Consider the following 144,179-nt stretch of genomic DNA (forward strand, 5'->3'; position numbering starts at 1 on the left):
GTCACAGCACTGGCACTAATTCCACCCACTGCACTCTTGACCTTCAGTTCTTTAACTTCGGCCATCAGAGACTTATGGTCACTTACCACTGATTCTACTTTATCGCCTAAAGCCTGAATAGCACGCAAAACAACTGACATATCAGGCGGAGGGCACACAGTAGGTTCGGGGGTAGCCACTACAGGGGTAGGAAAAGGTAGGGGATCATGAGGTGAGGAAAACATAGAAGAGTGAGAAGAACTTCTCCTAACTCTACCTCTCTCTAACTTAGATGAATATTTTAAAAGACGGACAAATTCCAATTCCGAAAGTCCGGCGCATTCCTCACATCGATTTTCTAATAGACAGGGCCTGTCCCTACAGTCAGAACAAGCGGTGTGAGGATCTACCGAGGCCTTCGGAATACGCCTATTGCAAGACCTACATCGTCTATGGGAGGGAGCTTGCGAAACGTCAGACATCTTGTTTCAAAGAGTTAGCCAATAACAAGCAAAATTCGTTAATCGTTATATCAGTATTATATAAAAGCTATCTAGCTAATATAAGAAGGATTCCAGTAAAGCGACAGCCGTTAATCTGAGAGAATACTTCACCAAATATCCGTGAATAAACTCGAAGACCATAAGCGTATCCCAGAACGTCTAGCCGGAAGCACGACAGAGGAATAATTGAGGAGGTGTCAACAACAAATGATTGAGTACCTGGCCACAGGTGGCGTTGGTAAGTACACCCCCTTCTAGTATTGTGATAGCTGGCGTATCCCTCCATAGAATTCTGTCGGGCAACGGAGTTGACAGCTACATGATTATCGGGTAAGTTTAATATTGAAAAATGAAAGTGTTTCCGACTTGATCATCTTGTTTCTTGATGTTATAAATGTTCAAGCTGCTATGCTGCCAGTGTACATCAATCGCCATTCCTCTGAGAGAACTAGTACCTTTAATAGCATTATTAGTATCTGTGACTTCAATTGACCAAGTTCCCCACAGATGATGATATAATTTCATTTCATCCTGCCAGCATCACAAGACATTTAGCTTGCAACTCAAAGATGTTGATAAGCATCCCATCGACCAAAAGTTTTGTCGACGCCTTAATCTGAGTACAAACTGTTTTCGAATCTTGGATCTTTCCCGGCATATTCTTTATCTTTCCTGGCATACAGTTTTCTGATCTTTCCTGGCCTGTCCAAAACCAGCTTTAAATAAATTTGAAAGGATTCAACCTGAATAGAACAGGAGGGATCTATAAATAGTTCAAGAATTCATCTGCTTTTGGACAAACTTACTATTAATAACTTTGACCAAAAGCACAATTTCAAGGATTATATTTTTGGAAAAATTTACTGTTAAAAATTTTGACCAAAAGCACAAATTCTTTTCAACCCTGCCTGGAAAAGAAACAGGTTCAAGTTAATCCAAAAATAAGATTGAGATTAAATCAAACCATACAACTTGAAATTGACTACAGCCTAAAGCCTTGATACCAGATCAGCACGATAATTTCCTATGTCCTGAAACTATAATTCTAGGGCTCTCAGTGAAGAACCTGGTTACTAGTTACTAGTTACTAGTTACTTGAGAATAGAAACATTTAGAACCATCTCCAACAACCAGAAGCTTTCGGAACAAGAGACAAAATTATATGAGCCCGGAGAAACAACTATAACTCTTTGTATTCCTCCTTTTAACCCTTTTACTCCCAAAAGACGTACTGGTACGTTTCACAAAAGCCATCCCTTTACCTCCATGGATGTACTGGTACATCCTTGCAAAAAAAATGCTATAAAAAATATTTTTTTCATATTTTTGATAATTTTTTGAGAAGATTCAGGCATTTTCCAAGAAAATGAGACCAACCTGACCTCTCTATGACAAAAATTAAGACTGTTAGAGTAATTTAAAAAAATATAAACTAAAATGTGCTGGGAAAAAAAAAACCCTGGGGGTTAAGGGTTGGAAATTTCTAAATAGCCTGGGGGTAAAAGGGTTAATAAGTTATCCAGTTTGTGTACACATGAAGGAAAGGATTTCATAACTGGGTGGAATTTGTGAATGACAACAAACAACTCTCTCTCAACACTAACATCAACTATGCCACTCTCATTACTGAGATATGTTGAAACTAATTCTAGCATTCCATATCAGAACTAATACTTTTGAATAAATTTGTAATGATGATACATACCGAGGCAATGGCAGCATAGTAGATTAAACAGAGTATTACCTACATAAAAGTTATTGCTTTGGGAAATGTAATTTCATCGATCATTGAAGAAATTCTTTTTACAGAAGAGAAAATATGATCACACCAGTTGAACTAGATTGAACAATTACAAAATGAAGCTAATAACAAGAAAAAAAACATCAGCGGAATATGTCAGTAAAAGTTTTCTTTAGATCGATGCAGACTGATAGAGAAGACAGTGGGCCAACCAACGCCGTCTAATTGTCTCAATACTATACTAGAGACTTGCAGGTTAAAAGGTATCTGGTATGAGTTCCAGGTTCATCAGAATAGATGCTCACCAGAAAGTCAAGCAGGAAAGCCCTACCCCACAAACTGAGGTGCCTAACCACAGCAGTGGCCTCTCCAGTAAACAGCTTAAACTCACGGTCCCGGGCGGGGATCCATCTGCCGCCATTCGAATGCTAGGCAAACTCGCTACCACTGTACTAGCCAGGAAGCTATTAAGTCTATTAAAAGGAAAGAAAACAGGGAAATTTTTCAGCTTTTGGGGTAAGCATCAACGTAAGGAAGCAAACAAGATTTTGGAGAAGTATATGTGAACATCAGGTGAAGTTTGGAAAATTAATAAAGAAAAATTCTTATAAGACTGGCAATTAGGAGCAGTGCACGATCATTTACATTAATTTAGGATGGAAATAAATAAAATTCACTTATTCAATTTAAACAAAATTTATATATAGATTTGATACTGTTGATTGAGGCAAAAACATCTGTTCAAGAAGTGTTATTAATTCAGCACAAAGGTAAATTCCCCAGTGAAAGAGACACTCATATTACACAATAACTGAAATTTTACATTTAATAGAAGACTGGCAAGAGAAAATCATTCTTACTAATGAATATTCTTCTATAAAGGTCTCATTACTGTATAATACATTCTACCTCAAGTTGAAAAACATCCATACTTGTTTTAAATACTATAAAAGAGCTGTTTAGTTAAAAGATTCTCCCTCTTCAGGTCATTATACCAATCAAGATGGTCAACAATCGCTTTATTATCAAGATTTTGAGCATAGCTGATCAGTGTACACATAAGCCTAAAATGCAAATAGGATTGATAAATATATATATAAAAAACTCAAAACATTTAATATGGGTAAGCAATAATTATAATAAGTAAAAAGTAAACTTTTTGTTTCTTTTTTAAATGCTTGAAAAATACATTCGACTTTAATTGGGATTTGAAACTCCATATGAAAGGATATCCAAATAATTGAATCTCTCATAAATGAAGTAGTAGCACTATCAATGCATTACTTGCTGTTGTACAGTATCTTTTTGGCCACTAGCTGCCCTTTCATTTTAATCTTCACCTATATATGGGTGATGAATGAACTCCCAGGACCCATTGCTTGAGCCTTATATCCAAAATTCTTGTTGGTCCGTAAACAAAATACAAACCACGCTACTTAATATGGGTATTACTTTCAGCGTAGCTGAAATGACGAGCCATTAGAATTTTAACGAGGGTTTACTAGGGTAGGGAGGGGTAGCTAGCTACCCCTCCCCCCCTCACACCTGTGACTAGCTCACTTTGCTTTTGGTTCGGGTGATGAACAAACGTGTCTGCTCCCACCCTCACTTATTGACAGCCTTGATCTTGTTTTGCTTTTTCTTTTCAGTGTGCTTGGAAGTTGATTTTAGTTTTGAGGCAGATACCAACGTCTGACATCTGAAAGTATAAACAATATTAGACAAATAATTTAAAAAGAAAACAAACTGAATATCAATCTCGCTTCAACCAATTTAACATCATTAATGATATACTAACACAAGAGGTAGTTTTTTAGCAAGTGTCAAAATAGTCCTTTCTCTCCTGTTTAGATTGAAATTATAAAACTTTATAAGGAAAACTTATCTAAAAGTATTTTTATAAAGCTTTCTCAATACCTACATTTTGCTTTCTATTCAGAATTGATCCAAACTACAAAAAATTATTTCATACTATAATTATCTTTTTAATCTACTGTAGCTTAATTTATAAAGAAAACTTCTCAGAGTAATTCTAAAAGCAAATAAAACTAGCACTCTGGAAATAACCAATTCACTTAATTCTGTATTAAATTCTGAACAGCAGAACTACCAAGTATAGAATATCTATTGATTAAATTATTGATATTTAGGATAATATAAAGAATAGCAACAGGCAGAAATTAAGCAATTTTATCATCCAAGGAGGTCCAGAAATAGTAAATATATTGACTAGGGGACATTAATGAAAAGGAAAATAAAAATATATCGACACAATCAAATATATTTGCAGGCACATTTCAAATTCATTCTTGGTGAAGGAAAATCTTATCAACGAACTATAGTCAATTTCTTTTAGCGAGGCAGATTTGCACCGAATCGCAGCGGTGCCCTTTTAGCTCGGAAAAGTTTTCTGATCGCTGATTGGTTGGACAAGATAATTCTAACCAATCAGCGATCAGGAAACTTTTCCGAGCTAAAAGGGCACCCCTGCGAGTCGGTGCAAATCTGCCTCGCTAAAAGAAATGGACTATAGGACAACTGTATTCTCACTCCTCTCTTACTGAACCCTATTATTATTATTATTATTATTATTATTATTATTATTATTATTATTATTACTTGCTAAACTACAACCCTAGTTGGATAAGCAAGATGCTATAAGCCCAAGGGCTCCGATAGGGAAAATAGCCCAGTGCGGAAAAGAAATGAGGAAATAAATAAACTACAAGAGTAGTAATTAACAACTAACATAAAATATTTTAAGAACAGTATCAACATCAAAATAGATCTTTTATATATAAACTATGAAAACTTAAAAAAAAAGGGGGGGAAGAGAAATAAGACAGAATAGTGTGCCTGAGTGTACCCTTCAGCAAGAGAACTCTAACCTAGGATAGTGGAAGGCCTTGGTACAGAGGCTATGGCACTACTCAAGACTAAAGAATAATGGTTTGATTTCGGAGTGTCCTCCTCCTAGAAGAGCTGCTTACCACGGCTAAAGAGTCTCTTCTACCCTTATCATGAGGAAAGTAGCCACTGGACAATTACAGTGTAGTAGTTAACCCATTGAGCAAAGAAGAATTGTTTTAAAAATTTCTAGAAAGCCTAAAGGCTTAATTACTAGTTCTACTTATTACCAAGATTGAATTTAGAATAAAAAACATTTCAGATTCAAAATTATAAAAATTAGCTACTGAAGAACAGGGACTTACAGAAAGTCCTCAAAGACATCTGGTGATACAAACAAATCCAAATTACATACATACATATACCAAGGCCCTTCCCCCAATTTTGGGGGGGTAGCTGACATCAACAAATGAAACAAAACAAAAAGGGGACCTCTACTCTCTACGTTCCTCCCAGCCTAACAAGAGACTCAACCGAGTTCAGCTGGTACTGCTAGGGTGCCACAGCCCACCCTCCCCCGTTATCCGCCTAGACATTATAATAAACTGCCAACTGAAATGAAGGACCGAAAGGGAGCAATTGAATTTAAGAAGAAACTAAAGACATTACTTTTCACAAGATCATATGATTTGGAAGATGCTACAATCAAAGAATCGTATAAGTTATGATGAAAATGTTTCGTTAGATGATTAATATGGACCCGCCCGAGAAGTAGTTCACTCGACTTCAGTGGAGGGTTGGATTTAAACCCAAAACAAGTAAACCAAGTAAACCAAGTAAGATGAAGCTTCATAATGCTGCTGCTACCTCCGCGGTCATCTAAGGCACCGGAGGAAGCAGCAGGGCCTACCGGAACTGCGTCACAATCGCTCGCCATTCATTTCTATTTCTAGCACGCTCTCTTGTCTCTCTCACATCTTTCCTCAAATCCAAAATGAAATCATAAAATCTCAGTTATTGTATCAAAACCTCATAATGAAGTACTGTAATCAAACAATACAGTAAGCAAGACGACATTTGAAGTATGAAGTTTTAAGTTGAGGACTTAGTGTAAAAATGGCTGTTGATGAGAACTTACCAATACAGGGTCAGTGGCAGTAGTAAGAAATACAATTCTTGAGCTCTGTCCTTGTTGTTCGCTGCAACAGTCGTCATAGACTTCTAACTTGTGCTGTTCCTCCCTTACACGCCATTCTGTAATACAATAGAAAAGGAATTAAGCTATCCAAGCATTATTATTTTTATCTGGTTATTATTTTTATTATTATTATTATTATTATTATTATTATTATTATTATTATTATTATTATTATTATTATTACTAGGTAAGTTACAACCTTAGTTGGAAGAGCAAGATGCTATAAGCCCAAGGGCTACAACAGGGAAAAATAGCCCAGTGAAGAAAGGATATAAGGAAATAAATAAAAATGAGAAGTAATGAACAATTAAAATAAAATATTTTAAAAACAATAACATTAAAACAGATATTTGCAAGTGAACTATAAAGACTTATATCAACCTGTTCAACATAAAAACATTTGCTGTAAGTTTGAACGTTTACCGATTCAACTACTCGATTAGGAAGATCATTCCACAATTTGGTTACGTCACTTTAAGCAAAAAGCAAACTCTTCTCAAAGACATATAACACCTATACTGTTGTTTGTCCCCTATTGATGCTTATCAAACCACAATAAAATAAGAACTCATCCCATTCTCAACACAATATAGTCATTCAAAAAACTTTAGATTGAAGGGATTTCCCTCCTGTAAATACGGCTATGTTATAACACGTATGATTAAGGAAACTCACCAAGGAGAAAGGGTCAGTGAGAGAAATGACAATCAGATTTCTTGAGGTCCATCCTTCTAGCTGTTTGTTGATGATGCCGGCAAACATCAGCCCTTGTGTCAGATGTATGCTGCATCGTCTACCTGAGACCGTTGCCGGTTTCACTCCTGCTGCTGAGCTTGCTCAAGAGCCACGTCCCACGAGATGATGAGAATGGAGTATGCAGTTGAAGATGAAATTTTGCTGGAAGGAGAAAGGATTAATGAGGTAGAATCATTAGTATTCCAGAATTATGATCTCCAATACAGGGTCTTTAGTATTAGAATTCTTCTGTCTAGTCTTCATTTTGGGGCGATAGCAAACTCCCGTCAAAGATTTATGACCCCTGTACTTTCATTTCTCTCTTCTTTAATCATAACAACAAAAGGAACTTAACCTAATCAAAATACATTATACAGAAAGAGCCCTAGAATGTTCAGAAGCTTTCTAAGAAGCAAAATGATTGAAAACCAGTTTATCATGCAAATACCAAATAGAAATGATTGGCGAGCGATTGTGACGCAGTTCTGGTAGGCCCTGCTGCTTCCTCCGGTGCCTTGGAAGACCGCGGAGGCAGCAGCAGTAGGGGATTCAGCATTATGAAGCTTCATCTGTGGTGAATAACGGGGGAGGGTGGGCTGTGGCATCCCTAGCAGTACCAGCCGAACTCGGTGAGTCCCTTGTCAGGCTGGGAGGAACGTAGAGAGGAGAGGTCCCCTTTTCTGTTTCATTTGTTTGATGTTGGTGACCCCCCCAAAATTGGGGGAAGTGCCTTGGTATATGTATGTATGACCAAGAGTGGAGTTTAAAGAAAACTCTCGGTTCTGTTGCATATAATTTTGATGTCATTGAAATAGCCACTTACCAAAAATAATTCTATTCATATTTCTTATTTTTTGTCCAATTTCAATTATTTAAACCATTGTAAAGGGAATTTCATATACATAAAAAATGGTCTAAAAATTTTTTTTTGTTAATGAAGTGTTTTTTAAATAAAAAGCTTTAAAAGTACACTTATATGATTTGTTAAGTTTAAACAATATACATCATGATATCGCTTTTAAATATCAAACAAAATAATTATTCCTCTTATAATAAAGCTTTTGTTTTGTGCCAGAATTGAGTTGTGAATGAAGGAAATTCTGATAGAAGGAAAAGAGAACATTTGGATGATGCAAGTTTACCCTCATGAGAAAAGAAAACAATCAGTTTAAATGTTAATTCATGTTAATTATGTCAGTCTGAAACAAAAGAAACCTTAATTGAGGATTTAAAATGTGCTGAAAAACTTGTTGGCAGTATAAAGATTCAAAGTGACTGTGATAGTGATAATTATACGCATGTTTCTCAATATCTGAAGGACAAATCTGTCGAAGACTTACCAAAGAGCAATGTGAAATGGCAACTTTATAGGTTTGGAGTTTGACTGGCCTGACATTTCCGTATCTACGCTATTCAAAGCATCTAAGTATTATTGCTTTTCATATCGCTTCATTCGTACAGTTTTGTACCATTGATTATATTTACTACTTTGTCGAAGCATCCAAGTATTAACTTTTCATTTTGCTTCCTTCGTACAGTTTTGTACCAGTAATTATAATTATTTATTCTTACCCAACTTTCTTGCAATAAAAAAATGTACAGTACCTACAAAGGAATGCTAGAAAAATTCAAATACAGAAAAAATTAAAATAAAGTAAATGAAGAGATGACAACAGTATTGTCTCACATTTTGAATAAAGGACCCACAACTATACAGTATCCACAATTCACTCAAAACTTCTGAGTATGACTAGTTTCTTTTGTAACCTAAAACTAGAAACCATCCATTGCATAATTTCTACATCATCAGTAGGTAAAAAGTTGTATGATGCTCTGAACCAGGGTACTAATACAGAATAGAAACTTGAATTAAATGGATGTATTGACCCAAGAGACTGCCATGCCTGATTTCGCATACCGCAAGGAGGGCTTAAGCGGAAATGTCGGCAATGTAATTAGAAAAACAAAAAACAGCTGAGGGTTTGCAAAGAACGGCAGAATCTGGTAATCAGGTAGAATTTAATGATTCTTTTCTGGAAGCTTTACTGTCAAGGAAAGTTGTCTCAATGATGGACGCAGAAAAATGTTACCAAGGAATTTGTCATTTCAAATATGTCTGAGACCAATACGATTTCCAGAAAGTCCTTAATAGTTGTGTGGAAAATACACAAACAGCATTAAACGAGAAATCATTATCACCTTCTACGCCTATTGACGCAAAGGGCCTCTGTTAGATCTTGCAAGTTGTCTCTATCTTGAGCTTTTAATTCAATACTTCTCCATTCCCCATCTATTTCACGGTTCAATGTCCTCAGCCATGTAGGATTGGGTCTTTCAACTCTTCTAGTGCTTTGTGGAGCCCAGTTAAATGTTTGGTGAAACTAATTTCTCATACCAAAGATGAATTATCATCCTATATTTGTCAAAAAGTCATCCATCATGCAGAAGAGAAAAATATAAACCTTGTGGTAGCATGGCATAAACAAGTAACTTCTGTCCATTGTGACCTACTTCTTAAAAGTACACAAGAAGCTGATACAAAAATGGTTCTTCATAAAGTAAATGCTACAGGAAGAGGTGCTAACAAGCTATCTTCACTCCAGGCACTGATGTTCTGGTACTTGCTGTAAGACAATGACCAAAACTAACATCTCGGTCATTCTTCAAGCCAAAATTTAGAAGTGAAATCTTCATTGCTGATATTTTCATCATTGAGCACTTTGAAAGTATCTACATTACCTACAATTCACGGTCATTCCAGCTGTGAAACAACTAGTGCCTTGGTCGGCAAGGCCAAACTCTTACTGGAAGGCCTTTAATATATGGAAACTAAGGAAGCCTTAGAAGCATTGGCAACACTTGGAACAAGTGAAGAAATCTCTGATGGAGTTCAAGAGGAACTTGAAATTCTTTGTCAAATCTACAAAAATATGGTCACGTATAGATAAACTAGCAAGAACTTCAATGATATATGTTTTCAAAGAAACAAATACCCTGGGAAAGGCTACTGCAGACAAAGGACTGTAGTGCCTAAATTTAAGAAAATAAATAATCAGGTCAAGATATGGACTAAGGTTAGAGGCAAAACGAACACTCCCATCGCCCCTTGGTCATGGACGGGACATAATTAATGGACACTGTCAAGTTGTCTGTTATTTACTTCATTCTCCTAATAATATCCTTAGTTTTTAATCCCCCTTGCAAATGCTTAGCAAATGATTTACCACATGCAGATGTGTGTGTGTGGGAAGGGAATGAGGAGCTTTGTAACATTCATATCAAATTTACCCCTGAAACGGTACGGTGAAGATAATTTTATAGATACTGCATAGGAAATATTGTTAACTCTTTTCATTTACTTTATTGCTTAGCAACAGATTGGTGAATAATTTTTTAATATTTCAATTTGTATAAAAATGTTATTTTCATTAGTAAAATAAATTTTTGAATATACTTACCCGATAATCATGTAGCTGTCAACTCCGTTGCCCGACAGAATTCTACGGGAGGGATACGCCAGCTATCACTATACTAGAAGGGGGTGTACTCACCAGCGCCACCTGTGGCCAGGTACTGCAGTACTTCTTGTTGACACCACCTCACTTTTTCCTCGGTCCACTGGTTCTCTATGGGGAGGAAGGGTGGGTCAATTAAATCATGATTATCGGGTAAGTATATTCAAAAATTTATTTTACTAATGAAAATAACATTTTTCAATATTAAACTTACCCGATAATCATGTAGCTGATTCACACCCAGGGGGGTGGGTGAAAACCAGTGTACATGACTAAAGGATAGCTAAGTATCCCGTATTTCATATAATCAGTTATTTCAGAATAACAATGAAATAATAAGTACCTGGTAAGGAAGTCGACTTGAACCGTTACTCTGCCTTTATTAAGTTCGTCTTCCTTACTGAGCGCAGCGTTCCTCTTAGGAGGCTGAATCAACTCTAAGGTGCTAAAGTATATAGGGCTGCAACCCCTACTAAAGGACCTCTACACAACCTCTAACCCAGGCGCTTCTCAAGAATGAATTGACCACCCGCCAAATCAAAAGGATGCGGAAGGCTTCTTAGCCTACCGTAACAACCATAAAAACAACAATAAAAGCATTCAAGAGAAAGGTTAAAAAGGTTATGGGATTAAGGGAATGTAGTGGCTGAGCCCTCACCTACTACTGCACTCGCTGCTACGAATGGTCCCAGGGTGTAGCAGTTCTCGTAAAGAGACTGGACATCTTTAAGATAAAATGATGCAAACACTGACTTGCTCCTCCAATAAGTTGCATCCATTATGCTCTGCAGAGAACGGTTCTTATTAAAGGCCATCGAAGTGGCTACGGCTCTCACTTCGTGGGTCCTTACCTTCAGCAAAGCAAGGTCTTCCTCCTTCATATGAGAATGGGCTTCTCTAATCAGAAGCCTTATATAATACGAAAGTCCGTTTTTGGACATGGGCATCGAAGGTTTCTTGATTGCACACCATAAGGCTTCTGACTGTCCTCGTATAGGTTTTGACCTATTAAGATAATATTTCAGAGCTCTGACAGGGCAAAGAACTCTTTCTAGCTCGTTACCTACCATGTTGGAAAGGCTAGGAATTTCAAACGATCTAGGCCAAGGACGTGAAGGAAGTTCATTCTTAGCTAAAAATCCGAGCTGTAAAGAACATGTTGCAGATTCGGATGTGAACCCAACGTTCTTGCTGAAGGCATGAACCTCACTGACTCTTTTAGCTGTTGCAAGGCAGACGAGGAAAAGAGTCTTGAGGGTAAGGTCCTTGAAGGAAGCTGACTGGAGAGGTTCGAACCTAGGCGACATAAGGAACCTTAAGACTACGTCTAGATTCCAGCCTGGAGTGGGTAAACGACGTTCTTTAGCAGTCTCAAAAGACTTAAGGATGTCTTGAAGGTCCTTGTTGGAAGAAAGGTCCAAACCTCTGTGGCGGAGAACTGAAGCCAACATACTCCTGTACCCTTTAATCGTAGGAGCCGAAAGGGATCTCTCATTCCTTAGATGTAATAGGAAGTCAGCTATTTGGGTTACAGAGGTATTGGTGGATGAAACTGCATTGGCTCTACACCAGCTCCGGAAGACTTCCCACTTGGATTGGTAGACTCTACGAGTGGATACCCTCCTTGCTCTGGCAATCGCACTGGCTGCCTCCTTCGAAAAGCCTCTAGCTCTAGCGAATCTTTCGACAGTCTGAAGGCAGTCAGCCGAAGAGCGTGGAGGTTTGGGTGCAACTTGTCTACGTGAGGTTGACGTAGAAGGTCCACTCTTAGAGGAAGAGTCCTGGGGATGTCGACCAGCCATTGTAGTACCTCTGTGAACCATTCTCTTGCAGGCCAAAGGGGAGCAACCAGTGTCAGCCGTGTCCCTTCGTGCGAGATGAACTTTTGAATGACTCTGTTGATGATCTTGAACGGTGGGAATGCGTAAAGGTCGAGATGGGACCAATTCAGCAGAAAAGCATCCACATGAACTGCTGCTGGGTCTGGAACTGGGGAACAGTACAAAGGAAGTCTCTTGGTCATGGAGGTGGCAAACAGATCTATTGTAGGCTGACCCCACAAGGTCCAAATTCTGTTGCACACGCTCTTGTGAAGGGTCCATTCCGTGGGGATGACCTGATCTTTTCTGCTTAGGCGATCTGCTGAGACGTTCATGTTGCCCTGAATGAACCTCGTTACTAGGGTGAGGTTTAGACTTCTTGACCAAATGAGGAGGTCCCTTGCGATCTCGTACAGGTTCCTCGAATGGGTCCCTCCCTGCTTGGAGATGTAAGCCAAGGCTGTGGTGTTGTCGGAGTTCACCTCCACCACCTTGCTTAGCAGGAGGGACTTGAAGTTCAATAGGGCCAAATGAACTGCCAGGAGCTCCTTGCAGTTGATGTGGAGCGTTACCTGTTCCTTGTTCCACGTTCCCGAGCATTCCTGTCCGTTCAAGGTCGCGCCCCAGCCCGAGTCTGATGCATCCGAGAAGAGATGAAGATTGGGGGTCTGAATCGCTAACGATAGGCCCTCCTTGAGAAGGAGGTTGGTCTTCCACCACAAGAGAGTGGTCTTCATCTCTTTGGTGACCGGGATAGAGACTGCTTCGAGCGTCAAATCCTTGTCCCAATGAGCTGCTAGATGGAATTGAAGAGGGCGGAGGTGGAGTCTCCCTAACTCGACGAACAGGGCTAACGATGACAGGGTCCCTGTGAGACTCATCCACTGTCTCACCGAGCAACTGCTCCTCTTCAGCATGCTCAGGATGCAATCTAGGGCTTGGCTTATCCTTGGGGCCGATGGAAAAGCCCGAAAATCCTGACTCCGAATCTCCATTCCCAGGTAAACAATGGATTGGGAGGGAATGAGCTGGGACTTTTCGAAGTTGACTAACAGACCCAGTTCCTTGATCAAGTCCAAAGTCCAGTTGAGACTCTCCAGACAGCGACGACTCGTGGAGGCTCTCAACAGCCAGTCGTCTAAGTAAAGGGAGGCTCTGATGTCGGATAAGTGGAGGAATTTTGCAATATTCCTCATCAGAAGCGTAAACACCATAGGAGCTGTGCTTAGGCCAAAACACAGGGCTTGGAATTGGTACACAACCTTTCCAAAAACGAATCTCAGGAAAGGTTGGGAGTCTGGATGAATAGGAACGTGAAAGTATGCGTCTTTCAGATCCAACGAGACCATCCAGTCCTCCTGCCTGACCGCTGCTAGGACCGACTTCGTCGTCTCCATAGTGAACGTCTGCTTGGTGACATAAGCATTGAGCGCGCTGACGTCCAGCACCGGTCTCCAACCTCCTGTCTTTTTGGCCACCAGAAAGAGACGGTTGTAGAAGCCCGGGGATTGATGGTCCCGGACTATAACCACTGCCTTCTTCTGTAACAGGAGCGACACCTCCTGGTGCAACGCTAGCCTCTTGTCCTTTTCCTTGTAGTTGGGAGAGAGGTTGATGGGAGAAGTGGTCAGAGGGGGTTTGCGGCAGAATGGTATCCTGTAACCCTCCCTCAGCCACCTGACAGACTGGGCGTCTGCACCTCTCTTTTCCCAAGCTTGCCAGAAGATCTTGAGTCTGGCTCCTACTGCTGTCTGGAGAGGAGGAGAGTCAGTGTTTGCCTTTAGAAGTCTTGGAACCTTTCCTAGACTTGCTCCTGGAAGAGTCTGGACGGGAGCTTCCTCGGCTGGGGGCTCTACCACGAAAGGGCGGAATAAACCTCGTAGCAGGCGTATCAGCAACTGGGGTGCGGTAAGTCCTGGGGACTGAGGGAGCAACCTTAGTCTTACGAGCTGAAGAGGCCACAAGATCATGAGTGTCTTTCTGAATCATGGCCGCAGACAAGTCCTTGATAAGTTCTTCGGGAAACAAGAACTTAGAAAGCGGAGCGAAAAGGAGTTGAGACCTTTGACAAGGTGTGATGCTGGAAGAAAGGAAGGTACAAAGTTGCTCCCTTTTCTTAAGAACTCCTGACACAAACATTGAAGCAAGCTCGCCAGATCCATCCCTAATAGCTTTATCCATGCAGGACATTAAAAGCATGGCCGAGTCTTTGTCTGCAGGGGAGGTCTTCTTGCTAAGGGCCCCCAGGCACCAGTCTAGAAAATTGAACATCTCAAAGGCACGAAATACACCCTTTAGTAAGTGGTCTAGATCGGAGAAGGTCCAGCAAACCTTAGAGCGCCTCATTGCTGTTCTACGAGGAGAGTCGACCAAACTTGAGAAGTCAGCCTGGGCAGAGGCAGGTACTCCCAAGCCTGGTTCCTCTCCTGTGGCATACCATACGCCCGCTTTAGAAGTGAGCTTAGTCGGTGGGAACATAAAGGAAGTCTTCCCTAGTTGCTGCTTAGACTGCAACCACTCCCCTAAAATTCTTAAAGCTCTCTTAGAGGACCTTGCAAAGACGAGCTTAGTATATGTTGACTTGACAGGCTGCATGCCCAGCGAAAACTCAGATGGCGGAGAGCGGGGGGTAGCAGAGACAAAATGGTCCGGGTATACCTCTCTGAAAAGAGCCAGGACCTTACGAAAGTCAATAGGTGGAGGAGAAGACTTGGATTCTTCCACGTCTGATGAGGGATCCAGGTGCGCAGCTTCCTCATCAGAAACCTCATCACCAGAGTGTAGCGAAGTGAGAGGTACTGGAACAGTGGTATGCTGAACAGCAGAATCTGAACAAGCGGGAGCAAAAACGCTTGTGGTTTCATCCTCAAGTCTCTGTTGATGAGTTAAAACCTGAGGTTCAGGCTGCAAAGGCTGGTCAAAAAGAGTAGCGGAAGGTAGGCGCATGGGTTGAGGAGGCTGACTCCTGGCATGAGTGTCTTGACTCAAGAGTTGCGCTTGCTGTAAGGGTTGCGGATGCGCAGTAGCAGGTTCCTGAGGAACGAGTTGAGGTTCCTGAGGTGTGAGCTGCGAGAGTTGAGGTAGCGGCTGCGCAGAACTCAGTTCTTGTCTCGCGAGTTGAGGTTCCTGAGGCGCAAGGCTAAAGTGTTGAGGCTCTCGCCTTGAGGAGGGTTGAGGTCGCTGCAGCGAGAGCTGAGGTGTCTGCCTCATGGATGGAAGAGGTTGTCGTACCTCAAGAGAGTGTTGCCTCACTGGTGGAACCGCAAGCGGAAGCGGAGGAAGTAAGGCATAAGCTTCCTGTTCCCATTGCTGAGGTTGCCTTAAGGAAGGCTGAGGTTGCTGCACACCGCTGGAAACTGGCAACTCAGTACGCGGTAAGGTATCCTGAGGAGACTCAACATCGTACGCCTGGCAGACTGGACTGCGGTTAGGCGGAGCGATCGCAGGAGGAGGTGTAACCTTCTCAGCCTGACACTCACGCATTAAGACCGCAAGCTGTGACTGCATGGACTGCAGTAAAGTCAACTTGGGGTCGGCAGACACTAAGGTCTGCTGAGGCAAAGCCTTAACAGAAGATGAGGTCTGTTGCGGCAGCACCTTACCCCTCTTAGGAGGTGTGCAGTCACCTGATGACTGCGGAGAGTCAGAGCTAATCCAATGACTGCAGCCAGGTTGTAGAGCTCTTGAGGTCTGGACTTTGCGTTTGAGAGGTCTTGAGACCTGAGTCCAGCGTTTTCTCCCTGACAATTCTTCAGCAGACGAGTAAAAGACGGGCTCAATCGTCTGCGGGTGGGAGTGACGGTCTCTGTAAGACACGCCCGCAACCACCGAGGATACTTCTGTGCGCCGATCAAGGCCTGCCGAACCCTTTTGCCCTTCGACATTGCTTCTCCCCTGGGCTTGGGAGCTTGCAAGAGGTCCCGGACTGGGAGGACGACTGGCACGCACAGAAGTACCCTCACGCACCACACTGACACTGACACTAGCACTTGGCACTGCACTGACACTAGCACTTGTCACAGCACTGGCACTATTACCTCCCACTGCACTTTTGACCTTAAGTTCCTTGACTTCGGCCATAAGAGACTTATGATCACTAACCACCGATTCCACTTTGTCACCTAAAGCCTGAATGGCACGCAAAACAACAGACATATCAGGTTGAGGGCAAATAGTAGGTTCGGGGGTAGCCACTACAGGGGGAGGAAAAGGTAGGGGATCATGAGGTGAGGAAAAAAGTGAAGAGCGAGAAGAACTCCTCCTAACTCTCTCTCTCTCTAACTTGGTTGAATATTTCAAGAATCGGACAAATTCAAGTTCCGAAAGTCCGGCGCATTCCTCACATCGATCTTCCAACTGACAGGGTCTTTCCCTACAGTCAGAACAAGCGGTGTGAGGATCTACCGAGGCCTTTGGAATACGCCTATTACAAGACCTACATCGTCTATGGGGTGGGGCTTGTGAAATGTCAGACATCTTGAATCAAAGAGTTAGCCAAGGGGGATTCCAAATCAAGCAAAAAGATCGTTAACCATTAATCAGAACTAAATAAAAGCTATCTAAGCTAATATAGAAGTTTTCCAGTATAGCGACAGCCGAAATCTGAGAGAAATACTTCACCAAAAGCCGTGAACAATACTCCAAGATCATAAGCGTATCCCATGAATGTCTTGCCGGAAGCACGACAGAGGAAAAAGTGAGGTGGTGTCAACAAGAAGTACTGCAGTACCTGGCCACAGGTGGCGCTGGTGAGTACACCCCCTTCTAGTATAGTGATAGCTGGCGTATCCCTCCCGTAGAATTCTGTCGGGCAACGGAGTTGACAGCTACATGATTATCGGGTAAGTTTAATATTGAAAAATGTTTGATTCTCAATAATATCATTCTAGATGTACGGAACCTTTGTTGATTTTTCAATATTTATTATGCAATTAGTTACAAAGAATCATAAGAATTAACATTAATATATCTAGAGCTTTTGAAAAAAAGTGTCTTATGTTCAACATTTATAACTGGCTTCATCAGGGGAATCTTAATAGCATATGCCACAATGATCAGTGCTTATGCTCCGACTCTTGATGCTGAAGACATTGTAAAAGTCTTTCTATGCTGACCTTGATAGAATACTTACATTAGTCCCTAGCCATGACAAAGCGTTCCTCATTGGTGACTTCAACACCAGAGTTAACAGACTTTCATTAATGGAGAAATACAATCGGTAGACATGGAGTGGGTTACATCAATTCAAATGGCAGCCTTCTCCTATCCAAGTGTTCAGAATTCAACCTATGCATCACAAAAACTATCTCCCAGCAAAGGAACACATATAAGACTACCTGAAAACATCCAAGGCACTTACTAGGTTATATCACTGAAAGAACCTGTGACCGTAAAGATGTAATGATCACAAGAGCTGCCCCTTTCACAGACTGCTGGACTGCCCATCCTCTTGTCTACTAAGTGATAAAAGTCCTATCCATATACCAAGGCACTTTCCCCAATTTTAGGGGTAGCTGACATGAAACAAATGAAAAAAAAAAAAGGGACCTATCTTCTCTACGCTCCTCCAAGACTGACGAGCGACTCAACCGAGTTTGGCTGGTACTGCTAGGGTGCAACAGCCCACTCTACCCCATTATCCACCACAGATGAAGCTTCATAATGCTGAATCCCCTACTGCTGCTACCTTCGCGGTCATCCAAGGCAACCGGAGGAAGCAGCAGGGCCTACCGAAACTGCGTCACAATCGCTCGTCCTTCATTCCTATTTCTAGCACGCTCTCTTGCCTCTCTCACATCTATCCTCCTATCACCCTGAGCTTTCTTCACTCCATCCATCCACCAAAACCTTGGCCTTCCTCTTGTACTTCTCCCATCAACTCTTGCATTCATCACCTTCTTTGGCAGACAGATAAAAATAAGTCTTGAAAAGACCATCAGGAACGGACGGGTGCTGAAGAGAACCAGATTCAAGACTGAACGTCTATATGACTCCTCTAAAAAACAATCACATTGGAATGGCCTTAGCAATAATCTACCAGATGATTATCCACAGATATTAAAGGACACTGGGAAGAAACTCAAAACAAGAGTGTGGGACAGCTGCTCAGAAACAATTGGCATGAAAGATCACAAACAAGAGGACTGGTTTGATGAAAATGAAGAGGAAAACACAAAGCTAACAGATGTTAAAAGAAAGGCACTGATTGATGACCTGAACAATCTCATCTCGGAAACTAAAAGACAAAAGAATAAACAACTGAAAGATGATGTTCAAAGATCCACAAGAAGAATCGAAAATGAGTGGTAGATAAGCAGTTTGAAGAAATGCAAATAAAATGCTGACTTTTTCAGCACTGCAAGATGAGTATATGGTTCCATCTCACAAGGACTAGCTCCATTACGAAACAAAGATTGCACTAGAATCCTCAAGGGTGAAATAGAGATCCTTAATTGGTTGGGGACACTTCCAGGAATTATTGAATAGAGATCCTGTAAAAGATGAAAATGCCATTAATAACAGACCTCAACAACCAGTTGTGACACTGGACAGAATCCCAACCTTAGTCGAGGTAACATCTGCGATGTCTAGTTTGAAAAACAACAAGGCTCCAAGTATAGATGGCATACCAGTAGGTTTGACAGGAGATGCAGATTCATTATTTAGAAATCTGAAAGTATTGGTTGAATTAATTACAATCCAAGACAAACTGCTTTTTGGGTTCACTTCAACCAATTCATAACAAAAGAGGACATTCTTTCACATGTGCCAAACAAGTATTCCTTCTCTCTTGTTTTGATTTTAATTATACAAATGTTAATTCAAAAGTTCTATTTCATCTAAAATATTTTACAAAGGCTGACTCAATTCAAATTATCTGCTTTCTATTCTAAATTTATCACTGATAACTTCAACCGAAACAAATTCATTCATAATATAAAAATCTTTAATCTTTACATTTTAAAAAAAATTCTCGAAAGTAAGTCTTTGAGTACAAAAGAAAATGGCAGCAAGTAAATTGCCAACTCACTCTGGATTATGTATAAACATTTTAAGGAGGATGAACTACCAAACAAAATATCTATTAATGAATACAAATAAAAAGCTTGACACCTATGACACTTAATTTTGTTTCTCCCTTACTGACCATTCTTTAACAACAATAAAAATGACAAATTTGTAAGTAATTTGTATTTTTCTTCACACAAACCTTGAACTCTTTATATAAATTTGGCCTGCCATCACCTATCCCCCTCTAAGTCCTGTCTTCAATCAAAAGTGATGAGACAACACTGGTGTGTCTGTATGCGTGTGTATGTGTGTCTGTGTGTGAGAGGGGTAGCCGGCTACCTCCCCTACCCGCCGCTAAGTAGCAGCGGGGGAGTTACCCCTCTCTAACCCTTTTACCCCCAAAGGACGTACTGGTACGTTTCACAAAACTCCTCCCTTTACCCCCATGGACGTACCGGTATGTCCTTGAAAAAAAATGCTATAAAATTTTTTTTTTCATATTTTTGATAATTTTTTGAGAAAATTCAGGCATTTTCCAAGAGAATGAGACCAACCTGACCTCTCAATGATAAAAATTAAGGCTACTAGAGCAATTTAAAAAAAATATACTGCAAAATGTGCTGGGGAAAAAATAACCCCTTGGGGGTTTGGGGTGGGAAATTTCCAAAGAGCCTGGGGGTAAAAGGGCTAAACATCTTATGGCTAGTCTTCCAGTTTCGCTGGAAGTATTTCCCTAATAAAAAACGGAAGGGTTTGCATTTAGCGTCGGAACAAAGATGATTTGATCCTACCCTCAACACAATAGCCTATACAGTACAGTACCTCAAAGTAACCTATAAGGTTACTTGTTTTACTAGTCAATAACACATTTCCATTTGTGAAAAAAAAAAACACTTTCCAGATAATCAAAAACTAAAAGCAACTTACTTATAAAGGATTTCCATCCAGTACAAACAGATGCGATGTTTTATGAGTTCCCAAGGGAACTTTAAAGAAAGGGTCGGTGAGAGTCACGCGTACTTCTCGACAAGTCTTGATAGCGTGCTGGGGCAGCCAGAAAAGATCTGGCTATTTCCATCGCATTGGCGTCATGATTAAAAGCCACTTTCATCTTGGGGGTGACAGCAACCTTACCTGGAATATTGCTCAATTAAAATAAATCAATATAAAAAACTCTTTTCCTAATAGTGTCACTTGAAAAATGCTAAAATTTTTTCTAACTTCAGAGAAATTCATTGCTAGGCACCAAGACTTCATTCAAAAATTACATAGTACATAAAATATATAAATAATTCCATTATTTTATAAATTAAGCATTAGGCTATCACGCTGTTATCCATTCACAAAATATTTGTACGACCTTAGTGACTATTCTTAACAAAACCGACATAGCTTCAGTCGGGATAGAGCTACATGCTTCAATCTGTATGGTACTGAACAGCTTTGAGATGCAAATAGAGTTGTCAAAACATAGCTTATGTTTTCGTTTATCACACTCCTCTACTTATATTTTCTTGTTATGCTATGTATAATACCATTATACCATTATCAGAAATGAGTATGTACTGTATTTTCTAATTTCATGATTAGAACTGCTTTTTTTGTAATTTTCATCATAACTGCTTGTTGCAGAGCTCGTCGCAAGGTCACATATCGGCATAACATGTCAAATTTGAAAGTACTTTTTATTTTTCCTAACGATACAAACCTTTAGCTATATATACAGGGATATTACTTTATGCGAAGCTGAAAGAAAACGGATTTTGAAGTAAGAAAAATCTATTTTTGGGTGAGATAGCCATGTCGTCCTAATGGAAGGTCCTTCCGGCAGCTTCCTACTGTATAATATTTCTGCGAGTGATATTACAAGAGAATTACCGTCAGTTATCACGGGGTCCTAACCCCCTGAACGACTATCCTAAGTCGACGTATCCGTAGATAACCATAGATATCGTACCCCTAACAGACTTAACCCAGTTTAGGAATCTAAGAAGGATAGATGAGGAGACTTTTAACGAGGGTTAAGCCCCCATCCGCTAATTAGCAGGGTGGGGGGTGGGAGTAGTAGCCACCCTGCTCACTCACACACCTGAGCTATTAACCTACTTTGCTGGGAAGTAGGACTTCAAGAGGGACAGGTACTGGCGGGCCAATTTATATTAATAGCTACAGGTTTGTGTCGTTAGGAAAAACACAAATTACTTCCAAATTTGTCATTTGTTCCGTCACTAAATACAAGCCAAAGCTATCTATATGGGATGACTTACCCCTGAGAAAGGTGGAAGTTTGAGCAATTGGGCTTTTTGGCTTTGACCCGGGGGCTTTCCCCTTTATGCGTTTTGCACATAATTGGCGGAAACCCTACACCTCGCTAAACCCGTGCTATGCATGGTCCGCGGCCTACACAAGCTGTGTGCTCGTGATACTAGCAAAGTGACAATCTAGCTAAGAGTTCTTCCAGCCATAGGAGTCTTCAGAGGTTACCAAGATATTACCTAATACCCCATCGTTAGGGTATGGGGACGCAACAAGTATTGAAACAATGCTAGGTTACACAAGGGGGAATGGTTTACCTGCAGATAGTTGAGGTCAGCTATGCAGAGGACCCTGAATGCTGATTCCTCCAGAGAGGGAAAGATGAAGAAAAGAAAGAGCCAGCCATTCTTAAACATTCATCCCAGACTAATCCCGGATAACTTATGCCCTCAACCCTCCGCTACTTGTCCATCAAGGAGCTTGAGGTGTTAAACAACTTGTTGGGCAGCCACCACAGGACCAATGGAAAAAGTTTCCATGTTCCCGTGGGTTACGTCTTGCAGGTAGTGGGCAGTGAAGGTCGTCTGATGCTTCCACATGCCTGCTTCTAGTACCTGTAACCACAGAGTAGTTTCGTATGAACAAAAGGAATGTTGCAATGCCCCTGACGTCATGAGCTCTGGTTCGTGTTGGAGAAGGATGACCTTATGAATCCATGCACAGTGTTCTTCGTGATCCTCCTCTTGACATTCCTCGTGCTGACGAAGAGTGCTGACACTTGGGGGCCAGCTGCAGATGTTCTTTTGACGTAATACCTCAAACTTCTTACTGGGCATAGTAACAGTTGATCTGTGTCATCGATTATGGTACGGAGACTCTCAATCCGGAAGGAATCGAATCTAGGATCTGCTACCCCTGGATTTTGAGTCTTTGCAATGAACTCAGGGACGAAACTGAGGATTACCTCTCCCCATTCCTCTGAATGGGCGATGTCATAAGCGAGTAGGAACACCATCTTCAGAGTGAGGTGGCGATCTGTTACCTGACATAATGGATTGTAGGGGAGACCCTTCAGAGACTGAAGGACCCAAACCATGTTCCAGGGAGGAGTTCTAACTTCCAACTAGGGACAGTAAACTTATAACTTCTATGAGGAGAGAAAGTTCCAACGAAGAAGAAATATCTACAACTTTCAGCTTAAATACTAGACTCAAGGCTGAGTGGTAACCTTATACTGCTGAAACTGAGAGGAGCATTTCCTCCCGAAGGTGTAAAAGGAACTCTGCTATTGTTGGAATAGTAGCATAGATGGGAGAGATACCCCTTCCACGACACCAACCATAGAAGACAGTCCACTTAGCTTGGTAGACCAAAGCTGATGAGTGTCGAAGATGTCCAGCCATCAGGTTCGCAACTTGTTGCAAAAATCCTCTCAGAGTGAGGAGGTTCTGAATAGTCTCCAGGCGTCAAGTCGTAGCAAAGCTACAGCTTTGTGGAAGATGTTCCCATGGGCTGCTTGAGTAGATCATGTCGTGGAGGGAGTTCTCTTGGGAGCTTTGTTAGGAGCTGCAAAAGGTCCGGGAGCCATTCTGCGTGATGCCATAGCGGGGCTATGAGGGTTATCGAGAGATTGGTGGATGCTCTGGTCTTGTTGAGTACTCTTCTCATCAGACAAAATGGAGGAAAATGCGTAAACATCGATGTTGTCCCACCATTGCTGGAATGCATCTTGCCAGAGAGCCTGGGGATCCATGGACTGGGTAGCAGTAAAGCGGGAGCCTGAAATTCGGGGATGTTGCGAACAAGTCCATAGTCGGGGAACCCCACAAAGTCAGGACTTTTTAGCTACTAGATGATTTAAAGACCACTCGGAACTCACTATCTGAGTCGCTCTGCTAAGGTTGTCTGCGAGCACATTCCTTTTGCCTGGAATGAAGCATGCTGATAGGGTCACCGAGTTGTCTTCTGCCCATCTCAGAATCTCTAATGCTAGATGGGATAGTAGCTGCAAAAACGTACCGGCTTGTTTGTTGATGTAAGCCACTACCATGGTGTTGTTGCTCATCAACACTACCGAGTGGCCTGCCAAGAACTGCTGGAACTGTTGGAGGGTTCAGAAGGCTGCCTTCATTTCTAAGAGATTTATGTGCTGGTACTTTTTGGACTCTGACCATAGGCCTGAGGCTGTGTGGTGCAGCATGTTGGCCCCCATCCTTCTTTTGATGCATCTGAAAAGAGCAGCAAGTCAGAGGGGAGGACGAGAAGGTCGACACCCGTGCGGAGATTCTCGTCGTTCACCCACCATCTGAGATCCGTCTGCTCTTCTAGTTCTATAGAAACTAGAATGTCCGGGGAATCATTGGACTGATTCCAGTTGAACTTTAGCCTCCATTGGAGTGATCAGATACTGAGACAGCCATTGGGAACTAGATGAACCAAGGCTGCTATGAGCCCTAGGAGACATAACCACCTCTGAGCTGGGAGTTCTTCTCGTCTGAGGAATGGTCTTACTACCTTCGTCAGCCTCACTACCCTGTCGTCTGATGGGATGACCTTCTGTTGATCAGTGTCGATGATTATATCTAAGTATACCAGTCGTTGAAAGGAAGTAGTGACGACTTCTTGAGATTTTCCATGATTCCCAGATCTTATCAAAACTCATGAAGTCTGTCTCGGAGATGAAGAAGGGTTGCCACCGAGTCTGCTAGAATCAGCCAGTTGTCCAGATATCTAAGGAAATGGAAGCCGATTCTGTGAGCTCGGGATGACATTAGGGCGAATATTCTCGTGAAGACCTGAGGTGCTGTGGAAAGACCGAAGCACAGCACCTTGAACTGGTATTTCTTGTTGTCTAGAATGATCCTTAGATACTTCCTTGAGGACGGGTGGATTGGGATCTGGAAGTATGAGTCCTTTAGGTCCAGTTTACACATAAAGTCCTGTGGTCTTACCGCTTGTTCGACTGTGTCTGCCGTCTTCATGCTGAACGGAGTTTGCTTGACAAACTTGTTCAGAGCTGAGAGGTCGATAATGCCTTTTTCACAAGAAAGAGTCGACTGAAGAAGCCTGGGGAGTCGTCGAGGACCTCCTGGAGAGCACCCTTCTTCAATAAGGTCCGGAGAGCCAGCTCCTTTGCGGATCCCTTCGCATAGAAGCTCGGTGGAACTGGATCCTTGGTCAGTGGAAGGAGAGATTGAGTGAACAAGACGAGATACCCTGAATGAATCACAACGACTGTCCAGGGTTTGACCTTGAGCTGTAGTCATATCTGCCAGCGGCAATGCAGGCAGCCACCACTGGTGGGCAAGTGAGAAGATTGCCCTTCCTAGCGGGTGCAGTCTCGGCCGCCTTCTCTAGAACTCTTACCTCCACATGAGGACTTGGAACCCTTTCACTCTTTGGCTGGAAAAGGCTTCTACACCTTGTTGCCGTTGTAGCTGCTGTCCTATTCGTTTATTCGTTAGCGGTTTTAGCTGTTGCTGTTGTTTCTTCTGCAAAGGAAGTGGTCTATGGGACGAGATGTTCAAGGCCTATGGAGGAGGGCGTCCTGCTTGAACTTTCTTCACCTCTCCGAAGCCCAGTCAACGTTTTCCGGCCTGAGCAGAGGTACCATTCAAAGTAGAGTTTCTCAGTCTCGTTACTTCATTATATGGGAGTCCCTTTGCCGAAGGATCGTATTTGCCCACAAGTTTACAACTTGGTGGGAAAGGAACTCAATGGTTCGATTTCCTGATAATAGAAAGGTCTACATCGCCTTCCTCGACGTCTCCTTGGACCAGTCCTCGGTCCTTATGAGGTGTCCCACTGATCCTAACCAGAGGTCCAGCCACGAAGTAGCCTGCATGGCGTACTTCGCTACTTTCTCCTGGTTAAGAATCTTCAATGCCGAGAACGAGACTTGAAGTCCTGATAGTCTCTCGAAGGAGATCCCTCTGCTAAGGGCCTTTACGGAGTGAACGAAAGGCAGGGGAGGAAGAGGCTTGTTGGAAACCTCGTGATACTTCCTCTGCTGCACAAAAGGCGGCGGAAGACGTTTAAAGGCGGAGCAAGTGATCTGTGAGAACGCCTTCCGACAGGCACTGCTGAGGGGCCACCGCTGAATCAGATAACCCATTAATGATCCTCATGCGGGCTAAGATCTGCTAGAAGGCGTACTCCAACTCCTCCTGCTCTACCTCCAATAGCTTTGGACTTGCAGGTCTTGGGAGATGGTCGTCATCGTCGTTAAGTCATCCACCCACTAGATCTCCTCTCGAGGTGAGTTGACGTCGCCCCTCGAACAATGCTGACGACCCTGCAGGGTCTGGAGAAGATCGTTTGGATCCTTCCTGCAAAGGTCTTGAAGTCCTTGCCAAAGACTAGTGGACAGTCTTGGCACTCTTCGACTCCTTACGGGGCGGAAAGAATTCCTCCAGGAGTGAAGGTCTTGCATGCTCTTTCATATGTCCCTCACTTGCTGAGGGAGCGACGTCCTCCAGTAAAGGTCTGGATACCGGTAGCTGCTCCAAGGGAACCACCTTGATAAGGGAGGGGCAGGAAGACCCAGCCAAAGAATCCTCTCTGAGAGAGGGAGAATCTTGGTTCAGGAGATGCTGGGGGGGTGCCTACCCGCCGAGGAGTGAGGATAACGATGCTCAGCCTCCGCTTCAATGTTTATACAGGAGTTAGTTTGATCCGAGAGGAATACTGCGGTTCAGCTATTACTCATCTCCACTTAAAAGGAGAGATGGATGATGATGAGGGCACCTGAGGAGAGGGGTACGTAGACTTACGTCTAGGGTCAGCCGGAGATGAAGATGACTTCTCCAAAGGAATCCTTGGCATCCTGGAGGACTGTAGAGGTGAGACACCTTCCACAAATGCCTGGTGAATTGCTTTGACCAGGGTATTGAACCAAGGTTCCTTGCCCCACTGAGGCGCTGACCAACAGATTCCCTGAGAGGATCGATGCTGAAGGTCTCTGAAAAGATGGAACCAGGTTCCTGCCTGGATCGACTGATGACTGGACAGGCAAGCGGTGCGAAGAGGCGGACGGCTGCTACCTTGATGGTTCCCACTTAAGGGTGAATGGACAGGGCAGCTTACCCATCTAGGCTCCTTAAAGGCTGGTTCCTTCTGAAGGAGAGGTTGTCGGAAGTGGTCCTTCCAGGCGTGATGTCCTGGACACTTTGGCTGGGGAGCTGTGTTCTTGAGTCGACCTGTAAGAAACAGAAGACTTACGGTCTAGAGTTGGAGAACGGCGATCTAAGCCTGATGACTGTCATTTGTGAGCTGGTGAATGAGAGGGAAAACTCCTACAAGGAGCTGGCGAATGGCGGGTTGGCGAGTGCCGATGACTTGATGAGTGATGAGAAGCTCAAAGAGGAGAGTGTCAGGAAAATTGCTTTTAATCTGGAGATCTCCTACAGCCTGGCGAATGGCGAACGGCTGGTGAACGACCAGCCACAGGAGAACTAAGAACAGCTGGCGAATGACGAGCAGCTGGGGAATGCCGAGAAGCTAAGGAACAACGAGCAGCTGGAGAACGACGAGAAACTGCCGAAAGTCTAGTAGTTGGTGATCGGTGAGTTACAGCCGAACGATAAGCTGCTGGTGAACGTCAACAAGGCAGGGAATGATGAGTCGTGGATGAGTGACAAGTAGCTGTAGAACTACGATCAGCTGATGAACAGTGGACTGCAAGTGATCGACAAGTGGTCGGAAAGCCTGAAGAATCTATGGCAGCTGACAAACCACAAACTACTGTCAAGTGACGAGAAGTTGAAGGGTGCCTATGGACAAACAAATACTTAGGGGCTGGCAAACGGCGAGTCCAATATAACAGATGAGGGTTGGGAACTAGAAGGCTGTCGGCGACTCTGATGTTATTCATCACGAGGTGAAGAGTGACGGTCTCTGGAAGAGGTCTGCAGTCAAGGTGACGAGTGACGAGGTACTCCACTGATGAGCGACGATCCTCCGGAGGGGATTGTCTGGCGAAGGAGATCGCAGTCTTTGGGTGAACCAAAGAGATGTTTTTTAGACGGAGGGGGAGGAGAACGTCTGAAGCGTTAAGGAGAACCACTCACTCTGGGAGCTCGTTGAGGGCAGCGAAGATCTTCCGAAGGGGAGGAATGCTAAGCAGGAACAGGAAGATGTCTAGGAGACATTTGAATCTGGGACTCTAGGGGGGGATCTCACTCTAGGCGAGAGCGATGCCCACCCACAAGAGGGACCTGCCTTGAACTTTGCTCTACCCCAGATGGAAGAGTTGGCTCAGCAAGGGGGGAGGGAGCACTCTTTGGCAACGGCGGCAGCAGCGGAAGAAGAGGCAGGGTGGGAATCGTCAGTGGACACGGCAGATAAAACCTCAGGATTTCGTAGGCCCACACTCAGTAACAATAAGGGATCCACCTCTGAGGAAGTCTGTGTTCGCTTCCACTCCGCACCAAGCTGAAGTTCAAAAACTGCCTTCATCAGCGGAAAGCATCAGAGAAAGAGTACTGCAAGTCTCACTTCGAGGGAGGAGAGGGGCTGCTTCACTTGGGGGAAGTAGCACCATCCCTCGAGACCAGAGGTTGACCTGGAGTTAATTGGAAACCGAACGAACAGGAGCTTTGGGAAGAGGTTGGGTGATCAAAGTCCTAGATTTCTTCAACTTTGAGGAAGACCCCGGAGGTGAAGAATCCCTTTTGGACTTATGTCGGGTCCCATACTTCTCCCACTGGGAGGCAGACCACTCTTGGCATTCAAGGTAGGTGTTGTCCTAGTCACCACGCCGCCCACAGCAGGCAGGACCTAGCAGATGCTCATGACATAAACATCCCGGACAAGTCCGCATGAGGACGGCCAAGGAGAGAGCGCACACACACTGAAAAGAAAGAGAAGAAAGCAATTAGTCAGTAATGGCAAGTCAATAAAGGTGAGGGGGAAGAGGGGCAACGTACATTCTCCACTCAAGCCAAAAACAAAGTGGGTTCTCAGCCCCGGTGTGTGAGTGAGCGTGCTAGCTAGTAACCCTCCACCCACCCTCGCTAACTAGTGGGTGGGTGGTTAACGCTCGCATTCAGCTTCAATGAAAGTAATATCCCCTATGAAAAGCGTTGGTTTGTATTTAGTGACAGAACAAATGTAAATTGGTTTGCAAATATTAGGAAGACCTCAGGGGTAACATCTATGTATACAAAAATAAAAAGAATGGACACTACCTAACCTAACGTAAATTACAACACCGAGCACAGCTTGACAAAGGCCTGCTTCCATCTCCATGGCTCACCTACTTAACCTGGCCTTGAAGGTATGGTTTCTGAATGAATTAGGCAAAATATTAGTCTATAATATGACAAGTTTTCAAAGTACAGTAATTTGTATTTATCCTAATTATACAAACATGAGTCCTTCAATAAGAGAATGTATAATTTAAGCAAAGTTTTAACTACTGTACATCATTCCATAAACTACTGGCTTTTGGCTTTCCCTGGGGACTCCTTATTTGAGTGTGTAAGCACTCAAGAAATAAGGAGTCCCTGCACCTCGCTAAAACCTTGCTACACAAGGTCTGTGGCCTACGCAAGCTGTGTGTGAAGGTATGAAGTGTGACTCATCCTAGAAAGTTGTTCTGAAGTTCTTTAGATGGAAACTTGTAGACTAGGACTTTCCCAATACCACCTCGTCAGGGTATGGGGACGTAACAGTAATAATATTAATACTAGGAACACAGGGAAGCATGGTTTACCTGCAGTGGTTTGAGGTCAGCTATGCAGAAAACCCCGGATGCTGCTTTCCCCAAGAGAGGGGATGATGAAGAAAAGAATAAGGGCCAGTCAAACCTTTTCATTCATGCAGACTAAAACTGGGTAACAATGCCTCCAACCTTCTGCTACTTGTCCAATAAGGAGCTTGAGGTTTTAAACCCGCTGTTGTGCAGCCACCACAGGACCGATAGAGAACCTATCGAGTCTCCTGTGGGTCACGTCTTGCAGGTAATGGGATGTGAACGTTGTTTGACGTTTCCACACCCCAGCTTGAAGAACCTGCGTCACTGAAAAATTTCTTTTGAAGGCCAGGGACGTAGCTATGCCCCTGACATCATGTTATCTGGGGCGACGTAACAGAAGAGGGTCTGGATTCAGTGCCAGGTCAATGACCTTGCGAATCCATGCAAAAATGGTGTTCTTGGCGACCCTCCTCTTAGTTCTTCCTGTGCTGACGGATAGTGCTGGCACACGAGGACGGGCTGCGGCTGTTCTCTTGAGGTACAGCATCAAGCTCCTTACTGAGCAAAGTAAGAGATGGTCTGGGTCATCAGTTACAGTAAGGAGACTAAAAATCCAGAAGGAGTCGAATCGAGGAACCGCTACTCCCGGGTTCTGAGTCTTAGCAATAAATTCAGGGACGAAGCTGAACGTTACCTCTCCCCATCCCCTTGAATGGGCGATGTCATACGAGAGACCATGAAGTTCGCTCACTCGCTTGGCCGAGGCCAAAGCTAGCAGGAACACCGTCTTCCAAGTTAGGTGGCAATCTGATGCCTGGCGTAATGGTTCATAGGTAGGTCTCTTAAGAGACCTGAGAGCTCGAACCACATTTCATGGGGGAGGTCTCACTTCCAACTGAGGGCAGGTAAGTTCATAACTCCATATGAGTAGAGAAAGTTCTAGCAATGATGAAATGTCCAATCCTTTCAGCCTGAAGGCAAGCCTTAAGGCTAGGCGATAGCCTTTCACTGCCGAGACTGACAGGTGCATTTCTTCACGCAAATACACAAGGAACTCCGCTATTGCTGGAATAGTGGCATCGAGTGGAGAAATACCCCTTCCACGACACCAACCACAGAAGACTTTCCACTTTGCCTGGTAGACTGCTGCTGATGACTTCCGCAGGTGTCCAGACATCCTGATCGCAACCTGTTGCAAAAATCCTCTCTCAGAGAGGAGATACTGGATAGTTTCCAGCCGTGAAGTCGTAGCGAAGCTACGGCTTTGCAGAAGATGTTGGCATGTGGTTGTTTGAATAGATTGTGTCGTGGAGGGAGTTCTCTTGGTGCCATAGCGGAGCTATGAGGGTCATTGAAAGATTGACCGATGTTCTGGTCTTGTTAAGCACCCTCCTCATCAGAAAGAACGGGGAAAGGCGTAAACATTGATGTTGTCCCACCGTTGTTGGAAAGCATCTTACCAGAGAGCCTTGGGACCTGGAACTGGGGAACAGTACAGTGGGAGCCTGCAGTTTAGGGCCGTTGCGAAGAGGTCCACAGTCGGAGAACCCCATAAAGTCAGGACTTTGTTGGCTACTAGATGATACAAAGACCACTCAGTACTCACTATCTGAAATGCTCTGCTCAGGTTGTCGGCGAGCATATTCCTCTTGCCCGGAATGAAGCGTGCCGATAGTGGTATCGAGTGAATTTCAGCCCATCTCAGTATCGCTACTGCTAGATGGAATAGTTTCTGCGAAAAAGTACCTCCTTGTTTGTTGATTTAAGCCACTACTGTGGTGTTGTCGCTCATCACCACCACAGAGTGACACACCGGGTATTGTTGGAATTGCTGAAGGGCCAAGAAAACGGCCTTCATCTCTAAAAGATTTATATGGAGGCACTCTTCTGATTTTGACCACAGGCCTGAGGTCCTGTGGTGTAGAACGTGGGCTCCCCACCCTTTCTTTGAGGCGTCCGAAAACAGCATCAAATCCGGGGGGAGGATGAGAAGATCCACTCCTCTTCATAGGTTCTCGTCTGTCACCCACCACTGGAGGTACGTCCGTTCCGCAGGTCCCATAGGGATCATGATGTCCGGGGAATCGCAACCTTGATTCCATCGAGACTTGAGTCGCCACTGGAGGGATCTCATTCTGAGGAGACCGTTGGGAACTAGACGAGCCAAAGATGAGAGGTGACCGAGGAGACATAACCACGATTGGGCTGGAAGCTCTTCTCATCTGAGAAAAGGGCTAGCGACCTTCCTCAGCCTTGCTATCCTGTCGTCTGATGGGAAGGCTTTGTGGAGATTGGAGTCTATAGCCATGCCTAGATATACCAGTCTTTGAGTGGGAAGCAGAGAGGACTTCTCGAGATTTACCATGATCCCCAGATCCTGGCAAAGTCCCAGAAGTTTGTCTCGGTGTTGAAGAAGGGATGACTCTGAGTCTGCTAGGATCAGCCAGTCGTCCAGATAACGGAGGAGACGGATGCCAATCCTGTGTGCCCAAGATGATACTAGGGTGAACACTCTGGTGAAGACTTGTGGTGCTGTGGAAAGACCGAAGCACAGCACCTTGAACTGGTTTATTCTGTTGTCTAGGCTGAATCTTAAGTACTTCCTTGAAGACGGATGGACTGGGATCTGGAAGTACGCTTCCTTTAGGTCCACTGTGCACATGAAGTCTCGCGGTCTTACTGCTAGTCTGACCGTGTCTGCCGTCTCCATGCTGAACAGAGTTTGTTTGACAAATTTGTTCAGAGCTGAGAGTTCGATGACTGGCCTCCAGATGCCTTCTTTACAAGAAAGAGTCGACTGAAGAAGCCTGGGGATCCGTCAAGGACCTCTTGGAGAGCGCCCTTCTTCAACAGGGTCTGGACTTCTGCCCGAAGGGCTTGCCCCCTTGCCGATCCCATGGCAAGGGAGTTCAAGGACACTGGATTCGTCGTCAGGGGAGGTGGAGATGTTATAAACGGGACGCAATATCCTAGACTGATCACGGAGATTGATCAGGAATCGGCCACGAGTTGCTTCCACCTGTTTGCGAACTTTGTAGGCATCCCCCTACTGGTGGAAATGCAGGGGGACTGCCTATCCTAGCGTTTGCGGGCTCGGCTGCTCCCTCTAGGACTTTTGCCTCCCCTGGAGGACTTTATGCCTTTCCTTTCTTTCACAGGAAAGGGCTTATACATCATCGTCTTCGCTGTAATTGTCGTCGTAGTGGTCTTGGCTGGACGGGACTGCTGTGGTGCTGGAGCCTTATAGGGCTTAGATGTTAAAGCCCCATGGAGGAGGGAGTCTTGATGTGACTTCCTCCACCTCTCAGCAGCATGTTCCACATCCTTAGGCTCGAATAGAACAGACCCCTCCATGGAGGAAAGTCTGAGCTCTTGATCTCGGCGCTAGGGACCTTCTGGTGGAATCTCTCAGCTACTGCATCCCGACGTTTCAGGATGGTATTTTCCCACAAGTTCGAGACTTGGTGGGCCAGAAACTCGATCGTGCGAGTACCTGAGAGGAGGAAGGTTTCCATAGCTTTACTGGTACGTTCCTTGGAGAAATCCTCAGAACTTATCAGGATACCTAAGGTCCCCAACCTTCGTGGCTTGCATAGCAACTTCACGACCTTCTCCTGGTTGAGGATCTCGGCTGCCGAGAACGAGACCTGCTGGTTGGAGTCTCTCTCAAGAGCTACTCCCCTGGCTAGCTCTTCCAGCGAGTGGTGAAGTGGGAGAGCTAAACAAGGCTCCTCCAGGATCTCAAAGTACGCGAGGAGGTGGGAGGAGCTTGGTGGTACTGGAACGGTTGGAGGAGGACATCTTGGAGAGCTGCTAGGCGATCTTGTACCTGGTACTCTTTACCCCCTTGAGACCAGGGCAGGGCTGCAATGGTCTTAGAGGGCTTCTGAGTACCAAAGACGCGGTCTAGGACCGTGTCTTTGCCTTCTCAAGGAGGGATCTCTGGGTTGCAAAACCCGTTGAGAGCCCTCATTAGAGTCAGAACCTGCCAAAACGCGTGTACTGACTCCTGCTGGTCTCCTCCTGTTGTAGGACTTGCAGCGAAGTCTCCTCCTATCCCACAAAGACTCTTCTTGGGGAGAATCGTGGACATTCCTTGAGTGGCTGGCTGAATCCATCCATGCCCTAGTGGAGGACTTCGGCAATGTTTTGAAGTCTTTGGATTCCTTCCTGGGAAGGATGTAAGACTCCAACATTGATGAGGGTGGCATGTTCATTCTAATCCCGGACTGTGTGGAACTCTCGGCATGAAGAGAGGTTTCCTCCATTGGTGCAATGGGGGAAAATCTCTCTTCGCGTGATTCCCTTGGTGACGGGAGATCTTCGTCTGAAAGGGAAGGAGAGTCAGTCCGAGGAATAAGAGGAACTTGCCTTGAAGGTCTGCGTGGAGTCAGTTTCGCCCTCGGGGAAGTGACCGCGTCCAGAACTCCTCTTTTCCTCTTCAGACGGGTAGAGAAACCCACAGTTCCGTGTCCTAGATCAGAGAGGACAGGCTTGAAACCTTGAGTTACGGCTCTGATCAGGGCACTGAACCAGGGCTGTTGGCTGACAGACGCACTGTCAGACATAACCCCCGAAGGGAAAGGGACTGAGGGATCCCTGGGAGGAGTCACTGGAATAGGTGGGTTCGCCTTTGGTAGCTTTGGGATCCTGAACCTCCTCTGGAAGTTTCCCTTCTCCCACAATGTGCGGTGGTATGCGCTTGCGGGGAGGGAAATGAGGCGATGGCAACCTTGCCGGACGTCGTTCCTTGTGATGCGCAGGCTCGCGCGTGGGGGAATATTGACGCTCGCGCGAGGGAGAATATTGAAGCTCGCGTGCGGGAAACTGATGGCTCGCGCGGGGGAGAATATTCGCGCGCGGTGGAGAATATTCGCGCGAGCAGGAGAATCACGATGAACGCGCGGGCGCTCGGAAGAGTGTTCGCGAGCATCTGTAAAAGCCTTAGGGCGCGCGCGCAGGAGAATGTTCCTTAGCGCGCAGTATATTCATGATGGGCGCGCATCCCTGGGAGATGGATGCCATGCGCGCGTATCTTTGTAAGTGCGCGCAGGAGAAGGCTGGCGTGTGGGTGAGGGCAGCATAGCTGTCTCATCTACAAACTTGCATGCAGGAGAAAGTTGGCGCGCAGGTTTAACCTGGCGCGTAGGATGGCGCGCAATATGGAACTCAGGAGAGCGTGATGTAGGGCGCTCATATGAGAGTTGGCTTGCAGGTGGGCGCTGGCGCAAAGGAGATCGTTGGCGTGTAGGCGCAGGGCACGTGAGCGCAGTGAGCACAGGGTACGTGAGCGCAATGGGCGCAGGGCACGCTGGAGATCTTGTTGGCGCGTATGCACTTTAAGATGATGCCCTGTGTTAGTGTGAGCAGGATGAGCAGTGCGCTTGTAGTGATGGGGCCTGACGAGCTACTGATGAGCGCTGGTCGCATGGACTGTTGGCGCGCAATAGCGCGTTCAGGTGGAGCCTTGTTAGGCCAATGCAGGAAAGGTGACGCCAGGTCGGCAGGTCTGTCAGGTGGAAGGTCGAGGTGTCCTTTAAAAATTACGACCTTCCACCGAAGTTGTTATGGGTGACTTAAATGCTAGAGTGGGTGCTGGAGAGGTAGAAGGTGTCATTGGGAAATATGGCGTACCAGGTGAAAATGAGAGTGGTGAGAGACTGGTAGATATGTGTGTTGAACAAGAGATGGTAATAAGTGCTAGCTTTTTTAAAAAGAAAGATAAAAATAAGTATACATGGGTAAGAGTGGCAAATGGAAGAGTAGTAGAAAGGGCATTAATGGATTATGTGTTGATAACTAAAAGAATGTTTGGAAGATTGAAAGACGTGCACGTGTTTAGGGGTATGGCTAACGGTATGTCTGATCATTTTTTGGTGGAAGGAAAATTAGTTGTAGCAAAAGAGTGGGGGAATAGAGTAGGTGGATGTAAAAGGGAGCTAGTGAGGGTTGAAGAGCTAATAAAACCGGGGGTAAAAAGTAAATATCAGGAAAGGTTGAAAATGGCATATGACGAGGTGAGAGTAAGAGAAACTGGTAATTTAGAGGAGGAGTGGAAGTTAGCAAAAGAAAATTTTGTAGGGATTGCAAGTGATGTATGTGGCAAGAAGGTTGTTGGAGGCAGCATGAGGAAGGGCAGTGAATGGTGGAATGAAGGAGTGAAGGTAAAAGTGGAAGAGAAAAAGAGGGCTTTTGAAGAATGGCTGCAGAGTAATAGTATAGAGAAGTATGAAAAATATGGAGAGCAAAAGGTGGAAGTAAAGCGCAAGGTACGTGAGGCAAAGAGGGCAGCTGACCTGAGGTGGGGTCAGGGACTGGGTCAGTCATATGAAGAGAATAAGAAGAAGTTTTGGAAAGAAGTGAAGAGAGTAAGGAAGGCCGGCGCAAGAATTGAAGAGACAGTGAAAGATGGAAATGGAAGGTTGTTAAAAGGAGAGGAGGCAAGGAAAAGGTGGGCGGAATATTTTGAAAGTTTGCTGAATGTTGAGGTTGATAGGGAGGCAGATATAATTGCGGTTCCAGGTGTTGAGGTGCCAGTGATGGGAGATGAGAATGAGAGAGAGATTACAATAGAGGAAGTGAGGAGAGCACTAGATGAAACGAGAGTAGGAAAAGCATCGGGTATGGATGGTGTGAAAGCTGAGATGTTGAAGGAAGGGGGTGTGACTGTACTTGAATGGTTGGTGAGATTGTTTAATGTGTGTTTTGTGTTGTCAATGGTACCAGTAGATTGGGTCTGTGCATGTATTGTACCACTATATAAGGGTAAGGGAGATGTGCATGAGTGTTGTAATTCAAGAGGTATTAGTTTGTTGAGTGTAGTTGGAAAAGTGTATGGTAGAATACTGATTAATAGGATTAAGGATAAAACAGAGAATGCAATCTTGGAAGTACAGGGTGGTTTTAGAAGAGGTAGGGGTTGTATGAATCAGATTTTTACAGTTAGGCAGATATGCGAGAAATATTTAGCAAAAGGTAAGGAGGTGTATGTTGCGTTTATGGATCTGGAGAAAGCATATGATAGAGTTGATAGGGAAGCAATGTGGAATGAGATGAGGTTATATGGAGTTGGTGGAAGGTTGTTGCAAGCAGTGAAAAGTTTCTACACAGGTAGTAAAGCATGTGTTAGAATAGGAAAGGAGGTGAGCGATTGGTTTCCGGTGAGAGTGGGGCTGAGACAGGGATGTGTGATGTCGCCCTGGTTGTTTAACTTGTATGTTGATGGAGTGGTGAGAGAGGTGAATGCTAGAGTGCTTGGACGAGGATTAAAACTGTTAGGCGAGAATGATCATGAATGGGAGGTAAATCAGTTGTTGTTTGCGGATGATACTGTAATGGTAGCAGACACAGAAGAGAAGCTTGACCGACTAGTGACAGAATTTGGAAGGGTGTGTGAGAGAAGGAAGTTGAGAGTTAATGTGGGTAAGAGTAAGGTTATGAGATGTACGAGAAGGGAAGGTGGTGCAAGGTTGAATGTCATGTTGAATGGAGAGTTACTTGAGGAGGTGGATCAGTTTAAGTACTTGGGGTCTGTTGTTGCAGCAAATGGTGGAGTGGAAGCAGATGTACGTCAGAGAGTGAATGAAGGTTGCAAAGTGTTGGGGGCAGTTAAGGGAGTAGTAAAAAATAGAGGATTGGGCATGAATGTAAAGAGAGTTCTATATGAGAAAGTGATTGTACCAACTGTGATGTATGGATCGGAGTTGTGGGGAATGAAAGTGATGGAGAGACAGAAATTGAATGTGTTTGAGATGAAGTGTCTGAGGAGTATGGCTGGTGTATCTCGAGTAGATAGGGTTAGGAACGAAGTGGTGAGGGTGAGAACGGGTGTAAGAAATGAGTTAGCGGCTAGAGTGGATATGAATGTGTTGAGGTGGTTTGGCCATGTTGAGAGAATGGAAAATGGCTGTCTGCTAAAGAAGGTGATGAATGCAAGAGTTGATGGGAGAAGTACAAGAGGAAGGCCAAGGTTTGGGTGGATGGATGGTGTGAAGAAAGCTCTGGGTGATAGGAGGATAGATGTGAGAGAGGCAAGAGAGCGTGCTAGAAATAGGAATGAATGGCGAGCGATTGTGACGCAGTTCCGGTAGGCCCTGCTGCTTCCTCCGGTGCCTTAGATGACCGCGGAGGTAGCAGCAGTAGGGGACTCAGCAGTATGAAGCTTCATCTGTGGTGGAAATGTGGGAGGTTGGGCTGTGGCACCCTAGCAGTACCAGCTGAACTCGGCTGAGTCCCTGGTTAGGCTGGAGGAACGTAGAGAGTAGAGGTCCCCTTTTTGTTTTGTTTCTTGTTGTTGTCGGCTACCCCCCAAAATTGGGGGAAGTGCCTTTGGTATATGTATGTATGTCCACCGAAGGAGATTGCGAACGATCTGCAGAAAGGTCCAGGACCAATGCAAGTGCAGTGGTGGAAGATCGGTCTAGAAGCTCCTCTGCGGGGGACTGCATAGAAGACGTTAAACCAAAGAGGTGCCTCCTCATCGCAGGTGAAGGAAGGGCTCTATGGCGAAGAGGAAGGCGAGCCTTCCAACGGATGCGCACTCTGGGGGCCGTTGGATCAGCAAGCTGACCTTCAGCAGTCCTCGGAAGACGAGTCTCTGTAAGTGAACTTCCCCGAGGGAAAAAAAACACTAGCAGGAGAGACTGACGATGGACTTGAGTTTCCCCCTCGTAGGATGGTCAGGAACGGGGGAAACTAAGTCGTCAGCTACCGTAGAGTCTGGAGTGGAAGAGGAGATGGGTGAAACTGCACGGGATGCCTATGACACCACAACGTCGACAAGAGACAGGGGATCAACCTCTGACGGTGACGACGATTGCTTGACAGCAGCACCCAGGCGGATATAATCAAGCAAAACCTCCTTGGAGGGTAAACCCGTAAGCCCCAAGGAGGACCAAAGCTGAAAAAGGGAAGTTAGTGACATGTCCTGCTCTGGGGGGAGAGGTGGAGCTGCTTCGCTAGGGGAAGCAACGTCATCTCTCGAGACCCGAGGTTGGTTAGAAATGATTCGATCTATGCTACCACTCGACGGTCTCTCGAAAGAGACCGACCAAGTGGGAGCTTCGGAAGAGGTTTAGGCAACGGAAGAAGAGACCTTGGGTTTTTCTTCCTTCGAAGTAACCTTCGAAGGAGAAATGTCCCACTTGGACTTCGTCTTCCGCCGTCGCGAAAACCTCTCCCACTGGGAGGCAGAGCACTCCCTACACTTGTTGACATTATCACACAGCTGGCCCCTAAAAGAAGGACAAAGGGCATGAGGATCGGTCTCGACCGCCGATATGAACGTTCCACAAGGGCGGTCGGGAAAACCAGGGTAGGTGCGCATGGTCGCAGAGGCCAACTTCACGTACACAGTAACTAGAAAAAGAAAGAACAAAAAGCATTAATGGCTGCCAATATGACGGCGAGGATGAGAGCGGACACGTCCGACCACCATCCGAGCCAAGAGCAAAGTGAGCTCAAGCACAGGTGTGTGAGGGGGGGTAGCAAGCTACCCTCTCCTACCCCCGCTAACTAGCAGTGTGGATAGTAAACCTTCGTTAAAAACTAATGGCTCGTCATTTCAGCTACGCCGAAAGTAATACCCCTATTAAATAGCGTGGTTTGTATTCCAGTTACGGAACAAACTAATTTGTTATATATACAACCAAAGGTTAGGGTAGGCAACATCTAGTTAAGATGTTTAGGAGGATTAAGCCAGTGTCAATCAGCCCACTCAAACTAACCTTTCTTTTTCGTGCGCTTGTAGGCCTGCTTTTGTTGGCCGTGTGATTTCAAACTTTTTAACCCACCCGCGACCCAAGATTGACCTGAGCGAGGTCGGCCTTTCCAGCGCTAACCTCCAAGATGGACAGACGCATATCCTATACTGTAGTTTTTCTTTGAGCGATGTGGTTGAATTTATTACTCATATCGGTCAGCTTGATACTTTGAGGACGATCGTGTATAATGGGAGATGCAGGAACCACAATTGTCGTAAAAAATGCACATAAAGGTAATCCCAAGTAATATTTTTATTACAGTGTGGTTAAGATATAGCTTAGAGTGCTGCCCACCATTTTATTGTGTAGGAGAGAGATTTATTTGTGATTCACTTTAACATACTGTAAGGATTTATTTTTTATTCCGTTTTAGTTTGTGACCTGGAGGGGGTCTGGGGCTTGCCCCCGGCTAGGGGTTATGGCCTGGGAACTATTAGGTTAGGTTAGGTGGGTTTGTGAGGTTCTATAACCTTCTACAAATCTGGCTAAGGGGTTGTGACCTGGGAAGGGGATCTGGGAGCTTGACCCCGGCTAGGGGTTATGCCCTTGGAACTATTAGGTTAGGTGGGTTTGTGAGGTTCTATAACCTTTTACAAATCTGGCTAGGGGTTGCGACCTGGGAAGGGGATCCGGGAGCTTGACCCCGGCTAGGGGTTGTGACCTGGGAACTACTAGGTTAGGTTAGGTGGCTTTTAACAAATCTGGCTAGGGGTTGTGACCTAGGAAGGCTGTCCGGGGGCTTGCCCCGCTTAGGGGTTATAACCTGGGAACTATTCGATTAGGTCAGGTGGGTTTGTTAGGTTCAGTGGCTTTTTACAAATCTCACAAGGGTTAAATAATCACGTTTAGTCCTATTTAACCCTTTTACCCCCAAAGGACGTACTGGTACGTTTCACAAAACACATCCCTTTACCCCCCACGGACGTACCGGTTCGTCCTTGCAAAAAAATGCTATAAATTTATTTTTTTTCATATTTTTGATAATTTTTTTTAGAAAATTCAGGCATTTTCCAAGAGAATGAGACCAACCTGACCTCTCTATGACAAAAATTAAGGCTGTTAGAGCAATTTAAAAAAAATATACTGCAAAATGTGCTGGGGAAAAAATAACCCCTTGGGGGTTAAGGGTTGGAAATTTCCAAAGAGCCTGGGGGTAAAAGGGTTAACCACACCCAAACCTGTGTCCGTCGAATGTTCCTAGTACAGTATGTAGAACGTTGGGACAAACAAGTGAAATTTCAGTTATTTGATATCGTATGAAATGCCAAGCAAAATAATATTGTTTTCTCGGTGTTACAACACGTTTCTTGTTGGCTAGTCTCGCACGTTTCCGACATTCATGCGCAAAGTGGTCCTAGTATCTAGATTGTTGAGACAAGCCTTCACAAAACTAGTGAATTCATTGATATCTCATTCGGTTATAATTCCAGTGGGGGTGTATGTATGATAGCGGCCACCTGAAGTCTTTGGATTCATTCCTGGGAAGGATGTAAGACTCCAACATTGATGAGGGTGGCATGTTCCTTCTAATCCCGGACTGTGTGGAACTCTCGGCGTGAAGAGAGGTTTCCTCCATTGGTGCGATGGGGGAAAATCTCTCTTCACGTGATTCCCTTGGTGACGGGAGATCTTCGTCTGAAAGGGAAGGAGAGTCACTCCGAGGAATAGGAGGAACTTGCCTTGAAGGTCTGCGTGGAGTCAGTTTCGCCCTCGGGGAAGTGACCGCGTCCAGAACTCCTCTTCTCCTCTTCAGAGGGGTAGAGAAACCCATGGTTCCGTGTCCTAGATCAGAGAGGACAGGCTTGAAACCCTGAGTTACGGCTCTGATCAGGGCACTGAACCAGGGCTGTTGGCTGACAGACGCACTGTCAGACATACCCCCCGAAGGGAAAGGGACTGAGGGATCCCTGGGAGGAGTCACTGGAATAGGTGGGTTCGCCTTTGGTAGCTTTGGGATCCTGAACCTCCTCTGGAAGTTTCCCTTCTCCCACAATGTGCGGTGGTATGCGCTTGCGGGGAGGGGAATGAGGCAATAGCGACCTTGCCGGACGTCGTTCCTTGTGATGCGCAGACACGCGTGGGGGAATATTGACGCTCGCGCGAGGGAGAATAATGGTGCTCGCGGGAGGGAGGATATTGAAGCTCGTGTGCGGGAAACTGATGGCGCGCGCGCGCGCAGGAGAATCACGATGAACGTGCGGGAGAGTGTTGGCGCGCATCTGTCAAAGCCTTAGGGCGCGCGCGCAGGAGAATGCCCCTTAGCGCGCAGTAGATTCATGATGGGCGCGCATCCCTGGGAGATGGATGGCGCGCGCGCGTATCTTTGTAAGTGCGAGCAGGAGAAGGCTGGCGCGTGGGTGAGGGCAGCATAGCTGTCTCATCTACAAACTTGCTTGCAGGAGAAAGTTGGCGGGCAGGTTTTACCTGGTGCGTAGGATGGCACGCAATATGGAACTCATTAGAGTGTGATGTAGGGCACGCATATGAGAGTTGACTCGCCGGTGGGCGCAGGGCTCGTTGGCGTGTAGGCACAGGGCACGTGAGCGCAATGAGCGCACGGCACGCAGGAGATCGTTGGCGCATGTGCGCGCGCATGGTGGAGCTCTGCTCTTGTTGGCGCGTATGCACTTTAGGATGATGCCCCGTGTTAGTGCGAGCAGGATGAGCAGCCCGCTTGTAGTGATGGGGCCTGACAAGCTACTGATGAGCGCTGGTCGCGTGGACTGTTGTCGCGCAATAGCGCGTTCAGGTGAAGCCTTGTTAGGCCAATGCAGGAACGGCGACGGCAGGTCTGTCGGGTGGAAGGTCGACGTGTCCTTTAAAAGGACGACCTTCCACCGAAGGAGATTGCGAACGATCTGCAGAAAGGTCCAGGTGCAGTGATGGAAGATCGGTCTAGAGGCTCCTCTGCGGGGGACTGCATAGAAGACGTTGAACCAAAGAGGTGACTCCTCATCGCAAGTAAAGAAAGGGCTCTATGGCGAAGAGGAAGGCAAGCCTTCCGACAGATGCGCCCTCTGAGGGTCATTGGATCAGCAAGCTGACCTTCAGCAGTCCTCCGAAGAGGAGTCTCTGTAAGTGAACTCCCCCGAGGGGAAGAAACACCAGCAGGAGAGACTGACGATGGACTTAGTTTCCCCCTCGTAGGATGGTCAGGAAGGGGGGAAACTAAGTCGTCAGCTACCGTAGAGTCTGGAGTGGAGAGGAGATGGGTGAAACCGCACAGGATACCTCTTGACACCACAACGTCAACAAGAGACAAGGGATCAACCTCTGACGGTGACGACGATTGCTTGACAGCAGCACCCAGGCGGATATAATCAAGCAAAACCTCCTTGGAGGGTAAACCTGTACGCCCCAAGGAGGACCAAAGCTGAAAAAGGGAAGTTAGTGACATGTCCTGCTCTGGGGGGAGAGGTGGAGCTGCTTCGCTAGGGGAAGCAACGTCATCTCTCGAGACCCGAGGCTGGTTAGAAATAATTCGATCTATGCTACCACTCGACGGTCTCTCAAAAGAGACCGACCGAGTGGGAGCTTCGGAATAGGTTTAGGCAACGGAAGAAGAGCCCTTGGGTTTTTCTTCCTTCGAAGTAACCTTCGAAGGAGAAATGTCCCACTTGGACTTCGTCTTCCGCCGTCGCGAAAACCTCTCCCAATGGGAGGCAGAGCACTCCCTACACTTGTTGACATTATCACACAGCTGGCCCCTAAAAGAAGGCCAAAGGGCGTGAGGATCAGTCTCAACCGCCGACATGAACGTTCCACAAGGACGGTCGGGAAAACCAGGGCAGGTGCGCATGGTCGCAGAGGCCAATTTCACGTACACAGTAACTAGAAAAAGAAAGAACAAAGAGTGTTAATGGCTGCCAATATGACGGCGAGGATGAGAGCGGACACGTCCGACCACCATCCGAGCCAAGAGCAAAGTGAGCTCAAGCACAGGTGTGTGGGGGGGGGGGGGGGGGGGGGAGGGAGGTAGCAAGCTACCCTCCCCTACCCCCGCTAACTAGCGGTGTGGGTAGTAAACCTTCGCTAAAAATTAATGGCTCGTCATTTCAGCTACGCCGAAAGTAATACCCCTATTAAATAGCGTGGTTTGTATTCCAGTTACGGAACAAACTAATTTGTTATATATACAACCAAAGGTTAGGGTAGGCAACATCTAGTTAAGATGTTTAGGAGGATTAAGCCAGTGTCAATCAGCCCAACCAAACCAACCTTTCTTTTCCGTGCGCTTGTAGGCCTGCTTTTGTTGGCCGTGTGATTTCAAACTTTTTAACCCACCCGCGACCCAAGATTGACCTGAGCGAGGTCGGCCTTTCCAGCGCTAACCTCCAAGATGGACAGACGCATATCCTATACTGTAGTTTTTCTTTGAGCGATGTGATTGAATTTATTACTCATATCGGTCAGCTTGATACTTTGAGGACGATCGTGTATAATAGGAGATGCAGGAACCACAATTGTCGTAAAAAATGCACATAAAGGTAATCCTAAGTAATATTTTCATTAGTGTGGTAAAGATATAATTTAGAGTGCTGCCCACCATTTTATTGTGTAGGAGAGAGATTTATTTATGATTCACTTCAACAAAATGTAAAGATTTATTCTTTATTCCGTTTCAGTTTGTGACCTGGAGGGGGGTCTGGGGCTTGCCCCAGGCTAGGGGTTATGCCCTGGGAACTATTAGGTTAGGTTAGGTGGGTTTGTGAGGTTCTATAACCTTTTACAAATCTGGCTAAGGGGTTGTGACCTGGGAAGGGGATCCGGGAGCTTGACCCCGGCTAGGGGTTGCGACCTGGGAACTACTAGGTTAGGTTAGGTGGGTTTTTACAAATCTGGCTAGGGGTTGTGACCTGGGAAGGCTGTCCGGGGGTTTGCCCCACCTAGGGGTTGTAACCTGGGAATTATTTGGTTAGGTCAGGTGGGTTTGTTAGGTTCAGTGGCCTTTTAAAAATCGCACAAGGGTTAAATAATCACATTTAGTCCTATTTAACCACACCCAAACCCTAAGGTTCCCACCTGTGTCCGTCGAATGTTCCTAGTACAGTATGTAGAACGTTAGGACAAACGAGTGAAATTTCAGTTATTTGATATCGTATGAAATGCCAAGAAAATAATTAGGGTTTTCTCGGTGTAACAACACGTTTCTTGTTGGCTATTCTCGCACGTTTCCAACATTCATGCGCAAAGTGGTCCTAGTATGTAGATTGTTGACAAGCCTTCAAAAACTAGTGAATTCATTGATATCTCATTCGGTTATAATTCCAGTGGGGGTGTATGCATGATAGCCGCCACTTGTATGTATTATTATGTCTGACTTAGAATACGACAGTGTAAGGGGGGGTCGCAGGGGGGCGTCAGCAACCCCACCCTCATTAGGTAAGTAGGTAAGGACAGGGGTTGTAAGTTAGGTTAGGGGTGAAAGTTTAGTTAGTTGATGTAAATTTTTACTCCGCACGGGAGGAACTGGCCGCTGATATACAAAGGCTCCTCAATTAGTTATAATTCCAGTGAAAAAAACAGCCAATTTCTGACATTTTTTTACTCTATTATCTAGTTATCCCAAACCTCTCCCAACAAACTACGAAAGCAACAAAGTTTTACCTATCCACCATAGGTGGGCTAGGGTCTAGCCTACAACCCTGTCAAAAGTGGGACTAAAATGGAACAAAATAAGACACATTTCGGTTATAAAACAGTTATTTCAAATATTGGATTAAATTTACAAACTGAAAAATCAAAGTTTTGAAACCCCAGGCAGCGCCCATAACCTACGATTTTACCGGCCAAACAGTGCCGAAATAAAGGCCAAAAAACCCTGGTTTTATTTAAAATATGAATGAAAATGGTGAAAATAATCAATAAAATAAGAAATAAAATTAATTAGATACATAAATATTGTACGTGACATCGTCACAAACACCCCCAAATGATACGCCGAGAAATTCCGCTTTCTCGGTTAAATAACATAATTTCCGGCTAAATAACATCAAAATAAACCATATTCATCACTTACTGTCTTCTGTTTCTTGCAATCTGAACTCGTCATCTTATTTTACACTTCAAATTATGAACATTTTTGACGACCGGGAGAACTTGGGACTCGTCACTCATGGGAGGACTATAGACGACTGAATCTTGATACATAATGGATCAAAAGTGTCAATTTGAAGGTTATTGAATCCCTTATAAAGTGACTTATGATCCATAATACTTCAAGATTCAGTCGTCTATACATGTAAACAAAAGTGCCAGTTGATTCTTCTTCTTCATACTTCTTCAACGACGTCATTACCAGTTGATAGGATAAATATATATCTGTTAAATTATGTAAATACATTCGTGTGATGTTGTTATGAATATATTATATTCTCAATAGAAGTAAAATTAAATGATTTAGATGTTTATACGCAGTTTCTAGTGTTTTCAAGCCATGAAATGACATAATTGCTTTCAAAAGTTGCTAAGATACATAATATTATAGTTATATAAACTAAAACCATATATGTTATGTTTGAGTACATATATCATAATCTCAATATAGCTAAAAAATTTTACAATTTTGTACTTTTTATCCAATTTATAACGATTTTAATACACAAAACAACTTAATTTTGTGTTGTTAGACATTGAAATTTATATTGATCACTTACCAGTTCTTTTGTGGGATCTAGAATTAAAGTCACGAGTATAATATAAAGAAATTATGTTTTAATTTTGGACGATAAGGTAAATTAAAACACACACATGTGTAAAACGAGGAAAACCCCATAGTTGCACTGAGAAGGACAAGGGAAGGAACCCAGTTGATCAGAATCCAACAAGAGCAGTCCATGATTATCAAACTTCACATTTAAGTTTGAAATGTGTCATCTCAAAGGGAAGTTTAAATGTGAAGTTTGAACATGGATCAAGAAAATGAAGATTGATAATGAGGTTTGAGAGTAAAGTTTGGACAAGGGTTTAAACCTGAAGTATGAAAGTATCGCTTGAAAGTGAAGTTTGAAGGTAAATTTGAAAAAGGTTTGAACATATGGTTTGAAAGAGGTTTGAATATAAACTTTATGTTCAAACCTCACCTTCAAATTTCATGTTCAAATCTCAATTTTAAGCTACCTAAACTTCACATTTAAACCTCACTTTCAAACTTCAATTTCAAACCTCACATTCACGTTCAAATCTCAATTTCACGTTCAAACCTCACATTCAAACTACCTAAACTTACCGATTAAAACCTACTTTCAAACTTCACATTCAAACCTCGCTTACAAACTTCAAACCTCACTTTCAAACTTCATTTTCAACCTTGCTCAAAATACCCAAACTTCACGTTTAAACCCTACTTTCTAACCACATCCAAACATCACATTTAAACCTCATTTTTAAACCACACTTTTGAACTGTTCAAACCTTACTTTCAAACTTCACTCCAAACTTCATGTTTGAATCTTTCTTTCAAACTTTACTTTCAAACCTCGCTTAAAAACTTCACTTCCAAAGTTTAGGTAGCTTAAAATTGAGATTTGAACATGAAATTTGAAGGTGAGGTTTGAACATAAAGTTTAAGAGTAAGGTTTGAATATGAAGTTTGGAAATGAAGTTTGAAAGCGAGGTTTGAACACAATTTTGAAATGAGGTTTGACTATGAAGTTCGTGAGGTTTGACTATGAAGTTCGTGAGGTTTGAAAATGAAGTTGGTGAGGTTTGAAAATGAAGTTGGTGAGGTTTGAATATGAAGTTTGAAAGTGAAGTTTGAAATTGGTTTGGAAGTGACATTTGAATGTGAAGTTTGAGTGTGGTTTGAAAACGAAGTTTGAAAGTGAGGTTTGAACGTGAAGTTTGAAAGTGAGGTTTGAACGTGAAGTTAGAAAGTGAGGCTTGAACACAAAGTTTAAAAGTGAGGTTAGAACATGATGTTTGGAAATGTAGTTTGAAAGTGAGGTTTGAATATGAATTTTCGAAATGAAGTTTGAAAGTGAGGTTTGAACTTGCAAGTTGAAAGAGAGGTTTGAATGTGAAATCTGGAAGTAGTCTGAAACTAAGATTTGAATGTGAGGTTTGAAAATAAGGATTAAATGCAAAGTTTGATAGTGAGGTTTGAACGTGAAGTTTGATAGTGAGGTTTGAATGCAAAGTTTGATAGTGAGGTTTGGAAGTGGTTTGAAAGTGAAATATAAACATTAAGTTTGAAAGTAAGGTTTAAACTTGAAAATTGAAAATGGAATTTAAATGTGAAATTTGATTGTGAGGTTTTAAAGCAAATAGCCTAATGAGGGAAGAAAATAAGGAAATTTAATAGAATCGTGTGCTAGACTGTACCCTCAAGCAAGAGAACTCCAACCCAAGACAGTGGAAGACCATGGTGCAAAGGCTATGGCCCTACCCGAGACTAGAGAACAAAAGTGTCCTTCTCCTAGGAGACTTGCTATAGCTAGAGTCTCTTCTCCCCTTACCAATAGGAAAGTAGCCACTGATCAATTACAATATTAAAAAGACCATGGAAATATATATATATATATATATATATATATATATATATATATATATATATATATATATATATATATATATATATATATATATATATATATATATATATATATATATATATATATATATATATACTTACTAAAAGCTGCTTTTCTGGTCCTAAAAGCCTGCTTTTCCAACTAGGGTTGTACCTAATAATAATAATAATAATAATAATAATAATAATAATAATAATAATAATAATAATAATAATAATAATAATAATAATAATAATAATAATAATATGCTTTTAGATTGAAAACGCTTCCCAGCATATACTGACATGTAGGACTATTATTATTATTATTGTTATTATTATTATTATTAGTAGTAGTAGTAGTAGTAGCCAAGCTACAACCCTAGTTGGAAAAGCAAGATGCTATAAGCCCAAGGGCTCCAATAGGGGAAAAATAGCCCAGTGAGGAAAGGAAATAAGGAAATAAATGGTGTCTCCTGGAAATAGTACATTAAATAGGTACATTAAATACGTGTAAAACATAAAATAAGATGAAGAGAATAATTATTATCATTTTTATCAACTTTTTCATCTATTTTAAAGAATAGTAGACATTTAATTCATGTTTTTCCATGAACTGGATTATTAAAGGAGAGCCGTTGCATGAGAAGAACCTCCTCCTGCCACTACTACTACCACCACGTTGTTTACATTTTGGTTTACAAGCCAGGGTTGCCAGATATGGGGATTTATCCCCTAGATTTGGAGACTTATCCCTACATTTTGGGAATTTATCCTTAGGTTTGGGGATTTTGGATGACTAGTGACTATATGCTGTACATGTATCTATGAAGAAGAAACAGAGATGAGTAAACCTTTATATTGTTGCAATTAGTTTATTTATAATTACATGAAGTATAACGAGTAATTTCTGTATTAGAAGAAAATATATTTCTGGAAATGGGGATTTTTTATCAAGAGTTTTAGGGAATTTTACACTAACCCACCTGGCAACACTGTTTACAAGTTTACCCGCCCAATCTTTGTGGAAGTGCTTGACGGACTGACGTAAATTACTCGAAAAAACAGTAAGTTAACTATGATTTATAGTAATTAATAGATTGTATTAACTTACTTTCAGTGTTAAGATCGGGTTTTAAGTGTAATTAATACGGGAAATAAGTAATTTCATGTACTTTTAGTGCAGCCACCTGTAGCTTACGGTAGCGTTGTTAGATTACACTTTACGGGTAAAATAAATAATGATATCTGATTAAATATTGTAATAACTTATAATTAATTGTATTTGGGAGTTTGCCTGCTCATAATTTCAAGGTTGCTATAGTATTTTTATATACAATTTCGTAAAACAAAAATTTTCACCTTGACCCAACCTAAGACATCGTCCTTGCTTATCGGAAGGGGACTAAGGCCCTCTAAATCCCTCCATTTACCTATACAGGATTAAGATTGTGTTCTTTTTCAGGAGCCATTGTAGGGTGCCGGCCAGGTCCGTTTTGAACCATAGAAAATGGGAATATTATTAAGTGGGATGGACTGTGGCCGCCGTTCTAAAAGCGAATTCGTAGAAAACGGGAATATCCAGAACTGTGGCCGTCGTTCTACCTAACCTATGCTAAAAGCCGTATTCTTACCCAGGGGGGCTTCGCCCCCCCGGACCCCCCCACCCTTACACAACAGTTTCCTTGCCTACGAGTACAACGGGAGAAGCTAACTTAAAAAACCCACCTAACCTATGCTAAAAGCCGTGTCCTTACCCGGGGGGGCTGCGCCCCCCCGGACCCCCCCCCCTTACACAACAATAATATTAACTAAGTAGTTATATACTGAAATCCATGAGTACTTACATAATTATAATTCGTAATCGCTGAATTCCGAGTCTTCGGGGTAAGCGCTGACGATCTTCTTTCTGACTTTCGATGGGCGGGAGGGACCGGGAGATATGGATGGACCGGGAGATATGGATGGACCGGGAGATATGGATGGTCCGGGAGAAGTGTGTGCAGCGGCCGTTGTTGATGGGGTATGGCAAGTTTTGAGAGGGTAAACACGATTGATTAATTTCAAGAATGCCTTCAGTTGACACTCTGATCCCTCTAGATATCGCTTGCGAACACAGTAATTTGAAAAATAACTGTCATACATGTGTTTCCGTGTGCCGAAAGCAGGTATGACAGCCCTTTTCAAAACGTGCCACTGCGATTCTATAGAGTTAGTGTGTACACTGCGATCGTCCGGGTTCACAAAGTGAAGGCTATGATTAACTGTGAGATGCTGAAAAAATTGATTCTTTATATCCTTATAAGCCTTTCAACAATCCGAAATAATAGTAGTTTCGGGATGGACGAATTCTACTAATATAGGAATCAACGTCGCAGCCGAACGATGCTCGACAACCTGGAAAAACGTCTCACGTGTTTGCCGATCAATCCCTCCAAACACCCAAACACTGTCGACCGGATCTCCCCGGCCGTACTTCTGTTTGCCAAACTTGCTCTCATCTATCTCCACCACGTGACCAGGACCGCCAATCTTCTTATTGTCTATCAAAAGAATATCGGAACACACGTCCCGGCAAAAGTTGTACCAATCCACGAGAGTATGAGAGGCAAACTTTTTATACGTCTGGCGAATGGTGTATTGGGGAAATTTATAAACGAAACCGCAGACGAGGATAAAAACATCCTGGCACGACAACTGGGATCTTTCAAAAAAACTGCCACGTTTCAAACTAATCTTTTTCCGGCACTTGTGATAATTACACCGCCAAAAGTACGTGTTTTCACCGTTTCTTGATTTGCCGTCGTACTTCTTAGTGACTTCGCCGATATTGCACTTAGAACACACACCGGAAAAATCACCTAACAGGCCTTTGAAATACAAGTAATCACTGAAATTGTTAGTGGCCATGAAACTAAACACTTGAAAAAAAGTAGGGTCGTTAATTTGGTCAAACTTAATTATATCTTCACAAACACGAGATGTAGCACTGGACGACACGGTGACTGCACTAGAAAGAACGAGCGTGCTTCGTGTGAGGTATGGTATGATCGAGATTTTTTAATTCTTGAATTCTGATTGGGCAAAAAAATGCCCTTAGGCTAATCCGCAGGTCAAGTGGGGTCTCATTGGGTCGTTTCAAAAGTACCGCGGCCGCGATTAGTTCGGTAATTTGCCACTACAGCGGTGCTATCGCTATCGTAACGCCAACTACAGCTAGTTTTTTGAACTACGGGAGCGAGAAGATTCGTGGCCGGAGTAAGAACTCGAGGCACATATAAATTTTCAGGTAATTTAGGGTTTTCGGCAAAAAACATAAAATTGTGCGATTAAGCACATATTTAAGATCCGTAGACCATTTCCAAACGATCTTATTCTATACAAGATAACAGTGGGAGCGATAATAAACAAAATATGGGGGGGTGGCCGGCACGCTACAAACTACCCCTTTTTCATCGTACAGTGAAGCATGAATGACATACAGGGAGTTAGTGATGCTATTTATGGTGTAGGGTTTGGTCGGGGTGTATGTACGATAGCGGCCACCTGTATGTATTATGGCTAACTTAGAATACGGCAGTATTTGTGGATTGAAAATGAACATCAACTAACCTAAACTTTCCCCCCTAACCTAACCTACAAGCCGTGTCCTTACCTACTTAACTTACTGGGGGGCTAATGCCCCACTGCTACCCCCCTTACACTGCCGTAATCAAACATACAGCTGGCTGGTATCATTCATACACCCACCCCCAAATTTTTGTCCACCTAAATACTCACCCACTCGGTTAAATTGCATAGCGCAACGTGTACCGCGCACCAGGACAGAAAAGCAATGAAATCATTTTTATTTGCGAGCGAAACAAAGACCAGTAAGTGATTAATTAGCGTTAATTCATTGAACACTTGTAAATATACTTATTAATGTCGGTAAAGACAGATGCAAATAGGAAGAATTCATATTATCCATGTGAGTGGCAGGCCTAATGACTCAACGTTTGGAGCTTTTGTATATCAGCGGCCGGTTCCTCACGTGTTCTTTAAAAGTGGACATCGACTAACCTAAACTTTTCCAACGTTCTACACACATAACCTGATAAGTGGTGCTTCAGTTGTAAGTTACTTGGGGGTCTTTGTATAATGATGGACAGGAACGCATACCTAGAACACCTAGCCTAAACTTCCTTACCTAATTTAACCTACAAGTAGTTCCATTATTTATATACCTAATGGGGTCCAATGCCCCTATGTGACTCCCCTTAGACTGCTGTAATCTTAGCGATAAGGCTGAAAATAAAGTAGTTATGTAGCATGGCTGTCTTCTTATATACACCAGGTTACTTGTTTGTATAGAATAAATGGCCCAACATTTTATATTCTAAACATCATAATTATTTTTTTTCAATATTGGCTAACATTGTAGAGTGTAATTAAAGCTCTTCTTTTATTCATGGTGTTATAAATGATAAGGTTAGGATAGAAAATTATGGTGGTCAACCCACCATTACAGAAAAACTGTTTTTTTTTTGCCAGAAATCATTATCAAAGCCATTCTAAAGACCATAAAATACATTGTATTATTTTTTACAAAACTTTTTTTATTATTATTATTATTAGGGTATTATTATTATTATTATTATTATTATTATTATTATTAGCAGCCAAGCTACAACCTTAGATGGAACAGCAAAATGCTATAAGCCCAAGGGCTCCAACAGGGAAAAATAGCCCAGTGAGGAAAGAAAATAAGGAAATAAATTAATGATCAGAAAAAATTAACAATAAATCATTCTAAAAACAGTAACAACACAAAACAGATATGTCATATATAAACTATAAAAAAACTTATTCTATAATTTTACCATTGTTTTAATCCCTTTCGTCCTGTTGGGCCCTCAAACATTCTCTAACCCTATTGTATACCTATTAACTAGCATATTGGAAAGAACCCCTTCGTGAAACGCAGTTCTTTGCGATTTTGGTGATTGACCCAGTTGATACTGTAATTAATTTGACTTTAGAGTAATACCCTTAATTTTGATGAATTCCGATGTTATAGGGCTCTTAGATTTTAAAATAAGAAATTAGAACACCCCTTATTGAACGTTACATGATGTAAAGAATAATTTTTTTTCTTTTGACTCTGTACAACGATATTGTTGATCATTTTTTACATTACATTATTAGCCTTACACTTGAGACAGTTGTTCATGATGCATATGGAGGTTTTTCTCTTTTTTCGCTGTACAAATACAGTGAGTTAATTTATTTTTTACTTGTGGCTTCATTATTTTCATGAACCACAAAATTGGAGTTGTTTATGTGGATATTCTTTCAGCGACAGCTGGAGGTAGCCATTAGACTTTAATTGGGTGGTGGCAACCCTGCCTAACTGCTTAGTGGGTGGGCAGTAGGTGGCTGAGTGGTAACTGTGGCTTAACACATAAAAATATGCGAAACGAGGATAATGATAGATGTTACTCTGGATCTTTTTTTACAGTCTATATGCAAGAACGGGAGAATGCTTGATGCCTTACAACTCGGATATACGACTGAACACTTCATTTACAAATTCGGTTCCGTGATCTGGAACAATTTTTAGTACTGGATATCTCAATGAAAGTTCTAAGGGCTCTCGCGACTTCCTGTGCGGTTTTATCAAGCAAAGGTTGCACGAACGTGTATCTAAAACAAAAATACATTTTATGCCATGCGTATGAAAAAGGTAATGGGCCTATTAAATCAATATGCACATGTCGCCATTTCTCTTTAACTAAAGGCCAGACTCGGGCTGGAGGTACGTTTAATCTATGGGATCGAAACAGATTACAGAGGTGACACGAGTCTATATATCTCTTTATTGTTTGTTTCATGCCTTTCCAATAACAATTATCAGTAGCTCGTCTAAGAGTGTTTGCTACGCCCATATGACCGGATGCTATTGCCTTACTTACCAAAGGAGTGGGTAATACAGTCGATAAACTAACTCGTTTCTTTTCGAATCAGTTACGTACAAAATGGTCATCCTCTATCACAAATCTGTTAGGAGGGAGCGAGACGTCAGTAGGAAATTCTTCAGTTTCCTTTCTAAGGTAGGCTTTGACTTTACCCCATACAAGATCTTCATTCTGTGCGCTCATTATCTGTCCTACATCCCAGTCACAATCACTCTGAACGTTGTATGCCTCAAGGACAGGTTTATTTTCACGCTGCTCATCCCTTTACCCCCATGGACGTACTGGTACGTCCTTGCAAAAAACTGCCATTTACATTTTTTTTGCATATTTTTAATAACTTAAGAGAAACTTCAGGCATTGTCCAAGAGAATGAGACCAACCTGACCTCTCTATGATGAAAATCAAGGCTATTGGAGCGATTTAAAAAAAATATATTGCAAAATGTGCTTGAAAAAAAACGCCTTGGGGTTAAGGGTTGGAAAGTTCCAAATAGCCTGGGGGTAAAAGGGTTAATATAGTAGAAAAACATTTCTATTAACCTGATCTATTTCATATGAAACCCGACTATTTGTTGACTTTTGTAGCTGGAAATTATAGGCTTGGTATTCAGGTTAGGCCAAAATGTAATGAAATTTAACTAGTCTTGGGTAGTGCCATAGCCTCTGTACCATGGTGTTCCACTGTCCTGGGTTAGAGTTCTCTTGCTTGAGGGTACACTCAGGCACACTATTCTGTCTTATTTCTCTTCCTCTTGTTTTGTTGAAGTTTTTATAGTTTATATAGAAGATATTTCTTTTAATGTAACTCTTCTTATAATACTTTATTTTTCCTTGTTTCCTTTCCTCACTGGGCTATTTTCCCTGTTGGAGCCCCTGGGTTTATAGCATCTTGCTTTTCCTACTAGGGTTATAGCTTAGGAAGTAATAATAATAATAAACAATTCAACTTACAGCTTCTTGGAACCAATTGAGTTTGTAAGTTGACGACCTTCTGTGCTTTACTCCTGGTGCTGTCAATTGGCTGTTTTAATTTCTTTCCATCCAGTTTATGGTTAGCAATTAATTGTGTGCAAGGGAATTTAAGGAAGGTGAAAGGTTTTGCAGATATCCCGAGAAATGTAGTCGACTGACAGTTTCTGTGTAACCTTCCGATGCACACTTTTTGTTTCTGTCGCTGTTTACCCCCTCGCTGTGTTGAGTAGTGATGACGATGACATCGTATTTTAGAAATGAAGCTTCATTGCATACTGTCGATAGAAGGAGAACAAAGTTATTCCTTTACTTTGATCTCTTAGTGCCGACATTGAATCCACGCATTCGTTGAACTTAGAGCACACTGCCGGTTGGAAGGAAAAAAGGGCGCTGCCCTTCCTTTACCGTTTGTGGAAGATGAGTCCTTTAAAACCTATTGATAGCAGTTACATATAAGTACCATGGGGAGAGAAATATTAGGAGTCACTCAAGTGTAGTATCTCAACGGGTGGCTGGTGCCCTGGGCAACCTACTACCTAGCATGTGGCTCAATACTACGCAGTACTCTAGAAGTTTTATTCCAGCTGTTACCAAGTTGTGGAATGATCTTCCTAATCGGGTAGTTGAATCAGTAGAACTTCAAAAGTTCAAAGTTGGAGCAAATGTTTTTATGTTGACCAGGCTGACATGAGTCTTTTTATAGTTTATATATGACATATTTGTTTTTGACGTTGTTAATAGTTTATATGTATATGACATCTCTTTTGACATTACTCTTTTAGAATGATTTATTGTTAATTTGTTCTCTTCATTTATTTATTTCCTTATTTCATTTCCTCACTGGGCTATTTTTCCCTATTGGAGCCCCTGGGCTTATAGCATCTTGCTTTTCCAATTAGGGTTGTAGCTTGGATAGTAATAATAATAATAATAATATCCTTAGGCTTATCAAAGTCAGACTTTGTCTTGTTTATTGTAATTGCGTCTGTCGACTAAGTAGGAGAGGTTATATTTTCGCCCAATGTTTGTCTGTTTGTGAAAAACTTCCTGGCCACAATTTTACTCATAGTTGTAAAACTTTCAAGAATTAATTGTTGTCGAAATGTGTTAGTGATTTAGATTTGAAAGTCCTAGGTCAAAGGTCAAGGTCGAAGAAAAGCTCAACCGAATTAATCCTAACCTTGAGAAATAAGCTGCCGTGGCGGAGGTATGCTCTCTACTGAGTATCCCTCTAGTTCCCTTTGCTATCGTAGGATTTCGTTGAGGTTTCTTCTCGTTACACGTTTTCGGATCCTACTTAAAAAGTTAACGTGTGTCGATAAAACAAGTTGTCTTGGTTAGTGTCATAGCCTCTGTACCATGGCCTTCCACTGTCTTGGATTAGAATTCTCTAGCTTGGGGGTACACTCGGGCACACTTTTCTATCTTATTTCTCTTCCTTTTGTTTTTTTTTTTTTTAAGTTTTTATAGTTTATATGTGAAGGATCTAATTTAAAGTTGTTACTGTTCTTGAACTATTTTATTTTGGTTGTTTATTATTCTCATGTAGTTGTGTATTTCCTAGTTTCCTTTCCTCACTGGGCTATTTTTCCCTGTTGGAGCCCTTGCTCTTATAGCATCTTGCTTTTTGAACTAGGGTTGTAGTTTAGCTTGTAATAATAATAATAATAATAATAATAATGATCATAACATGTTTATTTGTTCCAACGACCAGAGTGGAAGGCTGGTGCCATGATGAAAATAAAAAGAATTTCACCTTAAAATCAGCAGAATTCTGATTGAAAATCAGAATTGGTCAAATGAGAAATTATTGTAAAGTCAAGTTATTGGAGTGTAGGTGTTATTATTATTATTATTATTATTATTATTATTATTATTATTATTATTATTAGCTAAGCTACAGCCCTAGTTGGAAAAGCAAGATGCTATAAGCCCAAGGGCTCCAACAGGGGAAAATACTCCAGCGACAAAAGGAAATAAGGGAAAAAAAATAGACTATGTAAAAAGTAATGAACAATTATAATAAGACATTTTAAAAAGAAAAGGCTCCAACAGAGGGAAAAATAGCCCAGCGAGGAAAGGAAATAAGGAAAAAAATAGACTATATAAAAAGTAATGAACAATTATAATAAGACATTTTAAAAAGAAAAGGCTGCAACAGGAAAAATTAGCCCAGTGAGGAAAGGAAATAATGAAAAAAAATAGACCCAATAAAAAGTAATGAACAATTATAATAAGACATTTTAAAAAGAAAAGGCTGCAACAGGAAAAATTAGCCCAGTGAGGAAAGAAAATAAGGAAAAAAATAGACTATATAAAAAGTAATGAACAATTTTAATAAGACATTTTAAAAAGAAAAGGCTCCAACAGAAAAAAATAGCCCAGTGAGGAAAGGAAATAAGGAAAAAAAATAGACCCAATAAAAAGTAATGAACAATTATGATAAGACATTTTAAAAAGAAAAGGCTGCAACAGGAAAAATTAGCCCAGTGAGGAAAGAAAATAAGGAAAAAAAATAGACTGAGTATTGAACAATTATGAGATATTTTAAAAACATACATTTTAATAATACAAGAAGTATTGAACAATTAAAATTAGAAATTATGCTAAAGGAGCATTTCACTGGGTGGCACAGGTCTCTCGCCCAGAAATAGATTTTACCTTCGTCAAAATCTCTTTTTTAAAACACGTTTTATTCTGATTTCAGAGAACCGGGTCCGGAAGATATAGAGTTCGAGCATCTGTGGGGGGAGGAGTACATCACCGAGACGGTCCTCGGCAAGACGTTCCCCATCTCCTGCGAGTCCTTCTTCCAGGTACGTAACGCCCGAGAGATATCTCTGCATGTTGACTCGTTGATTTCAATTGTTGAGATGGGAAGAGTCAGAATTGTCAATACAGTTCCTCAAATAACAAACTTGATGGGTTTTAAGAAGCCGGTTGTATGTCAAATTGCTTGTAGAAATCTTCTTCTTCTTCTTCTTTGTCTGCATCCCCTCCCACCTTTATGTAGGGTCGATGTTTCTGGCCAGCGTTCTCCATCTACCTCTGTCCCACATTTCATCACCGGTTAATCCCTTTGATCGAAGGTCATCCTTGATACAGTCCATCCACCTTCGCTTTGGTCTCCCTCTTCTTCTCGTTCCCTGTACCTCCATTTCCATCACTCTCCTCCCAATATACAGTTCATCTCTTCTCATGACATGACCATATCACCTCAGTCTACTTTTTTCTTCTTCTTCTTCTTCTTTGTCTGCATCTTTTCCCACTTCTATGTGGGGTCGATGTTTCTGGTCAGCTTTCTTCATCTACCTCTGTCCCACACCTCATCACCGGTTAATCCCTTTGATCGAAGGTCATCCTTGATGCAGTCCATCCACCTTTGCTTTGGTTTCCCTCTCCTTCTCGTTCCCTGTACCTCCATTTCCATCACTCTCCTCCCAATATACTGTTCATGTCTTCTCATGACATGACCGTACCACCTCAGTCTACTTTCTTGGATCTTATCGGATAGTTTTCTAACTCCTGTGGTACCCCTAATTACCTCATTCCGTATCTTATCTCTTCTTGTCACCCCACACATCCATCTCGACGTTCTCATGTTAAGTTACACTTGACTGGCATAAAATGCAAAGGCACGACTGTTGAATAACACTGTTTACAGATATAATTGTAGATATAATTTTATTAACCCTTTCACCCCCGGGCTATTTGGAACTTTCCAACCCTTAACCCCCAGGGGTTATTTTTTTTTTTCAAGCACATTTTGCAGTATATATTTTTCAAATTGCTCTAACAGCCTTAATTTTCATCATGGAGAGGTCAGGTTGGTCTCATTTTCTTGGAAAATGCCTGAAATTTCTCAAAAAATTATAAAAAAAAAAAAAAAATTGTAAATAGCAGTTTTTTGCAAGGACGTACCGGTACGTCCATGGGGGTAAAGGGATGAGTTTTGTGAAACATACCAGTACGTCCTTTGGGGGTAAAAGGGTTAATTTATATAATATTCTTTTATTCCATTATACAAGATCTGGGATTTAATGATTTCAGTTTGATTTGAGTTTATATCTCCGAATGGTTCTAAGTTGAGGACCTTAACCCTTCTACCCCCAATGGACGTACTGATACGTTTCACAAACCTCATCCCTTAACCCCCATGGACGTAGCGGTACGTTGTTGCAAAAAGCTGCTATTTGCATTTTTTTTCTTGCGTGTTTTTGATAACTGTATGAGAAAACTTCAGGCATTTTCCAAAATAATGAGACCAACCTGACCTCTCTATGACGGAAATTGAGGCTGTCAGCGCGATCTGAAAAAAAAATTATTGCGAAACGTGCTTGAAAACGGAAAACGCCTCGGGGTTAAGGGTGGGAGGGTTCCAGATAGTATTGGGGGTAAAAGGGTTAATTGTACACGTCTATTACTCTCCTCATGACGAGAATAAACAATTTCAGGTCAACACCGAAGGATGCGAAGCGCTGTACGAGACCGTGGCGTCCTTCTCCGAGTTGGACAGCACCTCCGTACGAGACCGTGGCGTCCTTCGCCGAATTGGACGGCACCTCCGTAATCCTCGACATCTGCTGCGGCACGGGCACCATTGGAATTTCCCTGGCCGACGTAAGTTCGTCTGTCCTTGTTTTTTATGTTGTGTTATCCCAGTTTAACTTTTGTTATCAAACAGGTCAGAATGTTAAGAGCTGAGCTTGACTCATTGGGCTGGTTGAGCTTCTCTTTTTAATAATAAAAATAATAATAGAGTATTAAGAAATTTAGGTCATTGTAAATCAAAGAATGATCCAGGGTTGGTCATTGTAAATCAAAGAATGATCCAGGGTTGGTCATTGTAAATCAAAGAATTATCCGGGGTTGGTCATTGTAAATCAAAGAATTATCAAGGTTTGGTCATTGTAAATCAAAGAATTATCAAGGGTTGGTCATTGTAAATCAAAGAATGATCGAGGGTTGGTCATTGTAAATCAAGGAATTATCAAGGGTTGGTCATTGTAAATCAAAGAATGATCGAGGGTTGGTCATTGTAAATCAAGGAATGATCAAGGGCTGGTCATTGGAAATCAAAGAATGATCGAGGGTTGGTCATTGTAAATCAAAGAATGATCAAGGGTTGGTCATTGTAAATCAAAGAATGATCCAGGGTTGGTCATTGTAAATCAAAGAATTGTCAAGGGTTGGTCATTGTAAATCAAAGAATGATCCAGGGTTGGTCATTGTAAATCAAAGAATGATCCAGGGTTGGTCATTGTAAATCAAAGAATTGTCAAGGGTTGGTCATTGTAAATCAAAGAATGATCCAGGGTTGGTCATTGTAAATCAAAGAATGATCCAGGGTTGGTCATTGTAAATCAAGGAGTTATCGAGGGTTGGTCATTGTAAATCAAAGATTTATCCAGGGTTGGTCATTGGAAATCAAAGAATGATCCAGGGTTGGTCATTGGAAATCAAAGAATGATCCAGGGTTGGTCATTGGAAATTAAAGAATGATCCAGGGTTGGTCATTGGAAATCAAAGAATGATCCAGGGTTGGTCATTGGAAATCAAAGAATGATCCAGGGTTGGTCATTGGAAATCAAAGAATGATCCAGGGTTGGTCATTGTAAATCAAGGAGTTATCGAGGGTTGGTCATTGTAAATCAAAGAATTATCCAGGGTTGGTCATTGGAAATCAAGGAGTTATCGAGGGTTGGTCATTGTAAATCAAAGAATGATCGAGGGTTGGTCATTGTAAATCGAAGAATGATCGAGGGTTGGTCATTGTAAATCAAGGAGTTATCGAGGGTTGGTCATTGTAAATCAAAGATTTATCCAGGGTTGGTCATTGTAAATCAAAGAATGATCGAGGGTTGGTCATTGTAAATCAAGGAGTTATCGAGGGTTGGTCATTGTAAATCAAAGATTTATCCAGGGTTGGTCATTGTAAATCAAAGAATTATCCAGCGTTGGTGATTGTAAATCAAAGATTTATCCAGGGTTGGTCATTGTAAATCAAAGATTTATCCAGGGTTGGTCATTGTAAATCAAAGAATTATCCAGGGTTGGTCATTGTAAATCAAAGATTTATCCAGGGTTGGTCATTGTAAATCAAAGATTTATCCAGGGTTGGTCATTGTAAATCAAAGAATTATCCAGGTTTGGTCATTGTAAATCAAAGAATTACCAAGGGTTGGTCATTGTAAATCAAAGAAACATCAAATTTGGTCATTGTAAATCAAAGAACCCACAAATCATGGTCATTGTAAATCAAAGAAACTTCTTTTCTACTTATAGTAATTTTTTCATGACTCGTTAGGAATTCTTAGTCAAGTTTTGGATAGGCCTGAATTTTGCTTGATTGGTTTGCCACTGTATTCCTATCTTGACTCTTATAGAGAACAATTAATGTCACTGAGACAGCCATTATCTTCAATCAAATAATAATATGTTTATTGAAGCCATTTTTCAATTGTAATCTCTTCCCATACGTGATCTTGTTTTCCCCATTCCCTCTTCAGCAATGCCTGAAAGTCTACGGCATCGAAATAGTCAAGAAAGCTGCTGAGGACGCCAGGCACAACGCAGACTTGAACGGCCTGGACAACGTCGCCATTTATACGTGGAAGGCGGAAGTGAACATGAACGCGGTGCTGGCGCAGGGCGCCAAATACAAGACAGACGGCGTCGTCGATCCGCCACGAGCCGGACTGCGTGAGTCATTGGATTTTGTTATTCCGATTTATTGCTACTATATCTCAGGATGTCTCACAGGATTATAATACAGGAGAGGGGTTCCCAGCCCCCTCATCCCGTCCCTTTTAGTCTGTCTGCTAAAGAAGGTGATGAATGCAAGAGTTGATGGGAGAAGTACGAGAGGAAGGCCAAGGTTTGGGTGGATGGATGGAGTGAAGGAAGCTCTGGGTGATAGGAGGATAGATGTGAGAGAGGCAAGAGAGCGTGCTAGGAATAGGAATGAATGGTGAGCGATTGTGACGCAGTTCCGGTAGGCCCTGCTGCTTCCTCCGGTGCCTTGGATGACAGCGGAGGTAGCAGCAGTAGGGGATTCAGCGTTATGAAGCTTCATCTGTGGTGGATAACGGGGGAGGGTGGGCTGTGGCACCCCTAGCAGTACCAGCCAAACTTGGTTGAGTCCCTTGTCAGGCTGGGAGGAACGTTGAAAGGAGAGGTCCCCTTTTCTGTTTCATTTGTTTGATGTCGGCTACCCCCGAAATTGGGGGAGGTGCCTTGTTATATGTATGTATATATATCTCAGGATATTTCAAGACTCATTTGGTCTTTGAGAAAGTATTAATTCCAATAATGATATGATGTTAAATGCGTATGAAACTGGAGAATTGGTTTATGAAGCTGAATTCACTCCCTTGTGAGAATCATTTTTATTACCTCTGCCAAGTAGGTTGTAAAGAGATCTGCTTTTATATTTATATTCGTTTGTCTGTGAACAGGAATATGTCAGAATTTCTTGGTCAGATTTTCGCCAGATTTTAACAACGTATAGATATTACGCTATGCAAAAAACCCATTAAATTTACTAGATTCTAGTTATTGTTAGTGATATACTGTGGATTCATTCACGGTCAACATATGGGAAAAAGGGAAGCTTGGTCTATAGACTTGAGTAAAATATTGATAATCTTCATTGGCAAATTACTATAAAATAGATTAATTCACATTTAACATATCATAAAGAGAAAGCTTTGTCTGTAGATGGTAGTAAAATATTGACAATCTTTATTGGCAGAGGTCTAAAACCATTGACTTCTCTGGTGTATATTTAGTAAAACTTTATATTCTAACAAAGTGTCAATCTCCCAACAGCCGAGAGTGTGATCGGAGCGCTCCGCAAGTGCGAGAACATGGATTGGCTAAGAAAGTTTTTCGAGGTAAGTCTCTGTGTTGGAACAAATCACAAATTTTAAGTGAGGTGGCTCGAATGGTATAGCTCTGAATATATAAGCCTTTCATTCAAGTCTGAAATCAAGGTAGGGGGAGAAGCAGTGACCTATCGGATGATGCCAATAAGCGTCGGTAAGATCTTTAGAGACGGTGTACCCCCCCCCCCCCCCCCCCCCCCGAGGTAGTAAGGTCCGTATCTGCGAAATAGTCAGCCTCCAGAACTTGTTGCAAAGAACAAATAGAATTAGATGGGACAAGTAGAGAATAGTTCGAGGAATTATCGAAACTTTCTTTGCCACGCAAAATAGACAACCTCGAAACTTCATAGATTTCGTGCAACGGATAACTCTATTCCCTAAAGGTCCTGCACATATTGTTCCAGATGTGGTGTTGATTTCTAGAAAATATCTCTTGATCTTCGAGGTTTGTCTCTTCCATTTCCAGCCTAAACCGCTGGAAATCACGCTTTGTGGCCAAGGACTGAACCGCCATCTGTCCTTGAACCATTACAGTCTTCCCCCCTACTGGAGTATCCTCATTGCTTGGTTGAGGATGCCTGCCCTTAGTTCCCCTGTTACTTCGGAGACCCCGACTCCTTGGCCTACGACTTCTTTCAGACTGACCTCTACCCCCTCTTTCAATCCTGGGGGGACGAAAAGACGAGGTCCCTTGTTCAAATCCAGGATTGACTGCTGGGGACCGTGAAGTCACTGGGTGAGGAACAGTGAAAAGATTCTGCAAAGCACTACCTAAAGCAGAGATGAAGGGCCTCCTAAGGTATGTTGGTGTACGGACCCTCTTATGTTGAGGGCCAAACTCAGGAATAAATTCCCTTTTTTGAGATCTTCCCCATCTCCAGAAAAAACTCATGTTCTGCTGCCGCTTTATCCAAGATCTTCATTACTAAATTCTTTGGAAAAAGATATTTACTCCAAAATACAGGCGTCAATAAGACTCTTCGGTTTAAGACAACTGAACGCGGAAGCTAAAACATGCTTCCTGCAGACTCTTCGAGCCTGAAAATAGTTAAAAAGAACCTTCATAAAAGTAGCCATGTGCATCTTGGCCAAAAGCGAAAAGGCAGGGGCATCAAGGGATTGCCAATCATCATTTCTACAAAGCATTGAAGAGACATCGAAGCTGATAGTCTCTCCCTAGCCTCCAATTCTGCCTTAAGTAGGTGTGCCGGAATTCTCAGCAGTCTTTCATTAACTGCCAGCTGGCTATATCATTATCTAATTTTCCTCCAGCAAAAGTATACTCAATACCCAACCAGTGTTCAGCGTCAAGGGGAAGAACGAGTGACACAAGTTTCCCTTCTTCCAAGACCGGAAGAGACTTGCCTTCTTGAAGGCCCTTTCCACAGCCAAAAAGGCTTCTGAAGCAAAGGGAAAAACCGTTGTGTCGGGTGCTATAAAAGTGGCCAACCTTTCAGTAAAAGCACGTAATTGTGTGCTAATACACCCTAGTGTCTTTATTTCCCTCACTGCCAGATGCTGCGCTCTGGTGTGAACTAGAAGAATCGTTTCTTAGGGATAGTGTCGTCCCCACGGGCCACCTTCAGCTAACCTAACATATCAAAAGGGGTAGGCCTCTATATCTGGATAAAATTCCAGATCAGCAACCGGAATAGAGCTCTGTTGCGTGTAAGAGGGAAGCTGAGAAGGTAAAACCTTCGACTTAAAAGGATCCTCTGGAGATTTCAAAGCCTTAATCTCCTCCTGTAAGGCTTTCCCCATCCTTCTTTGGTATTCTTGGGTCCCTTCCATACAGGCCTTCATGTTTTCTAACAGGGACCTATTTTCCAAGTTAGATGAGAATTTTAGGAAGTGTTGGTTCGCCCGGCTCAACTGGGGAAGGAGGAGGGACAGAAAACGGAGGCGTACCTGAAAAGGAAGGCGTAGTGGTAACAGTTGATAGATTAGCCACTGTGGTGACGGCAGTTGAAACAACGGACGCACTGAGTCACACTAACCTCGTCCAATTCTGACGAGGAAGAATCATCCACATGAGGGAGGGGTTCATCTGAATCTACTACTGGCAGGAGAGCCGATTCTCTATCTGGAGATAAACAAATTGTCCAAGTCAAGGCTCAAAAAACTTAGTTTCATCTACGTGGAACTGAACGGTAGAAAGGGGTCTAGGTGGAGCGTACCCCAAAACCGAGTCCGGGACCGCATTCGGAAAAAGAATATCCTTCCAAGCTACGGAAGGAAGATAAGGAGCCTTTGGCTCAGCATTCTATTTGTGGAAGAACACCCAGTTGTCATCAGAAACCTCCTCCAATATCCATTCAGAATAATGTAAGTCCTTACACACACTGCAGTCCTGAGGGCCCCAATAGGAGATTGGACCCTTCATTCTCCTGCATTGAGCATGTATCCTGCAGGTATCATGACCACAGGGATACCTCACGGTCCAGGCACAGAACGGAACTCAACAATGTATCTTCTTCGAAGATTCCCCTTGTACATACATACATATACCAAAGGCACTTCCCCCAATTTTGGGGGGTAGCCGACATCAAACAAAGAAACAAAACAAAAAGAGGGCCTCTACTCTCTACGTTCCTCCAGCCTAACCAGGGACTCAGCCGAGTTCAGCTGGTACTGCTAGGGTGCCACAGCCCACCCTCCCACATTATCCACCACAGATGAAGCTTCATAATGCTGAATCCCCTACTGCTGCTACCTCCGCGGTCATCTAAGGCACCGGAGGAAGCAGCAGGAAAAATGACCATGAGTACCTTAGTCTCTTTAGATCACCACACTGAAAGGAATGTGTTAGTATCATTCAAAAGTTCAGTCAAAAAATTGGGAAATTAAATCCCAAAATGTGTATATTTACAATTTTTTATCAGAAAGAGAAAAAGGGGCCACAATATTCAGACTGCTATAATGGCATTAGATTAGAAGTAAAGCCAACTGAAATTGTTCCCTTTTATCATTTGAATATCGTTCAGATAAAAGAGGGAACAAGAATGCGCCTCAAAAACAATATCCTACTCCGCAGAGAAAGGGCTAATAGGAAGGTAACGGAGTCACCTACCTCACAACATATATCGACGCATCGATAATTGGAGCAATTAAAGATAATATAGAAGGCTATTCTTTAAAGCAAAATCTGACAAGGGGGATCGTAATAGAATCCCACTTGTAAGATGCACAATCCAATACATGTCCTTAAAGGATCTGAATAAAGTGATGGAAATAATTAACAAAATACTGTATAGTAGATAATCTAAAGTCTAGCTTAGGAAAATCTTTTTGCAAAAGAGAACTCCAAAACTGACTAGCATAAAGATACTTCGCAAGTCGTAGAAGTAAGGTCTGAATGGCACTTGAGGTTTATACTCATGAATCATATGCCGTCATAACATAATATCCATGCCATCCATAACGGCACAGATAGGTAACGGTATCGTCAACTCCCTAGGCTTTTCCTAAATCAGGGGCACAATGATCATACCCAAGACTGGGCGAGAACTGCCGCCATTTACGACAGTGTCGGTAAAGACATCAGCAAAATCCATCCATATACCAAAGGCACTTCCCCCAACTTTGGGGGGTAGCCGACAACAACAAGAAACAAAACAAAAAAGGGGACCTCTACTCTCTACGTTCCTCCAGCCTAACCAGGGACTCAGCCGAGTTCAGCTGGTACTGCTAGGGTGCCACAGCCCAACCTCCCACATTTCCACCACAGATCAGCAAAATAAACGACGATAATTTGTATCAAACATCATGTCGTAACAAAAAGTGTGTGTCAGTATAGGCTACATCAATAACATAGCGACGTACTGTATCACTAAAAATTGGCCCGGAAAGGGAATGCCGTCGGAGACGACGAAAACGTAAGTACCGGCATTGCCGACAGTCTGACAACTCTTTTTATAAAGAAGAATGCTGCCAGGTTAATAGGCCAGAATCCCGAAGGACTAGGCCTTAGAAAAGGAAATGCCGTCGGCGACAACGAAGCCGTAAGTAGCAGCATTGCCGACAGACTGACGACTCTCTTTATAAAGGAGAATGCTGTTGGGTTAATAAGACAGAACCCCGAAGGGCTAGGCCTTCAAACAATTGTAAAAACACAATAATATATTTAAGTTCGATATCAGCAACAGGGAATCCCACCTCGATAAGGTAAGAACCACCAAAATATTTATAAGGTTAGAATACGGCATCACACAACTGTCAGCGCACCGACGGGAAAAAAGGTTCACCCTTCGCAAAGGGGAACTCGAAACGTATACCGTAAACCAACTATAGAGCTTATGTACCACAATGGCCCGACGGACCTGCCGTAAAAGTGTAGGCCTGGCCAGATACCACAGGACGAAAGAAGAAACCCAGAAACTAAAGAAAAGGCATAGCCAGTCAGTGAACCAACTGAACAAGGAAAAATGAGCTCACCCTTCGCAGAGGGGATCTTTAAAACATTGCCTTCTTAACCCCAAGAAACTCTGACGATTGTGGCATTAGCCAGTAAGCGAACTAACTGTACAAGTAAAATGAGCTCACCCTTCGCAAAGGGGATGATAGTTGTAGCACGATGGCCGGGAGCCCCAACAAAACTGCGAACTCAAGGTTAGGTAAGCTAGAACTGATACGAACTCACACAAAGACTAAAATAATAAATTGTAATAGAATTATATATGAAATTGAGTCCTTAGCATCGTAATGCTAAACCAAAACTAGCTAACATGAAACTTACCCAAAAATTTAAGTAAACACGATAAATAAGAGGACATCAGGGACTAAGCCCGACGCCATGCTAGCAGGACTCGAAGCGCTCCGGCTTCCTCCATCCAAATGCTAAAACCAAGTCCCCAAAGGGAGCTAAAATCAAAATTAGCATAAACAAAGCCAAAGAGAGGTAGGTACTCAACTTTTGCAAAAAAGAGGAAACCAATTCACAAAACAAATCATTAAAGTTTGTGAAAAAAGCGCCCCCAAAAATCAACCGCATTGTAGCCAACAGCTGCATTCGAAGGAATGAGAAGCAGGAATGTAGAAGGGCACTGGAAGGTGATAGGATGTGTAACGGCTCCTTACTTATCCCTCTCCTTAGTGGATTAGACTGTGTAAGGTCTGTTTGGGGTCCAGATATCTATGGTTATCTTAGGATATGTCCCTGATTATACACGATATCTGCGGATAGTCGTTTCCGGGGGTTGGAACCCCGTGTTACCCGACAGTAATTCTCTTGTAATATCAATCGCAGAAATATTATACTGTAGAAGTTGCCAGAAGGAACTTCCATCAGGACGACATATGATATGCTTTAGAATCGATGTGTATGGTAGAGCTTTTTTTCTTGTTTTCTGGCTGTTGTCTGTGGGCACCAGAAAAGTCTATATATAACACGAATTGGAGTGTAAAGTATTGATGAATAGATGGAGTGCTTGTAGCAAATACAATTTATCACAGCCACTAAGAAGCCAGGTTTACGTGCAAAGCCTTCCCTTGCCTTTAGGCTGGGAGCAGACTAGCGACTCTGTGGCGCCACAAAGCCACAGCATCGTGTGGCGGGGATGTGGTCTCCCATAGGTTTCCATTGTTTTCAAGTTTTGCCGCGCAAACTAGCGACTGCGGCAAGCGACTGTGGCTCTCTGTCGCTCATCCCCGCCACAGGCATGGCGTGGCTTTGAAAACAATGGAAACCAATGGGAGACCACATCCCCGCCACACGATCCTGTGGCTTTGTGGCGCCACGGAGTCGCTATTGTGCTCCCGGCCTTATTGCACTCACTATGAAATGTTTTGATCACCTCTTGGTTACGATTGATCAGTTACTGAACATTGCAAAGTCTGTGAAGCACATATTTTTGGAATGTGAAACTTCTCATAAGGAATTATGTAATACTTGCTACGTACTATTTCTATATATCAGACGTCCTGGTTAGCCTACGCCTAAAACGAGTTTAGAGTTATCGCAAAGATAGATATTTTGGTAAGTGGTTCTTGGGTCTGAAGACTATATATAAGACTGGTTATATGAATTTAATTACACTCGCATTAGGAAATTTAAGGACAGTTTTTTTAGCTGTAGTTTTGGGTGTAGAATCCATAAATTGAGTGCTTACAAATAAAAAAAATTGGACAATTTTGAGACATTTACAATTTTTGGTGTTTTCGTCCCACAAGTTTTTTCGTATTTGATAATAATAATTATTTCCCTTCATTCATTAATCATAAAGCTAAATACTTTTCAAGAGTATAAAGGTACAAGTCCAAACATGCAAAGAAAAATATGATTTCCTTGATGGTTTTTGAGTAAATGCAATAGTTATATTGGAAAGTTGACGAGTAAATTAACGATAAGAGATTGTATGAAGTTGAAGTAATCATAGTCATTATCACTGTCATCTGAATCTTGTCTGATTCCTCATTGCCATTGTCATTGACGTATTGGTCTACTTCCAGAGAATCGGGGTCAGGATGCCAGATAACTCGTAATCAATCAGTCCAGAGAATCTGTCGGTTGAGATCCTTCGAACCAATTTGGCACTGTCTTGCCACTGAGGTCTTTCCGTCCATGGTTTAAGGACGAAGACTTGAGAGGGTTGAATTCATTTTCAGTTATCCACTTCTTTGCAAATAACTTGGTTTACTCAGTGTGTCAGATAGGAGCTGGTTTGCAAGGAGGCGTTGGTTTAGTCCCAAACATTTTACTTTTCGCAGAGGCCGCACATCGTCTCTGGGCATTAATTTTGTTTTAATTAATTGTGGGTGTTACTTTTTTGACATGCAATTGCCTTTTCCATAAATGACACATACAAATTGTTCCAGAAATTGTTCCAGTGAAGCTTTGGAACACTAGCAGAACTTTCTAACCCTGCTAGTGCCTGTAGGGATTGAAGTTATGTCAAAGCAATTGAGAATCGTGTAGTTTTCCCTTTGCCGAAGAAACAGGAATTGTAATCACACCTTGTGATGGCAATGGTTTCCTGGCAAAGCAATGCAGAATGTGCCACTTATTTCACTAAGCTCCTCGACCATGTTTCTTATGTTAACAAAGCGTCAATTATTGCTGTAAGCATGTCTCATTTCTAGAGACATTTTTCTGTTTGCAGGTCCACATTGCTGTAATAATGAATGAGAGTGATCATTACATCTGTATTATCACCATCTCATCGCATTTTCACTCGCAAAGGCGTCATTACTCTCTTAAAGCTGAAAGATGTGAAACTCCATCCTTGTTGTGAGCTTCACTGTGATCTGTCATGTCAAATTGTTATTACTGTCCACAGAAAATTCATATTATTTTCTTCTATAAGCTACAATTACTTTCTTGGTCCCAAGTACGTCAGCATAATCACCTAACCGCCACTCATTGAACAAGAAAGGAAGGAAAGTATCTTTGAACTGTGATGAGGATAGGCACTTTGTAAAAGATTTAGACTATTTTGGCTAGTACCAGTGATGCTGATAACTGTGTCAGTGTCTCCCCGAATTTGATGCGCTGGATCTTCGATTTTGCTTCGAGTATAGTCATCACACGCAAAGTGCACATCGTTGCTTGTAGCTTTACAAGTCATAACTACAAGAGCTTTGGCAATTCCACTGTAAGTAGAAGGAAAGCTTTGAATCATTCTGATCAGGAACTTGCCATCAAGAATATTCAAATCTCTTGCCGTATTCAACGGTTCTATATCTGTTGTTGCCAATGACTCGAGACGTTTAGCCAATTTGGACTTGCTGGTTTTAATTATTGTTCCATCTACATCGCAGTGAATAAGGGGAACTACTGACATTGGATGAGAGAACTTTTCTCAAGTCAAGGTTTTTTTTTTTTTTGGCAGGATAAGTAAAGAAGACTGCGAAATATGTCTTGTGAACATTTCAGCTCTGCCACTTTCTTATCATTTGTTGACAGAAGACTTAGCTGCATTGCTAGCAAAGTTTCTAAATTTCCCTCTCTTGATGGGCTTCTCAAATTGTGCTGGATCTTCTATCACTTCATCAAGGAACTCCTTTTGTCATTCAAAACCTTTCTGATTGTGAGGCTGGTTTTCCAGAAGGTGAGTTGATCAGATAGCGATTGCTTTACTCAACCTGTTGAAATGGATTCATGGTCGAACCTCCCTTGTATACATTGTCTTCAGCAGATGACAATGCATAGTTTTCGCAGCGTTCATTCATGTTATTTTTTTTTACCCACTACACTAGTTCTTCCAGTGGATGTATTTCACCCTCATTCAACACCTCAGTTGTTATAGTGGCATCAGCTGGTTAATCTGAGATTTTTTATGTTGTTTCATAGAATCAGGACACCAGCTTTGGTGTTCTATTTTGAGTAGTCTTTGTTAGCAGAAATAACTATCCATTTTTTCTTTGAATGCATTATTAGACCCCAAGTCCCTTTTCAGTTTTTCACACAGGAATTGTGCCTTTGAGCTTGGATATTTGATCCCTTCTTTGGAGCAATATAAGACACTTTTTTATTAGGTTTGTGGTCTAACTCTTGCCCTTCTTTAAAACTTCTATCCTCATGAACTGCACAAGCCTAGTGAATGCATTGCCTCTTTTCACGTAATACTGACCCCGCTTGAGTTTCAAGGGCATTTTGTAGAAATGTATGGCAACATTTATAAGTTACGATCCCTGGCAATTAAGTCTACCGATACTTAATCCTTCTTGAAGTCCGAGTCATTGGATATCTCTACATATCGCTTTACCTTTCTTTGAAATGATTTAGCAACAACCGTTATCAAGTGTGCGAATTGAGCAGTGATTCTCCGTCCTACTTTGATTCTTCCTTTCTTGTTGCAGAGGATACATCTCTCCATGATAGCTAGTAGTTGATTTGGACCTAACAGAAACTGCAACGTATGGAGAGAGGGGACACAATTGTTTAACCGCTCAATATGTCTAATCTTAAATAATAGATATTAGAAGAAAAGAGTGAAATAATAATTGCAACTAAAATCAATATCGGTGATCTTCTAAGAACAGCTTCTAGGGCAACTGATTTAATATTATTATTAATCTTAACTCCTGATTTGATTGCTAGAAAGTTGCTGTAACAGGCTGAGTGATAGCCGTCTCTCTCTCTCTCTCTCTCTCTCTCTCTCTCTCTCTCTCTCTCTCTCTCTCTCTCTCTCAGGAGAGCAAGTTGAAGAATACACAGATCCATAAAATCTATTTGCCGTACATTCACAAAATTGAATATGCAAGTCCAAGTGTTGATTTTTTTATGATATATAACTAAAGAAAATATTTATTTGGTTCTCATTTCAAGTCTTATCATTTCTGAACCACCAATAGAACTAACTTAATTTACCTTTGATGCTTAGGGTGGAAAAATTTGTATTTTTATTAACCTTAATGATTCTCAAAGTATGTGTAATTGATAGAAATATCAGCTGTGGTAACAACTATAAGCTGTAACAAGTATCTGCAATATAAAAAAACATTTGATAGATAATTCTGTCTTTCTATGGCCACTGATAATACAAGCAAGAGTTCTCTTGCTTGAGGGTACACTCAGGCACACTATTCTATCTAATTCCTCTTTCTTTTGTTTTGTTAAAGTTTTTATAGTTTATATAGGAAATATTTTATTTATCCTCTTTTCCTTTCCTTACTGGGCTATTTTAGGAAATATTTTATTTTTCCTCTTTTCCTTTCCTTACTGGGCTATTTTCCCTGTTGGGACCCCTGGGCCTATAGCATCCTGCTTTTCAAACTAGGGTTTGAGCTTAGCAAAAAAATAGGCGAACCCAAAAAATCCAAAAATTGCAAATAGCTAAAAATTTTCCAAGTTTTGGCTTGTAAGCACTCAAATTTTTTAGTCTATGCCCAAAAATATATTTAAAAATATTATCCTTGAATTTCCTAATGAGAGTGTAATTAAATTCATATAATTCCTGGAATAATTTGAGGAGATACAGTATTAAGCATAATTGTTATATGTTTTACTAATAGCATTGACTCTTGGTTCTTAACAAGACAGATCAATTCAAGGAGATACTGTATTAAGCATAATTTTGTTTTATGTTTTACTAATAACATGTTTCTTAGGTCTTGAGACTAGTTACACTGACTCTTGCGTTTTAAGACTATAGATACAACACAGATCAATTCTAGGAGATGCAGTATTAATGATAATTGTGTTTGATGTTTTATTAGTAGCATTGACTCTTAGTCTTAAGACTGTAGATCGATTGACTCTTAGGCCCTAACGCTGTAGATACAGGGACTCGTAGCTGTTCAGACTGTAGATATATTGACTTAGGTCTTAAGACTGTAGATACAAGACAGGCCAATTCAAGGAGATGCCGTATCAAGCATAGTGGTGTTCCTGTTTTCCTAACAGCGCTGACTATATCCTTTCACTAGAAATTCATGGTACGGGTTGTCGGTATTATTTGCCTCCAAATATTATTATTTTTCGGCGCAAATACAAACCATTCACTATTTATAGGGGTACATACATACATATACCAAGGCACTTCCCTCAATTTTAGGAGGTAGCCGACATCAAACAAATAAAACAAAATAGGCGAGCTCTCTTCTATACGTTCCTCCCAGCCTGACAGGGGACTCAACCGAGTTTGGCTGGTACTGCTAGGGTGCCACAGCCCACCCTCTCACATTATCCACCACAAATGAAGCTTCATAATGCTGAATCCCCTACTGCTGCCACCTCCGCGGTCATCCAAGGCACCGGAGGAAGCAGCAGGGGTATTACTATAAATAACTCCAGGATTGTATGCTAGGAAAAATACAAATTATCTCAAAATTTGTTATGTCTGATCTATCCTATAAGGAGTAGGATTAGGTTCAATTATCTTAGTATTAAAATAAGCTATTTTTTCTCAGGTCTGTGGCAGTGAAAAAAAGGTCAAAGATTTCATATCCATCTCACCCAACCCAGAATTTACAATTTCTTCCTGGTCATTTCGAATTTGTCATATTGAATGAATGGTAAGGTTGCATTTCCTCTCATTTTTTGTACAATCATGAAATATACTGATGCGTATGGTATACATACATGTTCATCTGTAAACACACATACATATACCAAGGCACTTCCCCCAATTTTGGGGGGTAGCCGACATCAACAAATGAAACAAAAACAAAAAGGGGACCTCTACTCTCTACGTTCCTCCAGCCTAACAAGGGACTCAAAAAGAAATATAGTTAAACTTAGCTTACTCATGTTATTTGGGAAATACGAAACAAAAATACTGATTTTAAAGAAAGTGGCTGTCATAAAGCTTATTAAATGCTTAACCCTTTTACCCCCAAAGGACATACTGGTACGATTCACAAAACACATCCCTTTACCCCCATGGACGTACTGGTACGTCCCTGCAAAAAAATTTTTTTTATAATTTTTTGAAAAAAATCAGGCATTTTCCAAGAGATTGAGACCAAACTGACCTCTTTATGACAAAAATGAAGGCTGTTAGAGCAATTTGAAAAATATATACTGCAAAATGTGCTTGAATAAAAAATAACCCTTGGGGGTTAAGGGTTAGAAATTTCCAAATAGCCTGGGGGTAAAAGGGTTCATTTTTTTTTTAAATGCAGTTTTCTCTAGATTTCCCAGATCAGTAATGAAGGCTAATGAGAGGCAAAAGATCTTCAAACTTTAATGATATAATTTTATTTGTTTGGCCATTTTAGTTTACAATATTTTTTTTCCAGTCAGTTTTCTCTAAATATTTTGTGAATTAGAAGTATCAACTCGAATAAGATTTAGCCAAGATTAAACCTTAAGACTAAGGTATCATTGTTTCCATGATTTTTAGTTCACATTACAGTTATTTAGGCTGGAGGAACGTAGAGAGTAGAGGTCCCCTTTTTTGTTTTTGTTTCATTTGTTGATGTCGGCTACCCCCCAAAATTGGGGGAAGTGCCTTTGGTATATGTATGTATGTATTACAGTTATTTGACATTTGATACAAAACCATTTTTGTACAGTAATTGTAACAAAATCATCTTAAAGTAAGTTTTATATGTTTAATACTATATTCTAGAAGGCTTTTGCATAGATTACTGAACTGCTAGTCTACTTAGTTGTAAGAGAATTTAAAACTTTGCACTTAGACTTCGCAAATAACATACTATGCTGCTTTACTAGCATTTAATAAATTAGAATATTTTACTTAACCTTTACTCGGTTAGTTTTACTTGAATAATGTGTTAAATTAGATCTTCCAATATTTAGTTAAAATTTTTCTATATATATATCTTTTTATTTGCAGATTTCAAAACGGCAGTATGAAACTCCCAAATTCAGAAAAGAAAGACTATCAATGATGTATAAAAGGTGTGAGCTGGCATTCACGAAACCAGTCGTAATTGGTAGTGTCCCAGCCCTTAGTCCAGCCAAAAAGAACCTGAAAATCTGATGAGAAATGTGGCCTGCATATTGTGGAAGACATGGCAGGTATTACATGCTACCCTATTCCCACTGCCAAGCAAGAGGACATCTTGAGAAGAATGCAGTTCTAAACTTATCATCTGTGACAACTAAGAGAGAAACACATCATGATGTCAAGGCATCGTCTGTACAAGACCGGAAAGACGGGGCACAGACTCTGGGTTAAAGAGATTGCAAAGCTGTTATAAAGATAAGGGTTGTAAAACCCTGGTCATAAATATATATTCTGCCTTGAAGTTCGACTTTGCAAATATTAAATTGATAAAGCCACTGCAGATCAGAGAGTTGATAAAGGAGAAGTCCTTTGTTATATATAAAGCGTGTGGCTTTTTGGTCCGATAGCAGCATTTCTCTCTTATAACCAAGAGAACTCGGGTGACGTGTTTTTGATGCACTAGCGTGTAATTCAGTGGCTAAGATCAGAGAATTTCTTAAGTTCGTCGTAGCTTAAATACTTCCTTGGACAGGTGTTGATGTTCAGAAATCTGCACCAAAGAAATTGTTAACATGACAACGGTGAAAGTTTACACAGTTAGTAACATTACCAGTAAACCAGTTGTCTTTGATCTGCTGGAAGCATATTATTTTATGAATAGAACTTACCTGGCAGTTATATATATATAGCTGAGTCTCCGACTGCGGCAGAATTTAATCGAAAATCGCGGCAACCGCCTTGTGGTGGTTGTGTGGTTAGATGGCTAACAACCCTTACAGGGTGGTACTTGGAATCATTCCCGTTTTCTGTTCCTCAGATTATCTCTGCCGGCCGGATCGACAACATCGTTGGTCCGCCTTTCAGAGTTTTTTCGGATCGCTTTCCCTTCATCGCCTTTTTGGACTTTGTTTTTGGTGAAGTACACTGTGTTGGGATTTGGCAATCGTGTTGTTTTTGTTTTTTTGTCTTTTTTCCTTTATTATCATGAGTGAAGAAATTCTTTATCGTGTTTGTGCGAATGATATTTGCAAGGTGAGGTTGCCGAAAGTTTCGGTTGACCCTCACACTATCTGTATGGGTTGCAGGGGGTTTGAATGTGCTTTAGATAATAAGTGCAAGGAATGCGAGGTTTTAAGTGATGATAATTGGTTAGCTATGAAGCGCTATGTGCGCAAACTTGAGATTGATAGAGTTAGAAGAGCTCAATCAAAGTCAAAGTCTGCTAGTGAGCCTAGCTTAGATTTATCTATTGACCCTTTGCTTGTAACCCCTTTGGAAGGTATTCCTTCCCCAAATGTAGTGACTCCTGCCCCTTCTACAGGATCTGTGCCTACGGATGACCCTGGGTATGCTAAATTAGCTGCTGAATTGGAGGCCATTAAAGCACAGTTGGAGGCCTTTAAAGGTAAGGGTGTAGGGGAAATTAGTGCTTGTGAAAGTGCAGTGGAGGTGGCGACTGATCGAATCTGTCATACCCCTAGGTCTAGACTTCTACCAAGGGAGAAGGTACGTCGAAAGCCGAAATCGGATGAGAAGTGCTTATCCTCGGTCAGTCGTCGCCTCAGACAGTCCTGTTGCGATCTCCCATGCTGCTCTTGACCGCCGTAGGAAAGGCGTGTCGGATACGTTTGTGACTTCGCCTGATCGTTTTCCCAGACGTAATTGGCGTTACGAATCAAGACCAATGAAGAGAGGGTGGAACCGGGACGTGCAGTCTCGTTCTCCCTCTCCCGGTTTGAGTAGCAGAGACCCTGAACCTTCGGAAGACGATTTCGATGTTCCTGTTAAAAGGGCGAAACAGAGAGTCCCTAGCCCAGTTAATCCTGCTAGACTCCCTGCTTCTTCTGCCAGCGCTCCCAGTCAAGCCGTACGACAACTGCCGTCTTCGGCACCGCGAGAGCCAGCGGAGGTTGCTAAAGCTTTCATGGTTGTTATGCAGGAACAACTTTCATCGTTAGTTAAAGCTTTCAGCCACCCTTCTCAGTCCGTCAGACGTAAGGACGTCTCTTTGCCTGTTAAGAGATCGTCTTCTAAGAGAGATTTTAGTATCTCTCCCAAGAAACCTCTGCGCACTTCGTCGGCCGTACGACAACGTTCACCCTCTTCATTGGCACGCTGCCAGGAATTTCCTTCCCCCCCCTCCCGCCGCCAGGACGATACTGCCTCTCGTTCTCGGCACCGTGACGATTCCGTTTCCCTTTCAAAACACCTGGACGTTACTGCCTCGTTTCTTAGGAAACAGGATGAATGCAGCCTGCATCTTCAGGACGCTTCCGTTTCTCGTCATCGTGACGATACTGCCTCTCGTCATCGTGACGATACCGCTTCTCTTCATCGTGATGATACCGCCTCTCACCGACTGGATGTTAGCGGCGCTCGGCGCCAGGATTCAAACAGCTCTCGCTGCCAGACTGCTGGCAGCCCAACTCTTCGGGATGTTATCCTTGAGCAGGACCTCGAAGATATTTCGGAAGAGGAAGAAAAATCTGCCGACTCTACTAGTGATTACAAGGTTCTTTCTCGCTCTCTTTTGGAACTTTATGGGGAGGAATTTCAACCTTCGGCCCCTCGTTCTCCTCAGTCTCAATTTACCAGGAAGAAAGCTACTAAGTCTTCGGCCTTCATCAAAGTGAAACTTTCAATTTCGGCCAGGAAAGCTCTCGCTAAGGTGGATGATTGGATGAAGGAATGGAGACAAGCTGTCAAGACCTTCTTTTCTTTTCCACCGTCTCGGCTCGCTTCCAAGGCTGGTATGTGGTATGAGACAGGGAAACCTTTGGGGTTAGGAGTGCCTGCCTCCTTCCAAGGTGACTTCTCGGCTCTTGTGGACTCGGCAAGAAGGCATGCTTTAAACTCTGCCAAGGTGATGTGGTCCATGTCGGAGCTTGATCACCTCGTCAAGGGAATTTTCAGGGTTTTCGAGGTTTTCAGCTTCCTGGACTGGTCTCTCGGGACTCTGGCCAGGAAGTCTGAACTCCTGGAGGACACGAAGGACCTGACGAGTATCATGTCCTGCATGGACAAAGCTCTAAGGGATGGAGCGAATGAATTGGCTTCCCTTTTCTCAGCAGGGGTCTTAAAGAAGAGGGCCCTTTTGTGCTCCTTCACCTCTAGATCTGTGACTGTTGCCCAGAAGTCGGAGCTACTTTACGCCCCTTTTTCACGTCATCTTTTTCCTGAAGCTCTGGTCAGAGATATCTCCCTTTCTCTGGCTCAGAAGGCTACTCAGGACCTTTTGTCTCGGTCTGCTAGGAAGACCTTACCTGTTGCTCCTGCTCCTCTGAAGAAGGAGGAGAAGAAGTTTCAACAGCCCTTTCGGGGCAGGATCTCCTCGAGAGCGGATTTTAGGGGGAGAAGACAAGAGTCAGGGCCAAGGACCAGCAGAGGTGCGTTTAGGCCCAGGTCCAAAAAATGAGATGGAAGTCCTCCAGACACCAGTAGGGGCAAGACTGTCTCGTTTTTGGTAGTCTTGGAAAAGGAGAGGGGTGGACACCTGGTCCCTCTCGGTCGTCAAGGAAGGTTACAAGATCCCCTTTTTAAAGAAACCACTTCTCTCAGACACTCCCCTAGCCTTAGTGGCTCAGTACACCGACGCGGGGAAACGAGAGGCTCTTCTGGAGCTAGGCGACCAAATGTTGGTCAAGGGAGCAATAGAGCCGGTTCAAGACCTCGCCTCCCCAGGCTTTTACAATCGCCGGTTTCTGGTTCCCAAGAACTCGGGTGGATGGAGACCAGTCCTAGATGTTAGCTCTCTGAACGCCTTCGTGGAGAAAACAAAGTTCTCCATGGAGACGACTCAGTCAGTGCTGGCTGCAGTTCGTCCAGGCAACTGGATGGTATCTCTCGACCTGCAGGACGCTTATTTTCACGTCCCCCTTCATCCGTCTTCAAGGAGATATCTGAGATTTGTGTTCCAGGGCAAGTGCTTCCAATTCAGGGCACTTTGCTTCGGTCTCTGCACAGCTCCCCAAGTTTTCACCAGACTAATGGCGAATGTGGCAGGCTGGTTACACCAGGAGGGGATAAGGGTATCCTATCTAGGCGACTGGCTGATCCGATCACAGTCAAAAGAAAAATGTCTGGAGGACCTAATGAAGACGTATACGATGACTCAGGACCTGGGACTCATCGTCAACTGGGGGAAGTCCCAGACCGAGCCGAATCAGACTATTCTCTATTTGGGGATAGTTCTGAATTCAGTTCTTTTTCAGGCTTCTCCCTCCCAGGAGAGGCAGACCAGGTGCCTGGACAAAGTCAAAGACTTTTTGAGGAAGCAGGAATGCTCAGCGAAGGAGTGGATGAGTCTGCTGGGAACTCTATCCTCCCTGGAGCAGTTTGTCCCTTTGGGGAGACTGCACCTAAGGCCTCTGCAACACTTCCTCGCAAAGGTTTGGAACAGAAAGATCCAGGAGGACACTTTTTCTTTTCCCATTCTGACAGAGACCAAGGATCTTTTAATGTGGTAGCTGGACCCAGCTCTGTTGGGAAAAGGGATCTCCTTGTTCAAGAAGAACCCCAACCTAGTGTTATTCTCAGACGCGTCCGAGTCAGGCTGGGGAGCAACACAAGGGAACAAAGAGGTCTCAAGTATTTGGGAAGGGAGTCAGGTCAGTTGGCATATCAACAGGAAGGAATTGATGGCCATTTTGTTAGGGCTCAAGGCCTTCAAAACCTCGGTGTCGGGAAAGACTGTGGAGATCATTTCCGACAACACCACAGCTCTCGCGTACATAAGGAAGCAAGGGGGAACTCCCTCCCTCTCCCTGTTCTCAACTGGAGAGAGCTTCTCCTCTGGGCGAACGAGAACGAGACCCAGCTGTTGACAAGGTTTGTTCAAGGGCAGAGAAACATCAGGGCAGACATGCTCTGCAGGAGGGGACAGGTCCTTCCTACAGAGTGGACTCTCAACCAGCATGCCTGTCGGAGCCTCTGGAAGTTGTGGGGCAGACCAGTAATTGACCTTTTCACCTCCGGTCTAAACAAGAGGATCCCCAACTACTGCTCCCTAGTCCCGGACGAAGAAGCTGTTGCAGTGGACGCCTTCTTGATGGATTGGACGGGGCTGCACATGTATGCCTTTCCCCCGTTCAAGATCATCAATCTGGTTGTCAGGAAGTTCGCTCTCCTTGATTCGGGACGAATGATCCTAGTGGCTCCATTCTGGCCTGCGAGGGAATGGTTCACCGAAGTGGTAGGGTTACTGATGGACTTTCCAAGAAGACTCCCGGCAAGTCCAGATCTTCTCAGACAACCCCACTTCGAGAGATTTCACCAAAACCCCCTCGCTCTCAATCTGACTGCCTTCAGACTGTCGAGAAGCTCGTTAGATCTCGAGGCTTTTCGGCACAAGCGGCGAAAGCTATTGCCAGGGCAAGGAGGATCTCTTCACAAAGAGTCTACCAGTCAAAGTGGGAGAAATTTAGAGCTTGGTGCAGGAGGCGCAAGGTTTGCTCGTCCTCTACCTCTCTAAGCCAGATTGCAGACTTTCTTTTGTACCTCAGGCAGGATGCTAAGCGGGCTGTATCTACCATTAAAGGATACAGGAGCATGCTCTCAACCGTCTTTAGGCATAGAGGCTTAGAGTTATCTCAGAATAAGGACTTGCAGGACCTCATTAGGTCTTTTGAGACAACGAAGCAGGTGCACTGAAGACCCCCTTCTTGGAACCTGGATGTGGTGCTTAAGTTTTTGTGCTCCAGGAAGTTTGAGCCTATCTCGCAAGCTTCTCTGCGAGATGTGACTAAGAAAACCCTCTTCCTTTTGTCTCTAGCGACTGCCAGGAGGATCAGCGAGGTCCAGGCAATCGAGAAGCGTGTAGGCTTCACCCTAAATGGAGCGGTTTGTTCCTTGAGGTTCGACTTTCTCGCCAAGAATGAGAACCCTTCGAAACCCTGGCCTAGGACTTTTGAAGTCCCTAACCTCACGAATCTAGTAGGTCAGGAACAGGAAAGCCTCCTCTGCCCGGTTAGGGCTCTCGAGGCTTATTTGGCCCACATTAAGAGCGTGAGGGGTGCTTCCAACTCCTTATGGTGTTCAGTGAAGGATCCTCAAAAACCCCTGTCAAAGAACGCTTTGTCCTTTTTCCTGAGGGGAACTATTAGGGAAGCCCACCTCTTTTGTGAGGAAGAAAACTTCGCCCTGTTAAAAGTACGGGCTCACGAAGTAAGGGCCATTGCTGCTTCGCTGGCATACCGGAAAAATATGTCAGTTAAGCAGATCATGGACGCAACGTTCTGGAGGAGCAACTCTGTCTTCGCTTCTCATTACCTCAGAGAGGTAAGAGTGGACTATGACAAGTGTTATACCTTGGGCCCATACGTAGCTGCGGCTTCTGTATTAGGTAAAGGAGTTACTACCCCCACTCAACCTTAGTTTATGTACTTGTATATGGGTTTGTGTTTTTTATGGTTGTCTGAGGTCCTCGTCCTGTGGTACGGTTCCCTCAGTCCAGATAGATAGTTTATATCTATTTCTGCAAGGTTAGATGGTTAGCTTTAGTAAGGTTGCAGGTTTTTTTATATGGGAAGGTAGTTTTCTGAAGTCTAGTCAAGTTGTTGGTCCTACCCCTTTGACAGACTCGATTGAGTTGTTTGCAGCGTAGCAGGTCTACTCCTGGCTGAACACTCCTAAGGGAAAGCGACTCTAGAGGCAGTTACCTTTGAAGTCGGCTACCTTAGCAGGTAAGGAATCAAGGTGTTTGTTCTCCTACAACTCTTTTGTTGTTTCCCCAACTATGTTTTTCTGTCTGTTTCCCTCCTCCAAATGTGTGAATCAGCTATATATATATAACTACCAGGTAAGTTCTATTCATAAAAATGGAGTTTTTATGATAAAACAAAGTTTTATGAATACTTACCTGGCAGTTATATATATATTTTAAAGCCCACCCACCTCCCCTCAGGAGACAGGTCGGGCAAAGATAATCTGAGGAACAGAAAATGGGAATGATTCCAAGTACCACCCTGTAAGGGTTGTTAACCATCTAACCACACAACCACCACAAGGCGATTGCCGCGATTTTCGATTAAATTCTGCCGCAGTCGGAGACTCAGCTATATATATATAACTGCCAGGTAAGTATTCACAAAACTTTGTTTTATCTTAAAAACTCCATTTTTCATACGTCAAAATCCCTTGTGTATTTGTTTTTAAAATTATTGTAGCGAGTCATGTTCCGAAGGTTGGGAGGGATCATGCTGCAAATACTTCATTCCTTTAAAGTCATTAGAATATCATTTGCAGGTAATGTGCCTGGAATATGGTGTACATTCATTTTCTTCACTGGTATATGACAGTTTATTCCTGTACTACATACCTAGGAGATTAGTATGTTTCAGCAAGAAATTCATTAGCGTATTATTATTATTATTATTACTTACTAAGCTACAACCCTAGTTGGAAAAGCAGTATGCTATAAGCCCAGGGGCTCCAACAGGGAAAATAGCTCAGTGCGGAAAGGAAAAAAGGAAAATAAAATATTCTAAGAAGAGTAACAACAATAAATATCTCCTATATAAACTATAAAAACTTTAACAAAACAAGAGGAAGAGAAATAAGATAGGAGAGTGTGCTCGAGTGTACCCTCAAGCAAGAGAACTCTAACCCAAGACAGTGAAAGGCCATGGTACAGAGGCTATGGCACTACCCAAGACTAGAGAACAGTGGTTTGATTTTGGAGTGTCCTTCTCCTAGAAGAGCTGCTTACCATAGCTAAAGAGTCTCTTCTACCCTTACCAAGAGGAAAGTGGCACTGAACAATTACAGTGCAGTAACCCCTTGGGTGATGAAGAATTGTTTGGTAATCTGTGTTGTCAGGTGTATAAGGATAGAGGAGAATATGTAAAGAATATGCCAGACTATTCAGTGTGTATGTAGGCAAAGGGAAAATGAACCGTAACCAGAGAGGAGGATCCAATGTAGTACTGTCTGGCCAGTCAAAAGACCCCATAACACACTAGCGGTAGTATCTCAACGGGTGGCTGGTGCCCTGGCCAACCTACTACCTTTGCCTGAATTTGTTTTCCCCGCTTCAGTATCTATTCATGCATTTTGTCGTCTGTTCTCACCTTCCCAGATGCGTTGACCTACATGGTCAGGTATACAAGTCCCATGTTGGCCCTTGAATGTTAGGATCGTGTAGTTATCATCCTTGACTTCTAGATTTGCATAGGTTGGTGTGGCAGAGGTACATTATACAAAATAATGGATTAGGATAATTTTTTGAGTTGCAAAATTATACATACATATACCATGGCACTTCTCCCAATTTTGGGGGGGCAGCCGACATCAACAAACGAAACAAAAACAAAAAAGGGGACCTCTACTCTCTATGTTCCTCCCAGCCTAACAAGGGACTCAACCGAGTTCAGCTGGTACTGCTAGGGGTGCACCAGCCCACCCTCCCACATTATCCACCACAGATGAAGCTTCATAATGCTGAATCCCCTACTGCTGCTACCAAGGTATCTGTGGAAGATACCTTGAGGTAATTGTGTTTTTAGTTGTGATTTTTTTCTCCTCTCGAATATGCTGCTGTTTTGAAGTCTTGCTTGTATAAAGTACATCCACAAATTGAGACCTTCAATACTTCTATTTATTCTACTTTAATTTTCCCTCATTGACCTTACAAATTTAGTGAACACAAATCAAGGGATTTTTATTTGAAATTTATACCTGTATGTTAGGGCTAACTTTATTCAATAATTATAGAGAAGTCTGGGTCTTTCAGACTTGAATACTGAAACTCCAAAGGAGAAATAAGAGATGATAATATTTTTCTTGCGTTGATATAGATAATTATTATTTATGCTATACTGTACCTCTATACCTCCATCTAGGCAATGTGGCAGTCGGCAATGTTTGTCCCGAGTAGGCCTAAGAGTCTTGGAAACAAAACAAATTTTTTTAGTAGTAGGTGTCGGTGGGGTAGTCCATCTGTATTCTCTAGGGCCTGTCACGGCCCTCCCCTTTGATGAAGGGATTATCTAAATGGAAGACAGCCTCTGAATAGTGGTTTTCACACGCCCTTTGTTAAATACACGACACCCACAAGGTGATCGCGCGAGGGTTGTAACCTCTGCATTCCATGCTTTTATCTTTCTCTAGTATATTTGGAAGATTTATATTAGAAAAGTGTAAAGAAGGACCCTTTTCACCGGGCGTCACAGGTCTCTCCCCAGAAATAGATTTTTCCTTCGTCAAAATCCCTTATTTCAATACTTGATTTGAACTCGCGGGATCCCGCACCATTTTCCACTCATGGAGGTTCAGGGTTGCAACTTTAAATGTCTTGACTTACGATTGAGATGTGATGTAAGGGAAGGAAGGCTTTGGTATTACCGGTATAACGGCCCAGCATTTTCTCTGGCGGCTGACGCCCTTCACCTTACGAAGATCTAGTTCAGTACAATATTTCTCTAGTCTTGGGTATTGCCATAGCCTCTGTATCATGGTCTTCCACTGTCTTGGGTTAGAGATCTCTTGCTTGAAGGTACACTCGGGCACACTATTCTATCCTGCTTCTCTTCCTCTTGTTATTTAAGTTAAAGTTTAAATATGAAACATTTTAATGTTATTATTAAACTTCTTTTGAAATTTTTCCTTATTTCCTTTCCTAACTGGGCTATTTTCCCTATTGGAACCCTTGGGCTTATAGCATCCTACTTTACCAACTAGGGTTGTAGCTTAGTTAATTCTAATAGCCAGGCCTTCTCCATCATGAGGCTCAATACTACACAGTGTTCTAGAAGTTTTATTCCAGCTGTTACCAAGTTGTGGAATGATCTTCCCAATCGAGTGGTTGAATCAGTAGAACTTCAAAAGTTCAAAGTTGGAGCAAATGTTTTTATGTTGACCAAGCTGACATGAGTCTTTGTATAGTTTATGTATGACATATCTGTTTTGATGTTACTGTTTTGACATACATACATACATATACCAAGGCACTTCCCCCAATTTTGGAGGGTAGCCGACATCAACAATGAAACAAAACAAAAAAGGGGACCTCTACTCTCTACGTTCCTCCAGCCTGACCAGGGACTCAACCGAGTTACTGTTTTTAGAATGATTTATCCTTGGTTTGTTCTCATCATTTATTTATTTCCTTTCCTAACTGGGTTATTTTCCCCATTGGAGCCCTTGGGCTTATAGCATCCTGCTTTTCCAATTAGGGTTGTAGCCTAGCTAGTAATAATAATAATAATAATACTTATTTCAAGAAATAAGTAATGTGACTTGTAATAATTGCAATGGTTAATCTTGTACTAAACAATACTGTATGATGAACTTCCATCATTTAAAGTTAATTTTTCACGAATGCATTGCGTAAAAGAATTTTATGGTTTTCTGTTACAGTTTTCCTTCTTTTATTTTGATTTCACGAAGTAACGCAGCTTTCATAAGGAACTGTATGTTTTTTTTTGTCAGTTTCATTTTATTATTCCATATTTATCTTCTACAAATGTTTATATTTTGGTTTTCTGTTACAGTTTTCCTTCTATTATTTTGATTTCATGAAGTAACGCAGCTTCCATAAGGAACTGTATGTTTTTTTTTTGTCACAGTTTCATTTTATTCTATATTTATGTTCTACAAATATTTATATTACAGTAGTCCCAGGTATATTTCCAATAATTAAATCTGTTTTTATGGTTTAGGCAGTTTACTTGGGAGCTCGAGTTTAAATTTTTTGCTCTGTCTTTATTGTTTTTAAATAACTATACTTTCACAGATCTGCTTTGATGAGGGAATTTAATCCCTTGTATTAAATTAATAGTTTATAATTTAGCAGATGCATTAACACAATTGAGTGATTTTGGTGCTTGTATTAAGTAATATCTTCCTATTTACATAAAAACTTAAGTTATATGTCGTAGTAACAAAACTCTATGGTAATTGGAGCACCTATACTGAATTTTAATTTTATATATATTAATAGTTTTTCCAAAGTTTAGCAACAAAAATAATGTACTGTATTCTGTTCATGATTGCTCTTTCATTTTTTAATATATTTCAGTAAGTTGTCTTAAAATTTTTCCAAAGTTTAGCAACAAAAATAATGTACTGTGTTCTGTACATGATCGCCCTTTCATTTTTAATGTACGTTGATTTTTTTTTTTAATAAAATGTGTTTTGTGTTTGTTATTCTCTCTCTCTCTCTCTCTCTCTCTCTCTCTCTCTCTCTCTCTCTCTCTCTCTCTCTCTCTCTCTCTCTCTCTCTCTCTCTCTCTCTCTCTCTCTCTCTCTCATATATTGCAAACCTGTTAGATATATAAACATTGTTAGTACAAATTGTCAAGACCTTAGTTCTGAAACTGAATGCTCTCTCTCTCCCTCTCTCTCTCTCTCTCTCTCTCTCTCTCTCTCTCTCTCTCTCTCTCTCTCTCTCTCTCTCTCACACCTCAGAAGAGCCATGTATGTGCACAAACCATTAATTAAAAAGGCCATTTTTATTTAGCGGCACAATCTATCTCCTGATTACCAAATTGAAACCCGAGTGTCTTTTTGTTCATTGTTTGATGTCTTAGTGACGGGTGATATTTGTCCAAGTTTCTTACTAGAGCTTTCAAGTGAAACTATTGAGACTTCTTGTTTCCTTTTGTCTGCAGTGAAGTCTCATGGCAAACCCATCAGTTATATTTAGCCTTAATTCGGTGTCAAATTGCCCCAGGCGTAAAACTTCTGAAGTCTTGATGAAGGAAAAATGTTGTATGCACTTGAACAATTTTAACTTTTATTTTTATTGTTACTTCTAAGCCACCTCCTAATAATTTCCCTTATAACCTTCAGGTCAAGTCTTGCCTTGATTTATAGGCTATATTTTTTCTGAGAAATTTTAAACTGCAATTTTAGAACTTTTGTCAATGAGTATTATGGTAAATTGACAGAATATTAGTATGTGTCCACTGCTGACATAGTAAGAATTTGTTATCTCCAGGTTTCTGAATATTGTTTTTATCATCCTGCCTTGAATTGATTTCTTTAAATTGTTTCCTTGATTTTTAGGCTATATATTTTCTGAGAAATTTTAAACTGCAATTTTAGAACTTGTCAATTAGTATTATGGTAAATTGACACAATTTTAATATGTGTCCAATGCTGACTTAGTAAGAATTTGTTATCTCCAGGTTTCTGAATATTGTTTGAATTGATTTCTTTAAATTGTTTCATGTCAGAGTTGTATGTATATGAACTATCCTGTTTTTCACCTGGTATATTGTATATTGGTTATCACAGCATTTGTCCTGTATGCTACAGCAGATGAAGTCTTCTGATATTTATGTTTGTCTAGATTTTAATGGTTATTGATGTCAAATGTTTATGCCTCCTTTTTGAGGGAGTTTCTCATCCCTCGATAGCATTCTGAAACCTGTCGGTTCTTGGACAGATTGCCACTGGTCTCTTGTGTAGCCGAAATCATATCAGACCAAGAAAGATGAGCAATTGAACTTACTTCTATTCTTGTGTTTCATTTCTGCGCTGGGATTCTTTCATCCCCTTGTGAATATTAGAGAATGTATACTGCAACTGGCTGCTCAACTTGTGTATTCATTTATGTTTTCTTTTGCTATGAATCTCTTCCCATGTTTTGGACCACTGCTTCAGGAGAAGCCTTCTCATGGACACCGCCTTATAATTTTTATAATTTTTATTGCTTATATTGATGTATGATGTATATTTATGATCCTATATCCATTTTATTTTTTTCAAAAGCGCTGAATGACCTTGTAATCCCAGTGCTTGGCGTAAGCCTAAATTGAATAATCAACTCAAAAAACATTTATAACTCCTTGTAACTCTCTATCTTCTGGATGACCTTGGAAGTTCCATTGCTTGACGTAAGCCTAAAATCAATAATCAAATCCAATCTATCTCTCTCTCTCTCTCTTTTTAACTTTTGTCCATTCTACACTTTGTCCATTCAACACTTTGTCCTTCGACACTCTGTCCTAATACCATAATTGGGTGCTCTCTCTGAAATGCTTTTAAACCTGCATATCACACCACTCACTATAGTCTGTGTTTCATATGTTCTCAAGCAACTGTTGGTTGTTCAGCAGATGCTGTTCCCATCACTGCGACTTCCCTGGATTGGGGCATACAGTTCAAATTCTATAAATCACAACCCAATCTGTCTCCACATTGGCTTAAACCTTTGATTATCCTGGTATTAGAAACTACTTTTTTGCTTGTCAGTGATGCATAGTTGAGCAACATCTTGCATCCCATTGTTGTCCATGACTTTAACTGGACTTTCCTAAATTCCAAGAGAGTAGTTTTCCCTCATCATTTGTGATCTAAGTGGTATCAAGGCTTCCTCTATGACTGTTTGTGACTGTATTATCATTTCCATTACAGCTGCACTGGTATTCTCTGTGGTACCAGAACCTCATCTTGATGCTGCAATATCTTCTATTTTTGATTGCTGGTCCAATCACTGACTAAAATAACCCTTCTGTTCTCTGATATGTTGTATTGACTGTTACAGCGAGTCAACTTTCCCTTACTTTACAGCCTTTCTGTGCTTTTATGACCTGCTTTTACTAATATGTCTATGATCTTGCCAGTTGTTTTACTGGTTAAATTGTAGAATTTAGATCTGCTACAATTCCTTGTAGTTCTAAATGTGTCTGCTCTCCCATTGACTATAGTCCATTTCTTTTAGTGATGCATATTTGCACCGACTCTCGGCGGTGCCCTTTTAGCTCGGAAAAGTTTCCTGATTGCTGATTGGTTAGAATTATTTTGTCCAACCAATCAGCGATCCGGAAACTTTTCCGAGCTAAAGGGGCACCGCTGCGAGTCGGTGCAAATATGCATCGCCAAAAGAAATGGACTATAGGATTGCATACTGTCTCTCGTCATTTTACCCCTCGTGCTTCCTTTCCTCTGTCTTATTATCTTAAATTGTACTTCATTGTGCAACTGATGGGTTTCTCAACCCCCAGTTGCATAGTGGTGCTGAATAACCTCACAGGTTGGGCTTATGGTCCAAATTCTTAATTATGGCACGTGATGGACCTTGAGATATATAGAAATCATTCTGCCTAATGTCGGTTTTAGCACCTTTCATGTCTGTTGTACATGTTCATTCACCAGATGAGTCCACGTATGCAACAACTTTCATTGCTGTGAACTCGTCCTCGGTAGTGCCATAGCCTCTGTACCATGGTCTTCCGCTGCCTTAGGGGTAGGGTTCTTTTGCCTGAGTGTACACTCAGGCACACTCTTTGTGTCTTATTTCTCTTCCTCTTGTTGTTTTAAGTGTTTATAGTTTATATATGAAAGATATATTTTAATATTAGTGTTCTTAAAACTTTTTATTTTGTTTATTACTTCTCTTGTAGTTTATTTCCTTTCATTACGGTTATTTTTCTCAGTTGAAGCCCTTGGGCTCCTGATTTTCCAACTAGGTTTATAGCTTAGCTAGTAATTATAATAATAAATTTGTTGCTTCCAATCAAGATTCAAGAGACTTTGGTTGTCTTAGGGCACAACCTTTTTTATTTTGGTTGTGTTCCAGGACACAACCTTTTTATATTTTTTTTCTAGAATGTAGTGGCTGCTCCTTCGGTTGTAGTTACATGAACAGGCTTCTCGCGATAGGGATTCTTAATACTACGACCGTCCTTTTGTGTTTTTGGATCAACATGATAAAACTTCCCTTAGAGCAGATAGTACCTCTATATTATATTTGATCCTTATGATTTTTTTTTTTTTTTTTTTAAGGAAAATCTGTCTGTTTACTCCTGGCCAAAGGTTGAATTGGTGATATTTCTTCCCCTTCCTTTTTTTAATGTTCCTCATGTGATGTCAACACTGATGGGTCAGTTATCTTTTGGTTAGAGAGAAAAGAACTCTCCAACCTCAATCTTTTTTTGGTTCTTGTAATCCTGGGGATGAGGTCAAGGATTTCCAATGCTTTCCCTGGAAGGTGTCTTCACCAAAGAGAACCTGCTTCGTGCTAACTTGACCCTGTTTGGTGTTAGTGCCATTGTTGACCTCACATGCTATGCTGTCGGTATTACTATTTCATTTCTTCCATCTTTCCAATATTGTAACTTTTACTTTGTAATGCAACTGCTAAGTTTTAGCCCAGTTACATCCTGGTGGCTTTTGATAGCCTTTCAGGACTGGGTCATATCATCCAAATTTCTGAATCCGAGTCTGATCACTTAAGCTTTGATCCACTTGCTGGAATTCTCAAATGAAGATGATGATGAATTTGACTTATAGTAAAGGGACTTTTTCCTGTAAGTAATGAAGTACAATTGTAAGGTCTGCATCCTCTATTTCTCGGTTGACATTGTAAGGTCTGCATCCTCTATTTCTCGGTTGACATTGTAAGGTCTGCATCCTCTATTTCGCGGTTGACATTGTAAGGTCTGCATCCTCTATTTCTCGGTTGACATTGTAAGGTCTGCATCCTCTATTTCTCAGTTGACATTGTAAGGTCTGCATCCTCTATTTCTCAGTTGACATTGTAAGGTCTGCATCCTCTATTTCTCACTTGACATTGTAAGGTCTGCATCCTCTATTTCTCACTTGACATTGTAAGGTCTGCATCCTCTATTTCTCAGTTGACATTATCTGGTACTTCTCTTCAGATGCAAATTCTTTCTCATCTGTGTATCAAAGGTGTTCATGCAATTGCATTCAATTGGTGAATATTTTAGAATATTAGAAAATCTTCAAGACTTAAGAAAATGTCTAGGCGGAAATTTGACACCGATTTATGGTTCGATGTTGTGAGAAACTTTATTATCTTGGTGAGAATTTTGATTTATATGAAAGGAGAAAGATTTGCAATTCTTGGTTCACTGGAGTTTGTCAGTATTCATATTTGAAACTTTGCCTTCCTATGTGGCTACTTTTAAGGACCTGGATTTTAGAGCTTTTCCTGTTTTGTAAAGACAAGCAACAGCTTACCCGAGGAAGGTTGCAGCAACTGTAAGCTCTGGGCATGCCTTCCTAGCTGTGTAGTCAGCCTGCTTAGGCACAAATCAGCCAAATATAACATCTGCAGTCCCATGATGTCTGTCTGTTCTGTAGCTCATTGGGACCCAGTGCCATTCAGTATTAGAAGGGTTTTTGGTGTATGAGCAAGATGGAATGTCCTGGATTGCATATCAAGGCAATTTTCAATGCATTATGCCTCTTTGCCTTGTGATTGTTATGCTTGAAGGTGCCTCCTATCAAATTTATTTACTGGCCAATGTTTTAAGGATGGATATTTAAATGGGTTTTGGTTAGTGGCTATTTCCTGGTCTCATACTATGTATAGTCCTCATTATCAGAGTATCCTACCTGAGGACTCCTAGGACTTTCTATCCTCTTTTGTTCAAGTCCTACTATGGTATTGTATTTTATTGTCGTGGCAATGGCTATGGAGTACTCATCTCCACTGAAAGGGTCTTTTTCCTGCTTTTCATATTTTGCAGGCAATTGAAAATTGTCTTGCTTGGCCACTTTTTGCAAGCTTCACTTCAGTAGCAGACCTATTGTCACTTTGTTAATTGAAAAAGTTTTTTTTCCATTTCTCTCATCAATCACTTGTCTTGTTCCAAAAGTCTTAACCATTTACTTGTCTTGTTCCAAAAGTCTTAACCGTTTACAAGTTGAGCTGCTGTGCTTGTCTAGAAACTTTGCAAAGTTCCCTGCACTTTGGCTTATATCTTTTCTCAATGTCTAATAGTTGAATAGGTTATATTTGAAGTGTCTCATATTGATGTCGAGTTCTGTCCTTTTTAAACATACTCCAGCTAATATTGCAGTTCCTTTTATACCAAACATCCCTTCGGTTTTGGCAGAATTGCTCTCAAAGAGGACGTTGATTTATTCAGTTTGTAATTTATTGCTCAGAGCTTTGTGAAGGTTTTTTCTTTAATATTTCGTTTTATGCCATTACTAATTCATAAACAAGACATGCTACCACTATATAATTAATGTCTTATGAAGTCTGAATGGTTATAACCCCGAATATTATTCTTTTGATGGAATATCCTCCAGTCCCCATCAGTTGGTCTCTCTCTCTCTCTCTCTCTCTCTCTCTCTCTCTCTCTCTCTCTCTCTCTCTCTCTCTCTCTATATATATATATATATGATATTTGTCTTTATGGAAGAAATGCCTAAAAACTAAGCTTCTTAGAATCGTAGCTCCTGTATATTTCTCTACCCAAAATAAAAGATAATTTTCCTATAAGGTTTTCTTATTTGCAAGGGCTTTGACTGCAACGTTGATGTATTTCGTTGCCATAGAAACCTTCTATCTATCATTTTCTCGGCTAAATTCTTATCCTTTGGTCTCGGCAGGTTCCTGCAAGGATTAAAGGGAATCCTTGAAGTTTTGAGTCCTGTCAGACCATCAATTTTTCAAGACTGATTATCTCGATGTATTTAAAAGTGTCTACAGTTCAATTCCACAATCACCACCACTGTAGCTATCTTTCTTTAGGATTGTATTCTTATTGGGGGTAATTTAGAAATCATGAGGTATTTGCTGCTAAAATGAAAATGGTTTATTAAATAGAAGGTTTGCAAAATAAAGAATGGAATTTCTATCTTATACACAATTATCTCTAGCCCCTTATCAAAATCAACTGATATTTATGCCTATATGAAAATCTCTGGCTCATTTTCAAGTTTTCTATTTCTATTTCCTAATTCCATTTTCTTTCCTTCCTGAATAATTAATAAAAAGTCGAGAATTGCCATTAAAGAGAACTGAACATTCAAAGGTATGTATAGAAGTACAGGTAAAAGAAGAAATGCAAGTATAAACTGTATGATTTAAAAGTACTGCTGGGTACAGAGTATAAACCAGTAGGTATAAAATAAGGTCATAAGTAATACCCAACTGGAGTTTAAATAAGATCAATGTGTATAAATTGGTCATGAAAGGATACGGGTTTAAAGTCCATATCCCGTACGTAAAGAACTAGGAGAATAGTGGTCATTTAATGACGTCATATATAGCTATGTCACGTGGTTAATGGCGTCATAGGTATAGTAAGGTACTGATTTCTGTCGAACCAAGGATGACGTCATATATGTAGTCACATTATTAGTGACGTAGCAATGACGTCATAGGTATAGCAGTTCACTGGTTTCTGATTGTGTAAAGCCAGGGATTACGTCATAGGTAAAGCAGATCTGATTTCAAATGGTGTCAAACCAAGGATGACGTCATGTTAGTGACGTAGAAATGACGTCATAGGTACAGCAGGTCAGATTTGTCAAATCAAGGATGACGTCACATTGTTGGTGACGTAGCAATGACGTCATAGGTATAGCAGGGTGATTTCTAATTGTCAAACCAAGTATGACGTCATATATATAGTGACGTAGAAATGACGTCATAGGTACACCAGGTCAGATTTGTCAAATCAAGGATGACGTCACATTGTTAGTGACGTAGCAATGACGTCATAGGTATAGCAGGGTGATTTCTAATTGTCAAACCAAGTATGACGTCATATATATAGTGACGTAGAAATGACGTCATAGGTACAGCAGGTCAGATTTCTGTCAAATCAAGGATGACGTCACATTGTTAGTGACGTAGCAATGACGTCATAGGTATAGCAGGGTGATTTCGAATTGTCAAACCAAGTATGACGTCATATATATAGTGACGTAGAAATTACGTCATAGGTACAGCATGTCAGATTTCTGTCAAATCAAGGATGACGTCACATTGTTAGTGACGTAGCAATGACGTCATAGGTATAGCAGGGTGATTTCTAATTGTCAAACCAAGTATGACGTCATATATATAGTGACGTAGAAATGACGTCATAGGTACAGCAGGTCAGATTTCTGTCAAATCAAGGATGACGTCACATTGTTAGTGACGTAGCAATGACGTCATAGGTATAGCAGGGTGATTTCTAATTGTCAAACCAAGTATGACGTCATATATATAGTGACGTAGAAATTACGTCATAGGTACAGCATGTCAGATTTCTGTCAAATCAAGGATGACGTCACATTGTTAGTGACGTAGCAATGACTTCATAGGTATAGCAGGGTGATTTGTAATTGTCAAACCAAGTATGACGTCATATATATATAGTGACGTAGGAATGACGTCATAGGTATAGCACCTCTGTAACCTCCAATGGTGTTAAACCAGAAAGATTGTAATGACGTCATGAGTCATTTGGAAGTAAAGATAATAAAATGCTATTAAGAATTGGACGTTCTTTTCAATTCCATAAAGTATTGGTTAGTCATTATTTTAATGGGATAATTAAATAAATATTTTAGTTTTACTACACGGGGTCAGCATACAATGACCCGTGAAAGCTAACCAACCAGTTATCAGTTTCTTGACCAATTCAAAGGTTTCTAAAGTTAACAGCTGATTGCTGAGCTGGGGAAGAGAAGTCCCTCGCTTCCCTTATGCTCTTCCAGATGCAGATCCGTTTTCTATATCACTGTTAAAGGATGTTTTGTCCTTTTCAAATGTATAAGTAAACTGGTTAAGCCCAGAGGTCCAAGGGGGGGGGGGAGGTAGGGTTACTCTTGAGACATGCCTGAGCTAACGTTCACCCTCATAGCTATGTTTTATTATGGTACATGAACTCTGGTTAGAGTAATGTCTTATGAAATGTGGAGTGAAAATCCCGTAGAGTTTTTCTCTTGTTTGAGAAAAAAATCTTTTGAAATGTGGCGTAAAAATCCGTAGAGTTTTTTTTTATCTTGTTTGAGTAAATTCTTATGAAATGTTGTGTGAAAATCCCGTAGAGTTTTTCAATTAGAATTCCTTATAATGTCAGTGTAATAAACAAAAACCTCTATGAATGACATATGAGAAACTCTACGGGGTGTAAACATACATCTTCATTATGCTTTCAGTTTACCTTTGGAGTTTCTTAAAGGAAATTCTGCCTTGGTATAGAAAATAGACACCTTTTCCTTCAAGTTCATAGAATAAAGGGAAATTTTTACCATAAAGATATCTATAATTAATAAATTCCCCATTGGGACAGTTATAAATGATAATGTAAGCGTAAATATTAAATAAGGAAATTTTATAATTGTTTTCAAAGCTATTTGGAATTTAGAATTTAATTTCTCGATATGGACTGATATTTATCAAGTTTAGGGTAATTTAAGCAGCCAATTTTCAAACTCAAAGCAATGAAAATATAATATAATCTGAAATATTTCGATGGGGGATATTTTACAATAGTTTTCAAAGCTATATTGAATTTTTATTTACTTTAAATTTCTCCATAAAAACGACTGACTGAAATTATTTAGCAAATTTAGCTATTTAACACAGACTATTTTCTAACATTTTTCTAGCATTCTTACGTCAGATTTTAAGTGAAAAAGTCAATAAGGGTGACTAAATATGAGTAATTTTATGACCATAAATATAACCAGAAAATACTTAAATTTTGACTCCAATACTGGCTGCTAAACGTATATGACGGGAAAATGCCAAATTATGTTAGAAAAATTGTCACAGTATCACTATCACATAATTAACAAAGGGACTTCAAACTTTTAATTTTTATAACTGAAAATGCTAATTTCTTAATTTACAATTTAAGTGATTGGTTTCGTTATTCCAAATACATTTTATTGGCCTTACCATGTAAATTTAGTGTTTTAATGGATTTAAGACAAGAAAAATTATATACCCAGCGCTGGGATTTAAAAAATAAAAAATACCTAGATATAAACTTTGAATACCTTCGTTTTTTTTTTCGATTTTTGCTAATTAGTTTTAATTTAGATATTGTTATGATAAAATTTCGTATTTTAATAAAGAATTTTACTCTGATTTCCAAAGAATAAAACTTTTTAAAATGTAGCTGTCAATTGATTTCTAATTTCTTTTTCTGATTTACCTTTTGATTTTGTCGATTTTACTTTAATTTTATTGATAATTGGTTTATTTATTAATCATTTAAACTTAAATTAAACTCACATCAATGGAAAACAGTCATTTAACTGACAAATGACTTCATAGATTATTTTAACTTGAATTCAAGTAAAACTCAAGACTCAATGTGGAACAAGATTTAAGCTGAATGAAAATCAAAAGTCTTCAAACTTTAAACAATTAAATATATCTTCTGATTAATTTATAGATTAAAATCATCTTTCTGGACTTAGATCTTTTGGCAGATTAATTCTGACTTCGCCTCGATATTTAATTTATGCTGAATTCTAATTTTTTAATATTTTATTACTTTAGTTTCTTACATACTGCAATTCATTTACAATAAAAGCAGTATTTTAAATCTATATTTGCATTTTTCCCCCCGAGCTTTTTTAACTTGTCATTTTCCAATTTTAGTTTTTACCGATTGTTGACTATCATCATTGCATTGATTTTAGCTGTAGTTTCACTATATTTAGAACTTTATGAAATTATATTAGCAAATCTTGTATTTTCCAAAGCAAAATTACTTCAATGCTTTGGTTATTTTCCCATTCACGTATCAAGTTTAAATGTTCGATAGGTAGGTTAGGTTAGGTTAGGTTAGCTTAACCATTAATGTTAGATTTATGCAAACTAAATTGTTTTCATTAAATTTGAATTATATTCATGGAGTAAAGTCTTATGGCTTACTTAACGTTAATTCTCACGATTTTAATTAACGTGATCTGCATAATTTTTTTTTTTATATTGAAATTAGCAAGTTAACGGTTACTTTACACATCCCATTCTAACATTTTCCAGCATCCTGATTATTATTATTATCATTATTAAATGCTAAGCTACAACCCTAGTTGGAAAAGCAGGATGCTATAAGCCCAGGGGCCCCAACAGGGAAAATAGCCCAGTGAGGAAAGGAAATAAGGAAAAATAGAACATTTTAGGAATAGTAACAATATTAAAATAAATATTTCCTATTTAAACTATAAAAACTTTAACAGAACAAGAGGAAGAGAAACTAGATAGAAAAGTGTGCCCGAGTGTACCCTCAAGCTAGAGAACTCTAACCCAAGGCAGTGTAAGACCATGGTACAGAGGCTATAGCACTACCCAAGAATAGAGAACAATGGTTTGATTTTGGAGTGTCCTTCTCCTAGAAGAGCTGCTTACCATAGCTAAAGAGTCTCTTCTACCCTTACCATCCACTGAACAAATCCAGTGCAGTAGTTAACCCCTTGGGTGAAGAAGAATTGTCTAGTAATCACAGTGTTGTCAGGTGTATGAGGACAGAGGAGAATCTGTAAAGGATAGGCCAGACTATTCGGTGTCAAGTTGTCAAGATGCACGACTAAATTTAACTAATTTTATGACCATAAGTATTGTAACCACAAAAAGACTTCAATTTTGTCACTAACACTGACTACTGGAAGTAGAATTTAACAGGGAAATGACAAATTATATTGGAGAAGTCACCTACCATTTGCAAATCAAAATTTTTCAACAACAATTAACTAGCTAGTAAAACTCAACCAAATTTGTTGATTATAGATTATATTTTAAGAACTAAACGAGTTACTTAATAGTTAATTCACACGATTAAGTTAAATTTTTTTTTTGTTAAATTGCATCAACACAATCTATTCATTAACCCTTTTACCCCCAAAGGACGTACTGATACGTTTCACAAAACTCATCCCTTTCCCCCCAAGGACGTACCGGTACGTCCTTGCAACAAAAATGCTATTTAATTTTTTTTATTTTTTTGCATATTTTATATAATTTTTTGAGAAAATTCAGGCATTTTCCAAGAGAATGAGACCAACCTGACCTCTCTATGACAAAAACTAAGGCTGTTAGAGCAATTAAAAAAAAATATACTGCAAAATGTGCTGGGGAAAAAATAACCCCTTGGGGGTTAAGGGTTGGAAATTTCCAAAGAGCCTGGGGGTAAAACGGGTTAATCAACGTTAAGTTTTATTCAAAATTACAAGTCATCCTTCAGTCTGTTACAATACAATTAATTACATCAAGACACGCACTTCCCCCCTCAAAAGCAGACAAGTGACCTAAACAACTAAATCGACTTTCGTCACGACACTCATTCCATGTAAGTGATTAAATCAGGTAAATATTCATGTGTAAAACTTATATCCTTACACGTGAACCTCAGGGCCACTTCAGTGTCTGAGAGATCGGCCTTAGAAAATTCATACCATTGTCAGATAGAATTGTCCGTTCTTGGACATTTGTTTCGATGTCTTAAGGCTTTTCTTTAATCAATATTTCATCTTACGAGTTTCACAAGACTAAATTGCTATCTAATACCGCTTACTACATACAAACATACAGTATACCAAGGCACTTCCCCCAATTTTGGGGGGTAGCCGACATCAACAAAAGAAACAAAAACAAAAAAGGGACCTCTACTCTCTACGTTCCTCCCAGCCTAACAAGGGACTCAACCGAGTTCAGCTGGTACTGCTAGGGTGCCACAGCCCACCCTCCCACATTATCCACCACAGATGAAGCTTCATAATGCTGAATCCCCTACTGCTGCTTCCTCCGCGGTCATCTAAGGCACCGGAGGAAGCCGCAGGGAAGACTATAGAAATAACAGTTTTGTCCAATTACTAAAAAAAGGAGTACAAAATTCATGAATATTGCGTTTCATTTTATTGATTAGGGAAATATCATCATTGCCATGTTCAAGACCAGCTAACTAACGCTGGTATGGAGCAGACTTCCTGAAACATTTGCAACTTTCAAATTTAGGCATAATATTCAAAAGTCACCTCTGGAATGACAATACTAGCTGATAATTTTCAAACTACAAAAACCATCTTTAAGCATTCATTGTATTTCTTCAAGGAAAATCTAACGGCAATACTACTCATTTTTACGTAACAATTTTGCTACAAAGCAGTGCCATTTTTAAAAGCGTATCTAATTTGTCTATCATCTGTTATTCATCTTACATTCTGCGATCCCTTCTACTTACTAATTGCGAAATCTTTCAATTTCAGTACAGAGCTATTTCTAAATACGTCGCCTTTTGCATTCACAATTTTTAACAATACGAAACCATACCCATCTTCTAGCATATGCTGCCAGCACTCCTAAGATGTAAAGACTTTCCTGGTAAATAAATCTCGAACGGCAAAACTCGGACAAAAAGGAATCTCAAATAGACATACCTTCTAGATACAAGAAAAAGTTGGCAGTCATTGAGACACCTGGTCTTGAAAATACAGCTTATAGGTAATAAAAACTTATCAGAATACATGTTTTGTAAAAAAAGCTATCTCAATACTAAGCTATTGGAGCTAAGATGCCTGGGACTGTGGGTTCCAAAGCTTTCACATATGTGGCTTCAAAACTGCATAACAAGCTCCTACTTATTAGAAAGACACTATGATGATATAAAGACTTTGCGGAAAGGATTAAAGATCACTTGTTCTTCGTGTTGAGGTGGCATGAATTTGACAACACACTGTACTGACTATGCCTCAATATTCTCTAAAAACTTTAAGAATATGCATGGCAAACAAATCGGTGCATTTAACCCTTTTACCCCCAGGCTCTTTGGAAATTTCCAACCCTTAACCCCCAAGGGATTATTTTTTTCCCAGCACATTTTGAAGTATATATTTTTTTTAAATTGCTCTAACAGCCTTAATTTTTGTCATAGAGAGGTCAGGTTGGTCTCATTCTCTTGGAAAATGCCTGAATTTTTTCAATAAAATATCAAAAATATGAAAAAAAAAATTTTTATAGCATTTTTTTGCAAGGACGTACCGGTACGTCCATGGGGGTAAAGGGATGGCTTTTGTGAAACGTACCAGTACGTTCTTTAGGGTGAAAGGGTTAAGACTTTTGTGTGGAGAGACAAGGAAAGTAGTCTTCAAATACATTAATAATGCAACCAAAATCATCCGAAATAAACTTTGTAATAAATAAAAGACTGACTATAATGATAAAAAGTCTCCGGAAAGGATAAAAGACATTTGTTTTTCGTGTCATGGTACCACGGCTTTGACAATACTGACTACGCCTCAAGATTCTCAAGACTTTGAGAAAGTATATGGCAAAGAAATCAGTGCACTGAAGACTTTTGTGTGGAGAAACAAGAAAAGCAGTCTTTAAAGACATTAATTATGCAACCAAAATCATCCAAAAGTATTTTGAGAGAATGGAAAATGGTTGTCTGCTAAAGAAGGTGATGAATGCAAGAGTTGATGGGAGAAGTACAAGAGGAAGGCCAAGGTTTGGGTGGATGGATGGTGTGAAGAAAGCTCTGGGTGATAGGAGGATAGATGTGAGAGAGGCAAGAGAGCGTGCTAGAAATAGGAATGAATGGCGAGCGATTGTGACGCAGTTCCGGTAGGCCCTGCTGCTTCCTCCGGTGCCTTAGATGACCGCGGAGGTAGCAGCAGTAGGGGATTCAGCATTATGAAGCTTCATCTGTGGTGGATAATGTGGGAGGTTGGGCTGTGGCACCCTAGCAGTACCAGCTGAACTCGGTTGAGTCCCTGGTTAGACTGAAGGAACGTAGAGAGTAGAGGTCCCCTTTTTGTTTTGTTTCATTGTTGATGTCGGCTACCCCCCAAAATTGGGGGAAGTGCCTTTGGGGCCTTTGGTATATGTAAAATAAACTTGGTAAATAAAATTCAGTCAAGAACTCCCATCTATGCTACATCATGTAGGCCTACACTTGCTGGACAAAATCCCCTCTACTATTTGCAAGAATCTCTCTACTTAATTGGCAGAATCCAAAGCAGAATCTATAAAATTGTAGGAACACAAACTTAAAATAAACTTTTTGAGCTAAGAAACTATTTCACCAGACTTTCATGTCTGTGAAATCTAGTTTCCATTCAAATAAAACTCAGAAGAAATGTTAGGTGTTATATAGAAAAACAAGCAGAATTCTGAAAACTGAAAACAAGAAATTTGAAAAAAACTTTTAGGTAAGAGATTTTCATGAATGGAATTATTGTGTGAAACTATTTCCAAAAGTAATTTTCAATGCCAAATAACATCTTTTTGGACCAATAACTAAAAAGCATTCTGGACAAATACCTTCCTATCTGTGCCATTGCAAGTAAAAACTGACAGTTCAGGCATAACAACTATGGAGAAATATGCTTTTTTCAAAAGAAAATGAGTTGAAAGTAGGAAAAATCAGAGAAAACTGTCATATTGTACGGTAAAAGTTTTCACAAACCGACAGTTTTCTAAACCGATAAAACAAGAACATCCAGAAAGTCAGTCGATGCCTTAAAGTTTCTGATGTATCAGTAAATATTTCTTTGAAACACTGCTATATAAGCAACTTTATAAGCCCTTTTGTAATTCTCTTATAGTCTTATAAGACTGGCCTTTTCTATCAATGCTTGTCCATCATTAGGCGTTATATAATTGTAAACAAATTTCATTTAATATTTGTTAACGGAATTGTAGTGAAGTTCCGATGAATAACCTAATTCAAGAGTAGTGATTATGCAATTGGTAATGTCTGATCATAAGACACACTCAATTCAAATAAATCAAAATCTATCTTTAATCACTAAACCCATCAGTATCATAAACAGACTTTGCCGGACCAAATCCTATACAAAACATTAACTTTCTGAATCAAGGATAAAAGACAGACTCAGATTTCCTATAAAAATGAATGAAAAACAAGAATCTATAAGAAATGCTGTCTAATTAAATTTCTTATGAATACCAATGAACATATCCCAAGCTTCGAACTTTATATTACGGAAGATAAATAATACTGTAGACTATGAATTCTCAAGGCAATATGACAATAAGTAAAAGACTTTCTAAATTTAAATGTGCCAGACTTCATCAGTAATTTCTGGAGCCAAAAGTATCTTAACCCTTTTACCACCAAAGGACGTACTGGTACGTTTCACAAAACTCATCCCTTTACCCCCATTGGACGTACTGGTACGTCTTTGCAAAAAAATGCTATAAAAATTCTTTTTTTCATATTTTTGATAATTAATTGAGAAAATTCAGGCATTTTCCAAGAGAATGAGACCAACCTGACCTCCCTATGACAAAAATTAAGACTGTTAGAGCAATTTAAAAAAAATATACTGCAAAATGTGCTGGGGAAAAAATAACCCCTTAGGGGTTAAGGGTTGGAAATTTCCAAAGAGCCTGGGGGTAAAAGGGTTAAACTAAGATTACTAAAGACCAAAATTTGTACAGGACAAATTCTTTCTGAATCCAACTAAAGATTAGTTCTATTACTTTTGAATAAACTTGATGAAAAGCAGTTGAAACTAATTGTTTAATAAGCTCCTGATATCTTACAAGACCAGGAACCATAACCTAAGCCACAAACTTTGTACCCTAAAGATAAACAACATTATAGACAAGGAATCTTGAATCTTGTCTCGGTTTCAGAAGGCAAAATGACAAGTAACAGGTCTCAACGAACACTCCAGAAAGCAGTACAGGAATTACATTCAGGCATATAACGAAGATCCCTTTCCTATAAGTACCATGGAACTTCAGAGAGGCACTTCTTGCCTCAATCAGTGACAAAAAAGAATTATTATTATTATTATTATTATTATTATTATTACTTGCTAAGCTACAACCCTAGTTGGAAAAGCAGAATTCTATAAGCCCAGGGGCCCAAACAGGGAAAATAGCCCAGTAAGGAAAGGAAAGAAGGAAAAATAAAATATTTTAAGAAGTGTAACAACATTAAAATAAATATTACCTATATAAACTATAAAAACTTTAACAAAACAAGAGGAAGAGAAATCAGATAGAAGAATAGTGTGCCTGAGTGTACCCTCAAGCAAGAGAACTCTAACCCAAGACAATGGAAGACCATGGTACAGAGGCTATGGCACTACCCAAGACTAGAGAACAATGGTTTGATTTTGGAGTGGCACGAACGCATAACCTCCATAAACATGAACTATAAAAGCCAAAAAGCCTGGGTAACCATAGAGAAACTGAACTTGGAAAAGCCCCAGCCTAGATTAGCTGCCGTAAACCCCGGGAAACTGAACTTGGAAAGCCCCAGCCTAGATTAGCTGCCGTAAACCCCGAGAAACTGAACTTGGAAAGCCCCAGCCTAGATTAGCTGCCGTAAACCCCGAGAAACTGAACTTGGAAAGCCCCAGCCTAGATTAGCTGCCGTAAACCCCGAGAAACTGAACTTGGAAAGCCCCAGCCTAGATTAGCTGCCTTAAACCCCACCTAGGTAGTGCACCAACTGCTGCTGAACAGCAAGCCTCACAACAAAGAGTGGCTACCTAACGAAAATGAGACAGGGTATGGACCATATCATGCAAAACCGTGACGACACCTTGCAACTGTTCACCTTAAAAGAACTAAATTATTATTATTATTATTACTAGCCAAGCTACAACCCTAGTTGGAAAAGCAAGATGCTGTAAGCCCAAGGGCTCCAACAGGGAAAAATAGAACAGTGAGGAAAGGAAATAAGGAAATAAATAAATTATGAGAATAAATTAACAATAAATCATTCTAAAAACAGTAACAACGTCAAAACAGATATGTCTTATACAAACTATTAATGTCAAAAACAGATAAGTCATATGAACTATAAAAAGACTCATGTCAGCCTGGTCAACATAAAAACATTTGCTGCAACTTTGAACTTTTGAATTTCTACCAATTCAACTACCCGATTACGAAGATCATTCCACAACTTGGTAGCAGCTGGAATAAAACTTCTAATGCTGCTATGAAACTTCTCAGACCAGAGAAAGCGGCTGGCGCAGATGACCTAATAAAAATTATCTTACATTTTGGAGACAAAACAAAAGCATGGCTCCTGTTGCTATTCAATTCCTGTGCAACGACCTACAAAATCCCAAAGATCTGGAGAAGAGCGAGAGTAACGGCCTTGCTGAAACCAAGGGAAAGATCCATCATCCCCCAAGAGCTATTGACCTATATCCTTAATGCGTATCCTGTAAAACTTACACGAACGAATGATCTTAGCCCATATCCAACCAACTACCGAAGAACCACTGACTTCAAACCAAGCTGGTTTTAGACGAGGTTGATCCTGCTGCAGTCAGATGTGAAACGTGATGCAATACATTGAGAAAAAGGCTTGAGAAGGAAATCACCAGTACTGTATAGTCTTTGTCAACCTTACCCTTTTAGCCCCATAGGACGTACTGGTACGTTTCACAAAACCAATCCCTTTACCCCCATGGACGTACCAGTACGTCCTTGCAAAAAAATGCTATAAAAATTTTTTTTGCATATTTTTGATAATTTTTAGAAAAATATCAGGCATTTTCCAAGAGAATGAGACCAACCTGACCTCTCTATGACAAAAATTAAGGCTGTTAGAGCAATTTAAGAAAAATATACTGCAAAATGTGCTGGGAAAAAAATAACCCCCTTGGAAAATGCCTGAATTTTCTCAATTTTTTATCAAAAATATGAAAAAAAAAAAATGTTATAGCAATTTTTTGCAAGGACGTACCGGTACGTCCATGGGGGTCAAGGGATGAGTTTTGTGAAACATACCAGTACGTCCTTTGGGGGTAAAAGGGTTAACAAACTCTTTCTATCATCCAAACTCCACCATCTGGTTCTTTCAGATTTCCTTGCTTCTCTGTCATGAACTAAATATTTCTCCAAAACTATTAAACCAAGAACAAATACCTTATATGAATCCAATACTTCTTAAACCAAGTAAAATACTATCGCGATTTACAGTTCAAAGTCGCAAGTTAGAGATAATCAGGACTTCCAGCAAACAAAATCTAACTATGATCAAATAAGAGCAGATGAATCCCAATATCTCCTTAACAACATTGTAAATGCCAAACCAAAACTACTATCTACTGGTGTGTAAAATGACTGCATTTCAACACATCAGGAATGAAGGCATTGAGACAATAATACTATCATATAATAGACTATCATATAATGGGTGGATGGATGGAGTGAAGAAAGCTCTGGGTGATAGGAGGATAGATGTGAGAGAGGCAAGAGAGCGTGCTAGAAATAGGAATGAATGGCGAGCCATTGTGACGCAGTTCCAGTAGGCCCTGCTGCTTTCGCCGGTGCCTTAGATGACCGCGGAGGTAGCAGCAGTAGGGGATTCAGCGTTATGAAGCTTCATCTGTGGTGGATAACGGGGGAGGGTAGAGGGCTGTGGCACCCTAGCAGTACCAGCTGAACTCAGTTGAGTCCCTTGTCAGGCTGGGAGGAATGTAGAGAGTAGAGGTCCCTTTTTTTTTTTTTTTGTTTCATTTGTTGATGTCGGCTATCCCCCAAAATTAGGGGAAGTGCCTTGGTATATGTATGTATGTATAATAGACAAAATGAACCCTAATCTAGATATCTTAAAAGAACTCTGTATTTACCACATATATACACATTGAGTCTATCTAAAACTGCAGAAGATCATAGCTTCCAAAACCTCTAAAAATCCATTGATATCTTACGAGGTGCATTATTTTGCAAAAAGGAAACCTATTCAATGTAAAACCAATAGAATTTCATCCTGGCCTTAAAGTTATCATAGATATATAATGCTATTCAAATTCATTATCAATGCATTCTTAGGTTACGATGTCACAGATTGACCATGAAAACCTTATCTTTGCTGTAATAAAAAGGCTATAATAATCTCATCATCTAGACATCTATAAAGCTGAGAAACATAAAATCCTGAATCATGCTCCTAGATATGAAATTCCTTCAAATAGTAGCACCAATACTTTGCCAATTTACATCCGGGACATATATACAGTATACAGTTCACTATCATTTTGTTTCATTACCTAAGCAATATTGGCAATAAAAAATTATGTACATTTGAAAAGTAAATACTCTATGGATTCTAAGTTTTGCCAGACATTTCAAAATGCTTCTACGTCAATTAAGACTTCGGCTACAAATGCATCTGAAAAGTTAGGTCAAATTTCTCATAGCAATTCAAGAACAAGATAGTTTTTGTTCGAAACAATCAGACATTTTTCAGTGAAGTCTAACATTTCTCAGAGCCATACTGTAGGGTGGGCTGTGGCACCCTAGTAGTACCAGCTGAACTCGGTTGAGTCCCTTGTCAGGCTGGGATGAATGTAGAGAGTAGAGGTCCCCTTTTTTGTTTTGTTTCATTTGTTGATGTCGGCTACCCCCCAAAATTGGGGGAAGTGCCTTGGTATATGTTCAACCTAGACTGATTAACTTGAATAAAAATTCACTTAATTCGATCTTTTCTAGTTACTGACAATGTTATAAATTTGTAAGGCTTTCCCCACAGACTTAAAAAATGACCACAGCAGTATTTATCCCTCTATTTCAGGTACAGGATATGAATGTCGAACTCAAGACGAAAAGCTATTTAAGCCCCAAGCTGGTACCACCTTTCGAAGGGGCAGCATGTGTCATATTTGTAATAAAAGTATTCCCATACACTCAACCAAAGGAATAACTATTGATTTAATTGATTGCAAACTATTTCAAGTTTTTACCTTTAAAGACATCTGGCAGGATTTAAATTTTTTAAAAGTTTCATGTAAACAATAAAAAATCAACGTGATAGTCAATCAAATTAAAATGAAAAATGACAAGTCCAGCTCATTGTAAAAAAATGCTCTACGAGTTCAATTTCCTACATAACACACCACGAAATTTACATGAAATTAGCCAGTTCAAAATATTGGAATTAAAATTTAGCCATCACAAAAAACATCTCGCTTTAAAAAAAATTTTCAAAATTAAATTGAAAAATCAAGGTTTTCTATGAGCTTGAACAAAAATTGTACATTCTTTATACCAACACATCCAGTATTAAACATCAACAAAAAACAAAGCAATTGAAATATGCTTACTCCAAAGTAAGGTTTCTTTGCTCATTCATAGAAGAATATGATTTTTTGGCAATTACATTTGACATTACACATTCTACTGCACATTCCATAACACAATAACATAAAACATTATTCACGTACAAATTCATAGACATGAGTGAAAACATGAGCTCAAGCATCCGTCAAGAGTAACCCTACCACCCCCTTGGACTTCTGTGCATAAGTTTACTTTCACATATGAAAGGGACAAAACATCCTTTAACAGTGACGGAGAAAACAGATCTGCATCTGGAAGAGCGCAAGGGAAGCGAGGGACTTCTCTTTCCCATCTCGGCAATCATCTGTCAACTTAAACCTTTGAATCGGTTTCGGAACTGATAACCGACTGGCCACGTCCCGCTGAGAACACTCGGCCTCCTCTCGAAGAGTTTTCAATTGAGACGATTCTCTGGGCTGCTTTCAGATTTCGCTCAAGGCAGCAGATTTTCTGAAATAACATGAAATCAGTTGATACTGTCATACTGTACACGTTAAAATCCTTTGGTATTTCTAAACATGGATAACGAGGTACAACAAGGACTCAAACATCTTATATTTATGTTCCTATCACTAAAAACAGCAAAAAAAGTGGCATATTGTAACCCGTACTGTTTATTTGAAGGTACTTCAATCAATTTCTATTTAGTCCGTTACTGTAACTGCGCATGCTATCATTTAAACATTTTACATATCGTCACCCTCATAAACTAATTTACCTAAGTCATTTTCTCCACTTATTGGGAACTCAAAAAAAACCCTTCTCATTTCCTAATACTTTATATCATTGTCTTGATTTTCAATTCACAAATTCTTAGCAGAGGAATTTGTGAATTAGAATTTGTTAATAGAAGCTCAATACAATGATATAAAGAATTAGGAAATGAGAAGGTTTTTTCTATTTCCCAACAAGTGGAGAAAATGACTTAGGCAGTTAGTTTATGAGGGTGACGATACGCAGAATTCTCCCCTTGCTAATAATGCCCTGCGTTCATTTTTGCTACTACAGTATACCTTTACCTTAAGTTCTGAGTGATAGGAGGATAGATGTGAGAGAGGCAAGAGAGCGTGCTAGAAATAGGAATGAATGGCGAGCGATTGTGACGCAGTTCCGGTAGGCCCTGCTGCTTCCTCTGGTACCTTAGATGACCGCGGAGGTAGCAGCAGTAGGGGATTCATCGTTATGAAGCTTCATCTGTGGTGGATAACGGGGGAGGGTGGGCTGTGGCACCCTAGCAGTACCAGCTGAACTCGGTTGAATCCCTTGTCAGGCTGGGAGGAACGTAGAGAGTAGAGGTCCCCTTTTTGTTTTGTTTCATTTGTTAATGTCAGCTACCCCCCCAAAATTGGGGGAAGTGCCTTGGTATATGTATGTATGTAAGTTCTCAAAGAATTTTATCATCTATGGGATTTTCAAATTCACGACAAACATGCATCTATAAGGAAGCTTTTCCATCCATATACCAAAGGCACTTCCCCCAATTTTGGGGGGTAGCCGACATCAACAAGAAACAAAACAAAAAAGGGGACCTCTACTCTCTACGTTCCTCCAGCATAACCAGGGACTCAGCCGAGTTCAGCTGGTACTGCTAGGGTGCCACAGCCCAACCTCCCACATTTCCACCACAGAAGAAGCTTCATACTGCTGAGTCCCCTACTGCTGCTACCTTTTGATTCCTAAAATATGGTCTAGCTCAATTGGATTGGATAAAAAAAATTCCAATTAAGATAAAAAGGCAACATCTATAGCACAATAAGTCATTTGTGGGGTTCAAAGTTGCAAATTCTCGGAACACTAAATTGACTTGCAATGTTAATCTATGCAAAAGGTTTCTCGATATGGGGTTAACCCTATATAATTCATAGTTTTGATCAATTCCTCCTATATTGCACCATGCAAAAGCTTATCTTGAGCTATTTGTGGCTTTAGCAGTTACTTTCATTTTCCTCGACAAAATTGATGATTGCATTAAATGCTATGAATTAACTTCGTAATGAAAACGAAAAATCAAGGCAAAAATCCCACATTAGATTGTTTTGTGTTAGCCAAATGCTATTTGATTCTATATTTCTAATAGAGGAAATCTTGAAAGAGAATCAAAGAAAAATGTTATTTTCATTAGTAAAATAAATTTTTGAATATACTTACCCGATAATCATGTAGCTGTCAACTCCGTTGCCCGACAGAATTCTACGGGAGGGATACGCCAGCTATCACTATACTAGAAGGGGGTGTACTCACAAGCGCCACCTGTGGCCAGGTACTACAGTACTTGTTGTTGACGCCACCTCACTTTTTCCTCGGTCCACTGGTTCTCTATGGGGAGGAAGGGTGGGTCAATTAAATCATGATTATCGGGTAAGTATATTCAAAAATTTATTTTACTAATGAAAATAACATTTTTCAATATTAAACTTACCCGATAATCATGTAGCTGATTCACACCCAGGGGGGTGGGTGAAAAACCAGTGTACAAGACTAAAGGATAGCTAAGTATCCCGTATTTCATATAATCAGTTATCCACAATAACAATGAAATAATAAGTACCTGGTAAGGAAGTCGACTTGAACCGTTACTCTGCCTTTAATAAGATCGTCTTCCTTACTGAGCGCAGCGTTCCTCTTGGAAGGCTGAATCAACTCAAAGGTGCTAAAGTATACAGGGCTGCAACCCATACTAAAGGACCTCATCACAACCTTTAACCTCGGCGCTTCTCAAGAAAGAATTGACCACCCGCCAAATCAACAAGGATGTGGAAGGCTTCTTAGCCTACCGTACAACCCATAAAAAGTATTCAAGAGAAAGGTTAAAAGGTTATGGGATTATGGGAATGTAGTGGCTGAGCCCTCGCCTACTACTGCATTCGTTGCTACGAATGGTCCCAGGGTGTAGCAGTACTCGTAAAGAGACTGGACATCTTTGAGATAGAATGATGCGAACACTGACTTGCTTCTCCAATAGGTTGCATCCATAACACTCTGCAGAGAATGGCTCTGTTTGAAGGCCACTGAAGTAGCCACAGCTCCCACTTCATGTGTCCTTACCTTCAGCAAAGCAAGGTCTTCTTCCTTCAGATGAGAATGTGTTTCTCTAATCAGAAGCCTGAATAGTAAGAAACTGAGTTCTTAGAACTTGGAAAAGAAGGTTTCTTGATAGCACACTATAAGGCTTCTGATTGTCCTTGTAAAGGTTAAGACCTTTTTAGATAGTACCTAAGAGCTCTAACTGGGCAAAGTACTCTCTCCAGTTCATTCCCCACCAAGTTGGACAGGCTTGGGATCTCGAACGACTTAGGCCAAGGACGTGAAGGAAGCTCGTTTAGCAAAAACCGAGCTGCAAGGAACATGTAGCCGTTTCAGATGTGAAAACAATGATCCTGCTGAAGGCGTGGATCTCACTTACTCTTTTAGCTGTTGTCAAGCACACGAGGAAAAGAGTTTTTAATGTGAGGTCCTAAAAAGAGGCTGATTGGAGAGGTTCAAATCTTGATGACATAAGGAACCTTAGGACCACGTCTAGATTCCAGCCTGGAGTGGACAACCTACGTTCCTTTGAGGTCTCAAAAGACCTAGGGAGGTCCTGTAGATCTTTGTTGGTGGAAAGATCCAAGCCTCTGTGGCGGAAAACCGCTGCCAACATACTTCTGTAACCCTTGATCGTAGGAGCTGAAAGGGATCTTACTTTCCTTAGATATAACAGGAAGTCAGCAATCTGGGTTACAGTGGTACTGGTTGAGGAAACTGCATTGGTCTTGTACCAGCTACGGAAGACTTCCCCTTGAGACTGATAGATTCTGAGAGTGGATGTTCTCCTTGCTTTGGCAATCGCTCTGGCTGCCTCCTTCGAAAAGCCCCTAGCTCTTGAGAGTCTTTCGAAAGTCTGAAGGCAGTCAGACGAAGAGCGTGGAGGATTGGGTGTACCTTCTTTACGTGAGGTAGACTTAGAAGGTTCACTCCTAGAGGAAGAGTCCTGGGAATGTCGACCAGCCATTGCAGTACCTCTAAGAACCATTCTCTCGCGGGCCAGAGCGGAGCCAACCAACGTCAGCCGTGTCCCTTTGCGAGAGGAGAACTTCTGAAGTACCCTGTTGACAATCTTGAACGGCGGGAATGCATACAGGTCGAGATGGAACCAATCCAGCAGAAAAGCATCCACGTGAACTGCTGCTGGGTCTGGAATCGGAGAACAATACAACAGGAGTCTCTAGGTTATCGAGGTAGCGAACAGATCTATGGTTGGCTGACCCCACAGGGCCCAAAGTCTGCTGCAAACATTCTTGAGAAGGGTCCACTCTGTGGGGATGACCTGACCCTTCCGGCTGAGGTGATCTGCCATGACATTCATACCGCCCTGAATGAACCTCGTTACCAGCGTGAGCTTTCGATCTTTAGACCAGATGAGGAGGTCCCTTGCGATCTAGAACAACTTCCACGAAAGAGTCCCTCCCTGCTTGAAGATGTAAGCCAGGGCTGTGGTGTTGTCAGAGTCCACCTCCACCACTTTGTTAAGCTGGAGGGACTTGAAGTTTATCAAGGCCAGAATAACCGCCAACAACTCCTTGCAATTGATGTGAAGTGTCCTTTGCTCCTGATTCCATGTTCCCGAGCATTCTTGTCCGTCCAAAGTCGCACCCCAGCCCGTGTCTGATGCGTCCGAGAGGAGACGGCGGTCGTGTTTCTGAACAGCTAAAGGTAGACTTCCTTGAGAAGAAAGCTGTTCTTACACCACGCGAGAGAAGACCTCCTCTCTTCGGAAACAGGAACTGAGACCGTCTCTAGCGTCATGTCCTTTATCCAGTGAGCAGCTAGATGATACTGAAGGGGGGGGAGGTGGAGTCTCCCTAACACGATGAACAGGGCCAGCGATGAAAGTGTCCCTGTTAGACTCATCCACTACCTGACTGAGCATCGGTTCCTTCTCAGCATGCTCTGGATGCATTCTAGGGCTTGGAAGATCCTTGGGGCCGACGGAAAAGCCCGAAAAGCTCGACTCTGAAGATCCATACCCAAGGAGACAATGGTCTGGGATGGGACGAGCTGAGACTCCTCAAAATTGACCAGGAGGCCCAGTTCCTTGGTCAGATCCATAGTCCATTTGAGAATCTCCAGACAGCGACGACTTGTGGGAGCTCTTAAAAGCCAGTCGTCTGACGGAGCCGGACACAAGATCATGGTACTGCTGCACAGTCTGTGAACTGTCAACCATGGGGAAGCGAGGAAGTACAGTGACAACCCGAAGCTGTCTAGACTGTCTGGGTCGTACAGACAACTCCTTATCGGGTTGCTGAGGTTGCCGCACTGCTTCACAACAAGTCACTTCTGCTGGTTGTTGAACGTCTTCCCAGTGACACATTGACTCCGTAAACAAAAAATCCTCTAACAAGGACTAAGCTTGGACTGCATGTCTTGCAACACAGCTCAAGGTCTATGGGAGCAGGTGTGGTAACAGACGGGATTAGCGACTGAAGTGGAACCATTACCTTCCCTGGAAGCATGTTATGCTTAAATAAAAGTCCATAGGAGGCTACGCAGCTAAAGGCTCCTCTCCAAATGACAGAGTCCTCAAGGGAATATCAGAAGGAGGGAGAAAAGCACTTTCTCATCTACAGGGACCATATCCGAGAAAAGCTAAGTTCTCTCAGTGAGGGTTTCACTGGTGCAAAAGCAGCAGACTAGAAGGCAACGTTATGAAACTGCTTGACAGTCTAGTGAGTTGGCAACAACCAAAGATGTGTGACTGAGAAGCATGCGGTAAGGTATGCAGAGCATGTTGTATGCAGAGCATGCTGTATGCAGAGCATGCTGTATGCAGAGCATGCTGTATGCAGAGCATGCTGTATGTAGAGCATGCTGTAAGGTAAGCAGAGCGTGTTGCATGGCGTGTAACATTTCTCAGAAATTCCATGACCAGTGCTAGAGTGAGTAATATCGCATTACCGTTCATTGAAAGTGCACGTGCCGAGGGAATTGATTTAGACTGTTTTGTTGATGAATTTGATAGCCGGCATGATAATCGTAGAATTAAGCTACACTAAATGTACTATAATCTACTTCACCTCAGGAAAGGGAAACTCGCCCTGTTGGCAACACTGCATTACTTCATGCATGCTTGCATGGGGTTTAATATCAACATAATATTACCTTACATTCATAACTCATGATTCATTTTTGTTTAGAAGATATTTTTGCCATATTTTGCGATTTGTTAAAAATATATTGCAAGGAATACATATATATTTTTATATAAGTAATACAAATAACCTCCATTATCATAATGTTTGTGTAGGCATACATGTATATGATTACAAATGCAAGTTATGAAAGTAATGAGGTGTTATTATTGTCATTTGTTATTCCCAAGTTGAATGGGAAGAAGCTCAAGTTGAGGAAAAAATGGCAGATGCATGCGTTGAGGTGGCTGACTCATAGCATGAGGTTGCTGCCTTAAGAGTTGCGCTTGCTGTAAGGGTTGCGGATGCGTAGTAGCAGGTTCCTGAGGAACGAGTTAAGGTTCCTGAGGTGTGAGCTGCGAGAGTTGAGGTAGCGGCTGCGCAGAACGCAGTTCTTGTCTCGCGAGTTGAGGTTCCTGAGGTGCTAGCCTAAGGTGGTCGCTGCAGCGAGTGCTGAGGTGGCTGCCTCATTGATGGAAGAGGTTGTCGTACCTCAAGAGATTGTTGCCTCGCTGGTGGAACCGCAAGCGGAAGCGGAGGAAGTAAGGCATAAGACTCCTGCTCCCATTGCTGAGGTTGCCTTAAGGAAGGTTAAGGTTGCTGCACAACGCTGGTAACTGGCAACTCAGAACGCGGTAAGGTAGTCTGAGGAACCTCAACTTCGTACGCCTGGCAGACTGGACTGCGGAGGCGGAGCTCTCGCAGGAGGAGGCGGAGGTTGCTGCACACCGCTGGTAACCTCAGCCTGAAACTCACGCATTAAGACCGCAAGCTGCGACTGCATGGACTGCAGCAAAGTCGTCTTGGGATCAACAGACGATAAGGTCTGTTAAGGCAAAGCCTTAATAGAAGATGAGGTCTGTAGAGGCATCGCCTTACCTCTCTTAGGAGGTGTGCAGTCACCTGATGACTGAGGAGAGTCAGAGCTAACCCAATGACTGCATCCGGGTTGTTGAACTCTAACTTCGTACGTCTGGCATAGGTCTGGACTTTACGTTTAAGAGGTCTTGAGACCTGAGACCAGCGTTTTCTCCCCGAAATTTCTTCTGCAGACGAGCAAAATAAGGGCTCAATCGTCTGCGGGTGGGAGTGACGGTCTCTGTAAGACACGCCCGCAACCACCGAGGATACTTCTGTGCGCCGATCAAGGCCTGCCGAACCCTTTTGCCCTTCGACATTGCTTCTCCCCTGGGCTTGGGAGCTTGCAAGAGGTCCCGGACTGGGAGGACGACTGGCACGCACAGAAGTACCCTCACGCACAACACTGACACACTTTGCGCTAATCACTTATCACTTTTGATTTTCTGTTTGCACTTATTTCACTGAACTCGAAACTTTAAGTGGTTTGTACCTGAAACACGCAATTCTATCCTTTCTCAAAAGTTAGTAATTGCGAAAACAGAATTACAATGTAACAGAAAAATCTAATGAAAGATAAATAATTCAGTGGCTGGAAAGAGACTAAACACTAGATCAAATAAACTACGTTTAAAATCTCTCACCGCATAAAGCTTGAGAACAAGAAAAAAACTCTAGAAACGTTTACCTTCTTCCCCTAAAGAGACTAGGGAGAAGAGCAAAAACGATAACAACGTTACTCGCTTGAACGAAACGTTTATCCTCCTCTTTCTCCCTCCGTCTCTATCTCTCTCTCTCTCTCTTGACTTAGAACCTGAGAGAAGAGCCCAATCATATATATCGTTAAAACATATTATTGTTAAAGGAAAAAACTGAAATATTTCCCAATTTATTAGAATTAAAACCATTAAGTTAAGAAAGAATGAACAAAACGCTAGACACGGTTACTCTTACTGCAACGTGACACCGTGAAAATTCTCTCTCTATCGTGACGATAGAGCGCAAGTTGAACGTTCTGAACGTCAACAACTGCAGAGACAAAACAAAACGTTAGTTCAACTTTGAAAACAGTACGAGACTATCAAAGAAATTCTTTCAAAAACATTAAAATAGCAAAATATGTTAACAGGTAAAACCGAAATGACGGGCTCAATGTTAATTAACTTCGGTACCAAGAAAAGACCGCCTACTATTAGGAAAGGTCGAATATAAACAAATATAAAAATTAATTTTAATAAGTTTATAATAAAAGGAAGTTAATCGAAGAGGCCTATAAAAGGCGGAGAGATATAAAATAAATCTATAACTTTTGTTAAGCAAAATTAAGAAAGAGAGTCTATACTCTCTTAGACACCAACACTTCCGTCTAAGGGAAGGGTCGGCCATTTAAAGGTGAAAGAGAGTTCATACTCTCTTCGTCACCATAATTAATCAAATTAATTCCAAAAGCTAACTAAGCTAATATAGAAGTTTCCAGTATAGTGAATAGCTGCAAATTTTAGAGAAATACTTCACCAAACCGTGAACAATACTCCAAAATCATAAGCGTATCCAAGAACGTCTTGCCGGAAGCACGACAGAGGAAAAAGTGAGGTGGCGTCAACAACAAGTACTGTAGTACCTGGCCACAGGTGGCGCTTGTGAGTACACCCCCTTCTAGTATAGTGATAGCTGGCGTATCCCTCCCGTAGAATTCTGTCGGGCAACGGAGTTGACAGCTACATGATTATCGGGTAAGTTTAATATTGAAAAATTACGTTGATAAAGGATGTAACTTCTGGTTATACATACACATACCAAGGCACTTCCCCCAATTTGAGTCCCTTGTTAGGCTGGAGGAACGCAGAGAGTAGGTCCCCTTTTTGTTTTTGTTTCATTTGTTGATGTCGGCTACCCCCCCAAAATTGGGGGAAGTGCCTTGTTATATGTATGTATGTACTTCCCCCAATTTTGGGGGGTAGCCGACATCAAACAAATGAAACAAAAAAGGGGACGTCTCCTCTCTACATTCCTCCCAGCCTGACAAGGGACTCAACCGAGTTCGGCTGGTACTGCTAGGGTGGCACAGCCTACCCTCCCACATTATCCACTTCTGGTTATACCACATCTAAACATGAATGAAAGCTGAAGACGACTATAATACAAATATCAATATTTCCGGATTGCAAAGAACTAAATCGTCAGTCCATTCGGTTCTAACACGAGCTTCAACAAACTGTGTCACTTTTCCCCTTAGTGAAATGTACTTTATATTCAAGCTTTCCTATCAACAGTACCTTCTATATTTTAGTTTTATTTCAGAAGCATTTTGTTCTTTATTTCTAAGGTAGTAGGTTGGCTAGGGCACCAGCCGCCCGTTGTGATACTACAGCTAGAGAGTTATGGGGTCCTTTGACTGGCCACAGTACTACATTGGATCCTTCTTTCTGGTTACGGTTCACTTTCCCTTTGCCTACACATACACCGAATAGTCTGGCCTATTCTTTAAAGATTCTCCTCTGTCCTCATACACCTGACAACACTGTGATTATCAAACAATTCTTCATCGCCCAAGGGGTTAACTACTGCACTGTAATTGTTCAGTGGCTACTTTTTCTTGGTAAGGGTAGAAGAGACTCTTTAGCTATTGTCAGCCACTCTTCTAGAAGGACACTTGAAATCAAACCATTGTTCTCTAGTCTTGGGTAGTGCCATAACCTCTGTACCATGGTCTTCCACTGTCTTCGGTTAGAGTTCTCTTGCTTGAGGGTACATTAGGGCACACTATTCTATCTTATTTCTCTTCCTCTGGTTCTGTTAAAGTTTTTATAGTTTAAGAAATAAGAAATATTTATTTCAATGTTGTTACTGTTAGTAAGATATTCTATTTTTCCTTGTTTCCTTTCCTCACTGGGCTATTTTCCTTGTTGGAACCCTTGGGCTTATAGCATTCCGCTTTCCCAACTAGGGTAGTAGTCTAGTAAGCAATAATAATAACAATATCATCGTTACACCTAATAGCAGACTAACCACTTGACCCCAAAAGGACGTACTGGTATGTTTCACAAAACTCATCCCTTTACCCCCATGGACGTACCGGTACGTCCTTGCAAAAAAATGCTATAAATTTTTTTTTCTTCATATTTTTGATAATTTTTTGAGAAAATTCAGGCATTTTCCAAGAGAATGAGACCAACCTGACCTCTCTATGACAAAAATTAAGGCTGTTAGAGCAATTTAAAGAAAATATACTGCAAAATGTGCAGGGAAAAAAATAACCCCTTGGGGGTTAAGAGTTGGAAATTTCCAAAGAGCCTGGGGGTAAAAGGGTTAACCACTTGACCCACATTATATCAGGCTTCAAAATACTGTTCCGTGTAACAGTATTCTTATTCTTTGCTTCAAAGAAATAAAAGTTTTAAGACCACATTCTATTTCATACCATCAAAAATAAGCTGTCTTTATAATTTCTTGCATTGACCTCATATCAATAGAACAACTCTACCAATTTCAATGTCTTACCTTTAGAAGCTCTGAACCCAGACGGCAAAATGGCTTAAACCACCATCGTTGTATGACATGGCTTCAACTATTCCTCACAGTTCTTCCATTTAATCTATTGACTTCGTTTTCATATTTGATCAACCTGAGGGAATAGAAACATATGAGAATAAGGATATTATAATCTATTGTCCTACTTTTCAAACCTCTAAGGATCTTCAACAAAGTTGTCCTATTGCATTCAAATTGATAAACAGCCCTTTGAAGCTTCACTGTCATAGTTCAAAGAATCTATACTGAACACTGTTTAACCCTTTTACCCCCAGGCTCTTTGGAAATTTCCAACCCTTAACCCCAAGGGGTTATTTTTTCCCCAGCACATTTTGCAGTATATATTTTCTAAATTGCTCTAACAGCCTTAATTTTTGTCATAGAGAGGTCAGGTTGGTCTCATTTTCTTGGAAAATGCCTGAATTTTTTCAAAAAAATTATCAAAAATATGAAAAAAAAATTATTTATAGCATTTTTTTCAAGGACGTACCGGTACGTCCATGGGGATAAAGGGATGAGTTTTGTGAAACGTACCAGTACGTCCTTTGGGGGTAAAACGGTTAAGTGAACGGCAAATTATATATACTTCCTCCATAATTGTTTGTTAAGTCTTTGCGACAAATTTCTCTATATTATGTAATGAATAATAATCTTGACTACTATGGTGTTTAAAAATAATAATTTTTATCAATTTCAAAAATACAGACTAAAGAAAATTACTAATTTCGTATTAATCATATTTCAGATATTCTGTATTCAAATCACATCAACTTTAGTGTTGATAATTCTAAAAAGAATTAAAGAGAGACTCACCATTCGTCCAATAGAACAATAGAACGTATTCTATTATCATAGAAGAATCTATTAATTTCAGGCTTGTGAGAAGTGGAAATAACAGCCAAAGACCTGAAAAAGAACAAAGTTATTAGTAATGGGTAATCTCTCCGTAACAAGAATGAATAAAACCGAAAATAGTATTTGGAGGCAAAGAATCAAAGGGTCTTGACAAATAGCCTGTTGTGAATGGATAGACAAAAGTGACAATGCTTTTATTATTATCATTATTATTATTATTATTATTATTACTTGCTAAGCTACAACCCTAGTTGGAAAAGCAGGATGCTATAAGCCCAGGTGGTCCAACAGGGAAAATAGCCCAGTGAGGAATGGAAAAAAAGTAAAAAAAAATTGAGAACAGTAATAATCAAATAAATATTTCCTATATAAACTATACAAACTTTTTATTATTATTATTTTTATTATTATTATTACTTCCTAAACTAAAACCCTAGTAGGAAAAGCAGGATGCTATAAGCCCAGGTGTTCCAACAGGGAAAATAGCCCAGTGAGGAATGGAAAAAAAGTAAAAAAAATTTGAGAACAGTAATAATTAAATAAATATTTCCTATATAAACTATACAAACTTTAACAAAACAAGAGGAAGAGTAATTAGATAAGAGTGTGTGCCCGAGTGTACCCTCAAGCAAGAGAACTCAAAAGGACATTTGAAGACCAGTGTGCTTAATATTTCATCTCGCCATTTCCCAACCCTTCCGAGTCCTCAGTTGTGGATTTGAAGAATCTAGAGGGTGTTTAAGTTTCTACGTTTGTTGAGAAAATAAAGTTTTCTGGATTAATAATAGATGTGTGAAACAAAGGATGCGAGAAATTAAAGAAGAATGAAGGGGGTTGAAAAGAGAAATCAGAAGGATTTAAGAAAAGGGTTGTGATAGCCAATTGCTCAGACTTGCTAAAGCTCTTTAGTTTTTTGTAGTGTCTGCAACCTCACCATCCTTGCAAGCTAAGGATGTAGGGTCTAAGGAGCCTATAGGTCTACCTGGCGAGTCATCAGCAGCCATTGCCTAGCCTTCCCTGGTCCTAGCTTGGGTGAAGAGGGTGCTTGGATGCTGATTATATGTATATATGGTCTGTATCTAGGACAACTTGTTCATTGCTTTTGCCATTCATGAGCAACCTCTAAACCTTTAACCTTATCATTAGTAATTGAAAGCCAGCTTCAATCTGTTTAACTTACTTTCAATGAGAGGTCCAGTATAGGAAATCCAGATAAGTACAGAAAAGAAACTCTTTAATAATGGAATAGTTGAGCCTCTCTTGACCTCACTCATAACCTCGTCGGACAAGTAAAAAAAGTCCTAAGTATAAAATCTTGCGATGACAGACTGTATACGTCACCAAGAGTCAGACTAACAACATACATACTTATACTAAGGCACTTCCCCCAATTTTGGGGGTTAGCCGACATCAAACAAATGAAACAAAAAAGGGGACGTCTCCTCTCTATGTTCCTCCCAGCCTGACAAGGGACTCAACTGAGTTCGGCTGGTACTGCTAGGGTGGCACAGCCCACCCTCCCACATTATCCACCACAGATGAAGCTTCATAATGCAGAATCCCCTACTGCTGCTACCTTCGTGGTCATCCACGGCACCGGAGGAAGCAGCAGGACCTACCGGAACTGCGTCACAATCGCTCGCCATTCATTCTTATTTCTAGCACGCTCTCTTGCCTCTCTCACATCTATCCTCCTATCACCCAGAGCTTTCTTCACACCATCCATCCACCCAAACCTTGGCCTTCCTCTTGTACTTCTCCCATCAACTCTTGCATTCATCACCTTCTTTAGCAGACAGCCATTTTCCATTCTCTCAACATGGCCAAACCACCTCAACACATTCATATCCACTCTAGCAGTTAACTCATTTCTTACACCTGTTCTCACCCTCACTACTTCGTTCCTAACCCCATTTACTCGAAACAAACAAGATTAGGATAAAATTAAATAACTGGGAAAATGTTTAGCTGATGGCCATCTTCAATTGAAGACTGTAACAATCTGAATAACCTGGAACACAGGATGAAAAGGAGTTCCAGTTTACTGTACTCCAGAGACAATAGATTGATGGGACGAAGGCCATTGCGAATTAGTATAAACTACTTGCCCAGGAATTAGCAAGAATTAATAGCCCAGGAATTGCAGCCATACTCAACTTTTTTATATACATTGTCTTTGAAAAATACTGTAAGTCACTCAGCTGATTATTTGTGGATAATCTAGTTTTAACTTTTGATTTCAAGGTGGACATGTTTTAAGAGTAATTTTAACTTCACATAATTCCTGCACATTGGAAATGTGCATCGAAATAGCTATAGCGCACTTGATCCTTTAAAAGCTCCTGGATCACAATGAAAACTATTTTTATGTGATCTTTATAATGTACTTTATGATGACCTGACACTAAATCAAATGTGATCGCACAAACTTAAAAGATAACCTAATCGAACTGGTGCTTAACGTTTATGGAATATCTTTCCAACTAGACAAAAAGAAAAAAAAATATGATGGGGCAAGAAAGAGTGTGTTTATACTAAATGAATACAGTACCTCCCTCACCATGAAGCACTGAGTACTATAATGTACTAGAAAATGTCCCTGTAAATAAACAAATTAATGTTTTAAACAAACTTTGGGGAAGGACAAATCTAGAAACCACGATGATGTGCTTCGTTGATTTCTGACTTACCTTATTGCCTATGGTGGTCCCATTGTGGGTGTCAACTTGTGGGGATGTCCGCTCGAGAGGGATCCGCTTGAGGGGTCTGCTGGAGAGGGACCCGCTTGAGGGGGGTCTGCTCGAGAGGGACCCGCTTGAGGGGGGTCTGCTCGAGAGGGACCCGCTTGAGGGGGGTCTGTTCGAGAGGGATCCGCTTGAGGGGGGTCTGCTCGAGAGGGACCCGCTTGAGGGGTCTGCTGGAGAGGGACCCGCTTGAGGGGGGTCTGTTCGAGAGGGATCCGCTTGAGGGGGGTCTGCTCGAGAGGGACCCGCTTGAGGGGTCTGCTGGAGAGGGACCCGCTTGAGGGGGGTCTGCTCGAGAGGGACCCGCTTGAGGGGGGTCTGCTCGAGAGGGATCCGCTTGAGGGGGGTCTGCTCGAGAGGGACCCGCTTGAGGGGTCTGCTGGAGAGGGACCCGCTTGAGGGGGGTCTGTTCGAGAGGGATCCGCTTGAGGGGGGTCTGCTCGAGAGGGACCCGCTTGAGGGGTCTGCTGGAGAGGGACCCGCTTGAGGGGGGTCTGCTCGAGAGGGACCCGCTTGAGGGGGGTCTGCTCGAGAGGGACCCGCTTGAGGGGGGTCTGTTCGAGAGGGATCCGCTTGAGGGGGGTCTGCTCGAGAGGGACCCGCTTGAGGGGTCTGCTTGAGGGGTCTGCTCGAGAGGGACCCGCTTGAGGGGTCTGCTCGAGAGGGATCCGCTTAAGGGGGGTCTGCTCGAGAGGGACCCGCTTGAGGGGTCTGCTCGAGAGGGATCCGCTTGAGAGGGATTCAACAGAGTAGACTGCATGCCGAGGGTATTATCCACATACCTGTAAAAGTTCAATTACCTATAATTTCCTGAAACTTAGTTCATTAGGTATAAAAGTTCCCTTCATTAATTTTCTAAAGATTATTATTAAATCAGACTTAGAACAAACATTTTAGAATAAATTACTAATTTGGTCTAGTTATTCTATAATTAAGAATGAATATTGATTTATAGGATGTTTATTTTATATTTTTTTACCTGTTCAAGATATCAGGTACCGTTGACTATTAAAATCTGTTTCTAAGGATGGTTTTTTACCTGTTCAAGATATTAGATACTTTTAATTTCTAGAATACACAATTATATTACAAAAAATAAACTTCTTGCAAGTGTACGTTTATTTTGTATAAATCGACATAACTAAAACTTAAATCAGCATAATCTTATCATCTCTCTCACACGAGCTACGTCAAAAAAAACTTCCAAAATATGGATAAATACAATATAAAATAAAGACTATTTGCGTTCATAATGACCTCTGCTTATTAATTAGTCGAACGTTCTAAATTCATTAAACTTGCCTCAAAATTTTTCCCCAAATTTCATGTTAAAGAAATCCATTTCCATACATCTATATTACGACAAGTCAATTCGATACAATCCAAGTGGATGTTGTTGTTGTTATTATTACAAGCTAAGCTAAAACCCTAATTTCAAAACCAAATAGAAGTTATATGGAAAAAATTTTTCTAAAATCTATTTTTCAAAAATCGTAATCTAAGACATTTGTCATCTTTATATAAAAAGTTTTTATTAAAATACAAATACGAAAATTATGCATAATTCAAATATCCGTTTTACGAAAAGCACGAATTATTAATTCTAATATATTTTCAATTCAATTATCATTAATTTCTGCAAACCCATCAGTATCAGCCAGCGGGTACAAGAAACAAGCGAAAATGACAACGAACACACCCCCCTCAACCACACCGAAAAAGGGTGACGAACAAGACACCTCAAAACATCAGTTTCGTTGCCAGTGCGGACGCCTCACTCCAAAGTTCGGAGAAGTGAGAGGCAAAGTAAAGGAGTTCAAGTCGTGCCTAGTATGCTGGAGGGAAAACGTCCAATGGCAACGGAAGCCGCGGCAATTATCGGCAGATACTGAAGCAGGGGCGTTATTCTATCGCACGCAAGAAGAGGCCACAGAAGCGGAAAAAAACAAAGTATACGCGTCAGGGATGAACTCCTCAAAGGAAGTTTTACCTCACCCAATGATACCCATCCGCCCATCAGGGAACCCTGCTGCTTACAACAAAAAGATGTCCAACAAATCCTCATCCATTATGGCGGTCGCAGACTCCGGGGCTCAGACGTGCCTGAACATGGGTCTACACCAGCAACACCTCAAGCCAGCTAACAGACGCATCTTCGCAGCCAACAACCAGGAAATCAATGTGCTCGGCTCCACACACCTCATACTATCAGGCAATAATGAGCAAGGAGCGCACATCACAACAACTGCCACGGTGCGTGTCATGGACACCGACAACAAGTTTTACATCAGCTGAGCAGCTATGACGAAGCTTGGCATCATCGACCATGATTTCCCCAGGATTGGTGCCACAGGCATGGTCGCAGTATGCCTAAACGAAGGGTCCCAGAGCAACAACTCCCTCGCAGAGTGCGGATGCCCACGCCGCACTCCACTTTCCCGGCAACCAGCCAACCTGATGTTCAAACCGTCAGCAGAGTTTACCGAAAATATACAAGCGTGGCTACTGGAACGATATGCATCATCAACCGTCAACACGTGTCCACACCACCCACTGCCAACAATGACCGGACCACCTTTGGAAATACGGATCATCGTCCCTCAGGCAGAACCGACGGTGACAAAGAGACCCCCAAACATACCGGTACACTGGCAAAAAGAGGTGGCGACCCAACTGGAAAGACCCGTAGCACCGGGTGTGATTGAACCCGTACCACCCAACACACCAGTGACCTGGCTACACAACATGGTTCTCACACAAAAAAAAGATGGCACCACGCTGCACTGTGGACTCACAGCCCCTAAATCGGCATTGCGTTCGAGAAACACATCACACCATCCCACCCATAAAGCAAGCCAGAGCAGTACCTCCTTGTGTATACAAAACGGTCACTGACGCATGGAACGGATTTCACTCCATTGATATTCGCGAAGAGGAAAGACACAAGACAACTTTCCTCACTGAGCAGGGACGATTCCGCTACCGTCGCGCACCCATGGGCTTTCTCGCATCGCAGGACGCGTATACACAACGATATGATGCGATTATTGCGGATGTCCCAAGAAAGACAAAATGCGTTGATGACACCCTACTGTGGGACTCAAACTTACAGGAACACTGGTGGCGCGTCATAAATTACTTGGAACTCGTTGGAAGGAACGGCGTCATTCTCAACCCAGCCAAGTTCCAATTCACATCTACAGAGGTGGACTTTGCAGGATTCCAGGTTGTAGAAACTTATGTAAAACTCTTACCAAAATACCTGAACGCAATTGAAACGTTCCCAAGACCAAAGAACATCACAGACATTCGGACATGGTTCGGACTAGTAAACCAGGTATCACACTATAGCAGAACAAGTGACTTAATGGAACCATTCAGGCCCCTACTCAGCCCAAAGGTACGCTTCCAGTGGGACCCGGAAATCGAGAACGCATTCGATAGGTCGAAGGCAACAATTATACGCGAAATCCAGAAGGGGGTCGAGATCTTCAACCCAGACAAGCCAACATGCCTTAACCCAGGTTGGTCAAAAGTCGGAATCGGGTATTGGCTGCGTCAGAAACACTGTACTGTACATGCGAGGCCCTCACACCAGGATGTTGCCCAGATGCCTGGAAGACCACCCTAGCAGGATCGAGATTTCTCAAGGACGCAGAAAAGCGGTATGCACCAATTGAGGGGGAAGCCCTGGCCGTAGAATGGGCACTCGAGGACAGCCGATTCTTCACCATGGGGTGCAAAGACTTGATAATGGCAACGGACCACAAGCCACTCGTGAAAATTCTAGGGTACAAAGAACTAGACACCATCACGAACCCAAGGCTCTTCCGACTCAAGCAGCGAACACTGAGGTGGAGATACCGAATCATTCACGTGCCAGGAAAAGACATACCCGCAGCAGACACCACATCGAGGAACCCTTCACCCAATACACAGCCAAACACATCGGAGGTGATAATGGCTTTAAATGCCATTCGCTCGACACCCAACCACCTAGACGACCTGGAAGCTGCTGTGATAGCAGTGGTATGGTTGATAACGGACTCAATCGGAGCTGTGACATGGGAAAGAGTCAAAGGATGCACCGCTGTGGACCCCTGCCTGCAATGTCTGATACCATTCATTGAAAACGGGTTTCCATCTACAAGGGACGAACTAACTGAAGAGCTACAACCATATTGGCAGTACCGGGACAGGCTGTCAACAGTGGATAGCGTCATCATGATGGATAAAAGAGTCCTGATACCCTCAGCACTAAGCGGTGAGATATTGAGAGCCCTACACGCGGCCCACCAAGGAACTAACAAAATACAAAACAGAGCTCAGGGTTCTGTGTTTTGGCCAGGACTCACCAAGGACATCGAAAACACAAGGAACAGTTCCCAAGCATGTTGGGGGATGTCACCCTCACAACCACGCATGCCGCCGACACAACCGAGCGTCCCAACCCAACCATTTCAGGCCATTGCAGCGGATTTCTTTGAAATGAAAGGCACTGGCTACCTGGTCATCGTCGACAGATTCAGCGGTTGGCCCTACATCGTGACATAGGGTGCGAGGGGCCAGGGGTTTCAGCAAAGCTATCCTGCGCTACTTCGCTACCTTTGGAGTGCCTCAGGAACTAAGCAACGACGGGGAACTTGAATTCTCTGCAAAGGAGACCCAGAGCCTACTGCAGCGCTGGGGAGTCAGACACCGTCTCTCATCTGCGTACCTCCCCCAGTCATATGGGTGGGCGGAGGCAGCAGTCAAGTCCATGAAACGCCTCCTCACATCACACACCGATACGTACGGCAGCCTAGATACTGAAGCTGTAGCAGCAGGCCTACTCCAATACAGGAACACACCAGACCAGGAAACCGGCGTGTCACCATCCCAGATCATATTCGGAAAAAACCTCAAGTATCTGCTACCTGTGGCGCCTGGGACGCAGGTCTTCTCCAATCCAGCAGTCCAATCAATATGGTGGGACACACAGGAACGCCAAGAGGAAGCCCTGCGATACCGATTCACCAAGCAGGTAGACAAACTGACGCCCAACACCCGGCAGCTGCCGCCTCTGAAACCAGGAGACCGGGTCCGGCTGCAGAATCAGGCAGGCAATGCCAGGGGACGATGGGAGAGAACAGGTATCGTCGTGGAAACAAGACAACATAACCAATACTTAGTCAAAGTAGACGGGTCCGGGCGATTAACACTGCGCAATTGCAATTCCTTCCCCATAGAACAATGGTTTGAATTTGGAGTGATCTTCTCCTAGAAGAGCTGCTTACCATAGCTAAAGAATCTCTCCTACCCTCACAAGAGGAAAGAAGCCACTGAACAATTCAAGTGCATTAGTTAACCCCTTGAGGGAAGAAGAATTGTTAATTAATTTGCGTTGTCAGGTGTCTGAGGATAGAGGAAAAATTGGAACAAGCAGGCCAGACTATTTAGTAGGTAGCAGGTTGGCCTGGGCACCAGCCGCCCGTTGAGATACTACCGCTAGAGAGTTATGGGGTCCTTTGATTGGCCAGACAGTACTATATTGGATCCTTCTCTCTGGTTACGGTTCTTTCCCTTTGCCTACACATACACCGAATAGTCTGGCCTATTCTTTAAAGATTCTCCTCTGTCCTCATACACCTGACAACACTGAGATTACCAAACAATTCTTCTTCACCCAAGGAGTTAACTACTGCACTGTAATTATCCAGTGGCTACTTTCCTCATGGTAAGGATAGAAGAGACTCTTTAGCTATGGTAACCAGCTCTTCTAGGAGGACACTCCAAAATCAAACCATTATTCTCTAGTCTTGGGTAGTGCCATAGCCTTTGTACCATGGTCTTCCACTGTCTTGGGTAGTGCCATAGCCTCTGTACCATGGTCTTCCACTGTCTTGGGTTAGAGTTCTCTTGCTTGAGGGTACACTCGGGAACACTGTTCTATCTAATTTCTCTTCCTCTTGTTTTGTTAAAGTTTTTATAGTTTACATAGGAATTATTTATATCAATGTTGTTACTGTCCTTAAAATATTTTAATTTTCCTTGTTTCCTTTCCTCACCGGGCTATTTTCCCTGTTGGGGCCCCTGGGTTTATAGCATTCTGCTTTTCCAACTAGGGATGTAGCTTAGCAATTAATAATAATAATAATAATAATAATGTTTAGGCAAAGGAAAAATGAGCCATAACCAGAGAGGGAACCAATACAGTACTGTCTGGCCAATCAAAGACGCAATAATTCTCCGGTCAATTTTATCTGTGACATCACGTCCTTTATATACAACTCTAACCCGTAGACACACATTGAATTCTTTCTTGACCATGTGATTATACATGCCTAAACCTTAAAATGATAATCAAATATTAAAAGCGTTATGGTGTATGTATGATAGCGGCCGACTTATAATTAAGGGGGGTCGCAGTGGGGGCGTTATCCCTAAGTTAGATAAGTAGGTAAGGACACAGCTTGTAGGTTAGGTTAGGGGGGAAAGTTTAGTTTAGCAGATTTCCATTTTTTATGGAAGCATGAGGATCTGGCCGCTGATATACAAAGGCTCCAAAGGGTTTTTGGCAGTTCCAAATTTCCCTTTTAAATTGCGGTCTTCCTTTGCATAAAATGTTCCGAGAATTTGCTTGTCAAATCTTTTTCTTTTTATCTTCAAGATAATTAAAATCTTAATGTTAGCTTTAATTTACAATATTAACCCTTAACCCACAGGGGGTTATTTTTTTCCCAGCACATTTTGCTGTATATTTTTTAAAAATTGCTCTAACAACCTTAATTTTTGTCATAGAGAGGTCAGGTTGGTCTCATTCTCTTGGAAAATGCCTGATTTTTCTCAAAAAAGTATCATAAATATGAAAAAAAAAATTTTATAGCAATTTTTTGCAAGGACGTACTGGTACGTCCATGAGGGTAAAGGGATGGCTTTTGTGAAACGTACCAGTACGTCCTTTGGGGGTAAAAGGGTTAAGTTACCACTCAAGTTTTATATGAAGCTTTTGTAGTTAATTGGTACAGACCACGTCAGTAATTAAAATGTGGGTATATATTTACTGTAGCACAATATTCCTAATGAAGAAAATATGCTGTTTCTGATGTATTTGTGGATTACTTACAACTGTTTTAATGCAAATAACTAGGAGAAAGCCATATTTATCTTATTTAAGTCATTTTAAAGTTCTATATTGAATTACTGGAATAAAAGACCTTTTAAAATTGAATAAAACACAAGAACACCATTTACCCTTAAGATATTTTCCCCTTACCCTAACCTAGGAGCCCTATCCTTGCCTTCTTACCTACCAGGGGGTCATATGAACCCTTCTGGACCCCATTGGACTGCCGTATCCTAAGTTTACCCTGAGGTTGCTTCGAAACCAGCTTAATTCCTGACAATGTAAACCTAAGTATTTCATAAATAGTAAAACTAGCTCCATAATATCGTATATTGGACCAAGATAAATATTATTTCATTAAGGAAATCGAATTGACAATATGAAAAGAATCGCTCGCCACCATGCCATTTTCCACGTTACCTTTCCTTTCTGTCTCGATTTTGGTCCACCAAAGATCTTGAATTGCTTCACAATGCTTTAGAAACGTAGATCGCAAAGTATTCTTTTCACTATTAATGAATTATATTTGCTTATTAGCAAAGACACGCGTCACTATATGCAAAGATATACGTATCAAGATCGGCTTCAAAACTACTGTTTGACTTTGAAGTTTGATTTGAAGCTTTGTTTACATCGTGCGGGTGGTCGACGCTTCCTCTTCTTCCTTTTATCTCAAAGTTGTTACTCTACATTAAAGAACTAAATTCTAATTACAATGATAGCAAGATGTTATTCTATCTGATATCACGGTAGAATGGAAAAAAATAAAGATTAAAAACTGCATTAACTATATTTTTATGGTATAAGATAAGCCTAATTACAGTAATAGGTTTAAGCTTAGGAGCTTTGCAAGCTATATTTTGCGGAGCGAATAGCTATAATCTAACGAAACATTTTCATTATAACTTATACAATTCCTTGATTGTAGCATCTTCTAGATCATATGATCTTATGAAAATTAATGCCTTTAGTTTCTTCTTAAATTCAGTTGCTCCCTTTAGATCCTTCATTTCAGTTGGCAGTTTATTATAATGTCTAGACGCACAGTAGCTAAAAGCCCTTTCACCAAATTTACTATTTGTTCTTGGTTCAGATAGTCTATGTTTGTCAGTCATGTGTCTTATGTTAACATTTGTTTCTATTTCTAGTTTAATTCAGGCATTCTTTTAGATATTTTGATTAATTTTGGCTCAGTCCATTCACTTTTATCTTCATTGAGCTTGAGCTTTTTTTGTTAACATCCAAGCCTTAATGTCATTCATTATTTCACGTATCTTTCTTTTAGCTTCATCAACTGATGCTATTGGGAAATAGAATTTAGACAGAAACGGGGAAATGATTCTCGATTGGATGAATGACCATTGGTTAGTCTTATTGAATGGAGATTTAAGATGTAAAGAGATTTATACATGGGAAAGATTGCAACAAAAAAGTGTAATAGACTACGTACTAGTAAACTAGTAAACGAACAAATGTATAAAAACATTAGGTAAATTAATATAGACGATGAAAAATTTAACTTTGACATCTCAGCTCATAATCTGATCACTATAGAACTGGAATTCATGAGTGACCAGAACAAAAATTTTAATAAAGGAAGATGGGAGGAAGTAAAATACTTTAGGACAGATGAAAATAGTTTAAGAGAATACACTACAAGAATAGAGAAAATTGTAAGAGATAGACAAATAGAATAGAAGGAATGGATCTGATAATAAAAGAGGCTGCAGAAGAAAAATTGGCCAGAGTATATAAAAGGAAAGTTCTTAATGAAGAAAATATATGTGAGCAACCCTGGATGAACGATGAAATAAGAAAAGGCATGAAGGAAAGGAATGATTTAAACAGAAAGAAAAGAAATGAATCCAATATCTAAGTAAAAAAGATATTAGAAGAGAGATATGATCAAAAGAAGAGGGAAGTGCAAGAAATGATAAAGAAGGAAATTACTACATTTGAAAAAAAGATAACATAAGAAATAAAAATGGATAAAAATAAAAAAAACTCTGGGAGAATATTGATAGAATAATGAACAGACAGGAAGCCCATAGCAAAGTTATACAACTTTATGGAGAACAAGGAAATAAGCTAAATAAGGAAGAAACAAAAGAGGAATTAATCAAATACTGGAAAACTATATATTGTCAGCATGAAAATACAATAGACTCAGTTTGGAATGAAGAAAAAACAGATAGAATTTGAAAATGAAATAGCGCATCAGGAAGACACAACAAGAATAGATGAATATAATATCCCGGACATACTTAGGGAACACTATGACCTTGTAATGGTAACAAAAGGGAAAACAAAACCAATGAAAAATTCAAAATGGATCATCACACAAAATAATTCTTTATTTGGCATATGAATAGAAAGTGAACTTTTAATATGCAAAGAATTTATACATGAGCTACACATAAAATAGTTCGTTATTTTACTAATACGGCGAAGTCTCTGTAATACTTTTGATATGGATATGCAGATATTAACTTTAGTGCAAATGTAGACACCATCTGTAGCAAATATAGGTTAGTGCATACATCTTAAAATACACTGTATGAAAATACCTTGCATTTATACTGTGCACAATATCATACAAAGTATACTTTACACGATTTCTTACAAATTTTCACAATAATTCGTCATAATTAACTTCTGCCGTGTGTTTTAAAAACTAGAAAGCAAGCGGAGAAATTGATTTTACACACTAACTCCATTCAACTATCGTTCGTAATTTTTAATATTACTAAGCAGATATAGAAGGAAATTTTATCTTACGTTTTTTGAATTGTGTTATGCCTGTAGGTATGTTAATCTAAACGCCCGATGTAGACTAGTTGAATATTGCTTTAAAACATATATTTGTTCCTTTTATATATCAGAAATAAAGCAGTTTAATTAGAATTCTACATTTAAAGAAGAAATAAATATATACAGTATATATATATATATATATATATATATATATATATATATATATATATATATATATATATATATATATATATATATAAAATTCTACACTTAAAGAATGTATATATATATATATATATATATATATATATATATATATATATATATATATATATATATATATATATATATATATATGTATGTATACATAAAATATATATATACACACATTTATGTATATATATATATATATATATATATATATATATATATATATATATATATATATATATATATATATATATATATATATATATAATCAGTTCAAGAAGGAATCATAAATGAAATAGTCAAGCTGATCCAAATGGGTGTAAACTTCTGTTTTGGACGTTAATATTGCATCTCTAAATCTTGTTATTATATCTTTTGTTTGAGAAGTATTTGTGTATTTTTGTAATTAATATTAAAATTAATACTATTATAAAGCTTTTATAAATGTAAATTCATGCATAAACATTAATAATGTCTTGTAATTGAAATAATTTGAAGAGAAACAGTACTGATTTTTAACCTGTAACGCCTTCTGGCCGGTGGAGACCCTGAACACCTTGTCAAGAACAGAGTTGCCAGTTTGGCCTTTTTTCAGGCCAAAAAAAAAACGCAAATTTGTCCTATTTTAAAAATTGGTTGGCCTTTAGTAATATGAAAAAAGGCGGACCTTAAATACTATATATTTGGCCTTTTTCTGAAAATGGGTTGGCCTTTTAAAGCTTCCGTTGATTAAAAGTAGGCCTTTTCTCATTTAGAAAACCTGGCAACTCTGGTCAAGAAGAAGAAGAGGTTAGTAAATGTAAACAAAGATTAGCGGGGTTGACAGCTGCGTGATCGTCGGGTGAGTATATTCAAAAATTTATTTTACTAAGGAAAATAACATATTAGAAGAGAGATATGATCAAAAGAAGAGGGAAGTGCAAGAAATGATAAAGAAGGAAATTACTAGATTTGAAAAAAAGGTAACAGAAGAAATAAAAATGGATAAAAATAAAAAACTCTGGGAGAATATTGATAGAATAAGGAACAGACAGAAAGCCCATGGCAAAGTTATACAACTTTATGGAGAACAAGGAAATAAGCTAAATAAGGAAGAAACAAAAGAGGAATTGATCAAGTACTGGAAAACTATATATTGTAAACATGAAAATAGAATAGACTCAGTTTGGAATGAAGAAAAACAGATAGAATATGAAAATGAAATAGCACATCAGGAAGACACAACAAGAATAGATGAATATAATATCCCGGACATACTTAGGGAACACTATGACCTTGTAATGGTAACAAAAGGGAAAATAAAACCAATGAAAAATCCAAAAATCACAACAAAAAAAGTAAAGAATTGCCTGGGAAAATTAAAGGCAAAAAAAGCGGCAGGACCAGATGGCCTAAAACCCGAACTATATAAGGCACTAGGAAAAAGCAAAATATGTCTTGAAACCTTAGAGAAATGTTATCAAAATGAGTTGGACGAAAAAGAAAAACCAAATATGTGGAAGAAGTCAAGAACAAAGATGATTGAAAAGAAAAGAAGGCCAATGGCAAAAGACTTAAGACCCATAGCTCTATTAAATATTTCTTATAAAATATTCATGATGATGGTGAAAGAAGAAATAGAAAACCACATAAGAATGAATGAAGAAGACAATGAATGTCAAGCAGGATTTACAGGTGGAGGCAGGATAGAGGACAATATCTTTATATTACAGTATTGTGTGGAAGAGAGCTACAGTAACAAGAAACCTCTAATAGTAACTGCGATAGACTTTAGCAAAGCATTTGACTCTGTAAAAAGGGAGGTATTAATAGAAGTTTTAAAAGAATATAAAATTAACACCAAAATCATAAGTGCAATTGCAAATATTTATCAAGGAGATACTACGGGCATTGACTTAGGAGAAGGTATAGAACAAGAAATGGAAGTTACAAGTGGAATTAAACAAGGTTGCACAGGATCAACTTCACTTTTTAAACTGATTACGTATATTGTCATGAAGAAAACAGAAGAGGAAGGAAACGGTTTCAGAAATCAGTTAATAAAGATAGAATCATTATTTTTTGCAGATGATGCCTTAATAATTGCACAGGATATACATAATGCAAAGCGTAACATTCAGATATTAGTAGAAACTAATAAAAAATGTGGGTTAGAAATTAATAAAGAGAAGAGTAATATTATGATTTACAATATGAAAGAAAAGCCAGATAACATACAGGGAATCAAAGTAGTAGAAAGTTTGACATACTTAGGAATAAAGCTAGACAATAGTAGGAATATATTTAAAACTCAGAAAAGGGTAATGATAGAAAAGGCACAAAAATTAGCTAATCTAACATATTCAGTTATAGAGAAAAGCTGCAATAAAGTGATGATAGGAAAAACGTTCTGGAAAAGTATTGCTTTACCATCTATTTTGTATGGAACAAATGTTATAAATCTAACAGAAACTGAAATAGAGAAACTACAAAGAATAGAGAATGGGGTATATAGGAAGATTTTAGGTGCCACTAAAAGCACAGCTAATACTGCTCTAAGAGGGGAGATAGGTGCATCTTCTATGAAAACAAGGGTGATGGATGGGAAGCTGCAGTACTTAAATCGTACCCTGAATGGAAAGAAGGAAATACTGAAAATAATTATCCAGGATATTCAAGAAAAAGAAGGAAGATGGTTGAAACAACCTGCAAAGTATTTGGAAGAATTAAGTTTAGGTATAAGACAAATAAGAAGAATGAACAAGGCAGAAATAAAAACGGAAACCAGAAAGTGGGATACTGAAAAGTGGAAAGAAGAAATAGAAAGTAAAGTGAGCCTAGAAATATATAGAACGTGGAAGAAAGAAATTAAGGAAGAGTTAATTTATGACAATACATTTGCTTCAGTGATATTTTTTAGAGCAAGAACTAATACGTTAAAACTAAATATTATAAATAGACACAATGGAGGGAATGTAAACTGTAATTTTTGTGAAAATGAGGAGGAAGATTTGATACATTTTTTTGTTATTTTGCCAGGAATATAGAAAAGAAAGGAATGAAGTAATTGAGCTACAACAACCATACGAGGAAGACCCAAAGAAAATAGTAGGATTATTTTTATTTAGTGAAACAAATATAGAAAAGAAAAAAGAAGTATTAAACATAATGTGGAAGAAAAGACAAAACAGTAAAAGGAGATAAGTGTTAGAGGCGCCGTTGTAAAGGCTATGCCTCACCCCGGAACCTGAACCTGAACCTGAACCTGAACTGAACCTGAACCTGTAGATGACTGCGATTGGATACAAATGATATTATAACTAAACTATTAATATCTTACAATTATTTTCTAAAATATTATTATAATAAATATAAAATTAAGATAAATAAATGTTTATTATTTATTCCTAGTTTGTGAAAGAGGATAAAAATAAAAATTTCAACATTTTATGTATCGCAATCGCAAAACCTCTCAGCTTTTGTAGATCTACAGGAATTATTATCATTATTACTATTATTATTATTATTATTATTATTATTACTATCCAAGCTACAACCCTAGTTGGAAAAGCAAGATGCTATAAGCCCAGGGGCTCCAACAGGGAAAAATAGCCCAGTGAGGAAAGGAAATGAGGAAATAAATAAATGATGAGAACAAATTAACAATAAATCCTTCTACAAACAGCAACAACGTCAAAATAATAACGAGAAGTCCCACTATTGAAAAATATATCTCATTTTTCCTGGAGTAACATTTTACACAGTCATATATATATATATATATATATATATATATATATATATATATATATATATATATATATATATATATATATATATATATATATATATATATATATACATATACATATATATATATATATATATATATATATATATATATATATATATATATATATACATATATACATATATATATATATATATATATATATATATATATATATATACATATATATATATATATATATATATATATATATATATATATATATATATATATATATATATATATATATGTATATGTATATATATATATATATATATATATATATATATATATATATATATATATACATATATATGTACATATATATGTACATATATATATATATATATATATATATATATATATATATATATATATATATATATATATATATATATAAAGTGAATGGCATTTTCGCTTCTTTAAAGTTTGAGATTTAGTAGAAAGGCGAAGGAAAGCAGATACTTCAGCATTTGGACAGTTTATTTGCTAAGCTTTCGGGAACATTTCTCAAAATTGAACATAAAACAAATCAATAGTTATGATTACGTTAAATCAATGAAATTCAGTTAAAAGGACAAGAATTATAACAAATACATCGAAATACATAAATAAGAAATCAATGCAGGAGTTATTCTCTCCCGTAGTTTAATGCCTTTTATCAGTCTAGCCGCCCGGTTTTGCACATTTTGTAGCTTTTTTAGTAGTGTATTGGACAATTCATAGTACAGAGAATTACAATAATCAAGCCTTTAACCACTGCGATGTAATTGTTCAGTGGCTACTTTCCTCTTGCTAAGGGTAGAAGAGACTCTTTAGTTATGGTAAGCAACTTTTCTAGGAGGACACTCCAAAATCAAAATAGTGTTCTCTAGTTTTAGGCAATGACAATTGGAAGAACCAACCACCTTGTTTACTTGTTTGACAAGGTCAATTTTTCTTTAAATTTCACGTTTTATTATAAATCTAAATTCTGCTTTTTAACAAATTTCTAGTTTGGCGTATTAATTCATTTATTTATTATTGGTTTATGTCAAATATATTGTTTGATATGTCACTCTACGCAAGATAATTCGTTGTGGTAATACCCCTGGAATCAAAATTGACTGGAAGTGTCTAACCAATAGGAGGACAGCTTCTAAACACCTTAGCCAAATAACGAAAGTTTAAGCCAATGAGAGACTAGCTTACAAAGGGGTTCTGTTGAAGACCTCTGATTGGCTGAGGGAAATTCCATGGTTTTCAGAGGATTTCCATACGAGCCTTGAAGGTGTGAAGGTCAGTTGAGTGTTGGTTATTCAAATTTAATTTTGATTTAGATATACATTAATTGGTAGGGTTATACATGGCTGCTATTGAATCCATAGAAAATGTAGGCATTTTATTTTTGATAAGGTGACGTTGGTTTTATTAAAATGCAAAAAATATGATGAAAATTGGCTAAACCCTAGATATATTTAAAGACATGTCTGAAGATTTTATTCGGCTGTGGACTAGAAACTTATGCATTTATTTATATATATATATATATATATATATATATATATATATATATATATATATATATATATATATATATATATATATTTTATTTATATATATTATTATGAACTTTAAACAACCATGTAAAAGAATCATAAGCTGCAAAAGAAACATGCTCTTTTCCTTTTTATGATCTGCCACTAAAATTAGAACTTAAAGCCAAGGGACAAGATCTTCAAACAGTGAAAACCACAATGAAAACACTCTGAGGATAACAAAAATTACTTATCAAAACTTGAACATTTATTATAAACAAAGAAATTTTACGTTTAACCCACAAATATATATATAAAAAAAAAAAACTGATGAGGCTGTACAAAAAAATTCACCTAAAAACATCCTCATTCATAAGATAGAACAAGAGGCAGTAATTATTAGGAGGAGGAAGGAAAACAATCTATTTCTAGAAAGCCATGAAAATTTTCACGAGGATGATAGTAAAAGGGGGAAAAAACCTTATTCCTAGCTTATAAAATTCAAAAAATCTAAACATACACAAATACTTAAATTAGTTATCACGTATCTATTGACTCAACATCAAAGGTGGTTGCACGAAATAAACTATAGAGGAATGCTCCACCATACATCACAAACTACTGTCATATCCACTGCTCTGGAAATCACGAGGTGGTCTGCAGCCGGAGGATACACTGACACCCACGTCAGTACTGTCAACAGAATCAAGCCTTTTCACGACTCCAGAGGTTTCAAGATGAAGGCAGGACCAGGATGCCCTCGCAGGAGCAGCAGGAATGTCTCGAAGTGTAGAGACGAAAACGGTACAGTATATCACACTGTCTACAGCACATAGGAAGAGCACTCAATCAGGGTACAGGAGGCGTCTCAAAAACAAGGCTGCAGCTTCGGCAGCAACTTCTGTAATCATGAGGAAGAACACCATCAATATCCTTCACAATACAGTTGAAAAGGGGGTCCTTAAATGCAGCAAGGCTTTCAGAATGTAGATATCTCCGTGGTATTTAAAATATCCTTTAAGGAATACGGTCGGAGAACCTCCAAGACAAGGAGCCGAATCCATACTCCCTTTTATCCTTAGCCAAAGGTTCCTGTAAAGAGTCAGGCAACGAACAGCTAATTACCAAATAACCATCCAGGCGATTAATTACAAAGAAAAAAAAAATAAAAAAAATAAAAAACAAGTCATGGGCGAGGTACCACTTATATAATAACAACCTTCGGTGGGAGCGAGAATAACCTTAACCAGTCTTATCTTATTTTCATTTTGTGGCATAACAAAAATATATTGAAATCAACTACTATGAGATTCAGGGCCCCTGTAACACGGTTTTTTCGCAATAACTTTTTTTCTATGAATCTCATAAATATAACGCTTATTCAGAATGCACATTATATCTACACATAAATTTTGACTATATTATGCATTACGTAGGTTGAATAAATTTGGTACTTTATTAAGTAAAAGTGACGATTTTTGAAGACGGGCCAACTTACTCAGAGAAAAGGTTTCGAACGCACTCGTTACGTAACTTATGACGGCATTTCTTCTCTCTTTCTCGATCGATGATTGGTTATACGTAATGAAGGCTATACCTCTGCCAACAATAACACAAAAGTGTAAATAAAAGCAAAGCAGTACACCTTTATGAACTCTGAAACCTCTCCACTGAGAATTGTCATAATGAACAAACGAACAAAATATGTTAATAAATACAAAAACACTTCGATTATTTGTCTAACTCCCAAAATAAGTTTCCTAAGAAATTACAGTCTACTTTATAGGTCACAATCAGATTGACAAAGTGTATGGAATAGTTGGTAATTTTCAAAAACGTAGTAGACCAGCTTGATTTGATAACTGCTATATCCAATGTCAAGCAATTTTTATTCATTGTCTATCTACCTACCTATTTACTGTAAAAAAAAAAAAAAGATAGCCGGTACCGTATTTTCGCTTTAAACCTTCACCAATAATTATCGTCAGAATGATGACTTCATGAGACTCCACCCACTTTGGCCTCGTTATGAATCAGGATAACACTGAAGGCTATCATGGGCATTGTTGGATCAGAAAATTCAAATTCTGGCTATAAAAACTCATTTCTCGAGTAGTTGTAAGAAGTGCTAAATGATCCTCAATGATCCCAGCAGATGGCCTAAACGTTTAAATTCATGCATACTACTGTTGCGGCAGTACTGCTACAGTAGTATTACTACGCCAGCACTGATACCCCACCCACATCTATGTATTGTTCCGCCATTCATAAAGACTTTGTCATGTTTTTTCACTGTGCAATAAGCCATGGCCTCCTCAGAAATTAAGTTTAACATTAGATGATAGGTTATTTCATTAAGCTGACAAATTATGGCAACTGGGTATGTTATTGCCGACGTTGAAGCTAAAGATAAAGTATGGTATCATTCCTTCATTGCATTATCATTTTTACTACTATTTGTTTTGCTACATGTAGTAAATATTTTAAAGGATAAATGAATTATGTTCACTTTACTTCTATAGATTCCCATTAGATGTACAAATAAAACTCCTCATGATTTATTTACAAAATGCAGTCATGCCCAAAACATAGCCAGCACGTTCGTACGGCCTAAGAAGAAGAAAAAAAAATATATCGGATGATCCGTTGGTCTGATGGAGATTTTAGCACAAAAATCTTATTTTAACAAAAAAAAGTTATATAAAGACTGTTTACATACAATCTCTCTCTCTCTCTCTCTCTCTCTCTCTCTCTCTCTCTCTCTCTCTCTCTCTCTCTCTCTCTCTCTCTCACTCTTGGTGGCATAGTGAATAGTTAATGGAAAGGTTCAAAAGCCTGAATGACATTACAAGTATTATAATCTTGTTACGCTAAATACAAATCAGACCATAAACATTGGATTTAAACTAGAAACTGAATAATTACCTATTCAGGCTATAATAGATATGTCCAAGGGCTTTCTCATGACTGTATAAAGTTGCAAGTCGTAAGACAAATGCAGGTTTGCAACCACGGGGGCAATTCCAAATCCTGTTAGCCATTCTTGACTGTTATGGGTTTCAGAGCAGATGGAAGAAGGTGAATGGGTGTCTGGTGGATGGGCGGGGCAAAATTTTGTCCAAAGGTGTTTACATTGCTTACGTAATGAATGTTTTCGACTCTTGGCTCGGTATCACTGGCCATGGCGTCGGCTGGATCATTTTTACTCTATAAAAATTAAAACCATCGGGTTTAGGTTATTGATAATGCTGACAAAATTTGTGTGTGGTTGTAAAAACGGATTTTGAGCGAAGCGAAAAATCTATTTTTGGGTGAGATAGCCATGGCGTCCTGATGGAAGGTTCCTGTTTGGTAGCTTCCTTGGGTATAAGACTACTAAGATATTCCCAGAGAATTTAACCACAGGTTATCACAGAATTCTAACTTCTGGAGCGAGTATCTCAAAGGTTTCCCTTTAAGACATCGTAATACAACAGGGGACACGCATGCTTGGTCGTGCCACATAGCTATCTCCACCCCGAACAGAGTTAACGCTTCGGTGTGTAAGGGCTGAGAATAGCTGGGAGCCGTTCCACAGCTAATCTCACTCGTGGCTACTACTGATACTCGAGACGTAAACAAACGGACGCCATTGCTCTAATGACGTCACGCGCGTCTTTATCCTGGCGCCAGTTGCTGCCCATCACCATGATACAATTGTGTAGGGTGGGAACAAACTGAACGAAGTAGTAGGGAGGGTCCATCAGGACGCCATGGCTATCTCACCCAAAAATAGATTTTTCGCTTCGCTCAAAATCCGTTTTTTGGGCTCAAGCCATGGCGTCCTGATGGAAGAGTACCAGAGAATCAATGTATCGTGGTAGATTTTCCCCCAGAGTTAAGTGCCTAGGCATTGACAAAACAGCAAAGTAATCTTAGGTAAGAACCATAGGAACGAAATATCCTGCCCCCCATTGGTAGGAAGTTCCCATGGGCTATGCCGACGTCAAAGTGGTATTGAAGGGCTATTCATCTTGACAGAAGAACTTTTAAGAGCTTAGAGATGAAGCAGAATGTTTGATATTTGTATAGGAACATTCTGAAGTAGGCCAGTGGTGGTTGGGCACTGTGTGTAGAGTTCATCTCCTGATTATCAGAAGTAAGTATTCGTGTAGGAACCTTACTGAGACAAGGTGAATATAATTTAGGAATAGACATCTTAAATTCTTCATGACCATAAGAAAGGAGGAATAAATAAAACTATGACAGTATGTATTTCATAGTAAGTAGGAGCTGAAAGAGACGCATAAGTAATAAAATAGAAATTTTATTTCACAATGCAGAAATTAAATAATTTACAGCAAAAGTAAAGTTCATTTACAGTAATAATAATGTACATAGAAATAAAGGCTTGCTCTTGAATCTGAAAGGGAATTTCAGGATTAGTAGGTACTCGTTCTCGAGGAACGCAAGTCTTTAAATAACACATCATGCTCAAGGCATGCGGCACTTGTGTGACACTATGACATTTCACCTGGGATAAGAACAGTTATAAAAGCACTAAGTGTTTTTAGACATCACTATGAATCACTCGAGGGTCAACATAGGCACCCGAAGAGTTAGAGTCCCAAGTAACTCACTGTTCTACGCAGAGTTAGGTGCAGGTTTCATAACACTACCTGCGGCTACCACAAAATGTTTGATTTCGTGCACTTGTTTCGCATAATGTTTAAAGAAAACTCGCGAGGACTTCCAGCCCGTAAAGTTTTTAAGGCTCTCAAAGTCCATGCTCTGAAAGAAGTTCAGAGAAGATGCCACTTTTCTAGGATCATGACCAGCGGGTGTACTGTTCGGATCCGCTCTGCGAATGAAGTAGGTGATTTTCGCTCTTAATTGTTTCAGTGACAGGTCGCTGCCCGATGTTTCTCCTTTGAAGAGTTGGCCTCCACCAAAGTTTGAAGTTCTGCGAAGATAGACCTTGAGGCTCTCTACTGGACATAGAGAGACATCCTCCTTCAGGGGGCATATTCTCCAAGGGCCCCATCTTTTGGTGGGTAATTCATTTTTGGCGAGAAACGTCGGATCAGGGGAGAGGGTCACTTCTCCTGAATCAGCAAACAGGATGTGTCCCTCTTCTCTTGATAATGCCACTATTTCGCTGACTCGAGCTCCCGAGGCGAGAGCAAATAAAAATATAACTTTCTGAGTCAGATCCTTGAGGGGGCATGAATCATTGTCCAAGTTGGAGGCGAAATGGAGCACCTTGTCTAGTGACCAGGAGATCGGTTTCGGAGGGGGTGCTGGGCGTAGGCGAGCACATGCTTTCGGCAGTTTGTTAAAGATGTCGTTGGACAGATCAATTTGGAAAGCATATAGAATTGGTCTAGTCAAAGCCGATTTGCAGGTTGAAATCGTATTGGCTGCTAATCCTTGTCCATGAAGGTGAATGAAGAAGGACATACAGAAATCAATGGTGATTTCTTTAGGATTTTTTGCTTTAACAAAGGAGACCCATTTCCTCCAGGATGATTCATATTGCCGTCTCGTGGATTCGGTCTTGTATTCCTCTAGGAAGTCTAGACTTTTCTTCGAGATCCCAAACCTCTTCTTTGCGGCAAGGGAGAGAAAATCATGAGATGAAGGTCCTTGATTTTCGATGATGAAGCGAAGACAGTCGACTTCTGTACTTGTTGAGAGAGAACTGGGCCCGGGAGAGGGATCAGCTTGGGCTGCAGCTCCAGGACCAGGGGGTACCAGTTGCTCCGGGGCCACTTGGGAGCCACTAGGGCCGCTGTCCCTTTGAAGGTTCTCAGTTTGGAGAGGACTTTCAACAGAAGGTTGGTGGGAGGGAACAGGTATATCTTCGACCATCTGTTCCAGTCCAGTGACATGGCGTCCACCGCTTCTGCTTTGGGGTCCTCGTACGGGGCTACGTACAGAGGAAGTTGATTGTTGTCGCTCGTTGCAAAGAGATCTATCTGAAGTTCTGGGACTTGATGAGAGATGAAGGAGAATGATCTTGCGTCTAGAGACCATTCCGACTCTATCGGGTTTGTCCGAGATAGAGCATCCGCTGTCACGTTGCGGAATCCTTGTAGGTGAACTGCAGACAGGTGCCACTTCTTCTTCTCCGCCAGACGGAAGATTGGGAGAAGCACCTGATTTATCTGGGGCGATCTTGAGCCCTGGCGATTGAGACAACGAACTACCACCGAGTTGTCTAGGGTTAGACGGATGTGGATCGAGGGCGGCGGGGATAGCTTCTTCAGAGTAAGAAGGACCGCCATGGCCTCCAAGATGTTTATGTGGAACGTCTTGAATAGTGGAGACCAGGTCCCTTGAGCTTGTTTCAGGTGGGAGTGACCTCCCCAGCCCTCCAGTGAGGCATCCGTGTGGATGTTGAGTGATGGAGGAGGGTGTTGGAGAGGAATGGACCTTTTCAGGGCCATTGCTTCCGACCACGGCTTTAGGAGGCGTCGAAGTCTGTTTGGAAGCCGTCTCTTGAGGTCTCTTCGAGCGATGGATGCCGATCGTCTCCAGACTCCCGCGGCATCCTTTAGCTGTGCACGAAGCACTGGGTTTGTCACTGAGGCGAATTGTAGAGAGCCTAGAACTCGTTCCTGCTGTCGTCTTGAAATGCGTTTGGATTTCAGTAGTCGCTTGACAGACCCTGCTATTTCCTTCCTTTTCTTCTGGGGGATGGAAAGGCGGTGTGACTGAAGATTCCAGTGGATTCCCAGCCACTGAAACTTCTGAGCCGGAGAGAGGCGAGATTTCTTCTTGTTGATCTTGAATCCCAGGTGTTCTAGGTACTGGGTAACTTCGTCGCAAGACTTTGTACACTCTTCGGGCGATGGAGCCCAGACTAGCCAGTCGTCGAGGTAGGCCATCACCTGGACGTTTCTTAGGCGGAGCTGTTGTACTATGGCATCCGCCAGCTTTGTGAAGATCCGAGGGGCCACATTGAGGCCGAATGGCATGGCCCGGAAGGCGTAGCTTTTTCTTTGGAGTCGAAATCCTAGGTAGGAGGAAGCGTGATGGTTCATTGGAATGTGCCAATAGGCATCCGCCAGGTCTATAGAGACCGTGTAGGAACCTTGAGGCAGAAGGGTCCTTATTTGTTGAAGCGTCAGCATCTTGAATTTGTTGTTCTCTATGAACTTGTTGAGGGGGGATAAGTCCAGAATGACTCTGAGCTTGTCTGAGTCCTTCTTGGGAACGCAAAACAGTCTCCCTTGGAACCTGGTGGACTTTACCTTCCTTATCACCTTCTTGTTCAAGAGGTCTAGAACATATTCTTCCAGAATGGGGGTCGATTGTTGAAAGAACCGCTGGAAGATTGGGGGTGGTTGCACCCAACTCCAGCCTAGACCGTTCTTGATGATGCTGTGTGCCCAAGGATCGAAGGTCCAACGATCCTGGAATTGGCGGAGTCTTCCTCCCACCGGAAGCACTTCATTGCTTCTGGTGTCCCGAGGACTTGTTGCCTCGGCCGCTAGCTCCCTTTCCTCCTCTACCTCTGGAGGGACGACGAGAGGCGTCTCTGCTTGCACCCCTGGACGAGCCTCTACCTCTGGCATGAAAGGTAGTGGATGGCTGCTCAAAGGCAGGGGTGAAGACCGGTGACTGTGACAACACCGGTTGGGGGACCAATTGAAAGGTCTGTTGTGGTTGGGCAACCACTTGGGAGGTAGCGGGTCCCGGAAACTGACGTCGTTGTTGACGTTGCTGGGGTTTCGGCTTCTGAGGTTTCCTCTTAGGCTGAGGTCCATCGTCCTGAGAGGTTTTCCTTTTTCTGGACATGCCCCACTTGTGGAGAAGGTTCCTATTCTCCGTGGCGGCTCTGTCAGTTATTTCCTTGACAAGGTCAGAAGGAAACAGGTGCTTTCCCCAGATGTTGGAGGAAATCAGCCTCCGGGGTTCGTGTTTCACGGTGGCACCGACAAACACGAATTCACGACAGGCTCTACGAGCCTTTATGAAATGGTACAAGTCCTTCATTACCGTGAGTAAGTGGGATTTGGCCAGTACCATGTAGTGATCGGGTACTGCTGTGTCACAGGCCATAACTTCAAGTTGGACTTGATGAGAAAGAGATGCCGCAAGCCTCTCCTTCGTGTCTTGTTCCCGGCGAAGGAGGTGATCATTGAGCTTAGGGAGGTCTTCATTAAACTGACG

At 40.9% G+C, this 144,179-nt stretch overlaps 2 long non-coding RNA genes across 3 annotated transcripts; both read right to left on the bottom strand.

The window, feature by feature from the left end:
- Nucleotides 1-2,900: 2,900 nt before the first annotated feature.
- On the bottom strand, nucleotides 2,901-45,238 carry LOC137633324 (uncharacterized). Of its 2 annotated transcripts, XR_011042172.1 has the most exons (6): nucleotides 45,082-45,238; nucleotides 28,798-28,890; nucleotides 20,277-20,483; nucleotides 6,944-7,165; nucleotides 6,209-6,324; nucleotides 2,901-3,922 (listed from the first exon to the last, which is right to left on the bottom strand). It is a non-coding gene; the product is annotated as an uncharacterized lncRNA (long non-coding RNA). The 2 variants fall into 2 exon arrangements; XR_011042173.1 differs by lacking the exon at nucleotides 28,798-28,890 and having other exon boundaries at nucleotides 45,082-45,234.
- Nucleotides 45,239-104,274: 59,036 nt separating this feature from the next.
- On the bottom strand, nucleotides 104,275-120,826 carry LOC137632840 (uncharacterized). Its single transcript, XR_011042131.1, has 4 exons — nucleotides 120,614-120,826; nucleotides 117,882-117,974; nucleotides 117,039-117,162; nucleotides 104,275-106,959 (listed from the first exon to the last, which is right to left on the bottom strand). It is a non-coding gene; the product is annotated as an uncharacterized lncRNA (long non-coding RNA).
- Nucleotides 120,827-144,179: the final 23,353 nt, after the last annotated feature.

This window comes from Palaemon carinicauda, chromosome 42, assembly GCF_036898095.1.
Source record: "Palaemon carinicauda isolate YSFRI2023 chromosome 42, ASM3689809v2, whole genome shotgun sequence".
Lineage (NCBI taxonomy): Eukaryota > Metazoa > Arthropoda > Malacostraca > Decapoda > Palaemonidae > Palaemon > Palaemon carinicauda.